The sequence below is a fragment of the Microcebus murinus genome, chromosome 5, assembly GCF_040939455.1.
Source record: "Microcebus murinus isolate Inina chromosome 5, M.murinus_Inina_mat1.0, whole genome shotgun sequence".
Taxonomy (NCBI): domain Eukaryota; kingdom Metazoa; phylum Chordata; class Mammalia; order Primates; family Cheirogaleidae; genus Microcebus; species Microcebus murinus.
Window position 1 is genome coordinate 12,151,436 of NC_134108.1, and position 144,179 is coordinate 12,295,614.

Genomic DNA, 144,179 nt, shown 5'->3' on the forward strand with positions numbered 1-144,179 from the left:
TCTCTATTTGCCTTGGAATCACAAGGTAGTTGTGAATTTACAATAAAAAGTGGTTTTGAGTGAAAAATATTGAGAATACATTTTTTTATTTACTTTAGAATATCTTATTTTTTAAATTAACCCCTTCATTGTGTATTCTATGTAGAGTTTAAAAGATGGCATGGAAGAGCCTTGCTCACACACATGACATTTGTAGGAAAAGATTGATGAAGTCCTGCATGAAGACTAAGTTGCTCTCAACGGCATGGCAGGTAATTAACCTTAAGAGCTTGTCATTATGCAGAAACAATGACAGTTGAAAAACAGCCCTATGAGCCAAAGCAGTACTATGTTGTCCTTTGAGAGAACTCATGTCATTATAGTCCATTAAAAGCAAGAATTTTCCTCCCCATTGACTTGTATACAAATATTTCATTCTCCCTTATTGTGTCCCATTTGAATTATCCATTTTAATTATGGAAGCTCTAGTAGTGTATTTGTGTAAATATACACACACAAATACATTCATTTAACATTCTAAATCCTTTTAAGGTCCTGGTTTTAATTATTTTGATCAGAAAATATTAAAAAATTATGCATAATGCACATTTATTCTGGAACACAATATTTGAGAAAGAGAGATTGTTAGAAACAAATATGAGACTTCATCAGAAGGAAACATTAAAATACTTGTCTTGGCTTTTTTTTCTTCTCTCATCTAATGGATACATGGGTTGGGCCCACATAAGTACAGCCAGTGGATCTGAAGACAGTAAATTCAGTTATTCAGCTGTCTTCCAGAAACATTGCTTTTAGATGTCTGGTGAATATTTGTGCCTTGTTAAATTGATGAAGGGATATGAATGTTACAGTTGAGTATGCCCGTGGCTTGTAGACTCAGCTATTCTCACAAGAGAAGCCAGCACCCTGTTTTCTACTTGTATCTTCATACATAACTAAAATATATTTGATTCATTTAATCAGTGCCGACAAAAGTTCAAAGTGGAGATCTTCTTGGCATGGACCCTCTGACTCGGCTGTCTACCTAGATTACATAAAATTGGTGATTGCCAAATCTCTACAGTATTTCATAACAAAGAAACCCAGTCAGAGAGGAAAATTGTCTCAGAGAAACTACTTAGAAGATTGACACTTTACAAAGGAAATCTTGACATTTAGCAGAGATCAAAAAGACTAAAATATTGGTGATGACATTATATAAATGCAATCTTCAAGGAAATATTTCTGGGCAATTGTTAATGTTTCATGTCCAAGTAACTACACAGGATTGAAAAGTAGATCACACATATTTCTATACGGTCATTTGAGTCTTTCTGTCTTGAGATTAAGTTTATTGGTTCCTTTTTTTTTCAAGTTTAAATGGTTCTGGCAATCAGAAAAACCTTTGTCATTTTATCATGCTGATTTAAAAGGCATGAATATTCTGAGTTGAGTTAAAAAAGGAAATAAAATGTGTAGGGAACATGCAGTATGGAGAAGCTAGTGAGAAATGGAGAGCACATTTTAATTCTTGACTTCCTGTGTGGATGAAGTGATGAGCTCATTGGCTGACTATTCTCTCTTGTGAACACTTAGATAGGAGCAAGGGAATTTGCACATCTAAAACTGGAGAGCAAACCACTGAAAGCCTAACAATGGAAAATCCCCCATTCTGACTTAGGAAGTATCTGCGGTGCACAAGAATCAACCTTTCTGCAGCTGACATGTGACTGAGTTTCAGGTTACCTTTCACATTCATCTCTTCCCTTATAATTATGGAGCAAGGTAAGAGAGATGTTATTCATTGAAACAATACAAAACCAAGACATGGAGGTGGAAATGATGTCTTTACCAGATGATAATTTTAAGGTGAACATTAAAGATCAAAAATAGAAGAATATATTCCTTTACAAAACACTAGAAAGACTTGGACTTATCACACAAGGGACTTTGATCAGAGGTAGCATTTACATGTTACTATGGTGAATTTAATAATTGGTGGTTTGTCTTTGATGAGGTCATAAATATTTGCTTGAAAACAAACTATTACATACAGAAGGGTTACCTTCTATGATGACCTCAATTCACATACCATGGTGTGTGTTGGTCCCACTGGGGGTCTTCCTCGTGATTATGTACACAAGCTGGGCTCGTTAGCGTGGTATATTCCTTTCCTTCCAAATGCTCGACTTGGTTTGGATGTCCCTCCGCTGTTCAGAGTTGGGTGGCCAGAGAGTTTTGATGATTCCAAAGCAGGCACTTTCCTAGGGAACTAGAGCCTCCCACACATTCTTGCAGCGACCTGCTTCACACAGATGGTGGCTCTTAAACTTGGTGAGGGTCTAAATGGCACGAGACCCAGTTAGGGCAATGGAGCAGTTTCAGCTTCCAGATTTTCTAGCTGAAAGGAGAGAAAGAGCAAAGACAGTGAGCATTTCACATTTGGTGGCAGCACATGTGTATTGAGATCTTCTGTTTGTAAGAACCGTATCAAGGACCTTCGTGTATAATTTCACCTGCAATCTTCAGTTTTTCCTAAATGTCGAGATGTTAATTAATATCCTTGGTAATCATGAATAATCTCTTGAGTCATTATGAATATACTCTTGCATTTGTGTGCACTACTGAAGAATTATATATAGTCCCTATAGTTAAGATTGATGATTTCCTTGACAGAATACATTTTAACGCAAACTCATTCTCTCCCTTTGTTCTTTTTTTTTGAGACAGAGTCTCACTTTGTTGCCCAGGCTGAGTGAGTGCTGTGGCGTCAGCCTAGCTCACAGCAACCTCAAACTCCTGGGCTCAAGCAATCCTGCTGCCTCAGCCTCCCGAGTAGCTGGGACTACAGGCGTGCGCCACCATGCCTGGCTGATTTTCTCTCTATATATTAGTTAGCCAATTAATTTTTTCCTATTTATAGTAGAGACGGGGACTTGCTCTTGCTCAGGCTGGTTTCGAACTCCTGACTTCAAGTAGTCCACCTGCCTAGGTCTCCCAGAGTGCTAGGATTACAGGCGTGAGCCATCACACCCGGCCCTTTCCCTTTGTTCTTTACCCTTATCTTGTTCTGCCTGCTTGTCCTCAATTCATCTATGACTTGGCCAACTTTTCAAAAGAAAAGCAACACTTTTTTGGCAATACTTCTTATGCTTGTTATTTCTAGATAAAGAGATTTTTATTTTCACCCAGTTCTCAAAATTAATGGATTCTTTTTTTCCAGTAGTAACTGATTCAAAGTGCACCCCACCCCGCCCCCAGGGTAAAGCTAGCAGTATGTTCAGCAGTCTCATAACGTTTGTTCAGACATATGGAAATGTGGCTAGATATTTTCAAATAAGGGAGGAAGACTGTGGAAATAGAACAAGTTTTGTGATTAACAAATAATTGTTGTTACCACAGTTATAATTTGGTGAGGAGTAAAGGGGGTGTTTGTATAATAAATGTAAAGAGATGCAAGATCTTTTTTTAAGTTTATTTTGGTAAATTTGCTTTATCAATTTGCTTCACCATTTGCTTTCTCTGTTTTTCCTCTCTCTCCTACACACACACACATACACACATCATCATGATCATCTTTTTGAATCATTTGATGTTGAGTCAATCCTTTACCCCTAAATATTTCAGTGTGTGCTTGCTGAGAATAAGGACTAGATCAGATCCCTATCACTGTTGGGAGAAGCAGTTTACCAGGGGCCAGGAGCGTCCCTGCATGCCATGCTGACTCTGCCAAACTGCAAGGCCTGACCGTACTCTGACTCTGATCATTTCTGTACGAGTCACAATGGCAATTAAACAGGCACAGGCCTTGGCCACTCTCTGACTGCTTGCTCCTGGGAAAAGCTTGGTTATTGCTCCCCCAGGTGCTAAGACTTAAGTTCTGGGTTCCCCAGCAGTGGTACAACCTGTTGTGTGTGTAGCCACCACCTGGTCCCATTGAGTCACCTTGTGGGGGATTTGGGAGCTAGGGACCTGGCACTGTCACGCTAAAGTCTCTACTGTTTGCTGTGAGTAATAAACTGAGTGTTTTTGTCTACTTCGGCCCCAGCAGAGTTGTGGCAAAGCACTCTGCTTGCTTGGTCACCTCCTCTGGAGTCTTGTTACTCTTGCCATCTTCTATGAGTTTGAGATTCTTCTCAGGCAAAATGGCACAATGTACAGGGTCCCAGGACAGACAACTTTTTGGAAGAAAAGAGTGAATGACTCACAAGCTGGGTTCAGGGACATTTGTAAGCTCCATGGGTCTGGTAGCAAATATCTGGCTCAAGTGGTGCAGAAGGCAGGCAGTGAGTGGTCCACCTGTTGATATCTCTCCTGTCTGCTGATGAACAAGGGTTAAGTCAATAGACAGAGGCTGAGAGGTGGGGGTAAAATCTAACACACCAGGTTGCTGTTTGCTCACCTGTGGACTGGTGGACTAGGAGGACACTCTGGGCTCCACTATGGAGGAAAGCATAGCTGCACTAAGTTTTAAGTCACAACTGGATACATCTGGAGGGTAATATGTCCCCATAGAGAGTACCAAGATGCAGATCCATAGTGTGAGAGAAAAGAAAGAAGTTCAGGGATACTTTGACCAACAAAGAAAGGAGCTGTTAGACATTTGGCTGCTGTATTCGCATGATGAAGAAGCAGGGAAGGTTATGTCCTTATAACATCAACACCAGCACCAAGGCTGCTGTCTCACTTGAGATCCCAAGCATTAAACTACTGCAAATTATTTCACTGGGACAGAATCATATCCCACAGTGAGGTTTGCTACTCTGGATTTCTGTCTCAGTAATGACATTGTGGCCAATCCAAGAAGATTTTCTTGAGCACAATAAAATCCCATGGAGGAAGCTACTCAAAGCCTGAGGGCTGAAGCTACCGTCGTTTGTCTTGGATTGAATGACAGTCCCTACAATGACTCTTCATCCAGAGCATGATGGATGAGTTTTTAAGATTGCTTTCCTCACTGCAAGGTGGAGGAGTCCACTACCTTTCTTGCTGGGAGATCCTATACTGGCAGCTATGTTGATTTAGGGCCAGGAAATGCCCAGGACAAAGACAGAACTCCCTAAGCCAGATAAAATCTCTGCGATCCAAAACGAAGACCAGGATGGGAAAACCAACCCCCTCCAAATGGGACTCAATCATAAGGCAACATGGTTATTTATGCCTGCTAAAACAGGGGCTCCCGAAGAAGAGAATGATGGGCCCCTAGGTAAAGAGGGATTTCCTACCCAAGGGGTACATGGTTTTCTGTTTCCAAACAACAGTGTGAATACTGTTGCTGGGCATCAGAGTCCACATTCTGGAGACAGATCAGGATCCTATTTTTCTTTAGCTACCATAGCCAATGAGATGCAGTAAACCACAGAAGATCAGCAGGTCAGTCTGAACTGGCTGACTGTAAGTGGATCATTGATTCTGGCTGAATAGGGAGGATTTGCATGGTTGCCAACTGCCACAACTCCTGTTGTGTTTGAATTAATACCCACAATATGGTGGTGCAATCCATGCATGTCATGAGAAAAGAAGCTAGATGGTATCTGAAATAAGACCCGCTAGTCCTCACTGGGACTTATTCAATTAGGGTCTGGGATCCTGGAGTGCATGGTTGTGGTTAATACTGCAGACTAACCTCATCTAGTGGATGGGATTCTGTTGATATAATAATAACCCTAATCCGGTATTAATTGAAATAAATGGAACAGATCTGGTCCTAGACCTTGTCAATATGCCTAATCCACGTTGCTGATAGGGAGGCATACTTTTTAGGTGGCTGAAAATTTAAGTTCAGCCAAGAATATGCTGGGCTGACCTGTGAATTACTGGGAGAAGCAGGCCCCTGAGCATCTCTGCCCATTCTTGCTGACTGAGCTGGACTGCAAGACCTCATTATCTTCTGACCCTGGGTTGTTTCCACAGCTAGTCATACAGTCAATTAAGAACCTTAACTGCTTGACTAAATGAGCGCCACAGCATGGCGACTTTCTGACTCTGGCTTCCGGGTAGGAGGACTGGTTTGTTTACTGCTTGCTACAAAAGATGATGAACCCTTAGCTCTGAGCTCCTCGACTGCGGTGCAGCCCATTGTGTATGTAGCAGCAATCCGGGTTAATTGTGTCACATCATGAGACATAAAGGCAAGGGAGCTAGCGTTACCACGTTGATGCTCCTGCTATTTGCTCTGCTGTGAGTAACAAATGGTTTTCTCTGGTCCACTGAGTCACATCGTCTATTTTTGGCACCCATCGAATTGTGACAAGCCAACCTGCTCGCTTGCTAAGATATCTCCTTTGGAGTTTTGCAACCCCCACCATTTCGTAAGGCCAGGCTTCTTTTCTGACAATTACCACAGTACAGTTATACATTTTCATAGATTTGACATTTGATTTTAGATATAATATTTAGATACATACATTAGATATATAGATATAATACTATTCTCTACCATCAGTTTTCCATTTTTGCTAACAGTTTTTTAAATTATAATTTTTTCAGGAAGTCACCTAGCAAATCTCCCAGGGCTATTTTTTGGTCTTATTTGAAAAAAACAAAATGTTTGAAAAGCATTTTAAGGTTCAAGTGAAGCTTATTGAAGGCACTTTTAATCTTTATCCATGCAAGTATTCATGCATATTTCCTGCAGTTTCGGAGCTAGAGGAAATTTAAGAGATCATCTTTTCCAGTTTTGTTAATCTACGAAGACAAACAGAGCCTTCCTTGAGAGGTGAAGTGACATGCCCAAGTGTATCAGAGAAAGAAAGCTGGTTGAAAATTATTATTTTGCAGCCACTCTCCTGCACTTCCATTTTCTCTTTCCTATTTGTGGGGCCTTCCAAAGTCACAATTGAAGCCAATAGCAGACTTAGGTACTTTTGAAGCTATTCAGAGTTTCAGCCAGTAATAGGCTTCAAAATCTCATTCATTACAGAAACGATAAAAGCAGCCACACACACAAAAAAAAACCTGTTTGGAGTTGATGACTCAGAGGCAAAGATCTCCATGTACCAAAGTAATAGGAAATTCATCCCTTCTCCCAGGTCCCACTGTCTGAATCAGACATAGTGGAATCTAGAGCACAAGGGGTCCAACTTCAGTAAAAGAGAATTCAGGAATAGGTGGAATAATTTGGTAGTTCAAAGATCCAGACTTAATCTGCCATATGCTTCCTCCTGCTTTTACTATGGACTAATTTTGTTCAATATGATAAATCTTTGTCCACGAAGGGGAGCTGGCCCCTGGAGGGGGTAATGGGGTAATCAATCGAACCCAGAAATGAACCTTAATTCTTGAGTAGTCAAGAGGCTCAAAACTCCTGCGTGTGCAGGAATCCCTTATACAATCACTGGCTGAGATGCTGGATTCGCACAAGTGGCTGCCAGGACGGCCTGCACCAGAACCCAGATTCCCTGGCTTCCAATCTTATGTTATTTCACAGGAAAAATTGTCATATTCAACCTTTGGTATGCTTCTCACAGTTGAGTCTAGATAGACGACTTTTTAAAAGAAATCCATTTCCTGTAGAGATATTTCAATCAAAACAGAATGTGTCAATTATAATGCTTATTCTTAGCAATGTGTAGTTTAATTCAATGACAAAATATCCTGAAAGCTACATAGACTTTTTTTTGCTTTTAATTATAACCAGAAAGTGTCAAGCTTCAAAACAAAGCAAAACAGAAGTGAAAACCCAAACAAAATACAACCTGCCTTATTTTCAGAGAGATGAAATTTTAGTGTCTTTCTTGTTTGTATACTGAAGTGTTTAGATATTTTAAATGGGTGTGAATACAAGTTAAACAGTCAATTTTAGGATTTTGCTTAACGCCTGGAATTATGACACATTGCCACTTATTCCAATGAAACATTGAATTTTCAACAGATTCATGACTAAGTGGAACTGATGGTCTCCAGTGAGCTTTTCAAAACTGCTTAATAAAACCTTCATTCTATGAGATGTTATAAAATGTTCCTTAAAAACTGAACCTGTGCTTGGATAAGTCTGAAAATTTTGCTTTAATAAATGAATTGTATATGTATGCAATACATATAGGTACACACACATTGTAGGGCTTTTTAAAGCCTTTTAAATGCTATTTTGCACAGTATTAATCCCCACGCCCAAATTTATTCAAGGAGTCATTCCCTCTGACCCTTTAATCATCCGATCTTAACAACTGAATTCACTCAATGTCCCTTTCATGTAGGCGGCATGCTGACGTTTGAACATTAGAGATGTCTGGTAACAAGGAAATTCCTGCGTCTCAAAGTTGAGAAAAATCTTTCCAAACTCATCCAGTTGTATACAATAAGTAGGTACATATTTTTGCATGTCAGTCATACCTCAATAAAATGTTTTTTTAAAAAGAAGATTCTTTCTTCAGTTGTATTAAAATGTCTTTCCAGGTAACTTCTACTCATTGGCTTTACTTAGGGGGTTATATTGGGTAAGTCCAATTTCCTATTCACATTGCTTTAAGTATATGAAGATAACTATCCTGACCACTCTGAGTCTTCTATTTCCCAGGGTAATCGTGTGCAGTTATTTAACTCCCTTCATCATCTTGGTTATTTATCCCTGAAAGCAATCTAGTTTGCTTGTTTCATTTCTGAAGCGCATTGTCTATTAGAGGGAGGCTAACATTTCTTTGGTTCTAGACACTAGATTCTGTTGATATGATCTAAATTGAAACAGTTTAGATGTCCTGTATCATACTGTTGACTCATGAAATAAACCCCTTACGATATTTTTCATATCTGTTATCACTCACATTCTGTTTCCATAGTTGGATGTTTGGATGAAAATTTTTCTCGATTAACTACTGTCATATCATCTGGGTTATTTAGCATTCCCCCACTGATTGGGACTCCTAAGAGTTAAAAGTTTATGTACCTACCTCACTGTACCATTATATCTAGGTCATAATTAAACATGGTATGGTATTACAGAAATTAACAAAATCTCACCAAATCTATTGTTAAAAACACTATCGATACAGGGTTTACATGATTTCCCTCTCCAGCAATTCTCTAAGAGAATAAAATTTGTTTTGCCATAACTAATCTTATCTTGCCTCTTAGAGGTTACTTGCTTCCTTTCTAAGTGCTCTCAAAATACGTTTTAAAGATTTGATCTAGGTTCTGAAAACAATCTGTACAAAGCTAAATATTCTGTGGTTTTTGGTTGCTATAATATTCTCATTAAACTTGGGACTCTATTTTTTTTTACCATAGTTTTCTGGGACTCTTCCTATTCTTCTTTGTTCAAAGATTATGATTAGTGTTTTATTAACTATGTTTCGTCTACAACTTCTCTTAATGTTTTAATATCACCCGGAGACTTGACCTCATTCAGAGCCTCTCAGGATTCTCTAACAATATCATCACTTTTATTGGCCTTTAATTCTTTCTTAATAATGTTTCAACCTGAACAGCATTTTCTCTGAAAGAGAAGGCTGAAGTAATATAAGGGTTGAAGAATTGTGCATTTACCTTGTCTTCCATTAATACTGAGTCATTTTCTTTGCAACTGGTTAGCTGATTAGAAGAAAGCTTTCTTTTATTTTTTAATTTCAGAATATTACGGGGGTACAAATGCTTTGGTTACATAAATTTTCTTTGAGAAGTCAGTGTGACGTTTCAGAGAAGGATTAGATTAAAGTCAGAACACCTAGGGTCTAGTTCCAACTTTCTTAGACACTACATTAATGACATCACGACTAACTTGGATCCTGATATTTCTTCATCTATTCAACATAGTTAAACTGGTTAGACCAGTGATTCTCAACTTATTTTTCCCCCAGGGGACATTTGGCAATGTCTGGAGACATTTTGGCTGTCACAGCTGAGGGTAGGTGGGTGCTATTGGCATTTGGCGTGTAGAAGCCAGCGATGCTGCTGAACATCCTACAGTGCGTGTTTCCGCACAACAAAGGATTGTCTGGCCCCAAATGTCACCAGTGCCAAGTCTGAGAAGGCTTGGGTTAGACCACCTCATGATCTCTTCTGGCAAATTATTTCATTCTTTTTAAGTATCCTTTATAAGAGATGAAATTCAGTTTTGGGGGGAAAAGGAAAGGGAGAAGATGAAAACACTAAATCCTCATTGAATGAATGGCTTAGAACAATAATATTAGCCAGTTGCCTGACACTTGGCATGGATAATCATACGTCATGCTACCTCAGACATGAGTGATAGCTACTATAGTTACCACTGCTCTTACACACGAGGAAATTGAAACACAGAAAGTTTCAGAGACTCGCCCAGGGATATCCAGCTGGTTGGTGGTAGAGTCTGGGAAAATAGCTGAGCCATCTACATTTTTAAGATTTTTACATTACATCTGCTATTCTTATCAAATCATAAAGTTTCCCCTTACCTGCTGACATTTTAAAAATTAAATTTACATATGCTAGAGTTTATATAAAATATAATTATCTGACTTTTCTATAGTTATAAAAATTTTCTTAAATTCTGTTTGGAAACAAGACATTTGGAAATATTTCACTATCATCTTTTACATTTAGTAAAAAAAAAGGGCATACAATAAAATAAATACATTTATGGCCTGCAATTTCCCTTTTTGTAGCAAGAAGTGGTTTGGACAAGACAACCTGAGTGTTCTCTTTTTCAGTTCCAGTGTTCTAAGAATTGGGAATATTTTGCATCTGCTTGATAAATCCAGTTGCATTATTGAGATTTAGATGTTGAGATTTATTTATAGCCACTTGAATGTCTATTTGTTCCATTGAATTTCATTCTTTTTTTTTTTTTTTTTGATTGAAACAAGCCCTTGCTTTGTTACCCAGGTTGGAGTACAGTGGCTTTTCTGCTTTGGCCTCCCAAAATACTGTCCTATTGAATTTCTGAAGCAACCAGAGAAGTTTAGTTTTAAAATTCTATGAAAGAATGACATGTATCACTTCCATTTCCAAACAACAGCTTAAGGAGAACATTTTTTAAGTTGAAGTTTTCAGTCTGAATGAACCTATATTTAATTATATTTGGAGATTTTTAAACATAAGCACATCTTAGTGAACATGATAGAAAAGAATGAAAAAAGAACAGCAAGAGTGAGATATTCTTGCTAAGTTGATAAATTAGAGTGGGTTTAGTATTAATAGATGATTTTATTGTCAAATGTATGGTAGTCATTTCCCATTCCACATTCATTATCACTGCATTTTTTTGTTGTCAAAGTTTTTTAAAATTTTCTTTTATTTTTCTTGACTAAGGTATTCTTATTTCTGATTGTCTTCATCCATATACTTTGCTTTTCTAGCACATGTCTTAGAGGAATCCATTACATCACTATTAGAAATTTAGTTTTTGTGCTTTAAGGGCTTTAGGAACTCTGGATTATATACATAAAATCTCCTAAATATATATTTATACAAGTTTGATAACATGAAAAAAATGGAAACAGTCTAGGTAGGGCTTGGTAGATTTCTAATATTCCTGGGATTTCTTGTTTGTATATAAAACAGAGTAGTAGGAAGAAGGTTGTTGATTTCAGACAAAATGCACTCTGTAGATTAGTTCTTTTCCCCTCCCTCCCTCCCTCCCTCCCTCCCTCCCTCCCTCCCTCCCTCCCTCCCTTCCTTCCTTCCTTCCTTCCTTCCTTCCTTCCTTCCTTCCTTCCTTCCTTCCTTCCTTCCTTCCTTCCTTCCCTTCTTCCTTCCCAATAAATACTGTGCTTTATATAGACAAATGACCCAAATTATTTTTCTACTCATTTATTCTTAGACTGAGAGGGCCATTATTGCAAATTGTGAGGGAACTTTCAGCTTATATTTATTTGATATCTAATAATGATATACGGTCAATTTATCAGGCTAATTATTTATTTGCATGTGTTCCTAGAAAGTTCAGTAGCTGTAGAAAGAAAAAGTGATTCATTCCCTTTGACTCATAAACAGTAAAGCGACAAGTACTCCATTAAGTTCATACTTATCTCCCACCCAGGTAGGGTCAATATATGCCTTCAGCACACACAGCTGGAAATGGGAATGTCAACTCACATGGGGTCATGAGAGCAGGCCTTATGACTTTTGGTATAAGTCATGAAAACTATTCATGTTTTGAAAAAGAATTATTACACTTATTTTAGCACTTGATATGAATCTTGTTTCTAGCCTTCCCTATCCACACTGGATTTTATTGATGTAAAGAGCAGAAGCCATAGAAAATATGGCTTTAACATTTCTTTTAATTATGAAAAAATTCTATTCACTTCAAACCCAGGAACTCTACTGTAAAAGGAAAATATTCTGACAGTAAAGGAAGAAGGCTGACAAAAGTTGTGGCTCTAGATTCTTGATTTCCAGAAAAATAATAATTAGAAAAGGAAAATTATCAGTAAGGTATATTTTATTCTAGAAATCTGTAGTTCTCACCATATCTCCCCCAAAGTAATTTTGTCATTTTTGTCAAATTGTAGCAATTTCCAAATGTTTATTTGCATTCTACCAAAAGATACAGCGATCAGAATGACATTCAAAAGTTAATGGCTGAGCCAGGCGTGGTGGCTCACGCCTGTAATCTTAGCACTCTGGGAAGCTGAGGTGGGTGGATCCTTTGGGCTCAGGAGTTTGAGACCAGCCTGAGCAAGAGCGCAACCCCGTCTCTACTAAAAATAGAAAGAAATTACTTGGACAGCTAAAAATATATATAGAAAAACTTAGCCAGGCATGGTGGCGCATGCCTGTAATCCCAGCTACTGGGGAGGCTGAGGCAGAAGGATTGCTTAAACCCAGGAGTTTGAGGTTGCTGTGAGCTAGGCTGACAACATGGCACTCTAGCCCAGGCAACAGAGTGAGACAAAAGAAACAAACAAAAAAGTTAATGGCTGGTTTGAGATAGGTCATAGTCATTCAAATGATCCTTTCCTTTAGGGTGAAAGAAAAAAATGTAAAAGCAAAAAATGTACTATGAAACTGCATTTCAAATTCATAAAGGTAGAAGTAAAAACAAATACAGTGTTGTAGAAAGTCAAAAGAGAAAAATAGGCAATAGGTAGCTTTCATATTAGTTCCCCAAACTATGTGAGATAGAAAATAAAGATTAACATGTTCCAAAACACTAAATCTTAATAGTTAAGAAGATTTTCATGATAAATGGCTATAAAATGGCAATTTACCTCTTAAGTTTAGCCAAATAAGATGACATTTCATTTTAACTGAGTTTTTAAGGAAAAATATGTTGCTACATTTTTATCAGTTAGTTACATTAATTGGAGCAGTAAGTACAAGAAAATATTGTACTAGTCATATTAGTTAACCCAATCTTTAAAACTAAATCTCCCTGAAAGATCACTTATCAGACAACACTCTGGGAAGAGTGAGAAATAAGACTAGGGCATAGTAGGGCACACTGATTAAGAGCCTGGGTTATAAATCAAACCTAACTGGAGTCAATCTTCAGCCACTGCTTTTTGACAATGACCTTGGGCAAGTACTTCCTTAAATAATAGTTTCCAAAAATATAGAGTAGAGATTATAATCCACACCCAATATGATTAAATAAGATATCGCAACCCAGAGGCAAACTGGTCAATGAATGTTATTATTAATAGTCTTAAAGCCACATATTCTAAGAATGAAAATACATTTAATGAAATAACATTTTTACTCCCAGATTATAAGTAATTTATAGAAACATACCAAATTCTTCTGCTATTTATGAAATATTCATTTTAAAGCTAGATATACTCTAATTCCAGACACGAATAAAGAGGCATACCCATATCATCCATGCATGTGTGCACAAACCACACACACACACACACACACACACACACACACACATCTGGAACCATTTTCTTTTCAAACCATAGAATTGAAAGAATAGCCATTTTGACTTCACTCACAAAACATGCGTTAATGTTGTCCAGTGGTAATTTTGTGTGCCACTCTCATTTGGAGCTTTTGTCATGGCATTGAAATAATTTCTTTCCCAAATTAGCTCTCCACAGATGTCTTGCAAAAAACCGAAATCCTGCCTTGAGAGTTACAAAGTTGATTTTAAAAGTGAGACTTCTGCTTTTAGTTTAGCTGGGGATAATATAGTTTTATAGTTAATCCAAATGCAAAGTATCTCCTGATTTCTGGACCTGCTACTTGTATTAAAATGATAAGAAAGTGCTTTAAAAACAGTAATCAGAGGGTTTAGGAATGGACTTGCCATATTAATGAAAAGGAATTAGCCTGACATACCATAATGTTAGCTTTATTGCTGTTATATTACTTTGTTTTAAAAGACTTACTGATAGATACATTAGAATGTGAAGGCTTTTTCCAAGTATAACTACATTATTTTGCAAAACACATGGTTCATTTGGTGAAAAAATTCATGTCGATCAGCTTGATTTAAATGGTTACCCAGGTTAGACAAAATAGTAAATTCGGTAGTGTTTAGAGATGAAGTCACAGTTTAAATCAGAGTTTTCTGTTTAGTGTTTTATTTAAAATGCAGATTCTTGGACCCTATACTCACACAGCAAACCATAATCTCTTGGAGGAACTGCTAAGAATTTACACTTTTCTGTAGCTCATAGTGAAGTTGAGAATCTCTGGCTGAGACCACACAATTATAAAGGAGTGCAAAGTAGCACTGTATGGGAAGGCAGAGTAAAGCTTTGAATAAATATTAGAAGCCTAGGGTGATTGGATTCTACCGCTTACTGGCTGTTTGATCTTGTACGATCATTTAGCCTCCCTGAGCATTTTCTTTCTCATGTTTACCCATCAGGGTGGTTATAGGACGAGATGTGACAGTGCTCATGATAGCATTTTTAAATCTGTTCACTGTCATACAAATGTAAGATGGCTTTATTACTATGGTTGTAGTTAGTACCAACTGTTTAAACAATAATCCAACTGATCTAGTAGTTTCTTTTCCTATGTAATGTTAAACGTTTTCAAAAATCACTTACGTGTCAAAATAGAAAATGCATTAGAGAATATGATTGGGGTGGAAACTAAGCAGGAAAGTCATGTTAGCAGTGGCCAAAATCGCAGGTCTGAGTTGGACCTGAAATGATCTCAGAAAATGGGGGAAGTGGAGTTCAATAAGACAACAGCAGGGCGGGACATGTGCAGAGGAATTAAGTTGCACTGAGAGTAGCTGGCAAATGAGTGCCTATGCCTGAGTCTACCTAATAAAGATCTAGAAGCCATAAAGACCATAAGCTGAGCATACGTCAGGCATGGATGCTACAGCTGGAGCAGGAGGCTGAACCCTGACATGCACAAAAACACCTAAGAGACCATCCTTTTTCTTTTCTCATAATTAGCCAGGGAAAGCCCTCTTGAGAGCACTGATTCCAGTTAAAGTCTTCTCATCAAAAGTTCTTGTCAAAAATAAAATTAGAACACAAGCACAAATGTAACCAGTTTTTTGAAAAGCATAACTTTTGATCAGAGTACTGAAAGCTGGAAGGAGAAAAGGAAGAAGCCCTACCATTAATCTTTTCCCATTACTGATGGTGAGCCTGGAATATTGTCAGAGCATTGGACGGTCATTAGGTTGTCTGTCAGCTGGACAAAAAAGGGTCATTCTCACCACCCTCTACATCTCCTGAAATATCATGAGCTTTCCCATCATTCATTCATTGCACAGATATTTGGGGAGTGCCTTTTAATGTGCCAGACACTGTAATATTGGAGGGACAAGAAAGAGCAAGACAGATGTGGTTCCTGCTCTCAGAGAGCCATGGCTTGCCTATGCCTTGCAGCAAGTGCTTGCTGTAGATTGTTAGCAAAAGTGGCCGTAACTGTTCCACTCCCTATATCCACATCCCTTTGCAATGTGGTGACTGAAGCTCGTATCAGCGAGAGGTGAAGTCTATTTTCCCACTCCTTGAATCTAGGTTGACAAGTTGACTTTATTTGACCTGTAAAAAGCCCAGATGTGACCTTTTGTCAGTTCCGACCCTAGGCCTCAAGAAGGCTTGCTTTCTTTTCTCCCTTTGTCTCTCGGAACCTGTGATGACTGTGAAAACAAGCCTGGGCTAACATGCTAGAGGATGAGAGTCCACATGGAGCCGGCCGTTCTTGCTGAGGCCATGAAGATCAGCTAGCTGACAGCCCATCTGGCTGCTAATCTCAGCACAAGCCCAGCTGAGACTGTAAGAATGGTCTGGCCCAACCCAGCCCAAGTGACTAAGCTATAGAATTGCAAACTAAATAAATGGTAGCTTCAAGCCACCACAGTTTGGAATGGTTTGTTATGCTGCAAAAGCTGACGGAGCAGCTTTTAAACATGTAAGTATGACTCAAAGTTTATTTGGGGCACAGAATTTTCTCATATGCCTTATCAAATTACCTTGATAACTGCCAAATCGCCACTTCACTTTGCACTGTATGGACGCCTCAGTGTACAGTTGTCAGAATACAGACACCCTGGGAAGGTTTGATATTGGATCTCTGATCTGCAGAATATGAAGTTTACTAATGTGCTTGAAATGTGACATATAGGGTATAATCTAATTCTTGGAGAAAACACAAATATATAGGCAGAACATAAACATTTACAACCAATACAAATCTCAAACAAGCAGTTAAGTTAATGCAAATCCAATTAGCTATGTTTTCTAACATGATGGTTGATGTAGTAAAACGGCAACCACCACTGAACATCTGTTTGTTGGATTCTGAATTTGCACAACTAATCAAATATGTCCTATAGACACTGGAGACACAGGCTCCAATTTGTCCTTTAAATCATATTTTTATTTTGATATATTGTTGGAACTACCTGCAGAGGCTGATATACTGTTCCAGTTGTCTGTGTAGCTCTCTTTATTTTAATGATGACACATCAATAGAGATTAGTGAAAAGGATCTTTGATTTATCTTGATTTTCAAATATGTCAGGGTGTCTTTTCCTCTTTTCCTGGCAGCCTTTCGTCTGTGTCCAGCTCTCCCAGCTGGGCATCTTGGGACAGCAGCCAAGTCCAGGGCTAATGTGTTTCTGCTGTTATCTGACACTAGTGCTGCTTCATAGAGGCAGTGATGAAGATAAGCTTTAATTGGATGTACTTTTAAAGCAAACCTTTTAGTTACTTGGAGCAGGACTCCTCCAATTAGCTTCTTTTCTCCTGGATCTGGCTGTGCGAGAGCCACATTACTGTGAAAATGCTGGGTTTGAAAGGGAGTCAAGGGCAGTGGTGGGCCACTGAAGGACACTCATGCTCCACCAGATGGGCTGGGAGCTGTGACTCCTGACAGTGAGGTTGAGTGAAAGACAGCTGAGAGGCCAGAGGTGACAAGAAGCCCTAGCAATGGTCTAGGGTACACCACCAAAGAGCCCTGCCCTAACGAACTCCGCAGGAGAGGAAAGTCCCTTCGGGAGGAAGGGTCAAACTTTCTAATGGCCATCATTTTCCTCCACTGCAAATATTTTACTCCAAAGCAAAATGTTTTAACCTTAGCTTAGAACTGAGAGTTTTAAACTGCATTCTTTAATATGCTATCCTCAGGTTGGAGAAAATAGATTTTTCTATTCTAAGGCCCTACCCTTTTTAAGTTACTCAAAAGATTTGGACAGTCACTGAATAGGAGAGCTGCTTAGTAAAAAAGGAGCAGGTTTAGGGGTCTTGATGTGGAAAAAAAAAATGAGAGAAAAGCAGCAGAACCAAAAACCATTTCTTTCTGGCTTTTATTTCCGAAATGGAATTAGAAGTGAGACATAATAAGTTAATAATTTCCCCTTGTCTGGAAGTGGGTCTGCCATCATTACCTCATGCTCTCTAGGGGGTGCGAGTTCCCGTGTTCACTTGAGCATTATTGAATATCAGGGGTATGAGAATTAATGTCCCAGATGCATCTGGGCCATATTGCATTAGTCCTGTGGTCAATTAGAAAGGATGGGCTGGGTGGCAACACGGGACTAATAGGGACTGTGAGAGCTGGGGCGTGGTCCAGAGACAGCAAGAGGAAGCAGCTTCACTCTGGGGGCCAACGCCTCTCTCTGGCCTCTCGTAGACTTGACTTCCTGTTCAGTTTTATGAAGCTATCTGTCCCTATAGTCCTGCCCCCTGACTCTAGGACTTCATCCAAGGTTTTGAGCCTGAGCATTTACTTCACAGGAAGTTTGAATCTGAGTTCTGTGTTAAAAAATTATATAGGCTGTATCGTTATTTGAAAATGTACTTAAATTAATATTAATAATTAACTCATATGTTTGATTGACTTTGTTGGTCAGAGGTTAAATTTTGCCAAGCAGTGGCTTAACCAGGTAATATTAACTTGGAGACCATTTTTTTCTCTTTCCTCCTTGTTGATTTCTCGTATGACTCTAATATCGTGCGTAAATCTTGAATCCTTCTGTGTCGGCCATTGTCCGTACTCCTCTGGGCATAGGAATACATCTTCTAAAAACCAGTCATTTCTCTCGATATTATTCCCCAACTAGTATGATGACTGTTAAAAAATTATTTAATCTAATAATCAGGTAATATGCTTGATATTTGCTCTAGAGTTCAGATAGCAAAATTTACAGACCCATAGCTTAACAGAAGTTTAGGAGTAACCATTTTAAAATCTTTTCTCCTTTGCCAAGATGCTGGTTTGCTGGGACTGTCTATGCTCATGACCACAGTGGGCAAGGCACTGACCCTTTCTCTTTAGTCACAGAGCCAGAGCAGGACTGGCTGTTGAGAAGTGAAAGGGATATTGAAGTGATATCCAGGAAATACATAACATGTCTGGAGAAAATGAAAAGGATTCTAGAACAGAATCACCTCCACAATATGCTAAAGTCACTACATTTGCATAGAAGAAAAGGCCTTGAAAAAGTGATTTTTAACAGCTTTATAGCGTTCTAGCAGGTATACCTTTATACTTAAGTGAAGATGTACAGACATATATAAAGAGCACAGTTTATATAACAAAGCTCCTCTCTGACACTAGGCTCAAAATTTGCTCCCCTCCTCCCTCCATTCTTATGTTGAACCTCAATTTCCTCCTTACCGATCTCCTTCTAGGAGATTAAAATCTTGGATTAGTACAAAGCTCTTTATGTCACCCCCAGTGAGTACACCTAATTCTGGAAACTGCATACCTGATGGTTAGTCCTATCCACCGTATTGGCCGTGGAGGGGTGATCTCTAGTGTTCTGGCGAATTCGAGTGGAGTTTTGTTGCTCGATGGTGGAGGAAGTTGGGATACAGAACTCTCTGAAGCATCGTTTGAAGTTTTCATCCAGAAACGCATAAAGAACCGGGTTTAGGCAGCTGTTTGTGTAACCTAGAGCGATGCAGAAGTGCCAAGAAACGGTCTGGAACGTCGTTTCTGGGATGGTAACCAAGGCTTTGATGATGACGTAGATGTGGATGGGGGTCCAGCAGACGATGAACACAGCCACAACCACCAGCACCATCCTGGTGATCCTGCGCAGGTTCCTGTCCTTTTCTTTGGAGCCAGAGAGCATGCGCACACTCTTGAGGCGTAAGATCATCAGTCCATAACACACGGTAATGATGAGGACAGGCATGACGAAGGCGAAGATGAAAACACAGATCTTCAGCAGGTTTTCCCAGTACCAGGTTGGGTGAGAGAATGTTAGCGTACAATCTATGGAACCTAGAAGAAAAGAATTTAAAGGGAAAAATAGCAACATTTAATTATATCATCAGGTATTGATATTGTCATCTTGCTTACTAATTTATAGCCTTGACCAGAGCCAACTTAAGCTACTGTAATATGATGCAAGCCAATAAGAAAAGATTTAAAGAAATTATGGAAGAAACCCAGCTCTGTTAATTTTCAAAGCAAGTTAGTTTTAATTTTTTTCCCTAAATTTCCCATTTTTGCCGTCCACTTTGATCATATTAAATTTTCATTCAGTGAACAATTATGGACCTCTCACCATGAGCTAGACCTCCTATGGCAGAATCTATGTTTATATACAAAATATATTCACACCTAATGGGTGTGGTGCCCACGATCTGGGATGGGCTCGCGTGTAGCTCCAACTTGGGCAGTGCAAATGTCATAGATGTAACCTAAATGTTTATCTCCCTGTAAAAATCTTGAAATAAAAAAATTAAAAAAAAAAAACAGCGAAATATAATATTTTCTGAAGTTTCTCGGAGGCTGCAGATAATGGATGTTTTCACTCCATTTTTTGTGGGTAGTTAATTATTCTACTATTAGATGTAGAAAGATAAATTTGTCACACAGGAAGCCACTTGAAATTTTAAAGCAAGCCTCGACATAATACTCTTTGGTTTTAAGCTCTTTTTAATCTTGGGAGAGATATGCTCTTATTTACCCACAATTTTGATAAAGTACGGAGAAATCAAGAACAGATTGTATTGTCTTTAAAATGTTTAGTGGGCATAAAATTATTAAAAAATGTTCTATTTAAAAATATTCAGACATTTTTCTAAATTTGGCTAAAACACTGGACCACTCCATCAATTCCACTGGGCTCATGACATCACCAATTAATCGGGCTATCCACCCTCCATCCCTCAGGCCTGCAACATCACTCACCATGCCTGTATTTGGTTGTTGCCATGAACATTACAGGAAGACCAATGGCTGAAGAGAGGATCCAGTTGCAGACATTGACAATTTTGGCATTTCGGGGGGTGCGGAAATCCAAGGCCTTGACAGGGTGGCAGACTGCAATGTAGCGATCGACACTCATGGTGCAGAGTGTGAATATGCTGGTGAACATGTTATAGTAATCTATGGAGATCACGATCTTGCACAGGATGGTTCCGAATGGCCACGTTCCCATTAGGTAATTGACACTCTGGAAGGGGAGGGTACTTGTGGCTAAGGCATCTGCCAGAGCAAGGTTGAAAATATAGATGTTGGTGGCTGTCTTCATTTTGGTGTATCTAGGAGATGAAGGAAGAATAGTGACAGAGTCAGCAAGCACACCAATGTGAAATATGAGTAAGCTTCCAGTAATAAATTTGCATGAATTAATGGAAAGCATTTGGGATTAGGCATAGAACTCCTTTCCAGTACTAGCTTGGCTATTTACAACCAGGTGCCTAATAACAAAATATATAATGTATCAGTTTTCTTCTCTGTAAAATAGTTATAATGATAGCATCAACCATGCTGAGTTATTGAGCTTTTTGTCATTGTTCTTGTTTTTAATGTGCTGGTCACTGTAACAGGCATAATAGACACAGGGAGATCCTAGTCAAGTAGTAGAGGCAGACTAGATAATAATCCCACATATATAAAACATTTATATGTATAGATATGATTAAAACTATTGAAGCCTATAATAGTGTGTGTATACATATATATGTGAATATATATGTAAATAATTTTTGTTAGATACACCTTTGATTATAGACTTGCATGATCTAAAGGCATATTTGACTGCATGTGCATATATATGTACAAACACATGCACATACAAACACACAAGCTATTATGGAGACAGAGAGATGAGGCATCTCATAGAACATAAGGCAAAGGAAATAGGAGGCGTAAGATACGGATGACATCCTAGATGTGCAGATGCCCAAGTTTAATCTTAAAGTATAAGTAAGAGGATGAGTTAGACAGTTGATAAGAGCAGGTCATTCTAGGCAGAGAAAGAGGAGAGAGAACCCCAACAAAGGCACAGAGTTGAAATGACATGATATATTTGCCTGGCACATTCTACCAGGGAATGGCAATGGATCAGAGAGGGGAGCAAGACAGAGGCTATTAAACAGGAGGACTTGCATGCCATGGTAGGAAGATTAGGCTTTATTCAATCCATGATAGGAAGCCTAAGTTTCTTTTCTTTTTAATAGCTTGAGGTATAATTGACACCTAATTAACAAATTGATACGTCTTGACATATATATACACCTGTGAAACCATCACCACAATCAAGCTCAGGGATCGGCAAATCTAGGCCTATAGAACTAACTGAGTCACTGCCTGTTTTTGTAAATAGTTTTATTAGAACACAAGCAGGTATCTTATTTATAGATGTTTTGATGCTACAAGGGTAGAGTTGAGTGGTTGCAACATAGATCAGATGGCTTGCAAAGCCTAAGGTATTTTCTATCTTTCCCTTTACAGAAAAAAGTGCCAATCCCTGATCAAGATAATGAACGTATCAAACACCCCCAAAAGTTTCCTGTGCAGCTCTTTAATTTTGCCCCTCCCTGTCTCACCACCTACCCCCCCGCCCCCGCCCCAGTATTCCTTAGGCAATCACTGATCTTGTTTTGCTTTCTGTCCTTATAGATTAGTTTGGCATTTTCTAGAGTTTTATGCAAATAGAATCCTTCAGCATGTACTCTATTTTGTCTGTCTTCTTTCACGCAGTGTAATTATTTTAAGATTCATTCATGTTGTTGTATGTATCAAGAATTTGTTCCTTTTTATTCGCAAGTAGTATTTCACTGTATGGTTATGCCATAATTGGTTTATCCATTCATTTGTTAATGGGGATTGAGTTGAATACAGCTTTTGGTTACTACAAATTAACTGTTACAAACATTCATGTACAAGTCTTTATAGGGACATATGCTTTTCTTTTTCCCCGGGTAAGTATCTAGTAATGTTACATACTTCAAAGCTTGCAGAAATTATAACTGCCAAATAGAAGAGATGGGCAGGTGCACTTTCAATAATAAATTCTATCATATGGGGAAAGTACATCTTGCACATACTGGACATCTATTGTTTTTAACATTCCATATATATTTACCATAATTTAGAAGTAGAACCTCAGTTTCACTCTGGGGAAGCCACTCATTTCCCATTTTCAGTCCACATGCTTTGCAATGGGCTCTATTAGTAGTTCAGGCCCTGAAGCTGTTAAGCCTTTGGGGCCACATTGAATGGCCAAGATGGTCTTATGTCTAAACCAGAGACAATGAGTTTTCCGACAGGACTCAAACCTGACAGGATTTGTGGTATGTAGTTGCTGGAAAGCCTGTCTGAAAATGGGCCCAACCCAGAATATGTGGACTTGAGAGAGTGAGAGAGAATCTCATACCTAAAGCTAGTCTTCCTTAGACCTTTTATTTACACAGTGCAGTAAATTCTTTTTAAACTTTAGCTTTTGTTTACTATTTTTCAGACACGTGAGGTTAAGAGTCTAACTCCTTCAGCCCAAGACGGCTATTGGTTGGAGAAGATAGTATCACAAAAGCATTTGCTTGGAGCCTTAATTCAGTGTTCTAAGAAAGTGATTTGATTTTGGTAAGGGCAGGATTTCAAAAATCTCAGGGCCAATGCTTTGGAATTATTTCTTGAACTTTAAAAATTCTGATACCTGACCTGGTCTGCAGTATTTTCAGAAATTGCATTGCTGCCAAAAAATGCTCCCCAATTTCAGATTTGAAGGCTTTTTTTTTTGACTTGCTTTAGAAGTTTTATTTCCTTAAAGGATTTTAAAGGAAAAGGTAGAGAAAACCATTTAACTTGAAGAACTATACCAACTTGATTTTAAGGAAGACTCTAAATATGACAAATATAAAACGATAACCTAAATAAGATAGTCCAAAGTACATAAACAAACAAATGAAATCCAAACTCAAACTGGTATTTTAAGCTTTTAAAATAACTGACCTTGATGCTTAAGAAGTTTAAATTTTTTTTATATTGTTTATAAGCAGAAGTTTCTCCCCCAAAGCAGAACAATAACTTTTGCTAGATACACTGTTGATTGTAGACCTGTGTGATCTAAAGGCGTACTTGACTGCATTAGTCACTTTCCTACCCAGCGGACCTTATGTTGTGAGTCTTATCTTTAATAGAATGTTTTATGTTAAATAATTGGGTTTTTTGCAGTCAGTTTTCTGACTCATCATACTTCTAACCTTTTTGCAGGCTTATCTTAGCACTGGGTATTTATAATATATGTTTATTTCAGTTAAAAAAAATCATTTTAGTTAAAAAAATTCATTCCTCCCAGAATGAGGTGTTTATGAAACAACATTAGATTAGGGTCCTACATTATAAAAGGAAAAGTGTGGGCCAGGCACCGTGGTTCACGCCTGTAATCCTAGCACTTTGGGAGGCCTAGGCAAAAGGATCCCTTGAGCCCAGGGATTTGAGACCAGACTAAGCAACATAGCAAGACCTGGTCTCTGCAAAAAATAAAAAGGAAAAATTAGCTAGGTGTGGTACTACACACCTGTAGTCCCGGCTGCTCAAGGGGCTGAGGGAGGAGGATCACTTGAGCTCAGAATTTGGAAGTTATAGTGAGCTGTGATCAGGCCACCACACTCTAAAAGAGATATGTAATTTAGCCTGGGTGACAGAGCTAGACCCTGTCTCAAAAAAAAAATCCTCACAAAAGAAAGTAAAAGCGTTACAAAGTATATGTTAATTAGTTTGTTAGCCATTCCACAATGTATATGTTTCAAAACATCATGTTGTATGTGATAAATATAAACAATTTTATGTTAATTAAAAAAATAAAATTAAAATAGTAGAAAGAAAAGTGAATATTTATAAAAACGATTTTAATGGGCATTTTACAGGAACAATGCCGTTGAATTTTTTTTCAACTTATCTAAAGAGCCTTTCTCTAAAGACAGCTAGTATTTTTATCCTGATTACTCATGCTTTGAATCACAGCAACACATAAAAGGGGGTTCAGAAATTTCCTAAATATGTGAAAGAGAATTATATAAGACTAAAGGTTTGGGAATTCCTACTGCCTATAGCATATTCCCAAAGGCTTGAATCTGAAGGGAAGGTCTGACCAGGAAAGGGGTCATGTAAACCAGCAAACACAAGCTTTTCATTCTGTTCTGTTCCAGCGTGGTGGCAGGAATGTTGCCCCATCAAAGTTAAATGAATGATTAGGGTCACACTGCAGGCTGTACATGGAGGCATAGAAACCAGAGTTAGCAAACAAGCCAAAGAAGTGACCTGAAGTAAGAATTATCTTTGCTGTTTAGTTTACATGAGTGGGCCTGAGTAGAATTCCTGCTTATTAAAAACACAATTTTTCTATCCTTTGTGCCTATTGCTGCTGCTGCTTCTTCTTCTTCTTTTTTTTTTTTTTTTTTTTTTTTTTGAGACAGTGTCTCACTCTGTCACCCTGGCTAGACTGAAGTGTTGTCATCATAGCTCACTGTAACCTCAAACTTTTGGGCTCAAGTGATCCTCTTCCCTCAGCCTCCCAAGTAGCTGGGACTACAGGCACCACTCCACCTGGCAGATTTTTTAATTTTTTGTAGAGACAGGATCTCTGTATGTTGCCTAGGCTGGTCTCGAACTCCTGGCCTTAAGCTATCCTTTCACCTCAGCCTCCCAAAGTGCTGGGATTACAGGTGTGAGCCACCACGCCTGGCACCCATTGCTTCTTACTGTGCCATAAATGTGTTTCGTGGCAAAGTGGGCAAAGTGAAATGGGTGGGATGTGTGAAGTCCGTAGAGAGTCTCACCCAGACTCATAGGGCCTTCCTGACATTGACCATTCCAACTGTACTCAGTTAAATGTGTCTTTTCCTCTAAGCAGTGGCCCACACTATTTTTTTTCTTTCTAATTATCCCATTGACATTTTTGTGGAAGGTATTTCTTTAAATTTGTTCTAGGTAATGAGTAGCCTTTTGGTTTTATGAATCTAAATGAATTACCATGCAATTCATCTTTTAAAAAACAATTATGTTCTTCTCAGAACCTTCAATGCTTGGCCCATTAAAATGATTTTATGCAGCTTCCAAACCTGTGTTAGGGAGTTGATGTTACGAAGGCCATTTCGTTGGCAGCTCAACTATTCTCCTGAGTTGCATTTATGCTATTTGTTTATAAATGTCCTTCATATTTTTATGGTTATTAAAATCATTCCTATTCATCTTCAGACCCCCTTTTCACCCTACTATTTCTCCTACTATTACTGCTCACCAAAACTTCATTGATGTTGACTAACTTGTACTAAATGAAGCCACAAGTACTTACATACAACCTGATGAGCTTTGCAAACTTTGTTTTGTTTTTGAGTTAATTCTTTGAATTGTGATGACCCTATCTCAGTCCAGAAATAAGAATGACCAAGAGAGTCTTAAGAGGAAGAACACATTTTAGCATCCAGCTTGTTGGTTTTATATCACATCATGCTGTTCACATTGCTCAGCTACCTTTTTCAGGATTGCACCGTAGAGCCAACTGGTATATACAGGAGATTTTCCTCTCCTTTGATCTGATTTTTTTCCCCTTTCATGCTTTTACCAAAGGGAGTGAAGAAGAAGGATATCTAATTCAGTAAGGATTCGGTGAGACCCTTTCATACATTCAACATTGTCCTTGGAAAGGTATATACTTCTTGCATTGGCTGTGACTTTAATGTCTACCCACCCTCACGTAGAAATCCACATTTTTAATCTGCGGGGGGAGGGGGGACCTTTGAGTGTCACCCTTTAATATTCATAATTAACTTGATAAATCCAATGAAATAAGGGCACTTGTCCTACAATTCAGGTTATTATTTAGACAAAGAAAGTGGTCAAATGAGCACCTACCAGAATTTCTCCCTTATTATCCCTCCCATTCTGATGTCGTAGGTGTGTGCCTGTGTGTGTGTGTGTGTGTGTGTATGCACATGTGTGTACACATGGGAGAGGAGATTAGGAAGAGAGAGAAGAGGAGGGTTTTCTAAAATAACAAAACCAAAACAAGTGATTACACTCTCATTTGTTATTAATATAGAGAAGAAACCATATACTAGTTTGTTATTTTCTATTATGTTCTCCTCTACCTTGGGGAAAAAGGAAACAGGGGATTTCTCACTTGGCTATAACAAGTTCTTAAACATTTCATTTATGCTTATTTCAAAATGATCTTATGGGAGCTAATATTCACAAAGGGAGAGAGAGCAGTGATCTCAGACCTCTGAGCCCTGAAGATGGGGAAGTGACCATTGCTTGCTAGTTTGCCTCTAAAGAGAAGACAGGGAGAGACTTTTAGGAAGTGAAAGAGGCACCTCTTCCCAGAGGTCAGGTGGCTGTTTCCGTCTGAGAGTGTCACCAGGGTGACCTTCAGCATCCGTGGGGTTGGGCATTACTCTCCTTCTATCCACATCCTTTTTACTTTTCTGTCCTCTCCTTATCTTCTCTGCTTTCTTCCTGCTCCTGGCCCCATAATGACGAGTCATGAGTCAGGTATCTTTCAGACAGAGCAAGAAGAAGTTTCGTTTTCATGGAGCCATGATGAGGTTTATACACAGAAGATGTGAAATAAATAACTGATCATATCTTTATTTTTGCATCTGCTGCTAAAAAAGAAATCAGAGTAAAATTTGTGTTTCCTCTTATTTTTTTTTTTTTTTTATTTTGGCATATTATGGGGGTACAGATTTTAAGGTTTCAATAAATGCCCATTCCCCCCCTCCCCCCAAAAGTCTGAGTCTCCATCATGACCATCCCCCAGATGGTGCACATCTCACTCACTATGTATGTATATACCCGCCCCCCTCCCCCCTCCCACCTGCCCAATACCCTATTACTGTAGCACCTATGTGTCTACTTAGGTGCTACTCAGTTAATACCAGTTTGCTGGAGAATATATCTGGTGCTTGTTTTTCCATTCTTGGGATACTTCACTTAGTAGTATGGGTTCCAGCTCTAACCAGGAAAATATAAGGTGTGCTATATCACCATTGTTTCTTAGAGCTGAATAGTACTCCATGGTGTACATATACCACATTTTATTAATCCATTCTTTGATTGATGGGCACTTGGGCTGTTTCCACAGCCTTGCAATTATGAATTGTGCTGCTATAAACATTCGAGTGCAGGTGTCTTTTTTGTAGAGTGTCACTGGATCATTTGGGTAGATGCCCAGCAATGGGATTGCTGGATCAAATGGTAGATTCAGTTGTATCGCTTTAAGGTATCTCCATATTGCTTTCCACAGAGGTTGAACTAGTTTGCAGTCCCACCAGCAGTGTAGGAGTGTTCCTCTCTCTCCGCAACCACGCCAGCATTTATTGTTTGGAGATTTTTTGATAAAGGCCATTCTCACTGGGGTTAAGTGATATCTCATTGTGGTTTTGATTTGCATTTCCCTGATGATTAGAGATGTTGAGCATTTCTTCATATGTTTGTTGGCCATTCTTCTGTCTTCTTTAGAAAAATTTCTGTTCAAGTCCTTTGCCCACTTTTTAATGGGGTTATTTGATTTTTTCTTCCTAATTTTCGTGAGTTCTAAGTATATTCTAGTTATCAGTCCCTTATCGGATGCATAGGATACAAAAATTTTCTCCCATTCTGTAGGCTGTCTGTTTACTTTCATGACTATTTCTTTGGCTGTGCAGAAGCTTTGTAGTTTGATCATGTCCCATTTATTTATTTTTGTTGCTGCTGTGATTGCCTTTGGGGACTTCTTCATAAACTCTTTGCCCAGGCCGATGTCTAGGAGAGTGTTTCCAACTTTTTCCTCTAGAGTTCTAATAGTTTCATATCTTAGGTTTAAGTCTGTTATCCAGCGTGAGTTGGTTTTTGTGAGAGGTGAAAGGTGTGGGTCCTGTTTTAGCCTTCTACAGGTGGCTATCCAGTTTTCCCAGCACCATTTATTGAAGAGGGATTCTTTTCCCCAGCGTATGTTTTTGTCTGCTTTGTCAAAGATGAGATGGCTATATGAGGATGGTTTTATATCAGGATTCTCACATCTGTTCCACTGGTCAATATTCCTGTTTTTGTGCCAATACCATATTGTTTTAATTACTACAGCTTTGTAGTATAGTTTGATATCTGGCATATTAATGCCTCCCATTTTGTTTTTGTTGCCTAGAATTGCTCTTGATATTCGGGGTCTTCTTTGATTCCATACGAAGCGTAAAAGTATTTTTTCTATATCTGTGAAGAATGCTGATGGGATTTTAATAGGTATTGCATTGAATCTGTAGATCAGTTTGGGTAGTAGACATTTTGATGATATTGAGTCTGCCGATCCACGAGCATGGTATGGATTTCCATCTGTTTACATCCTCTGCTATTTCCTTCCTCAGTGTTTCATAGTTCTCCCTGTAGAGGTCTTTTACCTCTTTGGTTAAATATATTCCTAGGTACTTTAATTTCTTTGTTGCTATTGTGAAGGGAATTGAGTCTTTGATTTGGTTCTCAATTAGATTGTTGTTGGCGTATATGAATGCCTCTGATTTCTGTGTATTGATTTTGTATCCTGAGACTTTACTAAATTCATTGATCAGTTCCAGGAGTTTCTTGGTTGAATCCTTGGGGTTTTCTAGATACAATATCATATCATCAGCAAACAGTGAAAGTTTGATCTCTTCTGCCCCTATTTGGATACCTTTGATTCCATTTTCTTGTCTGATTGCTGTAGCCAAGACTTCCAGCACTATGTTGAACAGAAGTGGAGATAGTGGGCAGCCTTGTCTGGTTCCAGTTCTAAGTGGGAATGATTTCAATCTTTCCCCATTCAGTATGATGTTGGCTATGGGTCTGTCATATATGGCTTGTATCATTTTTAGGTATGTCCCTTCTATGCCTATTTTCTTAAGTGTTCGTATCATGAAAGGGTGTTGAATTTTGTCAAAAGCTTTTTCTGCATCTATTGAAAGGATCATGTGGTCTTTGTTTTTGCTTCTGTTTATGTGGTGAATTGCATTTATAGATTTACGTATGTTGAACCATCCCTGCATCCCTGGGATGAAGCCCACTTGGTCGTGGTGGATTATTTTTTTGATAAGTGTCTGGATTCGGTTAGCTAAGATTTTGTTGAAAATTTTTGCATCTATATTCATTAGGGATATTGGTCTGTAGTTTTCTTTTTTTGTTGCATCCTTTCCTGGTTTTGGTATCAGAGTAATATTCGCTTCATAAAAGGTGTCGGGGAGGTTTCCGTTCTTCTCGATGTTGTGGAATAGTTTCTGCAAGATAGGTACTAGTTCTTCTTTGTAAGTATGGTAAAATTCAGGTGTGAAGCCATCTGGACCGGGACTTTTCTTTTTAGGGAGATTTTTAATTGCTGTTTCTATTTCAGCTGTTGAGATTGGTCTGTTCAGGGAATCTATTTCTTCCTGGTTGAGCCTAGGGAGGCTGTGTGTTTCTAGAAATTTGTCCATTTCCTCCACATTTTCCAGTTTGTGTGCATAAAGATTTTTGTAGTATTCATAAATTGTATCTTGTATCTCTTTGGGATCAGTTGTGATATCTCCTTTTTTATTCCTGATGGAGCTTATTAGAGATTTCTCTTTTCTGCTTTTCGTTAGCTTAGCCAATGGCGTGTCAATCTTGTTTATTTTTTCAAAGAACCAACTTTTTGTTTTATTAATCTCCTGAATAGCTTTCCTGTTTTCAATTTCGTTTAGTTCTGATTTGATCTTGTTGATTTCACTTCTTCTGCTGGGTTTGGGGTTGGTCTGTTCTTCTTTTTCCAGCTCTTTGAGTCGTTTCATTAGATTGTCTATTTGTGATCTTCTTGCCTTTTGGTTATAGGCATTTATGGAGATAAACTTTCCTCTCAGAACTGCTTTAGCTGTGTCCCAGAGGAGTTGATAACTTGTCTCTCCATTGTCGTTTTCTTCATAGAAGTTTTTTATTTCCGTCTTGATTTCTTCATTTACGAAGTAATCATTTAGTAGGAGGTTGTTTAATTTCCACGTTTTTGTGTAGAAATGTGAGTTTCTGTTAGGGTTGATTTCTAGTTTTATTCCACTGTGATCTGAGAAGGTACATGGTATGATTTCTATTTTTTTAAATTTCTTGAGATTTTCTTTGTGTCCTAGGATATGGTCAATCTTAGAGAATGTCCCGTGAGCTGATGAGAAGAACGTATATTCAGTGGATTTTGGGTAGAATGTTCTGTAGATGTCTGTCAGACCCAATTGTTCTAGAGTTTTGTTTAAGTCCATTATTTCTTTATTAATTTTCTGTTTGGAGGATCTGTCTCGTGCCGTCAGTGGGGTGTTGAAATCCCCGGCGATTATGGAGTTGCTATTAATCCATTTGCTTAGCTCCAGTAAGGTTTGCTTTATGAATCTGGGTGCACCTAAGTTGGGTGCATATATATTTAAAATTGTTATCTCTTCTTGTTGGACTGTGCCCTTCACCATTATATAATGACCCTCTTTGTCTTTTACTACTTTTGTTGGTTTAAAAACTAAATCATCTGAAATTAGAACTGCCACACCAGCCTTCTTTTGGCTTCTATTTGCTTGGAATATTGATCTCCACCCTTTTATTTTTAGTCTATGTGCATCCTTGCAGGTTAAATGTGTTTCCTGAAGACAGCATATACTTGGCCTGTATTTTCTTATCCATTCAGCCAGCCTATGTCTCTTGAGTGGAGAGTTTAAGCCATTCACATTTATTGAGAGAACTGATAGGTAAGGTAGATTACTGATCATTCTGTTGGGTTGGATGTTGTTGCTATGATTTCTGTCTTGAGCCATTGTAATATCTGGCCTTTAATATCTTTGGGTTTTGGTTGTTTTTATATCCGTGGATTATTATTATGATGTTCCGTGCATAACGCTGTTTTAAGTACTTCTTGTAGGGCTGGTCTTGTCTTGGTGAATTCTCTGAGCCTTTGCTTGTCTGCGAATGTTTTTATTTCTCCTTCATATACGAAGCTTAGTTTTGCAGGGAATAATATTCTAGGCTGGGCATTGTTTTGTTTCAAAAGAGTGAGAATGGGGCCCCAGTCTCTCCTTGCTTGTAAAGTCTCATTAGAGAAGTCTGATGTTATTCGAATTGGCTTTCCCTTGTATGTCACTTGCTTCTTTTGTCTTACAGCTCTTAGAAGGGCCTCTTTAGTTGATACTTTGGTCAGTCTGATGACTGCATGACGTGACGTCTTCCTGTTTGCATTGAATCTCCCAGGGGTCCTCTGGGCTTCTTGAACTTGTATATCGAGATTTTGAGCAAGGCCTGGGAAATTTTCCTCTATTATATCTTCAAAAAGCTTGTCCAGCCCTTGAGTGTTGTCTTCCTCCCCTTCGGCTAAACCTATGACCCTCACGTTAGGTTTTTTCACATAATCCCACAGCTCTTGTAGACTTTGCTCTTTTCTCTTGTTTCTCTGCTCTATTTCTGTGACTGATTTATTTAATTGGAAGGTGTTATCTTCAAGCTCTGAGATTCTTTCTTCTGCTTGATCTACCCTGTTCTTGAGACTTTCCACAGTATTTTGTAGTTCTCTGAGTTGATTCTTCATCTCCAGGACTTCGGTTAAAGTTTTCTTCACTGTGTCAATCTCTTTGTTGAACCTTTGTTCCATTTCTTGGAGGTTTTTTGTGTTTTCTTGGTGTTGGTTATTGAGTTGTTGTTGCAGCTGGGTGAGTGTTCTTATGATCCACATACGAAATTCCTTTTCTGTCATATTGGTTGCCTGATTTTGGTCGGTGTCCGTTTCTAGGGGGCTGGTGCTCCTCCTTGGGGGTGTGTTTTCCGTTTGGTTCTTCATATTTCCTGAGTTCTTTCGCTGATTTCTTCCCATGTCGATCAGTTGTTGTTTCTTTCCTTAGGTTATTGTTTGGGTATTCACACACCTTGTTTAGTTTCTGAGGCGTTAGGTGGTGCCTGTGGGTGAAATTGGACCACTCCCTGTATATTGAGTCAGTGGGTGCCGTGGAAAGGCTGTGCAAGATGCCGTCCCTGTCAGTAGGTGGCGTTTGCTTGGAGGAACAGGCTATGGTGTTGATTTTGAGTCCTGTTATCAGCTCTCGTTCTGGGCGGAGCTGGGTTGGATAAGCCTGCCCTCAGGCCGTTAGCAGGGGTCAAAGTTCTGTTCTCTGCTGTCAGGGCGGGGCTGGAATGGTCCCGCTCAGCCAGAAAGTCTGGGTGTGGGGGTGGGGCTGTCTGAGACCCACAGTCTGCAGCAGGCCTCGCTTCTTTCCACCCTCCCCAACTCTGCAGCTACTCCTGGGCCTCTGCCAGCAGGCCAGACCACAAGCCACCAGGCCTCCCCGGACTGTGATGCTGGCGGGGAGGTTCCCTGCACAGGAACCCCACCTGGGTTGGGCGCACGGCCTCCTCCTGGGAGGAGGGTTGCCCTCTAGGACGCCGATCCACCCCTGGAGGCACACAGACCTCAGTAGGCTGTTCACATATAATCCTTCTGTGCCCCGGGCAATGCTAGCCCTCGGTGCAGGGGATCTGGTCTGCAGGTCCGACCTCTGGGTCCCAGAGTTCAAACTGTATTCCCACCAGGGAGAGGGTTTCCGGTCCTAATTCACCCACAGGGAGCCCAAGCTGGGTCTATGTCTCTCAGCCTCTGAGTCGGCACCGTTTTCCTGGGAACACGGTGCCAGCAGCACCTGGGAGGGCGGGCGGGGTCCCAAACGGGAAGGTCCCGTTCCCTGGAGGTGCCTCCGGCTGGTGGCTGTATTGTCTCTCTGGGCAGCCGCGGGTAGGGTCGGCGGAGGGGAGGAGGAGGCAATATGGCTCCTGCTGCGCGGCTCTCCGTGCACAGGGAGGTGCCCAGAGGAAGTTGGGAACCTGGTGCCACGTCTGCTACAGGCTCACCGTTGGCAGGCGGCGGCAGTCTCTGGGCTGATGTCCGCAGGTCTCTCCACCCGCTTGGGAGCCCACCAGCAGTCCCGAATGCAGGGGAGGGGAAACAGCGAATCCACCTACCCTTGCCGCTGGTCTCCGGGCTGCTCCGGTGGTCTCAGCCTCCAGTTCTCCTCCGCAGCCTCCTCCCGTGGAGTCTCCCGGGGTCTCAGGTACCCCTCCTTCCGGCCCTTGTCCGCTGTATGCTCGTCTTCTTGCTTCTTTCCTCTAGTTTCTGCTAGAATCGGTCTTTTCTGCAGAGACCCTCTGTCTGGCCGTGTTATTCGTCCGCCATCTTGCTCCGCCCCCCCCCCCCCCCCCCCCCCCGTGTTTCCTCTTATTTATAGTGTAGGATATAATGGTATACATTTCTACTGTCCTGACTTTCCTGCTAATCTCTTCATTTCATTCTCTTCTGGTTTCTGTTTTCCTATTTTCTTCTTTATTTCTCTTATTTTATTGTATGCATTCTTGGAAGGCTCTTCAAATCTTCATAGCAGAATTAGAAGCTGGAGTGGAGGATGGGGAGAGAACAAGGTCGAATGTCAGTGCATCACTCCTCTGCGTATAGGGAAGGAAATGCAAGGAGAGATGCTCCCATTATAGCCACGGACTTTGTTTAACCATTTTTGGATTATGTTTTTGGAAGTGCCTATTTCCATCTTTATTCGATTCCTGAAGATTTTACTTCAGGTCATGAATAACACTTAGAATTTCATAGAGAAAATCATGTTTTGCTTCTTTGATTTTTATATTCTGTGACAAATATGTATTATAGAAAAAAATGTTAGAACACCATATTCTCTGATGTATCTAAATAGTTATAACTGAATGAAATATTCTCATCTGTGCCTTTAGAATTTTGTTTGCAAATATATGTAGAATATTTATTTTTTTGGACAAAATGACTTTGAAAATAGCATCAGAGCATCCATCTCAGGATCTAGAGCTTTTTGGTTCATAGGTAACAATGTTTTACTTTTATTCTAAATACCTTATTTTTAGGATATATCTTAGCTTTCAAATCTAAAACTTGTAAAACAAAAGGAATTTTTTGTATTTTAGGATCTGGGAGTTTTATACATAAAAATAGTCAAATATGCATTATCAGCAACTTCAAATAATGGTATAGCTCAGATATTTCTTTAATATTGAAGGGACAAAAAGAAGACAACTTTGAAATATTATAAAAATAATTCCATCCTCATTGATATTAGAAAACTGCTTGTTTTGCAGAAGCTCAAAAATATGCTATAGATTATACATTTTTAGAGGGTATAGACTGTTAAATTATAAAAAATAAATAAAAAAATAAAATTATTTTTTATTACACTTAGTACAACAAATATGAGCCTTCACATACACTTTTGGTGATTATGTTGTACATATAATCACTTAATATAGAAGTGCTATGAAAGGTATCATGAAGGGGAAAGTCAAAAGAAATAAAAATAGAGGAAAATTATCCAATCAGCACAGAACCCAGCACAAGATTGGCAGCAGCAAATGCTTGTTGAATGGAATTGAATAAAGGTATAAGGGTTTGAGTTATTTTATTGTATTGTGGCAGCATAAAACAATTTTTCTTAGGGAACACAGAAAGTAAAAACGAAAAGGAAATGTTTGTTTTTGCCTTGCCAGTTCATTATCAAATTAAAAAGAAGTTTGATCATATTATAATAGAAGTTCATGGAATAATGAGGGGTAAGATGTGAAAGAGACTTTCACATTGTCCAGTCACCGTGTTTTATGGTGAAGGACGGGAGGCACACAGAGGTACCAGTACTTGAGGCTCTTCCCTCATCTCTCTAGAGCAGGCGTCCTCAAATTACGGCCCTTGGGCCACATGCAGGTGTTTTTGCCCCTTTGTTTTGTTTTTTTTGTTGTTGTTTGTTTTTTTTTACTTCAAAATAAGCTATGTGCAGTGTGCATAGGAATTTGTTCATAGTTTTTTAAAACTATAGTCCAGCTCTCCAATAGTCTGAGGGACTCCTGTTTAAAAAGTTTGAGAACCCCTGCTCTAGATTCCACCTAAAACCAAAATATGCCTTCTCTACTGTATTATGAGCCATGTATTCTTCTGGAAGTGCATTGCTTAATAATGTTGTAAATAGTTTGTCCCAGCAATATTCTGCCTACTAAGTCAAGCTGGGCATGCAAAGTTTTCTTATCTTCTTTTCAAAGATTGCTATGCAGAGAGTATCTGGGAAAGCTTGAGACATTTTCTCATTTACATTGAGTGCTATAACAGATCATAGTCATTAGAGAGCTGTTTGTTCCATACTCTTTGCTTTATTCTCTTGCATTCCACATGGTTTGAACCTGTCATTTCTATGTAACTGACTCTGCAACTACATTTCCTACTGTCCTTAGACATCTGAACCCACTTGTCCTATGGGTTTCTCAAAAGCAGTACTTCTCAAGTGCACTTACTCCTTCTCACTGCTTCACCGCTATCACCACGATGAGAACAGCAAAATAATCAGTGACGTCATTTAAGAAGATATAACAAATTGCGATAATTGGGAAAAAGGATCAACAAGATTTAATATTTTCTTCTTAAGAAATAAGGAGTAAAAGAGGAAGGGTGTAATATGACTCCCACATTTCTAGCATGGAAGAATGGACAGATGGCAATATCATTATCTAACAAAGAAGGAAGAGAAGAAAAGCAGATTTGGTATTGATAGAAAGTTCAACTTTGAATATATCACTTTGTCTCTTTGTGAGACAAGGGAGACATGTCCATTAGTAACTGAATGTATGTCTGCAGTTCAGCTGGAGCAATTCATTCGCAAATCCTCAGACTCCAGATGGTATTTCTACTCACGCAAGTGGATGTGTTTGTGTCATGGTATGATGCAGAATGTGAAGAATGCTGAAGGCACAGAAGGACCAGAAAAGGACAGAAATGCAAGATAGGGGAAAGATAGAGAGAGGATATGAATGTACTACACAGGCTACATCAGAAATATGTGAGTGGGAGAGAAATGAGCTTTGAAATTTCAGAGCCAGGAGCTAGTCTGCTGGAAAGTTCCTAATCGTTAGCTCACATCTTGTAGGTGGAGCATTTGGTTTTTCTCAATATCCAATCAAAACAGTTCTTTTCTATCATGACTATAGTTGATTGTACAGTGTAAAATGCAATTATTTATGGACTATAAATCTTTTGATAGCAATTATCTGAAAAATTATCAGAATTGTTGCTTTGAAACCATGTTTGTTGCAGTACGACAGCCATGATTATCTATGTCAAATAACATATTTTATGCATTCTAACATATTGAATCACATTTTACTTATATAATACATACTTTCCTGATAAATCTTACTGCTCATATAAGAAACAATCTTGATGGAAATTTCCCCAAATTTGACTATCTTAAAAGTTTACGTGAAAATTCCAGGATCAATTTGCCAAACTGAAAGAATTTTTCTAAAAATCAATGGCATTAAATACATTTTGATCAGCCATGCAAAGAAAAATATTTAATTACTTTTCTTTTTTCCCTATAGAAAATGGTAATCTAAAATTGTTATCAAATGATCAGACATTCTAAAAGTATGCATCCTAAAATTTTAAAAAAGTATTACAGAGGAATGGCAGGGAGTTAACAAACAAATATATTAATGTTTTGGGATTTTTGCGATGACTGTGGTAATTTTCAGCTTTTAAGACTTCATATTTCTCAAATGGTTTCCAATCTGTTTGCTTTGCTTTCTTATTTTTAGTTGTCATTTTGCATCTTTCTCTTAAGACCGCACCTGTGTGTATGGGCCTGGAGCCCCGCCCACGTACTCTGCCCCTGCAGGCTGTCCCTGGACTCAAGGATCTCTGCCTCCGGTGACCAGAGCGCTCACTGCCTGCATGTCACAGGAGTACCTCTGGGTGGCACAAAAGCTCCCAACTCCATCAATCTCCTGTACCCCACTTAGGATCTCCTCTGCATATTGCAAGATCATCTCACTTTCTCTCTTGTGCACCACCTTTTCTATGTACTCTGTGGGATTCCTGGGTATTCTCTGAGGTATCACATTCCCGAAATCTAGTCAACCGAGACGTCAACTCTCTCTTTTATTGTTTTGGATTTGCAACCAAACCTGTGATTTATAACCCCAAGAAAGAGTTTTCCCCTGGAGTGAGGGGATGAGGTGGGCAGGTGGTAAGGGCAGCTCTAAGCTGAGAGTTGAATTCTCCTGTCCTCTTCTTTCTGTCCTTTTAGTTGGTCTTCCTGCAGCCCAGAACATTCTCCTCCCTCCTCTCGATGTGGCAGGAAAATCACTATTTTCACTAGTTTTTATTTGTCAAATAAATCAAACAATACAGGAAAGTACAGAAAATAAAATAAAAATAAACTGAAATCCTACCACCTGAGATAGCATTGTGGCCAGTATGCTTCCAAAGAGCTCCTTATAAATGAGAAGAAGAGTAGCAATCATGAATATGCCTACATGCCAGGTACTGCATTAAGTAATTTATAAAGTTGATGGCATAGGCACTTTATCATCCCCCCATTTTACACAAGGAAACTAAGTCTCAGAGAGCTCAATTTCCTTCCCCCAAGTTGAAGCCAGTAAGTGACAGACTGCATAGGAAACTGCTTATTTTATTTGGTTATATAAGAAGAGGATGCACTTTCTATAATCAAAATGTATCCTTGTGATCATAACCACCAATCTCTCTTACCCCTTCTCATTCCTAATGCGTATGAGATCATTTTTGATTCTTGTAACTGATTATTTTACCATTTACTTCCATGTCTTTAAATAACATGTTTCTAGTGTATGTTAAGGATGTAATGTCTCAAATAGCTAGTTTGGCTTGACATTCAGAGCAGTTGTTCACTCTGAAAATATTGCTCCATTCATTGTCTTCTTTACTCGTACTGATGAGAACTCTTATTCTATACCCTTATAAAACATCATTTCCTGTCTCTTGTAGTACTTGCAATCTTATCTCTTTTTTGTGTTCTTGAATTTCATTAAAATGTAGTGAGAATTTTTTTAAAAAGATTTATTGTACTTGACACTCAGGGTGTCTGCCCTCTAGTTCAAAGCCTCACTGCTTTCTTTAGTTATAGGAAATTTGGGGTTATTGTTCTTTAAATAGTGCCTCTCTTCCATTCTCTCTGTACTCTATTTTTAATAGAGATTAATTAGCTTTAATAGATATTTATTTAATAGCTATTAATTATTAATTAATTAATTTTATTAATTTAATAGATATTAATATTAGCTTTTTGGTGTCAATCCTGCTGGTATCTTACTTGTTTCTTTCCACTCTGCGTTTCTATCCCATCTACTACATTTTTACAGCTTATCAATATGTTCTTTGTCTGCTTTCATTCTATTTTTCAGCTCACTCATAAAATTTTGAATGCCAAAAATTATGGTTATTTTCAAGATTTCCAATTTGTTTATTTAATAAATGCTTATGTGTCAGATACTAGTAAGAGTGCTTTTAAATCATTTAATCCTCATACCAAGTCTATGAGGTACTTATAACCAATCTCTTCTTATAAGGTTACTAACTACCATTGGATTAAGGCTCCATCTTTATGACTGCATTGAACCCTAATTATATCCTAAAGATTCTGTCTCCAAATGCAATCACATGGGGAGTTAGGGTTTCAATATATGCATTTTGGGGGGATGGCATAAATCAGTTCATAGAACCCATCAAGACTAAATCACAAAGAAATAGAAAATCTGAATAGATCTATTAATAGTAGGAGATTGAATCAGTAACAAAAATATGCTAATAAAAAAAAAGCCCTGGACCCGATAGTTTCATTTAAATAAGAGCTAACACCAATCCTTCTGAAAGTTTTTCAAAATATTGATGAGAAGAGAACACTTCATAAAAGCCAGGCCAAGAGACTACAAGCAAAGAAAACTACAGAAAAATATCCCTTATAAAAACTGATGCAAAATCTTTAACAAAATACTATCAAACTGAATTCTTCAGAATATTAAAAGAATTATACACATGATTAAGAGGGATTTATTTCTAGAATGCAAGAATGATTCAATGTATAACAATCAGTGTAATACACCACATTAATAGAATGAAGCATTAAAAACTCATACTAATCTCATTTGATGCAGAAAAAGCATTTGACAAAATTCAACATCCTTTCATGATAAAAACACTCAATACAATCAGAATAGAAGAAAACTACCTGAAAATATTAAAATCCATATGTGAAAACCTACAGCAACCATCATATTCAATATTAGGAATAAAGCAACAATGTCTACTTTCCCCATTTCTATTCAACATAGTACAGACGTGCTAGCCAGAGCAAATAGGCAAGAGGAATAAATAAAATGCATTCAAATTGGAAAGGAAAAAGTAAAATGAGCTCTTCTATATAGAAGATGATATAACCTTTTGGGGGGGATAGCATAATTCAGTTTATATAATCTTCTATGTAGAAAACCCTAAAGATTCACAAAACAAGCCTGCTAGAACTAATAAATGAATTCAGCAAAGTATAAGGATACAAAGCCAATGTAAAAATCTGTTGCATTTCTATTGTGTGCACTCACAATGAACTATCTGAAAAGGAAATTAGACAAACAGTTCCATTTACAATAGTACATCAAAAAGAATATGACACTTAGGAATCAACAAAGGAGGGGAATGACTCGTACAATGGAAACTACAAAACATTGCTGAAGGAAATTTAAAAAGACATTAATTAATGGAAAGACATCCCATGTTCATGGATTGGAGATATAGTGCTGTTAAGATGCCAATGCTACCCACAGTGATCTATAGATTCAAAGCAATCTTTATTTCAATCCCAATGAAGTTTTTGCTGAAACAGAGAAAGCCATTCTAAAATTCATATGGCATCTGAAGGGAACTGGAATAGCCAAAATAATCTTCAAAAAGACCAAAACTTAAAGATTCACATTTCCTTATTTCAAAATTTAATTCAAAACTATAGTAATCAAAGCAACATGGTACGGACATGAAGACAGACATATGCATCAATTGAATAGAATAGAGATTCCAGAAATAAACCCTTGCCTATATGACTGAATGATTTTCAACAAGGGTTCCAAAACCATTCAGTGGGTAAAGAATGGTATTTTCAACAAATGGTGCTGGGAAACCTAGATATTCATATGCAAAAGAATGAGAATGGACTTTTACTTAACTTGATATATATAGAAATTAACTCAAAATTAATCAAAGACCAAAATATAAAAGCTAAAACTCCAAAACTTTTAGAGAAAACAGGAAAAAAGTTTTATGACATTGGATTTGACAATGATTTCTTGGATGTGACACTAAAGGGACAGGCAACAAAAGCAAAAATAGACAAATTGGGTTTCATAAAAATTAAAAACTTTTACACTCCAAAGGACACTATCAACATAGTGAAAAGGCAACCTAAAAAATGAGAAAAAAATTTGCAAATCATATATCTGATCAGCAATTAATATCCAGAACCTATAGAGAACTCCTAAATCTCAACAACAAAAAAGAACCCAATTAAAAAATAAACAAAGGACTTGAATAGACTTTTGTCCAAAAAAATATATGAATGAACAATAAACATACAGAAAGATGCTCAACATCACTAATCATTAGGGAAATGAAAATCAAAACCACAATGAGATACTACCTTATACCCACTAGCATAACTACTATCAAATAAAAGAGAGAATAACAAGTATTGGTGAGGATATGAGGAACCCTTGTGCACAACTGGTGAGGACGTAAAATGGCATACCACTGTGGGAAACAGTATGGGGGGCTGTTCCTCAAAAAATTAAAAATGGAATTACCATATGATCTAGCAATTGCATTTCTGGGTATACACTCAAAGGAATTGAAAAAGGGGTCTCCAAGAAATATTTGTATACCCATGTTTGTAGCAGCATTATTCATAATTGCTAAAACTTGGAAGTAACCCAAGTCCATTAACAGAGGAATGGATAAACAAAATGTACATACATACAATAGAATATTATCTAGCCTTTAAAAGGAAGGAAATTCTGACATACGATACAACATGGATGAACTTTGAGGACATTCAGTGAAATAAACCAGTTTGCTAGAAGATAAATACTATATGACACCATGATTTCTAGGAGCTTGGGGGAGAGAAGAAGGGGGAATTATTGTTTAATGGGTATGGAGTTCAGTTTTGCAAGATGAAATGAGTCTGGAGATGGATGGTGGTGATGATTGCCCAATGATATAAACGTACTTAAGATCACGGAATTGTATACTTAAAATAGTTAAGATGGAAATTTTATGTTGTGTGTCTTTTACCAAAATAAAAATATGAATTAGAGTAAAAAATGTTAGAGGCAGAATTTAAATCCATACCTATTTTTTTTTTTTTTTTTTGAGACAGAGTCTCACTTTGTTGCCCAGGCTAGAGTGAGTGCCGTGGCGTCAGCCTGGCTCACAGCAACCTCAATCTCCGGGGCTCAGCGATCCTACTGCCTCAGCCTCCTGAGTAGCTGGGACTACAGGCATGCGCCACCATGCCCGGCTAATTTTTTGTATATATATTTTTAGTTGGTCAATTAATTTATTTCTATTTTTGGTAGAGACGGGGTCTCGCTCAGGCTGGTTTCGAACTCCTGACCTTGAGCAATCCGCCCGCCTCGGCCTCCCAAAGTGCTAGGATTACAGGCGTGAGCCACCGCGCCCGGCCCCATACCTATTTTTTAATAAAGTTGATATTCTTTACTACTACAACACACTGCTGCCGAATATACACCATGAAATATAAGCCATTTGCATGATATTGAGTTTTACAAAATATAATAAGGATTATGAACTCTACTACATACATTTGTGCAAACTGATGCTCATGAAAATCTTAGTAGTAGCTATGACAACTATGATTATTGTCTGTATTTTAAAGAAAAGAAAACTAAGGTCTAGAACGATTGTCAAAGACAAAAATGTTTAATATTGTGGATTTGAAATAACTTGGTGTTGGTTGCTATGCAAACAAAATATCTGGATAATTAAGATTTGTTTTATTTGTGGTTTTGGTGTGTTTCCTGGAAATGTAACCATTTGCATTATTTAATAATAGCACAACACATCAGAGAGAATTATATATCAGGATACTGTGTAGGAAGCTGGAATTGAAATAAGAATGTGCTCATTGCTCCTAAGTCTTGCAAAAGAGAGATTTAATTAAGATTTACGAAAATTTACTTTCAAATTCCATTTTCCAAACCTGTTGATGAACATTCCCTGTTTATCTTTTTTATTTTAGTGTGCCATAATACCCGCTGATATCTAAATATTTTGGCATTTAACTAATATCTGCAACAATAGCTTTCCAAAATCTTTTAGGACCAATTGAAGAAAAAATAAAAGTAATGCAATTAGTGCCTGTAGACTTTGATTTATATAAAATTGTGTATTTATGGTAACTATTTTCCATCCAAGAATTATACAATCCTTTATAATTTAACCATCATGCTGACTTGTGATTTTTCTAAGAAACAGAAAACAGTTTATTGAGATTTTTTCCAAGTATTTTCAGACAGATTTTTTGGAAGGTATTTTCCCTCCCCTGTGGAGATTTTAATAACATTTGTTAGGAGGAAATATGATTCATGAATAAACCAGTAATTTGGTAAAGCAAATAAGTTCCATTAGTTTTTAAAGCCTGAAATTTTAGTCTTATAGTATAATAAGGGTTATTAAGTCAATATAGAGTTGTCCTCCAACTTGGAAGAGACTCATTTGGCACTACCAACATTTTAGTCACAAATTAAAGTATGTAACTGTCTTTTTAATAGGAAAACTCCAATCATGAACTTGATTTATATTTTAGTGAAATATCTGTCTAATGCAATATTTTATTGCCTTTCAGGATCCTCTGCTACTTTTGAAATTTTCTCCCATTTTATTTATTTTCATATTATTAGTTGCATTTTTTCTTCATTATACCATTGGACATTCATTTTTAAACATCTAAAGAATACTAACCTACATAAAACTAAAATACAAATCACTATAAAGTTAACATGTACAGGCAAACTCTGAGAACATTTTGGTATATTTAATCCTCTTTGTATTATTATAATTATACATTTCAAACTTCTAGTTAAAGATAATTTTATTGGACTTTATGTATTAAAGAAAGCATCTTAAGAGTTATGGGCATGTTTTACATTTTCATGGAGCACTGTATATTTTCATAACTGCTTCCATTCACCATGAAATCATCTTCGTGTCAACTTTAAGTCGACATTTATTTAACAACTTTTATTACTTTTATTTTTGCTGAGCATGTGGTAGGCCCTGGTACCCAACTGAAATACATCTTTCCTGCCTTGGAGGAATCTTTAGTTTGGTGAGAGACCAGAACCAAGTAACTTCAAATGGTATATTGGGCGTTACAGCATGGAAGCGGTTGGCATGGGGATGTTAAGAGGTGCTCCTCTTAACACCTAACCTGCATTTAGGTGGCAGGAAAGTAGCAGTTACTCAAAATTTGTTTCATTCCATGGGATGTGCCCATAAGAATTAATCTATCTATTGCTGTTTTCTAGAAACAAATGTAAACCTCTGTTCAAACCATTTAAATTCACAAATTTTGCTACCCTGTTTACTGATAGTGAGATATTAGTAATTTTTTTTTTTTGCCACTGTATATTCTGCTCTGTGAAGTAGGATTTTCTTTTCTTGACTTAAATTTGTACATTTAAATGTTTGTGAAAAGGTGGTGCTTAGTACAGGCTAGAAATTTCCTGTCATTACCTAGTATAACCTTTTTGTGTGATACATCTCTAAGATGAATCTGGATTCCTCAGTGACACATTGTCTTGGGACTTCTTTCTTCTCATTTTCCAGGGAAGAAGACCACCCCTATAGTTCTCTTGTTATTATGACCATTGACACCTCATTGTCCTTCTTCTGAGGAGGCAAACATCCACTGATTTTTTTTTTCAGGAGAAAAAATTCTCACAATTAAGAATTCTTCTCTCAATGTTTGTCAGTTTTCCGTTGGTTATCTTGATGCAATAAACAAAATTCCATTTACTGGAACTCTCCCCAGATACCTCATTTTTTCCCCCAATCTGCTTCTAAGGCATAGAATGTGGGATGAACTGGCGTAGTCAATGGGATGAATTTGGCATGAAAGTTGAATAGGCTAGGGCTCCATACTTTTCCAAGTGACCCTATCAGCTATTTGAAAAGCAAAGAAGGAGTTATGGGTAAGAATCTTGAGTGAGAAGCAAGGATTTCTAGAACTTTTGGTTCTGTTTGCTTTATTTAGACTCTCTGGAGTAACACTGATGTGCCTGGCTGCTTTCACTTGGCAGGGATTCCAGCTAATTTGCCTTCAGCCTGTCCATCTGGTGTTTTGGTTACTAGGGTACGGAGACAAGTGCCTTTCCTTGAATTTAATTAGATGGAGACTTTAGCAAAATCCTTGAGTGGAGGATCTTCTTCCGGATTGATTCTTCTTAGCTGCCTCCAGATTGAATCTGGAAGCAGATTCAGTTTTTCTCAATCACCATTATCTCCTCCAAAACCCTCTCTCATTTGGATTCCTTGGGATATAAAGTGGGAGAAGGGAAAGGAAGAAACCTCGGACTCAGGTTCTCCTCTCAACTTGAATGTGGAAAATAGCCTGGGAAAATATCTTTGTTCCCAAATCAAACGACATGTAAGTCTTTTATAAGAATTTTACTCTTGGAAATTCCAAGTTTCTTTCAACCATTAATTTCTAGAGGAATCATGATCTAAAATTGTTACTTTCAAAAACCAGAAATGGAGCACCGAAACACAAAGGACTAAAATAAATGTTGCATAAACATGAAATTATAATCAATTCAGTGTATCGAAACATTTCAGCTAACCTATGTCCCATTACTATTTGTTACTCTGTTGAGTTCTGGGCTACAAAAGTGAAAAGAAAACGACAGATAGTCTCTATCCTCAAGGAGCTTTCATTCTCCAAACTGGAAATTTCCTGTCTTGAAAAAATGGAGAAAAAGGGATCACTAATGTAAATGGAAATATGAAAATGTCACTGTGCTTGGCTGAAAAATAGATCCAGAAAGCCTGACTAGATCTATAGCTTTCTGCACTGAGCCTGGCACAGTGTCTGTCTCAGTTATTATTGGCACCTCCTGCTCACACCCCAAGTCATGATGTGTTGGGCATAGAGTATGACAGCACCTATAGATCAAAACTGAGCTTTTGTAATTAGAAGCTCCACAGATAATTATGGATTTTATTTTTCCAGTCTGAAAGGCAGACTCAATTAGAGACTTAGATCCAGTTAGCCCAGAGACAAAAAGTCAATTCAAAATACCCAGCCTCATATGAAGGAAAAACTCTAGATTTAAGCTTGCAAGGAGACAGATTTATTTCCTTCATTCCCGTTTTGATGAGGGAAAACCTATTAATAAAGGAAAACTCATGAACGGGTTGCCAATTAGGAGATGTTCTGGGAAATAAGATATAAAAGCTATGATAACATAGCTGCCAGCCATCCACATGAACCCTGGGTAACTGGTTTGAAAATCTCTCCTTACTTCAATTGAATGTAACAGTTTTTGTTTTTTTTAAGGTTTTAAGAGCTTAAGTTTCAGGATAACAGAGCTCTTGATTCAAATCTTAGTTCTATCATGTATTAGCTGGACAAATTTGGAATTATTACTTAAATTTTTTGAATTCTTTTCTCCCGATCTGTAAGTTTGGGCAATATTAGTACTTTCCTTAAATGGTTGGTGTCAGGATAAAAATTATACAAAATGGAGTAGTGTATTTAAAAATTGTTAGTATGGAGTCTGACACGTAGCAACTTTCAATAAGTGTTAGCAATGATGATAATGGTGATGATGACGCTTATCATGGATTTCAAATTTAATGAGGCTGATACTATTCTCGAAGACACATTGCTAGAGACCACATGTTCTGTTTTGTTCACGTTTATTTGTCTTTAGAATATGGGCCCAAGTTACTAAGTGTTTATATTTACCAAAGTGTTACTTTTGATTGTACTAACATTGTTCCTAGATGTTTGTCATGTGTGCTAAAGATAACTGAGGCATCCTGACTTATGAATATTCTAAGAACACAACTATTTTCAAAGGGCTTCTTGACCAATTGTCTTTCTAAAAATGTTTCGGTTTGGTAAATTGTATGATTTCATCCATTTCATCTAGGGTGCTGACCAATATATTATGTTTTTAATATCAGCTTAATTTCAAACAACTGTGTGGACAAAACATGGCAGCTACACCAAAGCATGGTTTTAATTTTTTATTCTAGGATTAGAATAATTTTTTGATAAAGTAGGAAACATATATCTTAAAATATATAAACATATATCTTAACATATATCTTAAAATATATAAATTTAAATATATTTTAAAAGGTGCTTAAAAGCAACGGTGTATATAGGGTGTGGTAATTTCCTCATTCACATGCTATTATTTTGAGTTCTAAATTGCTGAGAGAATAATACTGTTTTGTGGAATGGTCATTGGTGTGGTTTATGTGTTTTAAGTTGTGCTTTGAGGCATTGACTAATCTAGCACTGTCTTTTGTGGAATGTGATATATTTGTGTAGATGTAGGCAGTTTCTCCTTTGTCCAGAACAGTGATCCTTTTTTAAAAGATGGCATCAATTTCTCCTTTGATACTTAATCCTAAATTCCATAAAACTGCTAATTTTTAAAAATCAAAAGTTTCAGGTCTGACTTCCAGCTTGATCTTTCTTCTTCCTGTGTTCATGTGACAGGGTGTTATTTATAAGTAGACTGGTCATTGTCTCAATACAGTGACACACTAATGGATGTCTGAAAAGAATGATTCTTGAGATTTTCATTTCTATGAATTTCATTCATTCAAGAGTCTAATATTATATGGCGATATCCTTAATATTTGCAAAATGTTTATAATATCTAGTTTGAGAAAAATACTTGTTAATTTTGGTTGATAGTATTTTCTAACCATCGCCTTTTCTGCTCATTTTTCTCTATCTTGTCACTAAGTCATAAACTTTACCTTTATCAAACTTAAGTCAGGAGTTACCCATTGAAGGGCTTGATGATAGAGGAAGATGAACTACAGTAATTAATTAGGGTAAACCTTGAGAACAGTGGTTTTCAGATAGTATGGTTGAAAGAAAACAATGTTAGTAATTATAGTCCTATCTTTGGCACATATTAACTGGTGAAATGGTTTAATTTTCTTCCCCACTACACTGTACCTTTAGAAAAAGGTAGGACTGTGTTTATCTTGCTCACTGATGTCTGGAGCTCCTAAGAGAGTGCTTTATATAATACATATTGATCAATAAGTAGTAAATATGTTTAATTTTTTAAAAAATTAGTCTGGCTAATAATTTCTTCCCTGACTATACTCACAAAAATTTTATGAGATGCAAATTACTCAATATAGGGAAAAATTTAAAGTCCTATAAAATTTTAAGACATTATCTTTAGCCCTTAGATATGTGTTTTGTTTATTTTATAAAGAAGTTGAAAAAGCTTCCTTTTGTCCTCAGAAGGAGAGACTACTTGAAGGACCTCAACAAGGTCTGCTTCTAATAGGACCATTTATTTTAGTGACCTTGGATCATGAACATTAGCAGAAGCATGCTCATATTTAGTTCTATTCAATCCATGTGGTTTCCTTTCCAGAGATGATGAGAACTGAATAAGTATGAAATTATAATCTTGATGATAATTCCCCTTGTTCTTCTTGGCGGGCACAATCAGGTTCTGATATTCAGGTTTTACTGCTGGCAACATTTTTCAATTAACATTTAATACTCCCCCACAAAAATCTCAACCTCTCACTGGCACTGAACCCAGTGTTTCTGTGAAAAAATGCTCAGAAACAAAGAAGGCATTCCCTTTCATTGATCTCTTTGTTCCCACAGCTTCTGTACTTGGAAGCATCTGAGTTCTCAGGGGCACTGTAAACCTCAAGGATGTTATTCTCTACTACATCCTGTGCTTGCTTTATTTATCAAGTTTACTGCCCTGATTTAGGAAGTTGACAACCATTGTGTTGCAAGTCCTGGAAAAAGGTGTTAGAAATAGACACACGGACTCACTGAATTGTCATTAATGCACCCCTTCATGAAGAGCTCCATCTTTTCACCAATTTTCCTGTGATTAGAGGGTTAGACTTACCAGGGGTCAAGATGACTCTTCACGGGAATGAAATTACAAATGCCTGAATTCCCAGAGCTAGTATTCAGAGCATGCCATTGTTGTAAGTTATTTCTTCTGATTCAAATGAACAATGCTGCTTGGTAAAAAGGAGTTTCATCACATGCATTCAGCATGTAGACTCAGATTCCACTTTAGACTCTTTGACTGCAACACCAATTTAAATGTGAAAGATTTAAGTAACAAAAATAGCTATTTTGGCCAAACCATAATTGTTTCACATTTTTTACCCACTGAGTTTATTAGACAGTATAAAAAGATTTATCAATAGGGAACTAAATAAGTTGCCATTATCTGTCCTTAGAATTCTCTTCATATCATCACGGTCACCAAAAAAATGGTTTTGAAATGACCTGGAGCAGTGGGAAGGGGTTGATGGGAAGGAAGAGAAGAATGACCACCAACAGTGTCACCTAAGCCATGTCTAACTTCACAAGCTTCTGCAGAGATTGTGATTCTAAAATGAAAAGCTGTAATTGGAAATATTATAATGTATAATATATCTGACCTAGGGGAATACAAAAGTACTGGGCAAGTATTGATACGCTGCATGTGGATGTCATTGAGTTCAGTGGGAGAAAGATAAATTGGGAGCAAATAAGAAAACTCTTTAGCTTTATGTAGCACTGTAGAGTTTACTACACATTTTCACATATCTTATCTAATTTGGTCCTAAAACCAAAGAGATTGAATTGTGAGATTGAACATGTCTATTATTCCTATATTAAGGATTAACTAATGAGATTCAGGTAGATAGGGTGACTTGTATAGTCATTAGTAAGGCGCAGAGATTCAAAGATGTTTTCTTATTTCAGGTTTAACTACTCTATTCACTCCACTATATCTACTCTGAAGAAAGCCGATTGGTCAAATTTAGGGAAATATTCAAAACATCCCGAGCTTTCACTTTTCTGGAAGGTAATTTAATTTTACCACTTGTTCTGTAAACGGCTTCTTAAAGTTCAGAGAGGTGAAACATATGGACAGAGGTTTAAATCGCTTTGACAAACAGGGCTCAGTTTTCTCAGCCATATGCTGGACCAGACCTGTGCTTCTCAATCTTGACTACACAGTAGGATCACCAGGGAAACTTTTACATCTACCTGTGCCCAGGAGCAACCCCAGAGATTCTGATTTAATTAGCCTTAGGTGGGCTCCCATTTTTTAAGCTTCCCGAGTGATGCTAGAGGGCAACCAGGATTGAGAACCACTGGACTAGAAGATCTAGGAGGCCTCTCCTTCTACACGTCTAAGTGTGTTGCAAGGATTTATGCAATAGCTTTGATGTTCAATGAGTCAATTGGAAAGAAGCTCAAATTTTATTATTCATTTTTATCTTGTCTGGATTCCTTGCTAGAATTTAGAACCGATTTTCACTTAGGAGATTCTGGGAACCATAGAATTTTTCAACTGGACTATATATCACCCAGTTGAAACTCTCCTTCAGCTTGGCTTTCCTTGCAAACTTTTGCTGATGGCCATCTGGCTAATCTAATGAATTCCTGTACATGCAAGAGTTTTCTCTGAGCATGACTTATCAGAAGAGCAATCATTTGGACATGGATGAATGGGTACTGAATTCAAGATGTAGAGTCAGGTAGGGAGGAGATTTCAGTGAGTCTTAAAGAAACCATTGAACAAAACCATGGACAAAAAGCAAGGGATTATAATCATCCTAAAAACACCTTAGCCTACCCTAGTGCTCCTTCTTACCCAGCTAAGCACTCTGAGTTTTAAGGACTAAACTATACTATTTTTCAAAGCAGCCTTTGAGAACTGCAGAAAACAAATTCTTTAAAAAATGAGCAATTACATAAGTTAAAACGAAAAGAAAAAAATATCAAAGCAATGAGCTTTTAAATTTGAAATGACATTAAAGAGAGGTTGAGTGAAATGAAGCTGCCACTCACTATCTGAGTACACACAGGGGGTGCAGGCAGAGGTGCCTTTGAGGACAGATTTTGTATTTGCCAAAAAGTTAATATGAATTTGCAGATGACAGTTTCAATTTTTTCTGAAAGCTTCCAAATGACTGAAGATGAAAATACTGTGAGAAAGCCTAGAAAATTGCAGTGATTTAAGATAACCACAAAGCATGTCCAAATGAGGAAAATTCTTCAGAAACGCTATTTTCTAAGCACTTACTCCTTAATCACTGGCTAAGGGTGGTAATGAACATTGCTGATTGTCTGGGCCAAATGAAGAGTTGAGGGTTAGAAATGGGGGCCTGGAGTGAAATGGAGACAATCCTGTATGGTTGTTATTATAACCCAAGTTCAACATCCGTTGCAGAAAAGCAATATCCTCTGTCATAACAATCTATGGCAGCTGTTCTGATTTGTGTTAACTTCATATCCCTATTGCCATTTTCTGATGTTGAAAAACACTTCAATTTGGTATTAGGTTATTTTAACAAAATACTTTGTCTCCATCTATTAAACTACATGTAATCAAATTTTCCAAAGAATGGATATGTTTTTATTCCATGACCACTGTAAGAATATACATTTTATTTAGGATGCTGTGTACAGAGTTTGGCATATGACAGCTTATGGGCCAAATCCAGCCCACCGATTCTGTCTATGGCTTGCCAGCAAAGAATGATTTTACATTTTTAAATGGTTGGAAAAAAAAGCAAAAGAAAAATGATATTCTGAGACAATAAAATTATATGGAAATTCAAATTTCAGTTTCCATACAAAGTTTTACTGGAATGTTGTCATGTCTATGCATTTATGTATTGTCTATGACTGCTGCTGGGCCATAGTGACAGACTTGAGTAGCTATGATAGAGCTCATTTGGTTGTTAAGACATAAAATGTTTACTTTCTAGGCCTTTGCAGGAAAGACCGAGCAAGGTGACCACCTTTATCCAATGAGTATGAGTTATATGTGCATCTAACTGGAAAAAAATGAGATGAGATTCATATCTCAGAATCATTTAAATCTGAACTTTACATTGGCCAACAAAAGTATTTTGGTATCCAATAGACTTTTATGTTCCATATTGAATCCCTAGTTTATTTGTGTATTTTCATCATTAAATTGTAGGCAGAGATCCCTTTTCAGTTTCTTATTAAAAACTAGAATAAGAATTTTGTGGCTTAAAAATTGCTCCACAGTTTACTAAGCACAAGTATCAGGTAACTGTTATAATTTTATAGCTATAGTGTAGTTACTCTGTATTAGCTAAAAGTTTTCTTTTTGTATTTTAAAGCTTTCCTAAAAATAAAAGCATAAGACTTCAAACAACCTAAACCAAATCCTAAATGGTAAGTATGATCCTGACATTTGCATATGTATATTACATAGTCCCAATTTTATCTAAACTTCTGTATTTAGAAATATAAGGGAATCAATTTAGTTTTGAGAATTTTATTTTCATATACAAAAAAAGATGCTATATATGTTTTTAGTTTGTGTGATGTGCTTAGGCATCTAGTGACTGATAAATGAATAATATGGGAATCCATTTCACTTTCAAATGATTCCATCTGATTATAATAGATGATAACAAAGACATAGAACTTGTCTTCATATCAGAAACTTGCTGCCATAGTTAATATGGGACATAGCCTCATGATTTTCTTCTTTGGTTGTGTTTTTAAAATATTTCCTTGAAGTGCATTGTATACACACAAGAAATATTCGCATGTTACACATCCGATAAAGGGCTGATAACTAGAATCTATATAGAACTCAGGAAAATCAGCAAGAAAAGATCAAACAACTCTATCAAAAAGTGGAGAAAGGACATGAACAGAAACTTTTCAAAAGAAGGCAGACTAATGGCCAACAAACATGATAAAATGCTAAACATCTCTAATTATCAGGGAAATGCAAATCAAAACCACAATGAGATATCAATTATCCCCACTGAGATTGGCCTTTATCAAAAAGTCCCAAAGCAACAAATGTTGGCATGCATGCAGAGAGATAGGAACACTACTACACTGCTGGTGGGACTGCAAACTAGCACAACCTCTGTGGAAAGCAATACGGAGATACCTCAAAGAGATACAGGTAGAAATACCATTTGATCCAGCAATCCCATTACTGGGCATCTACCCAAAAGAACGAAAGGCATTGTACAGAAAAGACATCTGTGCTCAAATGTTAATAGCAGCATGATTCACAATTGCAAAGATGTGGAAATAGCCCAAGTGCCCATCAATACATTAGTGGATTAATAAAATGCGGTATATGTATACCATGGAGTTCTACTCAGCCACAAATACAGTGGTGATCTAGCACCTCCTGTATTATCCTGGCTAGAACTGGAACCCATTCTACTAAGTGAAGTATCCCAAGAATGGAAAAACCAGCGCCACATGTACTCACCTTCAAATTGATATTAACTGATCAACACTTAAGTGAACACATAGTAATAACATTCATCAGGTATTGGGTAGATGGGAGGGGGTAGGAAGGAATGGGTATTATATACCCATCTACACCTAATGGGTGCAGTGCACACCATCTGGGGGATGGACACACTTGAAACTCTGACTTGGGTGGGGCAAGGGCAATATATATAACCTAAACTTTTGTACCACTGCGATATGCTGAAAAAAAATATTACAAAACAAAACAAGACAAAACCCCATTTGATTTTTATTATTTGGGGATTCTGTATTTGAGAATTGACTTACTCACTAAAATTTATTTAATCCCACCATAACACTTGTGGGCTTTTGCAGTCATTTGAGGGCGTGTGTGGATGCGTGAAGAGGAGTGGAAAATTTGAGTTGCTCTGTGTGCGAGTTCCCAGGTGAAGCCAAACAAGGCAATGCTCTGCCATCTTGTTTTAGCATGTACTGTGAAAAAGTGTCCTTTTTACAGTCTGTTTATGGCCTCATTTCTCACATTTCTGTATTTTTTGCTTGTTATTTCAGTATTTATAATGGCCCCATGCATAGTGCTGAAGTACTGTCTAGTGCCCCTAAGCTAAGAAGGTTGTGACGTGCCCAACAGAGAAAGTACTTGAGTTAGAGAAGCTTTCTATTTAATTGTGAGTTCAATACTAATGAATCAACTATATATTAAATAAGGTACCTTTAAATAGAAACGCATATAGATCAAGGTTATGTATTGATTCCTTGATGTAAATGTTGCAACCATGGGCTCATGGGAACCTAGTTCCCTATTTCCCCTAGAAGCAAAGCTTTAGTACTCACTAATTCAGTAGTCACAGTGATTTTATAAACCATAACTGCCATGAATAATGAAAATCGACTGTATTAACTTTTAATTTTTTTTACTTCTTTAAATTCTGCCTTCTGTATTTCTAGGAGTAGCAATCTATTCCCTATCCATAAATATATAAACATGTATGTGTGTATGTATTTGAATTTACAATTTGCTAATACTAATCTATGTTACAGATCACTTTTCATGATTCAAGTGATAAAAGCCAAATAGGCATGAATAAAGCAATAAACTGAGGCAATTATCTGAGTTAGATTTTACACCTGAATAATTCGAGGTGAATCTGAACTGCTAAAAACTTTGAATTACACAGTAGTTTAAAGATGTATTTTATGTTGGTAAACTTTGAATATTGAATTTCTTACCTAAACACAAAAAGGTAGCACTGTTTAAATCTGCAAGGATTATCAAGTGACATTTTGTAAGACCATGAGAAAATGCACAGATTTTTCATAATAGTGACATATATTTTGAGTTTGCTGCAAGGAAATTGGTCATTTGAGTAATTTGTGGGGGCTTTAGAGAAGAATGGATTTAAGTTGAGACTTGTACAAGAGATAAATATAAAGCATATTGGAAGATAGTGAGTGAATCAGGTGGGCTTAATTTATTTAAAATTTAATTTAAATTACATTAATGTTTTTAGTAAGTATGAATGGTTACTATTTGAATCACTTTAGGACAGTAATCTCCAGCCTTTTTGGCACCAGGGGCCAGTTTCATGGGAGACAATTTTTTCGTGGACTGGGGTAGGGGGATGGTTTCAGGATGATTAAAGCATGTTAACATTTATTGTGCAGTCAAACCTCTCTGCTAATGATGATTTCATTTCTAGCCACTCTTCAGAGCTAGCATAACTGCTAGCTCCACCTCAGCTCATCAGGCATTAGATTCTCATAAGGAATGTGCAGCCTAGATCCTTTGCATGCGTAGTTTACAGTAGGGATTGAGCTACTATGAGAATCTAATATGGCAACTAATCTGACAGAAGGCAGAGCTTATGCGGTGATGTGAGCAATGGGGAGTGGCTGTAAATACAGATGAAGCTTTGCTGACTTGCCCGCTGCTCACCTCCTGTTGTGTGGCCTGGTTCCTAACTGGCCGCAGACTGGTACTGATCTGCAGCCCAGGGGGTGGGCACCTGCTTTAGGATACCTGCTGCTATAGACTGAACATGTTCTCCCCAGATTTGTGTATTGAAACCCAGTCTCCAATGTGATGGTATTTGGAGTGGGGCCTTTGGGAAGTGATTAGGTCATGAGGGCAGAGCCTTCATGAGTGTGATTAGTGCCCTTATGAAAGATGCCCTAGAGAGCTCCCCCTTGCCCCTTTCGTCTTATGAGGGCACAGTGATAAGATAGCTATTAACTAGGAAGTGGGCTCTCACCAGACACAGAATCTGCTGGTGCCTTGATCAGCTTCCAGAATTGTGAGAAATAAATTCCTGTTGCTGTAAGCCACCCAGGCTATGGCATTCTGTTATAGTAGCCTGCATGTCTACTTGTATATATACATATACATATACATGTATATATATATATATACACACACATATATATACAATTGATAAGTGAACATTGAATTAAGGTTGAATTAAAACAAAAAAACTGCACTTGACAATATTCTGGACTGGACAGAAACTTATATTCAGAACACAGTGATCTTTCTCTCATTAGAACCCATGACAGATCCCGTCATGTGTGAGATTCCTGTCCACTGGTTTAAAATGTTTATTTGATTTGATTTGGTGGAACCACTATTTCTCTGCATCAGTTTTAGAATACAGCATTCAGAATGTAACTAATATTTGAAGGCAAATATTAAGGCAATCTCCTCTGAATTAAATAGGGAATGAAACAGAGAGAGAGAGAGAGAGAGAGAGAGAGAGAGAGAGAGAGAGAGAGAGAGAGTGAGAGAGTGTTATGCCCCTCCCACCTTTTCCTCCTTTTCCATGCTCTCATGCATGTGTATATCTGGATTCCTAACCCCTAAGGGGGCCTCCTGGCTGAGGAGCCCTTGGCAAGATCCTCCCCAGGAGCCTTTGCTGAGACCTCCTTGTCAGGGGTCCTTGAAGACACTTTTCTCCACTCTGACTCTGCTTTCCCACTCCTAGTTTTTCCTCATCCCTTCCCAAGGCCTGCAGGTTCATAAAATAGCAGGGCCTTTTGTTTGGGGCTCCCTGTGCAGTAAGAAGATGACCCCTTTTCCCCCTCACATTCCTGCATTTGTGCTAACCCATGTGACCCTCAGATGTTTGTAATTGGTTACTATATGTTAGTACAGTAAAATCTGCTTAAGCAATAGAGCTCTTACAGACCCATTGATATAGGTTTTCCTTAACAATTAAAAATTCTTGAGAAAAATTCTAATTTTCTAATTCTAATTTTATACTAGTGGCTTCCTTGGGGAAAAAAATGGAGCATTGGGAGAGTGCACCTTTTCCTGCCTAACTTCTTGCGTATACTGTGGAAGTATGTGAATAAAGTCTTGACTGTTACTTTCACTTTCACTTATTGTCTTGCACAGGACACCTGGCAGTTCAGCATGCTCTCTCTCCACCCCCCCCACCCCTTTCTGACAGCCACTATCTGAGCTTATGTAGAATCCATAGGGCCGTGATGGACTTGGAACCAAGATGATTTAGTTTTGTAGATGATCACTTTTTTCCTCCAGATAGTATAGCTGAAAGAAACATGGCTTAACAGTCATCAAAGTTGCCATAGTATATCTTAGTACTAGAAAGGACCTTACGATTTTTAGTCCAATTCTCACATTTCACAGATAAAGTGAGTGAGGCATGGAGTGCTTTGAAGTTGAGCCACAATTTACACTTGGGGTTCTGAGCTAAGGCAAAGTTTTCCTTCCATGCTATTCTTCCTTTCTGAATTTATATCTTGGTTCAAGGACCTTCAGCCTGATGAATTGGTGGGGAAGGAGATAAGGTTGTCTAAAGCAAGAAAGGATGGATAAGGAAAGGAGTTGCTTGGTAAGCTCACCACATAATGCTTCTTGCATATCATGTTTCTTTTACCTGATGCTTTAGTTCACTTTTGATGATCCTGAAATGTTCTTGAGTTTAAGTATCACAAGATACTCTTAAAGTTATTATACAATTTGAAATAAATGGGGAGGGGAGATGTAGGGTTTTGTTTTGTTTTGTTTTTTGCAGCTTCAGATAATTTGTCAGAAGGCTCAGGAGATTTTAATTTCTTTACATATCACAGACCATAATGCTTCCATCATCCTGTGCTCAAGAAGGAAACTGAACACTGTACATGCCTGTCACTCACTCTTTCTCCCATTCATCAAAACTTACTGAAGCCTTTCCTGAATCCTGAAACAGGAACACAAATGGAAGGGACAGCTTAGCTTATGAGCTCTCTTGGTAGTGCCACTTGTGGCTACCTGTTAGAATCTTTCTTAAGAATTTTTATCGTTGAGAAAAACCTGTATCAATGGATCTGTAAGTGCTCTATTTCTTAAGCAGATTTTACTGTGCTAACATACAGTAAGCAATTATAAAATGACAGAAATGATGTTTAGCAGAGTCTGAGATAAGGACTTATGTGCAGGTGAATCATTTTGAAGAGTGGTTGCAGGGGACAGATGTGGGGAGCTGAAAGAGTGTAACAGGGAAGAAGAAATCCCCAAACAAGACATATTTTTGAGACGGCCATAATGTGAGTGGGACCTTTAGATGTGCCTCCTAGTTGGTGCCTCAGAATCTTGTGCCTGAGGCGAGAGGGGAGCAAGGGAACCATTTGTCCCCAGGCATCCATATCCGGGGTCAAAGGTTGTTCCCTGTCAAGGTGTTAACTTCCTTGGACTTCAGGTCCAGTAGTGCTGATGTGAGTGCTGGGCTGATTTCTCTGGAAGGCAGTGACTTCAGTCAAGGAGCCCCAGAGCAGGAAGGCAAGTGATGTAGATGCAGCTAAGGCAAAGTATTACCAAGTTTTATCTGGGCGATACTGACTGCCACAGCAAAGGCCGAGGTAGAAGGTGATGTGAAGGAAGTGACGTGGGCTATATGAATGGTCTGAAACAATATGAAAGTCATTGTTTTCAAATGTTGTCTGAGGGAGTCACAGACATTCCTTGCAGGTGCCACAGCGACGGAAAGTGGGCTAGGTGTGCAAGCTGAGCAGTGCCGCTGGGCCACAACACGTGATTAAGCCTGGACAGCTCTTCTTTGATCTGTTTTATATCTTGGCTTCTGAATTCTTGAAGTAAGTGTCTACATCTAAAAACGAGTTTGAGAATTGTTGTCACAAGTTCTTATTTCAGTTAAATTGACATTAAACGTTGTGAGGATTGAAGACTTGAATTCTCATACTTTAAAATTTCACACGACATTTAGTTTTGGTATTTATCACTAGTATATTTTAAAGTGCCATGTTGTTTTATGTTATTTATCAAAATGAGATTCTTTTTCTTTTTTTGCTGACTTTAAAAATTCTATTTCATCTGCTATGTTAAATGGAATCCTAGAAGAAATATTTTCAACCTTTATGCATAAGGAAGTGGTCCTAAAGGATGTTGAAAAATCTTAAATGTTGTCAGTACTTATCATTTGAATACATTTTGACATAGTCAGAGACCAATTATTTTTATTTCCTTCTTAGAAGTAGCGAGATTATGCTTCATTTAAATTTATTAACAGATTTATTTGTTGCAGCAATAGCAAAAATAATTTTTCTGAATATTATATTTCAGTATTAATGAAAATATTAGCTTGGGAAAACACTTGCAAAGAAATCTTTACAAATAATATTTAGTACATATTTTTCTTGCTGAGATCAGTTAAAAGTACTCAGGAGAGTTAATGGCCAGAATGTCTGTTAGTTTGTTTTCATGTTTGTTTTGTTTGGAATCTAGTTTCTATCACTGACCTGCTGGAACTAGAGCAACTTGGGGTAAATAATGAAATCATGTGTAGGAACTTAAATGTGTAATATGATATCAATGATAAAGAGTTATAAGAACATGTAAAAAATATTTTTTGTGGAAACACACATATATAGCAAAAGTTTGAAAATATGCATATGAATAATCACCACCAAATTCACTATAGTGGCAGTCTCAGGGGGAGAGAGGCTAATGGGAGCGGAGAGGAGACTTCAGCTGTTTTAGATATCTATGTAAGTATTTATTCATCTGTCTGTCCTCCATATATATGGAAGTATATGTATAAATTATTAAAATTATATATATTTAAAAAGAATTGTTATATAATTATACATGTTTATGTTGGACATATTTTATAATATAATATAATATTTTATAATATCTCCAACATATAAATTTATATATTATAAATATATTGGAGATATTATAAGTTTTATTTATAAGTTTTATATTATAAGTTTTATAATATCTCCAACATATAAATATAAGACAGTTTATTCTTCCCAGGAAGAAAAAGAGAAGAATATAGGAAACTCAATAATTATTAACTCCATGCAAATGATAAAGACACAGCTTATGACCAAGGAAAGTAAAAGCAATTTAGTGTGTTCAGGAGACATAGAGGAAGAAGTGTTCCCTACAGAATTAGCACCTATATGGGAAATAGCAGTTAGAGTTCAAATTGTAATAGATGCCGGAAGCTCTCCATTACTAAGTGAAGGGGATACAGGGAAGTTGATATTTTTTGATGTAAACCAATATGTTAAGGACAAAATTTTATTTTGGAGGTTTTTTTCCTCTTTAAATCCATCCTCTACTTAGGATATTTTATGGATTAAGAAAAAAGAAAGGGAACTTTATTAATATTTAAGTTTTTAAAATAGATTATTTTTTATTTTATGAAAAATACTAGTGATCATATTTAGTGACATATGCATTCAAATTAATTCAGCGGTATCTGTACATACCATGTTCATAGCTACATGGACAAATAATTTTGGAAAAAAAGTCACAAAATAAACACACCTGGGACTATATTAGATTTGGCAGTATGGTTAATTCTATACTTTGTTCAAATATTTTCAATCAGTGAAACATCTCTGGTGGCTGTGACTTTGTGTATTATTTTGATTTTTTAAAAAAAGATTCTTGACAATAATGTACTATCATACCATTTCAAACAATTGTTACTTTAAAAGTATTTTTATCATCATATTTTCAAAAATCTTCGTGGTAATTTTTATAATATTATTCTGCATTTTTTTCTTTAAAACTGAAAAAGCTTTCAGATCATGGTTACTGATAACATTTCTATCATTTAACATAAGGATTTTAAATCTTTAGATGATATAACAGCATCACTTTTCATCCCTTATATTCCTTAGAGCAGCACTGTATAAGAATCCCACTTAAGTTATACTATTTAATAATGTTGGTGAAGGGATGATGATGATGGTGTTAGAAGACACAGAACAGAAAAGAATTAATCACGGCATTTGTATCTGTAGTTATTTTTGTTGTTGTTGTTGTTGCCATAGTCATCTGAGCCTCATGATTCACTCAGTGTACTAAAACATTCTAATAAGTGTTACCTTAATCTGCTCAGAGAACTGTAACTGCATGATATTCAGTAGTCTTTGTTGAATTTTAAATATTGGAAGGAAGTGAGTGTTTCTCCTTGGTACCTTAACAGACGTAGCATTATATCCACCCTTGTATCAGGGCCAATAATATCTTTGAACTGATCATTTTGTAGTTAAAACACCACAGCCTGGAAACAGTCAATTATATATTCTCAGCTGATAGACATGCTTTCTTCAATCCTCAGATGCTTTCCCTGTCATTTCATCTGTTACTGAACTGTCTATGTTTCTGTTTCACAACTAAATTCCAAGAGGGTTATCTGCCCTTGGAATTAAACACTCAGCCAGCTACAGGTGGGTGTTTGGGGTGACCTTTCAAATAGTACTGCCTTTTGTCAGAACTTTCAGTACAGAGAATAAAGCATAATATCATGTTCTCAGTGAGATACAATGTTACCATCTTTCTCCAGGTCAAGAACAGGTCAAAGGTAATGCTTTTAAAATGAACTCACCCAACCAGATACCCCTTAAACACTGGAATAATACCAATCTGCTTATTTCACAGCCAGTTGCTTCTATAGCGGTTCTCACCTTATAGAAAAGCATAAATTAAAGGGGAGAAATATGAGGAAGGAAAATACCAAGGAGAAGCAATAAAGGGAACAAAAGATTATGTTTCAGGTGGCAGGATTTCTAGATGCTTTGGTAATTTCTGTTTCGTGCTTTTTCCCCTCTAGGATTCAATACATAAATTTGGGGGTAATTTGGTATTCCCACATTATCACTACTAAGTGACCCCCCTTTGACAGCCCAATAATGGAATTAACTCAAATCATGATTTGCTGCCCTAATAAACAGAAAATTCTGTTAGCTAAGAGACACTCAGTGATACTGAACTAATGAACTATCTGTTCTTAGAGATATCATTTATATTTGCTGTGCCTCGGTTTACTCACCTGGCATAGAAAATCTCTAGAGTCCCTTCTAGCTCTACCAGCTTATGATTTTTTTTTGGAAAAAATGAGAAAATATTTTCCCTTTCAAAAGCAGGCCCTTAATTATGCTTTTTATATTGTCATAACTGCAGAATGAGACTTGGTTTTTATCTTTAATGTGAATCTTTTTATTGAATTGCATAAAGTAAATGTTTTAAAAAAAAATTCTTCCATTGATTCTCTTCCTGCATTTTTCCTTCTGTTGTTAGCCTTTTTCTCAATAGATGGTGCTCTTTTCTCAGAGACACTATTCCTCACCAAAAGATAAGGGAAATTAGCTTTACTCTTTAACAATCATTAATTAAAGAAATCAGACATATAAATAGAAAGAATCAATTCCAAGCAATTTGCAGCACCTTGGTAATAAAATCATGATGGAAAGAGTAATTGTGTAATGTTTCAAGAGCTCCACTGGAACCTGCAATACTTGCTCAATAGGTGAAACAAATATTGTAACGAAATATGAAAATGCCATGTTCTCTACATACATATAACCCCTGGTGGGAAGAAAAACTCAAATATGGAGCCATTTAAAAATGTTCAAGTATTTATCTTCTTTAACAAAATTGAATCTATAGTATTCCACATTCACATATAGTATTTGAACATACACATCAACACCAACCCAATCAATATCAATCTCAATTAATATTGAAAGCTTGCACACCCACTGCCAAATAAACCTGGACTGGGTAAATAGTGGGCTACACATTCTTTTGAAATATTTTCACTTGATAAAGACACTTTCTTTTTGTTTAGAGCACCCATTACAACTTCCTATGTAATAGTTTCTAATGCAGGATTATGATGTTTTTGGTCACTCCTAGTTGGTTCTGACTTTTGGAGGCATTGAAAAACAGTTATGTCCTGCATCACCTGAATCTTTCTACCTCTTCCAGATGCAGTTTGTGACTTAGAAGGCCTGCAGCTACCTAACTGCAAATTGGTTTAGGCAACACAACTATCACGTTTGTTACAACAAAGTGACTTTTCTATGGAGAGATACCAGGAAAACTTCCTCTGCCTACTGTGGCTTCAGGATGAAAGAGTGCAGTAAAGGCTACTATAACAAGGAAAGAAAAGGGATGGGGCTGTGGTACAGAGAAGTACCCCTAGACCTGTAAGAGTAGGAAAGTTGCCAAGGCTCATGTCTTAAAACAGCTGACAAGACTCAACCCCCCAATTAGGGAAAACTAATTTTCCTCTCCCATTATTCACAACTAATGTTTCCATAGCTTCTGCAAAGGGACAGATGTGGGACTTTGCCAGTAGCCCTCTTGGCTCAGTATAAGGAAGAGCTCTGAGATATAGCTTATCTTTTATCTGTCCCTTTTTTTTTTTCCCCAAACCTTTATGGCCTTTACCAAAGCAACGTCTCTGTTTCAGAAAATTTGGATTCTTTTTCAATGGAGGAAAAAATAGAAAAGTAGATTGTCGCACGCATGCGAACAGCAGCCACTCTGTCCGGGGTTGCTGCCACAGTCTCCCCGGTTTACCTCCCCTCTCTCATCCTCCCGCCAAACACAGCCTTGGGGCGTAGGTGTCCCTTTGAATCCCCTTTAGCCACGGAACTCTCCGCTTGGAGCCCTGGCGCTTTTCTTACCTGATGATCACATACATGACCAGGAAGTTTCCAAAGAGCCCCACCACGCACACGATGGAGTAGAGGGACATGATGGTGATGGCCGTGATCATGGAAGGACTGCCGGTCGGAGGACACACGCTGTCGCTCCCGCCCAGCTCGGTGCGGTTCGGACCGCACGGGTCGGACAGGTTACTATCCCAGCGGGACATGTTGGCCCAGGAACCGGGGCCAGGTGCTGGGGAGCAACTCGAGGGCGCGAAGGGGTCAGTACAGTTACTGGCGTTCACGGGGACGGCGCCGCTGTCCATGGTGCTGACGGCCGGCTGGTGACCGCGGTGGGAGGTAACAGGGAGCACCCGGGCTTTTCGGGTTCCAAGCGCCTCAGCCGCTTCCTCTCGCCACTGCCACAGCTCCTGCTATTTCTTACGGAGACCAGCCCCGGCAGAGCCAGAGAGAAGCGTCAGGCAGAGGGTCCGAGCTGAGCGCCTGACATTATCCTCTGCTTGCAGCCCCCTCCCACCTCAGTAGTACACAGAGGCGCATCCCAACCCCGCACCGCGGCGTGAGGGGAGGGAGGGCCGAGCGGGATCCAAGGCTGGGAGGGAGGGAGGAGAGAGAAGGGGCGGATTTTGCGCAAAGCGATCCACGGAGTCGGTCTCCTCACTGGGCACTCTTCCGTGCAAGCACATCTGAGGAAGGAAGTTGGAAAGAAGGGGTGGGGGAGAGAGAGAGAGTTTTTGGCAGCAGTAAAAAGCAAGAAAGGGGGCTGGCATCATTCCATTCTTCCAGCGCCCTTCACTCTTTACAATCTGCCAGGAAAGGCATTGGCTTAATGCAACCCCTACACCCCTAACCCCTACTACCTACTGCAATTATTTGGGGGGTAGGACACACACAATCCTCTTCTGTAGTTCTTCCTACCTCAGTCGCTCACTTCTGAGAAAAGATACTCATGTTTGTCAAATTTCCAAACGTACACACCTGTCTGAAACAAGAGCGATCCGTGTTTTTCTGAAAAAGAAGTGAGAAAAAAATAAATAAACTTTTGTGGAGAAAACCTGTTCCCCATTTTCCACAATGTCTTGTAGAGTGGAAGCTCTGTTTGCATCTGATTTTGTCCTCGTGGGGAAGAGGCACAAAACCAGTTACAGAAATCAGGAGGTTGTGGCATTCAGTAAAGTCAACTGAAGATAATGTTGATCCTGCCGCATCTTAAATCTCACATATGTTTGAAATTTTTATACTTTTTATCTCCAGACTTCCTAGATAGACACATGTTTCTGAGGAGAAGACTGTTAAAACCAAACAAAATTTGCATTATTTCAGTTTGTTTCCAAGTGGAAAAATTCCAGGAGGAGCCAAGTAGATGTGTGGAATTGGAGTGGCCCACAACAAGGTCCTTGAGGGACACTGATACATTTTTAAATTTTATACCTCACATCTAAGTCCACAAGTGCTTCTGTTTTAGAAGTAAATTTGTAAATATGACAGGAATAAGGTATCTTTCTGTGAAGTTAACACTAATTCTGAAGTAATTCTCATTTCTTTCCCTGTATGTATATATCCTTTAACCATAAACATTGAAAATACATATCCCCAGTTGGATTGTAGAATGTTAACTACACTTTTGGGGAGCAAACAGGGGGAAGCTTAGAAGGAACATTTAATTCCAATATTATTTTTAGGCATTTGTCTTGAGAACAGATAACTCATAGGTAAATTGTATTAATCATAGGTTATTTTTCCAATGTTCAGTATTATTTTTATCCTTTTACATTAAAGGGTATAATTTCAGCAATAAAATGTAACAGAGATTTCCTAGAGACTAATAAAAATACCTTAAAACATACTCTCCTACGAACTAATGAATCAGTTCGCTTACATGGAACTGAAATCTGTCTGCCATTCATTCAGTCCCTTGAGGAACCGCAGAAGCAGCTGTGCTTAATTCATGTGAGAGACAAATAGTGCAATAAGTCCTGGCCTTGAAGTTAAAGTATTTTGTGATTCAGGTTTGTAACTTTTTAGCTGTTTGAGTTTGGATATGTTACCTTACCTTACTGAGTGACAGTTTTCTCATTAGTTAGAAAAAAGGGTGAGTAATACTGACTGATCTCCTATGTCTATTATCAGGATTAAATGAGATATACAATGAGATAGTAGTTGCTTAATAAATGATAACTAATTACTATTATATATATTTGAAATTAACTGAGTAGTCATGTTTACAAGTTAAAAATTAGCATCCTTCAGCTCTTGCTTATAAGAAATAGTTTTGAGTTCTTTCAGTAGTCTTGCCTTTCATCTTATTAACGTGATAGTTTATCCCTGTGTCTTACAGTCAGCTCCAGAGCTAAAAATATTGGCCTAAGTTTGCTCTGACCAAAAACACTGGGCAAGAAGATAAACTTCCTTGTTCTATCAGTACAATGAAGATCCCATTAACTTTTTCATTTTTATTTTTTTGGTTACATTGGTGTTTCAACTCTCTCAGGTTTATTATTGACAAAAAATTTCCTAAACATGATTCAAGTCAATTCACCACATACTAAAGATCTACTTTGGCTCAGGAGCTGCTATAGGAAGTAGAGTTTGAAAAGATGGCTACAATAGTTATTGATCATAAGAAATTTTGTCTTATACCTGGGGAATCGTGTTTTTCATTTCCTATAAATTTATAATATCTTTGGAGGGATCAGATTAAAACACTGTAGTTTTTTTTTTTTTTCACTTTTAAATTACATCTTGTTAGATCCAGTTTATGATTCCAAACCACTAAAATCTTTTGGCATGGTGGTTGTGTCATCTTTTGCATGTATGTTTCCTACTTTATATACTTTATTTACTCCAGCTTTCTATACTCTACAATAAGATTCCTGAGGGAAGGCCTGCTCACTTACATAGCACTTAGTACATAGTAGACTTCTTTCTCTTTCTGCCTCTCTTTTTATATTAAATATATATGTGTATGCATGTATAGAATATTTGAATTTAATTGAAAAAATGATTAGCATATGTTTTCTAACATTATCAAAAATAATCTAGGCAATTTTTAAATTGCATAGATTCAAAATATCTTTATGAAAACTTTAATGAAGAAATTTTGTCCTTTTTGACTCAACATATTCTGTTAACCAGATAAGATATAAATGTATAGACATATGGACTAGCCATATGACTGTTCTAGAATTACAGTTAAAAATCAACCCAATTCCTATTGTCCTTTCCTAGAAATGTTTGTTTTCCATTCTATTTTATAAAAAATGTAATCACTCTCTAGAGTAGGAATTTGAACTTTATGCTTCAACTACATATTCTCAAGTGAGATTGATGTTTTCTTTTTCTATTGGTCTTTCTCATGTTTCACTGAAGATAACTACTATTCCTCTATCTTGAATGCAGGATTCTCTGGAAATCACTACATGTCCTCCCTTATATTGTATGGGAGATACTATGTCTTAGTATCTCCCATCTAATTAATGTATAATTTTGGAAAATTTAGAACAAATTTAACTTTTCTTTCAAATTTATTAAGACAACCTGGACAAACCAAGAGAAAAGTTGTTACACAAATAAGGAATTAATACCACTCAATATATAGTATAAAAGGACCTCAAATTCCAGCTTCTGCTATTTCTTAACTGCTGTATGGTCTATCTATTCTCCCTTTCCTCCTTAATTGCACATTTCCCACTAGAGTGGTCTGAAGTTAATTGAGAAATCTCATAGAAGGAGATGGACTGCAAGTAAATGAGCCAACAATTTATTACAAACCTAATTATTTTATACAACAGGGATTCTAAACATGCAATCTTCAATTTTCTTGAGCCTTCATATATTATTTACATAATCTGCCTTTTGGTTGATGTTTCTTGTCTAGCCCAGATTTTCTACTTGAAGCAATAATAATTTATTATCTATCAGCCTAGATTTAACACTGGTATCAAGCCCATATCACATACATTTTTTATAAAAATATTTGTTTCAAAGCAATGCATTTAGTCATAGCATTGATGAATCCCAGAAAAGTGCTAAAAGTCACTTCTCTTCCTTGAATTAAAAAATCTATTGGCTTTAGTTATTTATATAATTGCCATCATCCTACACTTACTTTAATAGCTTAGTCCTGATTTCTTTTGAGAGTAGCTGTTAATGGAACACATGATTAACAACTATTAATGAGGAACACAGACATAAATACTGTGTACAAAACAATTGCAGTGGTTTGAAACTGAGGAGAAAAAGGGACATCCAAGGTTTCACTGGAAGAACATTTTATGTATTTGTTTATAGATATTTTCTATGTTATCTAACATTTAAATATTCCTAGCTAACAAGAATACAAATGCATTATACTACAATATTATCCTTGATCACCGAATTGTTGCATAAACATCCAGTAAAATGGAATGGTTACCCTTTATTTACATGGCAAAATAAATAAATAAAAACAAAAAACTTTCACATCAACCTCTACCAGATAAACCTAAGAGAGAGGCATCTGGGATTGAGTGGGCAAAATACCTGGACTTTAAATCAAAAAGCAGCTCAAAATCTAGACTCTAATATTTACTTCCTTGTGATTTTAGTTAAAGTACTCATGCTTTCTAATACTTGATTTCTTCTTCTGTAAAATAAAAATACAAGAATCAACTTTGCAGGATTACATGTAAATGAAGGAATTTATCCTTTGACTTTTGGCTTTTTATATTTTGTTGTATGTTGCCTGGAAATTAGCAAGGAGAATTATTGGAACTATTACACTATATTTAAGAGTACAGAATTGACCTTAAAGGGTCTGATTCTTTTAAGGGCCTGAAGGTGGTGTCTATGAGTCCATCTCAATCAGCTCTTTCAGTAATTTATCCAAACAACTAGTTTAAGTGATTCTTAGGTCTAAATGTCTTCCTTAATATCTGGAAGCTCATTTCTGTCTTGCTTTTCAATTTCCAGTTAAAGAGGTTTACCATTACTCTTATTACTTTATATTCAGATAACCAGTTGTCAGATTTTTTAGTCTCAGGACTTTTTTACATACTTAAAAATTATTGAGGATTCAAAGAACTTCTGTTTATTTAGGTTATCATTATCAAAATCTGTCACACTAGAAATTAAACCAGATTTTTAAAAACATTTCTTTATTATTTCATTTAAAATAATAACAATAACCTATCACATGTAAACATAAATATTTTTCCAGGAGAATAACCTTATATTTTCTTAAATACAAAAATATTTAGTGAGAAGAGTGGCATAGGTTTACATTATGCAATTCCTTAAAATGTGTTAGAAGACAATTGGATTCTCATATCTGCTTCTGCATGCAATCAGTTGCAATGTGTTGTTTGGTTGAAGTATATGAAGAAAATATATACATATATACATACGTGGTTGGAAAAGAGATGATTGTTTTAGTGGCTGTTATAAATAATTGTGAATATTTTTCTTTGGTACTAAACCCGAACTTAACAAGTGCTAGTTTCTTGAAGGTTAGTTGGAATATGGAAATTGAAACCACATCAACAATTGTTCTGTACTCCAATACATTTAAATCCATTAATCTATCTTCTACTTTGAATGAATATACTGCTCATACATGATTTTATAATATTATTCACTGATCATTTGGGAAATATTAGTTAACTTCATTATGTCACTTTTTAAAGGCTGAAACATTTCATTATATAGTAACAATAAATCACATTTGTTAATATCACCACTGGTCTTATAGGAAATTTCTTCCAATATTGGGATGCTGTCAAACTCACAGTGGACAACAGAAATTTTCCAATTTTCAATTTTGCTTCAAAGTCTGAATTTTATCATTGTTAATAAATACTTTCAGTTTTCCTTGAGGCGATACACTCACTTCCTTCATTTTCAGGAAAATAATCTGCCACATATAAAATTCTGAATAAATGTGGTTTATCTCTTATTCATTCTTTATATAAAAATAGTGTTCCATGGGAAAATTAATTAGTTCAGTTCACAACTCAAATAATTATACACGTGATTTTCCTTGGGACCTGCACCCTACTCGGGTTTGTGGCAGAATTGGCTTTATGTGTATTTCCCATTGCATCACACAGAATTTTAAAAAGACATGTACTCAAGGGGCAAGATTTAATAAAAGTAATATTTTTTACTGATCCATAAATAAATTTAAAAGTGTAACTTCTGTTTTTCTTTTCCACGAATGCAGGTCTGTGACAAACACAATCACTACTAGTACAAGTATGATGTTCCTGTCTCAGTTCCTGCTAAGGTGCTAGCACTTTGACTCATCACTTCTTTTGCACCATTGATGCAATTTCAATACAGTTAAAAAGCCATTTAACTTTCTAGAATTATTACTAAAATAGTTTTGACCTCATCGATCCCTTAAAAAAGTCTTAGAGACCCAAGAAATCTATAGACCACACTTTCCGAAGCACTGGTTCAGACCATTATAAAAATGTCCCAGATTTCTTGCTTTCGTTTCCTCTCAATCCATTGAACATTTGTATCAGTGACATAAATTTTCCTACAATCACTCCTTGAGCAAATCACTGTTTTGTACCGTAGCCTTCAATGACGCTCCCCTTCCAAAGAAAAATCATATTAACCCACATTCTTATCTATATACTGCTCTGTGCTTCCTCCACTGAACTTCATGCTCCACTGATCACAGAAAAAGCAGCGCTTTTCTAGCACTTTAATTCTGCTTTTAAGCCATTACGCATCTGCCTTTGTACAAAAGACCCTCTTGTTTTGGTGTTAATAACATTCAGCTGTTCCTTTTTCATTAAAAATTAACACATTATTCACGTTTTCATCTCTAACCCAGACCCTGCATTCAATCTTCAGTCTGCTTTCTCACAGTTTCACTTACTCCTCCTCCACACTTTAAAGTCTGGACTCCAATTCTAAGGACATGAAGGACTTTCATAATTCTAAACCTATTGGAGTTTTAGTGTTTGTTTTTTTTTTTTTTTTTTGAGACAGAGTCTCGCTCTGTCATTCGAGCTAGAGTGTGGGGATGTCATCATAGCTCACAGTAAACTCCTGGGCTCAAGCGATCCCCCTATCTCATCCTCCAGAGTAGCTGGGACAACAGGTATGCACCACCACATCCAGCTAATTTTTTCTATTTTTAATAGAGATGGAGTCTTGATCTTGCTCAGGCTGGTCTTGAACTCCTGACCTCAAGTGATCCTCCCACCTTGGCCTCCCAGAGTGCTAGGATGGCAGGCATGAGCCACCATGCCCGGTCTTAGTCTTCATTTTATAGGATCTCTCTAAATGATATTCATTATTCTTTCTCTCTTCCATAACTTTATTTCTTGATTATTCTCCCACTCTGACAATTCCTTTTTTGTTTACCTTGATGATTTCCTCCTTTGCTTGCATCTTAAAGATTTCAGGTTTTCAGCATTCTCTCTACTAACCTTCCCAACATGCTCTTCCAAGTAATCTCAAATCATTCTTGTCTTGATTTTAACCTATATGTTGATGGACCCAATCTACATCTCTAGCTCTAATTTTTGTCCAAAGCTTCAGATTCTAATACACATTAGTTTGATTGACATTTCCACTTGGATAAATCACAGGCACTGGGAATACAATATGTCCAAAGTATTCTCACCTTCCTCCCCAAACATAGTTCTCTTAATGGTATACCATCCTCTGAGTTTCCCAAGGCAGAAACTTGGCAGCCTTCCTTGGTCCTTCGAGATAGGTGGCATCTTGTAGTGATTATTGTAAATGCTGGTGGCCCATTTTCTTGTGAAATCCTGTTTTAACCACAGGCAAGTGGTATAACCATGGACAACTTACTTTTTTTTTTTTTTTTTTACTTTTTGTTAATTTCAGCATATTATGGGGGTACAAATGTTTAGGTTACGTATATTGCCCTTGCCCCACCGGAGTCAGAGTCAGAGCACCATCCCCCAGACAGTGCACACCACACCCATTAGGTGTGTATATACCCATCCCCTCCTCCCCACGCTCCTCTGACACCTGATGAATGTTATTACTATATGAGCACTTAAGTGTTGATCAGTTAATACTAATTGGTTGCCTGTTTTCACGGACAACTTACTTAACTTGCTGATGGCCTGGTTTTTTCATCTATAAAATTGACTTTCCTATAGTGCCTGCTTCGTAGGGCTTTTATAGATATTACATGTTTTTGTTAATAAAGCACTTAAGGGTCCATAGCACATGTAAGCATGATATAAATATTTATTTAAAAAATCATAGACTGCTCTCACTCCCTTTCACTCCCACTTTCAATCACCATGGTTTCTGACTTAACCTTTTAAATATCCTCTCATTTTGGTATCACTTTTCTAGTTCACACTTTTATCACTCATGTAAGAGTTATACAGTAAGCTTTTAACTGATCTATCATCCTCTCTACAGGTTCACCCTATACATTTTTGCCAAAATGAGATTTAAAAAATGGAAATTAGACTGTGTTATTGCTGATCATGGTAACTGGCTCCCCATAATTTACAGGATAAAGTTGAATCTCCTGATGTTGCTGGTCCTTTGGGATAAGCTTTCTAGTACATCTCTGAATACTCACTGTCTGCACTTTCTCTGATCCATGAATATTGAACAGCTGATAGTTCCCTGTACTTGCCATGTTCTTTCTTGTCTGTTTTGCTCATGTTTTTCTCAAGTACACAGTAGATACTTAATAAACATTTGTTGACTTTCAGTAAGGCACTGTTTCTGTTGGCATTGTAAACTGGCAGTGATGGAAAATAGCAAATCTTCGGTCCTTTCGGTAGCTATGGACTGTCAGGAAAGTGGTGTAGACCCAATGGTTAGGTGCATTCTAGATACACGGAACAGAGTGTTTTAGGACTTTATGCACTCATGCCAAACAGTTAATTGCTCACTTTTCCTTTAAGCGTTTTTAGTAAAAGAATAATTTAAAATCATCTATCAATATTTTAATACTAACATTAAAAGACTGCATTTTAAAATAAAGTTTAAACAAATATAAACTATTTAGAGAAGTTCTGGTAGGATTAAAATATTAGAAATTTTATTTTTTTCTTATTACTTTTAATGTAAAATTAAAACAGACTTCTATGGTAACCCTGGAATTACCTTACACTTAGATTCTTTGTGGTTGAAATTTCTACCCCTTGCCTTGGATTATATATTTTAGGCTTCATCTACATTTATTTGCATGTTAAGAAAGCTGTACTAATATGACTTTGTGTCAGTTTTTATCTGTTCTCTGACCCTTTCATATAAGAACAATGAAAATAGTGCATATATTTTAATGTTGTTTTTCATTCTGGATTCTTCCCATCTGCATACAATGTTTTCTCTTTTCAATGAAGAGATTGCACAAATTTAATTCAGGATGAGGCCCCCAGACCCTTTGTTCAATTTCTCCATACTTTCCAAATCTTTTGGGGTAAATATCCTTTTTTTTTTTTTTATTTTTTTGAGACAGAGTCTCACTCTGTTGCTCTGGCTAGAGTGCTGTGGCCTCAGGCCAGCTCACAGCAACCTCAGACTCCTGGGCTCAAGCAATATTTGTACCTCAGCCTCCCGAGTAGCTGGGACTACAGACATGTACCACCATACCCGGCCAATTTTTTCTATATATTTTTAGCTATCCGACTAATTTCTTTCTATTTTTAGTAGAGACGGGGTCTTGCTCTTGCTCAGGCTGGTTCCCAACTTCTGAGCTCAATAATCCACCCACCTTGGCCTCCTGGGAGTGCTAGGATTACAGGCTTGAGCCACCGCGCCTGGCCCCAAGAATTTTTTTTAACTAAAATTAATTTGCTAGTGAAAAAGTTGAATGGATACATTTGGTTAATATTATCTATTCTCCCTTTTTATAAGCTTATCATTTAACTTTTCTCCTTATTTCTCTTGAAAGAGTCCAGGCATACAATAAAACTTTTGATTGAAGCAAACTGACAATTTCAAGTTCATTCATAATACCCTATTATTAAAGATTTAAATTTTTAAAGAGACAGACATAGTCTTATTTTGAATCTTTGAAATTTTTCTGGACATAAAAGAAAAGTTATAAAATCCTAGTGTCCCCACAATGCCTGTCTTTTTATTTTCTTAATCAAGTTTAACAACCTTAAGAGCAAAAGTCAGGATTTACTATTTTTTGTAAATATGTTAAAGTGTCCTTTTCCTAAATGTAAATACACTCCAAGAGGAGACTTTCAGATGGGTACAATATGTCAGATAGTCTAGTATTTTTTAAGGAAATATACCTGAATAGAATATATTAATACATGGATAATATGTCTCTTCAAACATTTCCTGACAGAAGGCCACAGAATTACCAGTGATAGCCTATAAGATTTCTAGAAAATCTCATCTGGAACTATGCTTCCTTATAATTATTGGCATATCCTTTAATATAGCTGCAAGTGTTTAAGTCTTCATTTTTTGAAGGTAGAATTGATTTTCTGAAATATTAAAAATATCATTTTGATCCAAGTTTATGTACTGTACTCATATGATTTTATTTGAGGTTTAGAAAAAGATATTCAGCCTCAGAGTACTGGGATGGATTGTTTTTAATTTGGCTTATAAAAGTTTTGAAGGCAATGTCAAGATTGATTTCTGAAATAGCAAGTTTTTCTAGAAATAGATAATCTTACAAAAGGACCAATTTGAAAGACTACTTTCATTTAGATGTTCAAGTTCTAGAGTGCTTAGTTCCTTAAAAAAGGAAACATTTAACTTGTCACATTGCACATATACTACCTTAGGAAATGACAGTCTTATATATATTTAAATATTTTAAGAGCAGATCAAAATATAAAGGGGACATTGTTTAATATACAAAGCCCCATGGAGGACATATAGAGACCTCTACAAGAGAAGAGAGAACCAGTAAGCTGGATAAAATTAGATGGTAACATGGTTAAGAAAAATTGTGATGTATCGTAAGACAAAATTTGTAAAGAAGAAATTACGTATTCAGAAAGAGAAGATAAGAATAGGGGTGGGGCTGGGGTTCCTGGAAGAACAGCCTGTTTAATGTGAAGACGGTGGACCGTGCATTCAAACAGAAATTGCTTTGGTTTTCAGAGATGTATGAAACATAAAGACAAAGGTTATATCCTGGGTCTAGAGATAGTATTTTCAGGAGTCGAATCCTCATTGCTGAAGCTGCAGATAGGATAAGAAAATGACATCATGCTTGGAAGAGAATATCTAATGCATTCTCTTGGAGTAATATAAGTAGATTTAATGTTTTTATTATTTACCAGGACCATAATAGATTTTAGACTCCTACATTTTTATATGCAGGTCCAAAAATGACAATAAAGGGAATTATTATAGGCACAATAGAAAATTAGATACATTCTTTACTGGAAAAAAAACCCTCCATGTTTACATGTGAGTATAAGCAGCCACAGGTTAAACAAAAATCAGAAGAAACTAGTGAATCTTTTGTCTGCAGTTTCCCTGGGGAGTGCCATGAGTAAGTACATTATTCTACATGGTGAATAGTTCAGTGCCTTTTACTTGGTGTGTGATCATAAATATGTACTGTTTGATTGATTGAACAGTTGGCTTAATTGACTTAATGGAGTGAGTGGGTAGATGACAAAGGGCACAGCACGGTTATACAGTAGCATAGCACTTCCACTTAAGTGGTATGATTTGACTTTTTTTGAGTAGGAATTATTTTATTTCCATTTTCCTAATTCAGAAACTGATGTTCAAGTAGTTCCAACAACTTAACAATGGTCACCTGCATGGAAAATCGCAGAATGAGGACTTGAGGAAGTTAGATGATGGAGAGGCTTCATAACCGCCTCAGACTTTTATCCTTAATCCCTTCTCACAATTTACTAGTATGAACAACATGTTTCCTCAAAGCTGACTGTGTGCCAGGCATTGCATTGGGTGCATTACCTGGCATATCCACATGAGATAGGTACTATCCTAAGTTTCTCTATCCAGGTGAGTGAGCTACGAAAAGATGGAGTGAGTGATTTCAGAGCATCTTTTGTAGGCTTTTAATGGCATTGGTGCACAGTTGTACATGAGATCATGCTGTATGTAATTTTGCTAGATATCATTAGCTGCTTCTCCTGGGGAATTATACATTTTGCATCTCTACAAGAAATGTATATGGGTGGCTGATTCTTCATTAATTTGACAACAGAGTATAATTTTAACCTTTTGAATTTTTGCCAATCTAGTAGGTGAGAAATGATATTTCAGTGTAGTTTTAATTATATTTCTTTTATCAATGAGTCTGAACATCTTTCTTTAGCAATAAGAGCTATTTGCCTTTATTTTTTCTGTGAGCTCTGTCTTCAATTTTCTATTCCACTTAAAAATAGGATTTAGTCTTTTTTCTATTTATTTTAGGAGCTCTTTATATATTAGGGATATTAGCATTTTAGCTATTTTTTTTTTTTTTTTTTTAGTTTGCCATTTGTCTTTATTTGCTCATGGTGTTTTTTGCCATACAAAACATAAGTTTTTATTTGATGCATTCTAATTTATCCATTTTCCTTGATTACTTCTGGACTTTGAGTCATAGTTAGGCAAGTTTTCCCATTCCGAGATTATAGAAGAATTTACTCAATGCTAACTTCTAGTACTACAAAATTTAATTTTTTAGAATCTACTTTTTGATCCTTTTGGAATTTATTCTCATGTATGGCATAAGAAATGGATATAATTTTTACCTTTTTTCACATATGACTATTCAGTTACTTTAATTCTCCTTACTAAATATTTATTCCTTGCCCCTCAGACTTGAGTTACTACCTTTATTGTATTCTATATTTTCTGTGTACATATGTATATTTAACCAAGTTGATTTATGAACCTTTTATTTTGTTCCATTAGTCTCTCTGTCTTTTTAGACAACAAATTCCACACTGTTGTGAGATTTTTAGTGGATTTTAATAACTGATAGGACTAATCACTCCCCTCCACTTCTTTTTCAATACTTTTGCTTTTTTTAAAAAATGGATTTTATAGTTAACTTTTCTAGCTCTAGAAAAGAAAAACTTGGTGGTTTTCAGTGGTGGTATATTAAATTTATAAATTACCTGAGTGAGAATTGATCTATTTCTAATGTTGGTTCTTCCCATCCAAGTGAATGGCATATCTTTTCATTTGTTTATTTTTGTTTCCTTTATGAGTGTTTTATAGAATTATTCTTAGACATATGGATATTTATTAAAATTTAGCCTAGTTATTTTATGTTATTATCATGTATTTTTGCTACTGCAAATGTGGTCTGTTTTATTATATCTTCCAATTGGTTATGTTTGCATATCTGCAGGATATTGCTTTTGATATGTTAACTTTTTATATCCCATGAGTTTATTCAATGCACTTATTCTTTAAGGCTTTTTTTTTTTTATTTTGGGGAATTTCAATTTCATTTTTGCATGGGGTTACACACAATAAATTATAGCAATGGGAAAATTACTTCACTTTAAAATTCAAAAACCCATACAAGTTTTAGAAATGCTTATACTACATAAATGAAAGGACATCTGTGCTCAATGAGCCTAGCAGTAACACATCCAAGGCCATAACTTACAGTGAAGTATCTGCTTAGCGGGGCTCTTTTCTAAATTCAGTGTAAGCAAATGATAATTCCTCTTACCTTGAATAGTCATTAACTCTCCCTTAAGGTCCTAGATATGTAGTTTTGTATATATGGTCCTCTATGTAGAATTTATTACTTCTTCTCATTATGGTAAGTATTTCTCTATGGCTCTTAATCTTCATTTTTTTTTTTTTAGACAACCACTAGCCTTCCCAGCATTTTGTCAGTAGTAGGAAAGCCCTTAAACATCAAGTTATGTTTTTCCTTCTCTTAATCTTTAAATTGTTTTTCATCTTACTTAGATAATGGCTTAGAAGACCCTACAGGATCTGTGCCCCAACTTACCCTCTCCACCACCTCTGTGACTTCGTTTTCTACCACATTCCCATCATTTCCTTCATACTGCCTCAGGGGTTTTGCAATCGAAATATTTCTCCCAGATACTTCTTTGGATCACTCCTTCACCTCCTTAAGGTGTCTTACCAATTAGATCAAATAGATCAATAACTCTTTCCTGACCATTCCTTTAAAGTTGCATCTACACTTTGGTAGATACTTCCTTGACCTCATTTTTTATCCCTCCGTGTGTCTATACCCTTTACTATGTGATTCTCCAGTTTTATCTTCCTGCAGGTGGGGTGACCTGCACTATTACATTCAATAATATGACTTTCTTTAGCCAATAGCATGAGCTGGAGGTGACAGTGTGCCAGTTGCAAGCCTTTAGGTCTCAAGAAGTCCTGGCTGTTTCCACGTGTCCTCCCACTCTCCTTCCATGGCCCCAAAGACCTGCTCAGACCAGGCTGCTGGAGGTGGAGACACCTGAGGTCAGAGCTGAGTTGGCTCAAACACCTCCAAGGTCAGCCTTGATCATCTATTGTCAGCCAACCCCCGCCAACGTCAGCGTAGTTGACTGATCCAAAACACATGAGAAATAAACACCCATTGCTTAAAGTAGTAATTTTGTGACAATAGTAAACTAACAGACACACCACTGACACTTTATTTTACTAGACTTTACTTAACAGTTATCACTATCAATGTATTACATTTACTTCTATGTTTATTATTTTCTACCCTTTCATATTAATTCCATGAAGGCAGGGAATTTCTTATCCAATATAAAATTGGTTCTCAATAAACATTTATAGGGTGAATAAATTCACAAGTTCTTTCTATAAGTTTCACCAAATGCATTGAATGAATTGTTCAAAACAATTTCTCAACCTATTTATTCTTTTGCACACAGAGACATACAAATAATTTAAACTAAATGAGCAAAGCTGTTTCTAAACTCTTCTTAGAATTTCATATACTATATATTTTTTTCTGTCACTTTGGATTTTTTTTCTTTTGTTTTTTGTTCAGATGTCTTTCACCCAGCATAATTATTTTGAGATTCACCCATGTTGTTGCATATATCAATAGTTCATTTCTTTTTATTGTTAAGTGGTATTTTACTATATTGGCATTTAAAAAATTTATCCATTGATCTATTGATGGCCATATGGGTTTTTTTTTTCCAGTTTCGGGCTGTTATAAATAAAGCTGCTATGAATATTTGTTTCTAAGTATTTGTAAGAACATTTGATTTCATTTGTCTTAGCTAGATACCAGAAATGGAATATATAATTAAGTAGGTAGGTATATATTTATTTAACTTTTTGAGAATCTTCAAAACTGTTGTATAAAAGAGATTGTGACATTGTACATTTCCACCAGCAATGTTTGAAAGTTCTACTTATTTTTTTAAAAAATATTATTACTTTTTACTTCAAAATATTAAACGTTTTCTGTTACATAGATACCTTTTATAAGGCTTAAGTTGGGGTTTTTAGTGTGCCTATCACCAGAATAGTGTTCACTGTACCCAATACGTAATTTTTTACGCCTTACCACTCCCTCCTTCCGCCATTACTGCTTTCCAATGCCCTTTACATCTCCTTGTGCCCATGTGTGTCCATAGTTTGGCTCTAAATTATTAGAGAGTGCCTGTGGTATTTGTTTTCCCATTCTTGAGATACTTCACTTAGGATAATGGTCTCCAGCTCCTTCCAGGTTGCTTAAAAGACATTATTTCATTCTTTTTTATAGCTGAGTAGTACTCCATATATATGAAGAAAATAGGCACAACCCTATCCCCATAATATGATAAAATAAAAGTAAAAAAGCAAAAAAGAAGATAGGCAAATGTCCAACAAATATATTTTAAAATGTCAATAATTATCAGGTAAATTCAAATTAAAACAATATATGGAGTACTACTCAGCTATAAAATATTTTATACACACACACACACACACACACACACACACACACACACTACATTTTCTTTATCCACTCATGAACTGATGGGCACTTAAGTTGATTCCACATCTTTGCAATTGTGGATTGTACTGCGATAAACATTCAAGTGTAGGGGGTCTTTTTGATAAAAATGACTTCTTTTCCTTTGGTTAGATATGAATGGTAGGATTGCTGGATCAAATGGCAAGTCTACATTTATTTCTACGAGGAATCTCCATACTGTTTTCCATAGAGATTTCAATAATCTCTTGCAGTCCCACCAATGGTGTATAGGCAGTCTTTTCACTCTGCATCCATGCCAGCATCTATTGGTTTTTGACTTTTTAATAATAGCCATGTTGACAGGGGTATGGTGGTATCTCATTATTGTTTTAATTTGAATTTACCTGATAATTATTGACATTTTAAAATATATTTGTTGGACATTTGCCTATCTTCTTTTTTGCTTTTTTACTTTTATTTTATCATATTATGGGGATAGGGTTGTGCCTATTTTCTTTAGAAAAATTTCATTAATGTCTTTTGCCCACTTTCTAATGGGGTTGTTTGCTTTATTTTTGTTGATTTGCTTGAGTTCTTTGTAGACTCTTGATATTAGCCCTTTATCAGATGTATAGTTTGCACATACTTTCTTCCATTCTGTAAGTTGTCTCTTCACTCTGTTGATTATTTCCTTTGCTATGCAGAAGAATTTTAATTCAGTTAAGTCCCCTTTATTTATTTTTGTTATTGGTGGGTATGCCTTTGGGGTCTTAGTTATAAATTCTTTGCCTAGGTCAATGTCTATAAGAGTTTTCTCTCTATTTTCTTCTAGAATTTTTATGGTTTCATGTCTTACATTCAAGTCTTTTATCCATCTTTGCTTAATTTTTATATATGGTGAGAGATAGGGAAACTATTTCATTCTTCTGTTTGTGGCTATCCAGTTTTCCCAGCACCATTTATTGAATAGGACTTTCCTCACTGTATGTTATTGTTTGCTTTGTCAAAGATCAGTTGCTTGTAGGCAGATGATTTTATTTCTAGGTTCTCTATTCTGTACCATGTCTTTAATTTTATACCAATTCTATGATGTTTTGGTTACTATAGCCTTATAGTATAATTTGAAGTCAGGTAATGTGATGCCTCCAGCTTTCTTCTTTTTGCTTTAGATTGTTTTAGCTATACTGGCTCTTTTTTGGTTCCAAGTGAATCCTAGAATTATTTTTTCTAGTTCCATGAAATATGATGTTGGTATTTTAATGGGGATTGTGTTGAATCTGTAAATCACTGTGGGCTGTATGGACATTTAAACAATGTTGATTCTACCAATCCATGACCATGGGATATTTTTCCATTTGTTTGCATAATTTATGATTGCTTTCATTAATGTTTTGTAGTTCTCCTTGTAGAGATCTTTCATCTCCTTGGTTAAGTATATTCCTAGGTATTTTATTTTCTTTTCAGCTATTATAAATGGTATTAAGAGTTTGATTTGACACTCAGTTTGACTATTGTTAGTATATAGAAATGCTACTGATTTTTGTACTTTGATTTAGTAACCTGAAACTTTGCTGAATTTATTTATGAATTCTAGGAGTCTTTTACTGGAGTCTTTAGGGTCTTCTAGCTACATGATCATACAATCATCAAACAGGGATAGCTTGTTCTCCTCCTTCCCAATTTGAATGACCTTTATTTCTTTTTCTTGCATAATTGCTCTGGCTAGGAATTCTAGTACTCTGTTGAATAGAAGTGGTTACAGTGGGCACTGTTGTTTTATCCCAGTTAGTAGAGGGAAAGGTTTGGATCAGACAGATTCATGCCAAATTCTACCAGACCTACAAAGAAGAACTGGTACCTATACTACAGAAATTATTCCAAAAAACCAAGAAGGGGATAATCCTTCCTAACTCATTCTATGAAGCCAGTATCACCTCAATACCAAAGCCTTGAAAAGATACAACAAATAAAGAAAACTACAGGAAAAGAAAACTACACTATATCCCTTATGAACATAGATGCAAAAACCCTCAACAAAATATTAGCAAACCAAATTCAACAACACATGAAAAAGATAATGCACCATGATCAAGTAGGTTTCATGCTAGGGATACAAGGATGGTTTAACACATGAAATCAATAAACAGAATCAAAAAATAAAGATCGTATGATCGTATCAATAGATGCATAAAAAGCATTCAATAAAATTCAGCACTCTTTCCATGATAAAACCCTCAAGAAAATAGGCATAGAAGGAACATACCACAAAATTATAAAAGCCTTTTATGGTAAACTCACAGCCAACATTGTACCGAATGGAGAAAAGTTGAAAGCATATACTATATTTTGAAAATTTTCTGGCTGCAACTGGTTGGTACTCTATACATCACATCCTTCAGAGTTATTTTGACTCATGATTATTGACTGAGTTTAAAATGCAAGGATCAAAATGCTTGGGGCTCAAGGCTAATGTCCACTTGAAAACTCTCCTCCTCGTTTTTGCAGACCTAAATCAGCAAGGATAAATATTACTAAAAAAATTCATTTATGTTATATAGACTGAATGTTTGTACTCCCCACCCCAATTCATTTGTTGAAACCCTATTCCCCAATGTGATGGTATTTAGAGATGGAGCCTTTGGGAGTTGATTAGGCCATGAGGGTGGAGCTCTCATGATAGGATTAGTGCCCCTATATGAGGAGATATGAGAAGACTTTCTTCCTCTCTCCCTGTTCTCTGCCATGTGAAAACAGAGCAAGAAGATAGTCATCTATAAACCAGAAAGAGGGCCCTCACCAGAACCTGACCATGCTGGCACCTTAATCTCAGACCTCCAAGCCTCCAGAACTGTGAGAAATAAATTTCTGTTGTTTAGACCACCAAGTCTGTGAAATTCTGTCATAGCATCCCAAGATAAATGAGACACTCATATTTCATTCATTTTAGAAAATATTTCATAGAGCCTAGTTTTACTTCCAAACATTGCAGAAGATGAATACATTTTTAAAGACAGAAAAACATCATTTGTAATTGATTGAGATGTCATTGAAAACAGAGAAATTTTAACCAAAATGTTACCTTTGAGTCTGAGACTCCCAGCTGGGCACTATTTGCCACATTAGCCCTTTGGAGATATGATATCTAAGAGGGCTCTGAAAATAAGATGTCATCATATTATATTTTTATTTTTTTCCTTTTCAAATTTTTTATTTGATAAAATTTTGGTAGAACGGAGAATGTAATTTTAGAAAAAACTACAATTTGGTCTCTTGAAAGTTTTTTCATGTACTTGCATAAAGAGACATTCCAGTCTTTTAGAGATGTTTTTAGCTTTTTCCTTTCTCAGGTAATAAATTAATGACTCTGAAGTCTAGGGCTTGATTTATGCTAAAAAATATTTGAGCCAAAATGTATAACATGTAAGAGTTTAGCCACTGCAATCTAGTGTCTTCCTCACTCCATGGAAATTGCTGTCCACACTGAGAGTCTGTCCTTGGTCTTGTGTAGGGGGGTCCTGCTGTTCCAGGTAGGACCATAAAGGCCACTGTTTTGCCAAAAGTAAGGACTCTGAAAAATTGTATTTCTGCTTAAGTATGCCCAGCAGCTTTAAAGGAAGGAAAGAGATGCATCTGTTTGTGACCCAGAACAAAAATTGATGCTCCATCTACTGCTTCTTTCAGGGTAGTAATAATTCTTAATAATTTATAAATTGTAGAATGTTTGTATCATTATAGCAATTAGAAAACATGTTTATTTCTACTGAGTTTTACTTGCTTGAGATTATTTCAGAAATTTGTCAACTGTTCAAACCTACTTATCATAAATCTTAGCTTGTTACACTTCTGTTATTAGCCTATAGTATGTCTTTTCTTGAGGCAATACCTATAAATGCTCAGTTGCATTGGTATTGTTGAGTTGTCCCATCACATGAGTGCAAAATATGTGATTAATTTTCTGCTTCAGAGATTCCATAGCACATGGAATTGAGCTGAAGAAGATATTTAAATGTTTACATTTAGAAGTGGAAGTCTAATCATTTAAATTATTTAGTCGACTGCTGAAATATTGCTTGAATTGTTTGGAAGGTTGATTCATCCTGACTCTCAAAGTATCATTCTTTTTAATTCTGAATGAGAATTTTTTCATATTCAAATTGAAATTCAACTTCTCTGCAAACATTGCTGTGACATAATTTTAATAGTACCATCTGTATTTATAGTCCATCTGTGAAATAAATAAACAAATAGGCCTATTTTGTTCTCTAGTCCAACAGCTGCCAAAAAATAGCCTACATGTGACTAAAATGCAAAACTGTGAAATCATCTTAGAAGTTATTATGGTTAGAATTTTTTTTTTTGCTTTTTGTTTTACCACTCGTATAATTGAAATCTTTGTATTATTTCAATTCAAATTACTTGGGCTTAAATTCTTTGTGTGTGTGACTGCATGCAGTCATGAGGTAGTTTATATTTATACTGAAAAAACATTTTTGGGAAACTTTTCATTTGTTGAAACTTTTCTTTCTTCTCTTCTGCCCTGGGCTCATTTTCAGAAATATTTAATTTCCATGCCTGGGAGCACTAGATTTCCCTAATGTATGATAAAATTAACAGAATAATGGCGTGTAAACATATAAAAAAAATGCTCAATATCTCTAATCATCAGAGAAATGCAAATCAAAACCACAATGAGATACTACGTTAACCCCAGCGAGAATGGCCTGTATCAAAAAATCCCAAAACAACAAATGATGGCAAGGATGTGGAGAGACAGGAACACTCTTACTCTGCTGGTGGGACTGAAAATTAGTGCAACCTTTGTGGAAAAGAATTTGGAGATACCTCAAACAGCGAGATATAGAAATACCATTCTACCCTGCAATAGCATTGCTGGGCATCTACCCCAAAGAGCATAAGACATTCTATAATAAAGATATCTGTACCTGAATGTTTATCAAAGCACAATTCACTGTTGCAAGGATGTGGAAACAACCCAAGTGCCCATCAATTCAGGAGTGAATAATTAAAATTTAGTATATGCTCACAATGGAATACTACTCAATTCTAAGAAATGACAGCGAGCTAGCACCGTTTATGCTATCCTGGATTAAGTTTAAGCCTGTTATCCAAAGTGAGGTGACATAAGACCAGGAAAATGGGTTCCACATCTACTCGCCATCAAATTGGTACTGATTGATTAAAACTATGGTGCTCAAATGGTGGTAGTGGTCACCAGGGATTCAGCGGGGGTGGAGAGGGAGACCTACATCCTAGGGATGTGGTGAGCATTTGGGGGGGGGCAATGCCTCTAACCCTTCTTAGGGAGAGGCAAAGATATACAAGGTAACCAAAATGCCAAAAAAAAAGAAAGCAAAAGAAAAAAACTTTTATCTTTATCGGGTGGTGGTCAGGTGGGGGGGGAGGAGGGGAAGGGTGTATACTTACATAATGGGTGTGGTACGCACCACCTGGGGGTTGGACACACTTGAAACTCTAGCGGGGGGGGGTGGCAGGGGCAATATATGTAACCCTAACAATATCTGTACCCCCATAATATAATGAAATAAAAGGAAAAAAAAAGAAGTAACCATAAGAACTTTGAAATGATTTCTATGAAACCATAATTTGGCATAAATTTCACTTGTTCCATAGCCACTCAGGGAAGACACAGACAGAAACACATGCACCCTATCATTTAACCTTTAAAATTGTTAATGACTATTTTTTGTGTTTGCTGTTTTTTCATTTGGCTATTATATCACAGGGACAAGTTAGAATGTATGACATTCAAGAGGTCGGTGCCAAGTAGCCTTTACTCCTCCTTTTCCAGAAAATTCAGTGGAAAAGATTTTTATAACAAAATAAATCAGCCCTACCTTGCCCAGGACCATGCAATTTCAGTAATGTGCCTCGTGCTGCTGCTTCTGCCACAATGGGAAGAGAATGTCAGGGTTCTATGCTCCAGGTTTCCAGGAAAAATTCTGATGGGATGCAAGGGCTGGTCCTTCTCCTAAAATGACATTTATTGCATGTAGCTACCACAAGAACAAGGGGCTGCAATCACATGAAAAGCAAAAGCCCTTTTCTATCATCTCAGAGCAACCCAGTTCTGCCACATCCACTTGACTGAATTCTCTTATTTGTAGGAGAAAGGGGCAATTAGTTCAGGCAAAGTCATTACTACATACTGAGTGGAGAAGCCTGCCTGACCCAGCTGCTCTTTCATGCTGGCTTTCCTTGTTTTCAGTGAGCTTTTAGAATGTAGACTTTGTGCAAGTGTGCAATATTGTGACAAATCACAACTCCTCTGAGTGCTGTCTATTCTCCTCTCAGTGAACTTGGAGGGCTTCCCAGCTTTGGTGCTGATGGATAGTCCCTGTCTTTCTCTTTACAGGAAGACAATCAAAGAGTTACTGGTGGGAAGGAAATCTTGAACAACAAGAACATTTGAAATGAGCCAAGGATGATTTTGTCAGGATTTTGAAATTAAAATTCTAGTAGTCTATGTTGACGTAATAGATCCAAAGTGGTTTAGGGAAATTTGACTGTGAAGCACCTCTGATCACTAAAATAACTAGGAATACTCTGTTAAAGGGTCACCTTTCCAAATAAAGAACTGTTTTTAAGAGAAGTTAATACACAAATGGTTGTCCTATACTGAGGTCTGTGACTGAAGCACTATTTATTTATTTATTTATTTTTTTTTTTTTTGAGACAGAGTCTCACTTTGTTTTCCAGGCTAGAGTGAGTGCCGTGGTGTCAGCCTAGCTCACAGCAACCTCAAACTCCTGGGCTCAAGCGATCCTCCTGCCTCAGCCTCCCGAGTAGCTGGGACTACAGGCATACGCCACCATGCCCGGCTAATTTTTTTTTATATATATATCAGTTGGCCAATTAATTTCTTTCTATTTATAGTAGAGACGGGGTCTCGCTCTTGCTCAGGCTGGTTTTGAACTCCTGACCTTGAGCAATCCGCCCGCCTCGGCCTCCCAAGAGCTAGGATTACAGGCGTGAGCCACAGCGCCCGGCCTGAAGCACTATTTAAATTCATTTAATCCTCATAATAATACCATAAAATAAACATCGTCCTTTTTCCCATTTTATCGATGGAAAAACTGAGATAGAATATAAAAATAACTTGCTCAAGTTCACAGAGTTAATATGGAGTTGAACTGGGTATCACTTGGGTACTCTGGTTCCTGGCGTGTGTTCCTAACTGCTTTCCTCTCCTATTGCTCATTACAACGTATCTTTAGCAGTATTTGCTTTGGAGTCAAACAAGGTGAGTTTAGATCGTAGATCTGGCCCTTCCCCATGTCTCCCTCTATTTACATTTCACTTCACTGATTTTCTTCAAAATAATTTCATCCAAGTTATTTGTCAGTCATGCAGTCTCTACTTCCTCACTTCTTATCACTTATCCACCTACCCAACCTGGCTTTCTCTTATAATGTTTCACAAAAATTGTTTTTCAAAACATCACTCTTGACCTTTATCTTGATATAGTTAATTGGCCATCTCTTTCCTCAACCTGCTTAATACAACTAGTATGTACCCATAATAATTAAAAATAAAAAAAATTAAAAATTAAAAAAAACCCCACACTTTCTTGACTTTTAGGACATCATACTATTCTCCTCCACCCCCACTTCTTCTCAGGCCACTCCTTATCTTTCTGTGCCTGAAATTTGGACGCTGGAATTCCCTGTGGATAGTCCTAGGTTCCCCTGATTACATTCTCTCCCTAGGTAAGTTTATGCAGTCCCATGCCTTTAAATGTAACCTAAATTCTACCAACTGCCAACGTTGTGTTTCATGTATTGTGTTTCATACCGTTTCTCTGAAATATTGATTTCATCTGGCTAGTTAGCTTTTCTATTTTGACAATTCCTAAGCACCCCAAACTTAATGAGCACAAAACTGAACTTCCGATTTCATCTCTAAACCTTTTTCTTACTCAGTCTTTTCCCATCTCAGTGAATAACATCATTATTCACTTAATTTCCCAAACCAGAAAGCTGTTCCCATGCTTTAAACTCTTCAATGGCCATTGCACTCCAGCCCCTGAGTTGGTAGAGCTTTTGCTGATTTTCCAAACTCATCTGATTCTACTCCCTCCCTCACTGTACTTCAGTCACGTGGCTTTATTTCCTTTTCTTGAACACACCCAGTTCTTCTTTCCTTTCTTAATATCTCAGCACAAACATATCCCTTCATCTACTCTCCTTTCTTCTATTCCTATGATTGGTTCTTTCCATTCAGTGGGTTATTTTATATGTTACTCTCATATATAGGACTCCCTTAGATTATCAGAATTGATAATCTTTTTATTCTCTAGCATAGCCCTTTGTCAAATTTCCTTCATAGCACCTACCAAAATTTGTATTTAAATACTCATCTACTTGTTTACTTGGATTACCCATTTCCTCACTAGATTATATACTTCATTAGTACAGAGACTATTTTTTGTTTCATGTATTGTATTCTTAGTGTCTCACACAGTGCCTTGACATTGTAGGCACTCAATAAATTTTTGTTCAATAAATACATAAGATAAATGGAGTGGAAAATTGTTTTGAGATATGGTGTGTGCTAGCATCCCTCAGAGCAAAGCAAAATAAAGAAAAATTACACTTGTAGAGTTTGGAACATCATTTTATGAACTCCCAGGGTTCAAATTATTTAAAACCTCTATGAACATCAACCCATGTACAACATGAAGTCCATAAAGAAGCAGTAAAAGGAAAACACAACTAAGCATTGTTTACTGTCTCTATTTTCCTGAATCATTTCCAGAATGAGTCTCTAAATTGTTCTCAATGTGGGGGGAAAAAGGTGTCAATAACAAATGAGAACAGTTTATCACTTCATTTGGTGAAATTCTCTCCCTTTGATGTAGCTGATGGGAAAATTAATAGATTATAGCAGTTTAGCAAACAAAAGTAAGGGCAGACTTAGATGCCTTTAGTGGGAGAAATTACTTCTGAGTATGAAGTGAAAAAAAAGTGAAAAAAGAAATATCAACTCTTACCATTATAATTAATCATCCAGTTCTTGCACCAATAAATACATATTTGAGCATAATCAGGGCATAATATGTCAAGTTTAGATTATTTTCCTATTTGCGATTAGTATTTGGAGAATTTAAAACCTCAATCTTGGGACTTCCACTTCTAGTAGAGATGCAGTAACAGGGGCTAGATTTAACCTCTTGCCTGACATAATTAAAAATATCTGAAAATGATTTTCAAGATATTGGACATTAGGCAGACAACAAAGTATAATGATGCCCTGGTGATGTAAAACCTACAAGGGGAGCCCTCAAATAGCCTCAACGTCCTGTCTGGAGAAAATTCTGAGGCTGCAACCCAGGGAAAGCCTAGACAGAGCCTGGTAGTCTCATTTAATTGAAGAGAGAGAGCTAGGAGTCCCTGTAGGACAAGGTGGCTTGAGTTAATAGAACAGAGTACCAGAGAGAAGAGCCCTGCACGTAGAGAGCTATATAGGTTCCCCTCAAGACTTTAAGTGCATACTCATAAGTACACACACGTAAAAACATTGTCTGATGACAGATGCAGAACCAATCAAAGTACTAGAGCAAACAGTACTTGAGCTAGGATTCAGAATAGTTCCTATTTTACCTGAGTGAAAAACCTCCTAATGCATGAGATATTAAGAAAAGTACCCAAAAGTCTTTTACTTCAGGAGCGGAGAAAATTAACCCTAGAACAAATGTTATTCTGGTTCTGCCTAACAAAGTTTAAAAGCAAGACCTGAAAGGATCATATGTTTTCTAAATAACTTATTGCTGTCCCAGAAAAAAGGTTAAGAATATTTATAGAAATACAAAAATATAATATTCAGCATCCAAAAAAGTGAAATTCATCATGAAGGCATACAATAATTCAATACTACCAGGCATCCCAAAGAAGTGGGAAAATATGGTCCATAATAATTAAAAGAAAAAAAAATCAATCAACTAAACTAACCCCCAAATAATACATATGATAGACTTAGTAGACAGGATGTTAAAATAGTTATTTTAATTATAATTTATAGGAGCATATAAATTATATTTGAATTATAATTTATATGAGTATATATACTGGAGTTAAGTGATATCTCATTGTGGTTTTGATTTGCATTTCCCTGATGATGAGAGATGTTGAGCATTTTTTCATGTTTCTTGGCCATTAGTCTGTCTTCTTTTGAAAAGTTTCTGTTTATGTCCTTTGTCAACTTTTTAATGGGGTTGTTTGACTTTTTTCTTGTTAATTTTCTTGAGTTCTATACAGATTCTAGTTATCAGCCCCTTATCGGATGTGTAGCATGTGAATATTTTCTCCCATTCTATAGGTTGTCTGTTTGCTCTAATGATAGTTTCCTTGGCTGTGCTTGGATAAGTCCCACTCATATTATGGAACGCAATGTGCTTTACTGAAAAGCCACCAATTTAAAAGTTAATCCCATTAAAAACTGCCCTCACAGAAATATCCAGAATAATATTTGACTACATATCTGGATGCCGTGGCCCAGACCAGTTGACATAAAATTAACTTTCAAAACCATGAAATATTATACACTTGCTAGAAAAGAAATTTGCAATTATGTGTTTCACTGGACCCAATAATTAATTGCCCTGTAGAAGCACAACTCTTTCTGCCATGGGGACCAGAGATAGCTTTTTCCTGTGGCTCTCACAAAATGGACAGTCAAGCCATCTGGCTGTTGATGGATGAACAAGGTATCAATCTGTTTCCAAATCAATATATCTATGGGTGTGCTGCTTTGGCAGTTTATACCACTCTGTTTCTATTACTTCTTATAGTTAGTCACTTTGGCTGAGATTCTATAGAAGAGGTTGCTCTGGTTGTCTGTAATACATCCTGCATTATTAGACTTCTGAAACCAATAATGAAACTTTTTAGGATTCTCTCTCTGATCTTTAGTGCTAAACACCTGATCATGCTGTTTGTTTGCAAGATGAGGCAAATTTTGAGGGACAGTTGACGCTCGGACAACAAGGATGTTGGGGAACCAATTCTTCCTGCGCAGTCAAAAATTGGTATATAACTTTGGACTTTTAAAAACTTAACTACTAACAGCCTACTGCTGACTGGAAGCCTTAATGATAACATAACAATCAATTAACACATATTTTGTATCTTATATGTGTTATATACTGTATTCTTACAATAATGTATGCTAGAGAAAAGAAAATGATATTAAGGAAATTATAAGGAAGTGAAAATGTATTTTCAGTACTGTTCTGTATTTATTAATACTATAAGTTTAAAGGATAAGTTGTCTGTCTGAAATGGCAGGCACTCACAGATGCAGACCTCAATCTATAGTACATATCAAGAAATTCAACTTTTTCTTGTAATGTCATGACTTTTCTCTGCTTCTTAGGAGCACTTCTAGCATCATTGGTGGCACTTCATATGGGTCCCACGGTGTCATTCAAAGGTTACAGTATTACACTAAATGCAATGAAAATTATGTGAGAACTATAGGGGATCACTTTTTACTATGATATGTAATTTGCTGGAGAGATGAACTGGAGATGATTAGTGTCACAGCACTTTTTAATTTTTTATTTCAAGAAAATATGAGAGTACAAACATTTTGTTTGCATATTATATCTTTGCCTCTCCCTAACAAGGGTTAGAGGTATGTCCTTTCCGTCCACAATGTTAACCACATCGCTCAGATGTGGATCTGCCCCCACAATCCCCGAATCCCTGGTGAACACCACCACCATTTGAGCACCATAGTGTTAATCAGTCAGTGCCAATTTGATGGCAAGTACATGTGGAGCCCATTCTTCCGATCTTGTGTCACCCCACTTTGGATAATAGGCTTAAGCTCAATCCAGGATAGTACAAGCGGTGCTGGCTTACTGTCGATTCTTAGAATTGAGTAATATTCCATTGTAAACATATACCAAATTTTAATAATCCACTCATGAATTGATGGGCACTTGGGTTGCTTCCACATCCTTGCTATAGTGAATTGTGCTGCCATAAACATTCGGGTGCAGATGTCTTTATTATAGAATGTCTTATGCTCTTTTGGGTAGATGCCTACTAATGCTATTGCTGGATCGAATGGTATTTCTATTTTTAGCTCTTTGAGGTATCTCGAAATTCTTTTCCACAAAGGTTGCACTAATTTGCAGTCCCACCATCAGTGTAAGAGTGTTTCTGTCTCTCCACATCCTCGCCAGCATTTGCTGTTTTGGGATTTTTTGATAGAGGGCAATCTCCCTGGGGTTAGGTGATATCTCATTGTGGTTTTGATTTACATTTCCCTAATGATTAGAGATGTTGAGGATTTTTTTTTTATGTGTTTTCTGGCTATTATTCTGTTTTCTTTGGAAAAGTTTCTGTTTATTTCTGTTGCCCATTTCTTGATGGGGTTGTTTGATTTTTTCTTGTTAATTCTTTTGAGTTCTAGATAAAGTCTTATTATCAGACCTTTGCCAGAAGTGTATAGAGAGCAAATATTTTCTCTCATGTTGTTGGTTGTCTGTTTGCTCTAATGATAGTTTCCTTGGCTGTGCAGAAGCTTTTTAATTTGCTCAGATCTCATTTATTTATTTTTGTTGCTGTGGTGATTGCTTTAGGGGTCTTCTTCAAGAATTCCTTGCCTAAGCCAATGTCTGAAAGGGTCTTCCCAATATCTTCTTCTAGGATTCTTAAGGTTTCATGCATTAGGTTTAAGTCTGTTATCCATCTTGAGTGGATTTTTGTGACAGGCAAGAGGTAGAGATTGAGATTCATTCTCCTGCATGTCGCTATCCAGTTTTCTCAGCACCATTTATTGAAAAGAGATTGTTTTCCCTAATGTATATTTTTGTCTGATTTATCAAAGATTAGGTTACCAAATGCAGATGGTTTCATCTCTGGAATCTCAGTTCTGTTCCAAAGATTGATGCCTCTGTTCTTGTTCCAGTCCCAGGATGATTTAATTATTATTGCTTTATAGTACAGCATGAAGTCAGGAAGACTGATGCCTCCCCATTTGTTCTTTTTAGTTAAGATTGCTTTGGCTATATGAAGTCTTTTCTGGTTCTATACAAAGTGAAGAATTATTTTTTCCAGATCTGTAAAGAATGATGATGGTACTTTGATGGGGATTGCATTAATTCTGTAGATGATTTTAGGTAATATTGACATTTTAATGATATTGATTCTACCAATCCATGAACAAGATAGATTTTTCCATTCCATCTGTGTACATCTTCTACAATTTCTTTTTTTAGCATTTTGTAGTTCTCCTTGTATAAGTCTTTCATATTTTTTGTTAAATATATTCCTAGATATTTAATTTTCCTTGGGGCTGTAGTAAAAGGTATTGCATTTTTTATTTGAGTTTTGGCTTGACTGTTATTGGCATATATGAAGAAAAGAAATAACTAAGAGCAAAGCAGAACTAAATGAAATTGAGAACAAGAGAATTATATGGAAGATCAACAAAACCAGAAGCTGGTTTTTCGAAAAGTGATAGCCCTCTTGCTAGATTGACAAGAACTCAAAGGGAAAGGACGCTAATAAACTCAATAAGAAATGAAAAGGGAGAGGTCACAACAGACACTACAGAAATACAAAACATTATTTTTGATTACTATAAAAAACTATATGCCCCAAAACTACATAACGAGGAGGAAATGGACAAATTCCTGGAAACATACAACCTCCCTAAATTCATCCAGGAGGTAACAGAATTTCTGAATAGACCAATCTCAAGCACACAAATTGGAGCAGTAATTAATAACCTCCCCAGATGGAAAAGTCCTGGACCAGATGGCTACACTTCAGAGTTTTACTAAACATACAAAGATGAACTCATACCTATACTACAGAAATTATTCCACAACATTGAGAAGGATGGTTCCTTCCTAACTCATTCTATGAAGCCAATATTGCCTTGATACCAAAGCCAGGAAAGGACACAACAAAAAAAGAAAATTACAGACCAATATCTCTCATGAATATAGATGCAAAAATCCTCAACAAAATTTTAGCAAATAGAATTCAGCAGCACATTAAAAAAATAATTCACTGTGACCAGGTGGGCTTTATTCCAGGGATGCAAGGCTGGTTCAACATATGCAAATTTGTAAATGCAATTCACCTCATAAATAAAAACAAGAACAAAGACCATATGATTCTCTCAATAAATGCAGAAAAAGCATTTGACAAAGTCCAACACACCTTTATGATAAAAACTCTTAACAAAATAGGCATAGGTGGCTCATACCTTAAAATCATCAAGTCCATTTATGACAAACCCACGGCCAATATCATACCCAATGGGGAAAAATTGAAACCATTCTCACTTCGAACTGGAACTAGACAAGGATGCCCACTATCTCCTCTTCTATTCAACATAGTGCTCGAAGTCCTAGCTATAGCAATCAGGCAAGAGAAGGGTATTAAGAGCATCCAAGTGGGGGTAGACTAGATCAAACTCTCGCTCTTTGCCGATGATATGATATTATATCTAGAAAACCTCATGGATTCGCCCATGAGACTCTTAGATTTAATAAATGAATTCAGCAAAGTCTCAGGTTACAAAATCAATATACACAAATCAGAGGAGTTCATATGTGCCAATAACAATGTCACAGCATTGTAAGGGTACTTGGAACATGAGACCTCACCACAATAGCAACAAGAGGTGGCTATGAAATTATTATAGTAGTATAGTATGTACTACTGCTAATTTTATGTGATTATGATTTGATACTGCATCTTTAAGTTTATTTAAATTTTTCTCAGCTGCAAATGGCACCATGTATAGACTGTGTTTGTGTGTTAGTTTTAATAAATTTTATGTTTTCACAGTATATTTGTGTATATTTTATGATAGTAAGTGATAAATTAGACTAGTATCCATATATATTTTGTCCTTCCTTTGTCTCAATTTTTATTTTGCTATTTTTTGGCTATGTGGTTTATCAGCAAGTTTTTTTTAAATTGTTCCAAATCTCCAAAATAATTTTCCAATATGTCTATTGAAAAAAATCTGTATATAAGTAGACACATGCAATTCAAATTCAAACTGCATGTTCAAGGGTCAGCTGTATATTTGGTAGTCAGCACTCATCGGTGTGAACCACACTGATAACATAATATTTATATCACATAAAGGGCTCAGAAATTCACTAAAGGAATAACTATATTTTGTAACTTCCCTCAACTATTTGTAAGGAATAACTATTTCAATAACAATTGAAAAGACCCTATGTTTGGTTGTTATGTGAGAAGCACCCTTTGCCTGGGGCCAGTAATAATTTGAGACCTTCCAATACAAAGTAATAAGCTTATTAAAAAGTTTTCACAGACTTACCCTTACTTTTGTTATTTTGCATTTGTGGCTATTTCTTGCTTTCTTCTTACATTACTATGTCTCAATTTTGTATTCTTTTAGCTATGATTCAAACTTCTTTTGGGTAGAGATGCAATCTTCTATTTATTTTTCAGGGGTGGCACCAGCTACCAAGAAAAAAAAATAAAGATTTATCATGAGCAAGTGGAATTCATCCCACAGATGCAAAGATGGTTCAACACATGCCACATGCAAATCAATAAATGTGATACATCATATCAATAGAATGAATGATAAGAAATAGATTATCATTTCAATTGATGATGAAAATATATTAGATAAAATTTAGCATCTCTTCATGATAAAAACTCTTAAAAAAACTTGGTGGTATAGGAGGATCATACTTCAACATAATAAAAACCGTTTATGACAGACCCACAGCTAGCATCCTACAAAACAGGGAAGAACCAAAAGCCTTACCTGTAAGATCTGGAAAAAGAAGAGGATGCCCATTTTTTACCACTGTGATTCACTATAGTACTAGAAGTCCCAGATTGAGCAATTGGACAAGAGAAAGAAAGATCATCCAAATAAAAAAGGAATAAGTGAAATTATTCTGTTTGTAGATGATATGATTTTATAGCCAGAAAAACTTAAAGACTCCACCTACTAGAATCAATAAACAAATTCAGTAAAGTTGCAACATAAAGAACCAACTTAAAACTCAAAGCTAAATTATTAAATCACTAGGTGCCTGGGACACTTGCAAAGCTGAACTCTCTCTCCACATAGTTCCAAGGCCTATGACCCAAGGCCATGTGATCCTTCAGCAGAGGAGTCAGGCTTCTTACATGGTAGCTACAGGCTACCAAAGTGAGTGCTCCAGGAAGGAGGAAGCACAATCTGACAGTCTTCCTTAAAGCTGGACATGTAACTAGTATAGCATCATTTTCTGTCACATTTTATTGGTTAATGTACATCAAAGAACATCCCGGATCCATTGTGGTAGGAGAAGACTGCACAAGAATATGACTTCTGAAGAGTGTGGTCCATTGGGATACATCTTCGGGGACTAGCTTCATATTCTTCAGTGTTATCCTTTTAAAACAGAAATCTTATCATGTCACTTTCTGCTGTCAACACCCCAAAGCTTCCCATTACACACAGACTGGTTTCAAAGTCTTTAGCATGATCTACCAGATCCTACATGATCTTGCTTCTGAATATCTCTCTAATATTATTTACTGCCACTCTCCGGTGCTGTCAAGCACAAGTGTCCTGGTATTCTAAATTATCTGGATAATGGTCTCCATGTTTTAGTTCATCTGACATTTATCATGTCAGGAGGACTGCAGGAAATTTACATTTAAACAAAGTCACAGGTGCAAGATGAGCGGATAAGAAATTGTCACTGTTCCTGCAGAACGGAGAGACTAAAAAATAGAATTTCTATCACCTCATTGGGCTTTATTGCCTATAAAGACCTATCTCATTCATCACATCTGTTGGTTGCATTACACCCAGAGTGGGAGTTACTTTCCTTGTTTTCAAATTAAAAACCCAAAGCTTTTAACCACAGTGACTTGTCTAATGTCAAGGATGTAATAACTGGTGGAGCCAGAACATAAAAGTAACGCTTCTAATTACTTGCTCAGTATTCTTGCTACTTTCTCATATTAAAAGAGTAGATAAGAGAAACTCTGAAATATCAGGCAATTGGAGAAGAAAAGATAAAATGGATCCATTTATACTTGTAGTGCACTGTCTTATCTCCTAAACTCACTTACTGGATAAAAGTTATATTGTAAGATGCTACTTGGCACTTCCTTTTTTTCATTGCAGACAATAACCAGTGACACATAAGCACAAATTGTAGTCTTCACAGAGCTATTCTTTTTAACATGGGCCAGAGTTGAGGTTCTTCCTAACCTGGCATTAATCTGTTCTTGACCAAGAACAAGATTAGCTTCAGTGGACTGGCAGAGACAAAAGCCTTAAATGGAGATCAAGAGAGAGTGGGTGATAAAAAATATGGAGGAAATGAAGATAAAATTCATTTCTTTTTGCTATTAAAGGGAACAGTGACATGTGTTCAAAGTTAAGGTAAGGCGGATGGCAAGAGGATTTTTAAAAGATGGGAGATGTCACATGTTTGCTGTGTCATGAGGATGCTCCAGTGAACAGAGAGAACTTGATCCCTGGGGAGATGGCCTAGGTAATGTCAGGAGCAAGTTTCTGATTAGGTGAGTGAAGCTGGGATCCAGAACACAGGTAGAGGAATTGACTTCTTCTACGAGAAAGGCTGTTTGTCCATCATATAGGATGGAGACAGTGAACATATATGTAGATGCTTGATCTTGGTGGATTTGGTGGACTAAGGGGAGGAGGTTATCTTCTGAGTGCTTCTGTTTTGGCTGCTAAAATTTTGGGGGGAGAAGATGGAGTATTGAGGAGAAATAAATTATTGTGAAAGTCATCTGAGTAGAGTGACTGGAATAGGCATTTGGAAACATATTTTAAGTTCTGGAGCTTCTGTTTCTCCACAGAAGAGTGATCTGATCTTGATTCTCTGTTCTTTTGCTACATAGTCTTCTATTTTGTAAAAAAGTCATGATTGAAATTGTTCCAAATTAATATTTCCATAGAGCTCATATATGTAGGCTGAGTGAATTGCCCCAAATTTCGTATCTGTTGGGGACAGATTTAGGATGGATGTGACACTGTATGAGCTATTGGTCATGACGTCTTATTAGACTCTCCATAGGCAGAGTGCTGACGTCTCTTTGCCTGTCATTGTGAAAGTTTTAGCAGCAATACCATGTAGGATATTTCAAAAAAAAAAAGATTCCATGCTGGAGATAGAAAATGTGTTTGCTCTGTCTGCACCTGCTGAGTTGAAGCCATTCAGCTGGCCTCAGAAGGGTTCCTTGTTCTCCAGGTAACGATGAATTATTATTATTGTGTCATCATTCTGTCTTGCTGCTCCAGCATTCTTGCCAACACATTTTCCTCCATCAACAAAGGTGGATTATTTTTCCTGACTTAGTTTTTATTTATCAATGAATAACCACAGAACCACAGGAAGGTCTTAAACTCCTGAGTAGCATGACTTTTGAGTAGCATTCAGAAAACCCTGGAGCATTATCTTGCTATCTTCCTCATAAACAATTATTTATAATATATATGTATATATGTATGTATTTGTGTATATATAATGAATCTTTCTAGTAAGCACTGATTTTAAACATTTAATTAGTCAGGTGATAAGTAAAAAAAACCAACAAACTTTTCCAGTAGAACCTTCAAAGCTTAAAAATAGACTACTTACTGTATTTTTCTTTAACAAATAGGACTATCCAGCATTATAGAGGAAATAAGTAGGTATGGCCTAGTGATGGAACAATGGATAAGTAAAGGGAGATGTGACTTTTCTTTCCTAGTGCCAAAAAAAAAATCATGATTTATTTTTTATTTTTTTTTAATTCATGATTTATTTTTGAGCCATAAGTTAGGTGAAACCATAGCTGAATGAAAACAAAGTTTATTGGTCAAAACCATAACTACTGATATGTCATGAAATACATTGATGCAGAGAATATATTTATAAAAGACAAATTTTTAGTACTAGTACATAAATGCTCCAAGTGCTCTGATTTTAAATAAAACCCTTTGGCCAATTTCAGAATGTCATTTTCTGCACTCTAGTATATTTGTAATTTTAGACCAAATGTAGGACTTTTCACTTGGGGATAAAAACCTCTGGCTTTAGTCACTGAACTGTCTAATGGAATAAGAAGTAGAAACATTCAGAAGTGATAATGGGCAGACGATTTAAACATGCTCTTTAGCATCCTGAGCTCCTCTAGGGAATAAATATTTTATTCTGTGGAATGAGAATTAGTTTTTGAAGTAACACTGATAGCACCAGAAATTTTCCAGCTCTATGCCTCTGGAGACACTATCTAGTCCAAGTAATTGAACTTTTGAAAGTGGGGCTGGTGAATGTTCATAGGCTGGGGTTTAAATTCAGATCAAAACCTGGCAGGAAATTATTTGAGCCTGTAATAAATTGTTGTGGAAGGGCAGAGCAAGCACCAATTATTCTGAGAACCCTAGGCTAGGATAGCTGAGAGAGTGTATGTTCTATTTCCTACCCCAAAGCACAGAGGGTGCCTGAGGATGCTTGCCTTTCCAAGGGTGGCCTCAACTACAATATGAAAGGGATAATCGGGACTTGCCATATAAAGACCAAGGATTGGAATTATATCTAGAGAGGGATTGAACAATATTAAAGACCTCTGGTTTGCATTTAATTATTTATACAATGAAGCCATGTGATATTAACTTACATTTTGTCTTAGAATATTTCACCTTTCCTCTTACTGATATATAAGAGTAATGTAATTTGGGATATTTTCCCAATCTATTGATGCTAGGCCTAAATGAGGGACCCGGGCACTACATAACACCAATAATAAAGCTTTCCTTGTGCAGGGAGAGCTATTCCAGCATATTTTGAGCTTAGAAAGGGACATAGGAAGAAAGCTGTCAGAATAAACAACTGCCAGAATAGGGTCAAGGCAATGCTTTTAATAGGGGAAAGTATTTTTTCTCTTTCATTTTTGTGTGTGTTTTACTTACAAGACATGAAGGGTCTGGTTCTAACTCCATTTTATCTACAATAGGAAATAAATAAAAATCTAAGATTTTGAAAACTAAAATATTTAATTTACACAAAACCACATAAAGGCCATGTTACCAAATAGTAGTCCTGGCAATTGTAATAACCCACACTTGAGGTGCTTACAGAAGCAATATGTAGAGGAGAGAGATACTAAAATAATTCTAATCCTGAGGTCCATGGGAAATATTTTACAGAGAAAACACAATAATAACAAATTTGCTTCTAGAAAAAAATGCCATTTTTAGATGGTCTTATAAGTCCAGCTCTCAAATGTTGCCTTTTATCCCATAAATAGCTACATGAAAAGTAAGTAGTTGAAAATAATGCAAAAATACAACTGTAGCGGGCCTACAGGTAGTTGGGTACAAGTAAGGCCTTGGGCTCACTTGGAGAACTGTGCAGAACTTTTGACACTTTGCTTGGAGTTCTCAGATAAATTCTAGAAAGTACCAGGCTAGGAAGATATTTCCATTAGCTAAGTGTGCATAGTGTGAGCTTAATGTTGAGTCTTCCTGATCACCCAGAGGGTAAGAAGGAGCTGATGTGGACTAAGTCATTCCTGTCCTTGAGCCTGCTAGACTTGAAGTTTTGGAGATGGGAGGGTTCCTATGGGTACATTGGCAGGAGTCATGCCTAGTTCTATATTACAGGCACACTGGGACAGAAACCACTTCGTTTTTCATCACCTATGATGATCAGGTAAAGAATAACACACCTCATTTAAGGAGATCCAACAGCTGGAAAAATGTTTATCAATGAAAATAAATAGGACATTGGGTGTAATAGAATTTATTTTGTAGCCAGATTATAAATTTTGGGAAAAAAATTTCTCCAGCTTTTAAGGAGATACAAATACAACAAACTATATATATATATATATATATATATATATATATATATATATATATATATATATTGGGATTTAAAACCACAATTTTCCAAATCAATTCAGTAGATGAATTGAGGGAACATATTGTTGTTATTGAGAGCTGCATTGAAAGCTTTAAGATTAAAGGACATAAATAATGTCAAAGCCCAGAATAAAAGCAAGGAAATAACAACTATGAGAGAAAAGATGAAAGATTTGGTTGATGGTCTCAGGAATCTAACATGCGAATCATTCACAAAGCAAAGAAAAGAATAGGCAAGAGATATGCATTACTTAAAAGAAAAAAATTCCTGAGCTAAATATAGAGTTGGATCTACAGTTTGAAAGGGCTTAACAAATTTCTGTCAGGATGATGAAAAAAATGAATTTGTTCAAACATATTTTGATAATATTTATTAATTCTAAAGATACAGAAAAAATCTCACAAAAGTCAATAGACAGATATTAAGTTATCTACAAAAGAAAAAATAATCTAGAAATTGACTATTCATTTGCAGCACTGGATGTTCTAAATCAGTTGTAAATCATCTTCTCACTACTGAAAGAAAAAACTGTGGCTCCTAAAATTTTCATATGGCCAAGGTATTTAACAATAATCGGAGAAAAACTAAGATAGGCTCTTTTAGAAAAAGTACTATTGAAACATAATAAAGGAACTATGAATGCAATGTTTAAATAAATAAATAATGACATAAAAATGAACAAACAAAAGACACTAGAAAGATAAATAGGGAGATTCTAAAAAGAACCAAGTATAATGTTTAGAAATAGAAAATGTTGAAATAAAAACCTAAAGTTGTTTCTTTGGCAAAAAAATTAAAAATCTGTGTTGAATTTTAGTAAGAAAATATTAGACAAAATAAAGCTAACATTACGAAGATAAAATGGACAAAAATGTAATTTATTATAATTAATTAAAAAGAAATAGAAAACCTGAATATTATAACCATTCATTAAATTGACTCTGTAGTTAAAAATTTTCTACCAAGGTGAAAATCTGAGACATTTTTTACAGGTTGGTTATAACAAATTCTTAAGGAATATATTATTGCAATCTTATACAAACTATTCCATGGAATGAGAAAAGAGAAAATGTATCCTGATCCATTCTTTGAATCCAATGGCAACTTGATGTCCACACAAGAAAAAATTAAAGTCCTATGTCACTCTACAAAGATGTAAAATTTCTAAGCAAAATGTTAGTGAATAAAGTCTATGAACTGAAAAAGAGAACACGTCATAAAGTTGAATTTATCCCAGAAAGGCATAAGTGTCTAGAAATATCTTTCTGTCACATTAACTTGTTGAAAAAAATAATATATATATATATGGCCATATTAATATGTACAGGAAAAGCATTTGATGAAATTTGATATCTACTCATGATAAAATTCGTATCAAAATAGAAACTAGGGCTTTCTTTACATGACAAAAGAAATCTAGTGTACTCCAAAAGCACACATTCTGAATGGAACAATTTTAGAAACTTTTGTTTTATTTCAGGTATAAGACAAGATTACCACTGCCATTGTAAGAAAAAAATATGGACTAAAAGATATGAAGATTAAAAGAAAGACACAAAAGTGTCATTATTTGTAGATGTTCTATTATTTACATGTAAAACTCAAAGCTTATACTCACAAATTATTGAAAGAAATAAGGGAGTTAATCAACATAGCTGAATTTAATGACTATACATGAAAACTTGTTGCATTCCTATGCACCAGAAATTAAGCTGGAAAATATAAATTAAAATGCCATTTAGCTATCTTGAACAAGAAGAATAAAGTTGGAGGCATCACACTCTCTGATTTCAAAATATATTACAAAGCTATATTAATCAAAATAGTATGGTATCAGTATAAAGGCAGATGTATAGACCAGTGGACTAGAATAGAGAGCACAGAAATAAATTCACACTTCTATGATCAACTGATATTTGACAAGGATTCCAAGAATACAGAGTGTGGAAAGGACAGTCTCTTCAATAAATGGTATTGGGAAAACTAAATATCCACATGCAGATGAATAAAATTGGATCCTTACCTCACACCATACACAAAAATGAACCCAAAATGGATTAAAGACTTAAACATAAAACCTGAAACCATAAAATTTCCCAAAGAAAACATAGGAAAACAGCTTCCTGACATTGGTCTGGATAAAGATTTTTTTGGATATGACCCCAAAATCACAGGCAATAATAGAGAAATAAATAAATAGGATTGCATTAAAATAAAAGGGTTTTCCACAGCAAAGGAAATGATCAACAGACCAAAAAAGCCACATATGGACTGGGAGAATATATTTGCAAATCACATATCTGATAAGGGGTTAATATCTAAAATATAAGGAACTCATGCAACTTAATAGCAAAAACAAAAACAAAACCAAAAAACCTGATTAAGAAATAAGCCAACAACCCAAACAGATATTTCTTGTAAGAAAATGTACAAATGGCATACAAATATACAAAAAGGCACTCAGCATCATTAATCATCAGGGAAATAAAAATTAATATCATAATAGGATATTACCTCACACCTATTAGAATATGGCTATTATCATAAAGGCTAAAGATTAAATATTGCCAAGGATGTGGAGAAAAGGAAACCTGTGTACACTGTTGGTGAAATGTAAATTGGTTCAGGTATTATAACAGTATAGAAGTTTCTCACAAATTAAAGTTAGAAAATAAAACTACCTTATGATCCAGCAGTTCCATTTCTAGATATAATATATATCTAAAGTAAATGAAATCAGTATGTTAAAGAGATATCTGCACTCCCATGTTCATTTCAGCATTTTTTACAATAGCCAAGGAATGAAAACAATCTAAATGTCCATTGATGGATGAAGGCATAAAGAAAATTTGGTCTGTGTACACAATAAAATACATTTATTTGGCCTTAAAAATAAGGAAATTCTGACATTTGTGACAACATGAATGACCCTGGAGACATTATGCTAAGTGAATCAAGCCAGATGCAGCAGGGCAAATGCTGCATGATCTCACCTGTATATGGAATCTAAACAAGTCAAACTCACAGAAACAGAGAGTAGTGACCACGACCTGAGGGGAGGGAAATACAGGGAGATGTTGGCCAAAGAGTACAAAGTTTCAGTTATATAAAATAAATAAATTTCAGAGATTTAATGTATTACTGTGTGAGTATATTTAATAGAAGTGAAAATGTTCATGTCCAACCATGCTCTCAAGCAAATAGCAAGAAAATAGGAAAACAAGATTTCAAATAGATTCACTCAGGGAATGTGGTTCTCATTAACTTTTCATGAAGAAACTGCTTTGACAACTGCTTTGAACTTAAGCCAGCCAAGAGATGAATAGAAAAACAAGAAGAGGGTTTATAGTAAACAATATATTCATTTAACAACAGGACAAAGACTACAACAAGTGTTTGGATTTTGATTAAGGAATGAAATATACATGCCATAAATATTAAAGGCAGAAATGATGTAACAAAAATTAGAGGGGAAGAAGCAGAGAAGTAGAGAATAAAATTCATTAATTTCCTTATCTTTTGTTGCTCTTGGTCAAAATATGTTTTAAAACTGATAGATCAACTAGTATCACTAAGAAAATATGCTCCTCAAAAACTGAGTGATAGGGAAATAAAACAGGAAAAGGAAAGAAGAGGAACAATATTAATTTTGTCATTGGTCATGTAATGTATTAAATCAAATACTGGAAAAATAAAAAACATATTATTTAGATTTGTAGATATAAAGGTAAACACTGGAACAAAAATATTAATTGTCTAAATTATTTGAAGACACATACTCAAAACAAAATAAAGCAGACTATATAGTAAATAAAAGAAAGTGAAGAAATTTGAAGTAGACTAGAGCATGTGATGAGAGAAGACCAAAATCATGTATTAATAAATACAAATGATCTAAATGAACTCAGAAAAAGAAAATATTCTGATTGAATTATAAAGCAAAGCCAAATAATAATTTCTGCATAACATATATCTTTTGAAGATAATTTAGAAATGTTGAAACTAAAAGGATAGGAAAAGACATAAGAAGAAAATACAAACAAAAAGTGAAGAAGTCATTATCTTACGTTAGACTAGAGTAGAATTAGATAAATATGCATTAAATGAGTTAAATGAGATAAAGTATGATAATCTTTAAATATCTATGTATCAAATAAAACCGTATTAATATTCATCAGGCAAAACTATTGGAAATACAGAAAAAAAATCTCATTATTGATAGTCTTTAGTTCTCTATTATTCACTCATGACAGATCAAGCAAACAAAATGTAAGCAAGACTACAGAAGATATCAATAACCTGAATAATGATATGGGTCCCTATAGATGTTATGTCCTTTTCAAGTGCTTCTGGTGCTAAAAATTAAAATAGACCATATATTAACAAAATTAATGCCATAAATTAAGACCTGTGGCCTATTTTCTGATCAAAATTAAGGGTAAATCAACTTATAAGATATTTGGGGAATAAGACAACATCTATTAGAAGAAAATTGAAACTATAGAAAAACAAAACCAATGGATAAAAGGCTCTCTTAAAAATTATTTGATAAAAAAAAAAAGATAAAAGAAAATCTGTACCAAAGCAGTAAAATATCTGGAAAATAAAAATGAAATGGTAAGATTATATATTGGAATCTTTGGCATACACACACATGGAAGAAAATAACTCTATATAAATTTCAAGAGAAAAACAAAAATAAAAAATGAAATGCCCAATACAAGAACTTAGAAAAACTAAAATAAACCTAAAGAAAACAGAAGGAAGAAACAAAAACAATAATACATAATGAATTAGAACTGAAAATCATTAGAAATAATGAGAAAATCTCATGTTGGTTCTTTGGGGGGAAAAGAAACCCAGATTATAATAACACTGTTAAAAGTGTTAGCAAAACCAATCAAGGAATAGAAAGCAGAATATGCCAATAAACCATAAAAAATGATAATGGAGAAATAACACAAGGTGCAAAGGGAATTGAAAGAGAGAGAACTCTGCGCAAATTACACAATTCAATTTGACGAAGTATGTTTTCTACAAGAATGTAAATGGCCCAAATTGCCTCCAGAAGAGATGGAATAAAGTGCTAAATGCTGTTTATTCTGGGCCGGGCGCTCACACCTGTAATCCTAGCACTCTGGAGGCTGAGGCGGGTGGATTGCTCGAGATCAGGAGTTCGAAACCTGACTGAGCGAGACCCCGTCTCTACTAAAAACAGAAAGAAATTAAGTCCAACTAAAAATATATATACAAAAATTAGCCGGGCATGGTGGCACACACCTGTAGTCCCAGCTACTTGGGAGGCTGAGGCAGCAGGATTGCTTGAGCCCAGGAGTTTGAGGTTGCTGTGAGCTAGGCTGACGCCACGGCACTCACTCTAGCCTGGGCAACAAAAGTGAGACTCTGTCTCAAAAAAAAAAAAAAAAAAAAGAATGCTGTTTATTTGTTTATTCTGTACAGGCACTATTGTGGGAGCTTACATATGTTCTTTTAATCTTCACAAGAAACTTGTGAGATGGGTATTATCATTATTTTCTTTATTGTTCTCATTTTTCCAATGAAGAAATAGAGGCACAAAGGATAAATTATCTGCCTAGGGACTCACAGTTAGTAAGTGATGGAATCAAGGGTCTAACCGTGGCATCTGGCACCAGAGTCCCTGCTTCCCCCCACTTTCCCACACTGCCTTTAAGGAAACCCAAGCAAGCCAAATGCCACAGAAGTAGAGATTGCTGGCAAAGAGTTACTTCCTGAAGAAAGCATCAGGCTAGAGAATGGTAAAGAAAATTCTTCCAGGCTTTTAATGAGATTTCATCAATGTTATTTCACCAGTTCCAAAGAGGAGAAACAGAACAACTTCCAATTTCTTTTATGAAGCAAACATAACCTCAATATTAGCGCTCTCAAAATATAGCACTTAAAATATCAATAAACTAAGCTTGCATAAGGATACTGATAGAAACAGTCTAAGTAAACAGAATTCCAAGCAAACAGAATTGATCAACACATTAACAGCATAATAAACTTCATTTTATTATAGTTAGGTTTAGCACTAGGAAACCGAGTAATAAAATTCATCAGCTAATACATTGAAACATAATAATTTTACATATACATAGATGCTGCAAATAAAATAAATAAAAGCTAATATCTGTGATTGGGAAGCATTCTAGTTAAATAGTAATAATGCCTTGGAACAAGAAATTGACTTGTGCACACTTCTACTCTATATACAAGATTATTACAGTGGAACTCAAGGCAATGTGTTCCTCATAACGATTGATAAAGAAGCTAGAGAAAGGAAGTTAAATATTGAGAAATAAAAAGAATAAACACAATGTGATTCTGCTATACACTCATGAGAATGGCTATAATTAAAAAGACCAACAATACAAAATCTTGGCAAGAACGTGGAGCAATTAGAGCTTTCATGTATTGCTCTTTGGAGTACAAATTGGGACAACCACTTTGGAAACAGCTTTTGTAATGTTATAAAAAATATGTATGTATTTGTATATAATACCAAATATATACATACTTCTTGACCTAGAAATTTATATATGCTTATAAATATATGTATTATTATTTAAATATATTCAAGAAAAAAGGAATGCATGTGACCACCTGAAGACATATGTGCAAAATATGTCTGTAAAATTCTTTGTACAATATGTAACAGCTTATTATAATAGCCCCAAACTGGAAACAACCCAAATGCCAACCAACAGTAGAATGCATAGAGACATTGCAGTACCTTTATTGAATGCAGAACTGCACAGCTACAAAACAGAACTCCCGCTACCTACAACACGGGTGAATCTCACTGTAATACAGTGAGCGAATAAAATAAGACACAAAAAAGTACATAATGTATGATTTTATTTATATGAGGGTGAAGGGAAAAAAATTAATGTCTGGTTGTAGAATATTTGCTGTATAGGATGGGGAAGGAATGGGTTTTGGCTGGGAAAGATATAAGAGAATTGTCTGGAGTGCTAGAAATCTTCTATATCTTGTTTTGTGTGGTCTTTACAAGGATTTACGCATATAAACATTCATTAAACCATACCCTCAAAATTTGTGTCCTATGCATGTTAGACCTAAATAAAACATTAATAAATAAAATTTGCATAATGTAAAAAACATAAAGGCATAATTTGAAGGTTTTGAATTTAACACAAATAAACATTTCTATTTTATAAAGAGCGTCATAGACAAAACCAATCAGTAAGTCATAGACATGGAGGTGATTCTGAGACAATACACAACTAAAAATAATTAAAACTTGAATATATAAGAAATTTCTTCAATTTAGAAAAAAATAAGACAAGAGCACCAATAGTTAGCCAAAAGAAGGATAGCTTAGCAATTCACAGGAAGGAACATGTATACCTAAAAGATAGTAAAGATTGTTCACTCTCATTAGTGAGGAATATTTTCAAATTAAGAAAAGCAAAAGGAATTGAAATGATAATTTTTAGCATCAAAATTAACTGGCAGAGCCAAATTGTAGTGCATTTGTGTATGTGTACATATCGTGACTCATCAACTCTGTTCCTTGAGATATACCCCTGAGACAAGTCATTCTACATATGCATAAAGAGATTGCCCAGTATTGTTAGTAAAATCAAAGAGTGGGAGACAATCTAAATGTCTGTCAAGGGACCTGATGATAAAATGTGGTATTGCAAACAATGGAATACTATGCATCAGTGAAAAGGAAACTACTATATCTACAAGGGAGAGCATGGAGGACTCACATATTTTAAAGAAAAATTGTGAAGAAACACAAAAAAATAAAAATCCCAAAGCCATCATGTACATTATATTCAAGTAGTTTATAGGTGACATGATGGGTTGGGGTGAAGATGACATCATATTAGAGATGATACAAAGGGATAAAAGGGAAGAAAATAAAAGCAGGCAAAATAAATTTAAAATGAATACAGGAATCAAGCATTATAGTGTGCCACAAACTGTGGCTCACTGTACTAATTCTATGCATTTGAATTCTAAAAGAATAAAGTAACTTCCCAGAGAACATAAGAAAACAGCTTAAAACTATTTCTTATTTCCTTTAAATTGCAGTTTCTAAAGCTAAATCATATAAAAAGTTAACAAATTGGAGAAAGCAATAACTATGTCGTAACATGATTTGTTGGTGGATCTTGTTGAAGCTCAATCTATGTTTGCCTTATTTAATATTTTATTAGTTTTTGAGTATTTGAACTTAAAATATCATTAAATATGCTTTAATTTGAAGGAATGACATGTTGATTATCTGATTTCTAAAGATCTAGATGTCAGAAAAGTTGATCAGATTTATTTTTATCAGTCTAAATCTGTGAGTATAGCTCCTGCATGATATTAATAATTATGTAGCTTATGGAAATCTATATTAATACTCTTTTATCTACAGTTTTATGTAATAATATTAGTCAAATCTTGTATAAGACATAATAAACTGAGAGTATGCTGGTATAATAATCCTCAGAATGGCATTACTTTAAGTGAGTTGTGATTTCCTTAGTATAGGTATGACTCTTTTTTTTTATTGTTACCAGAGAATTACTGAAGCTCTAATTTAATGAATGATCAATTTTGGCAACTAAAATTCTATTTGTGTCATCCTGAAAAAAACCAGTCAACACAAACTTATTGATATTATTAGCACCATGGCAGAATACTGAAAAATTTAAATACTATGCAAACTGCAAGTATAATCATCACAATTTCACCGTATCATTCTAATATACTAAACCTGTAGGCAAACTAGTTCTCCTCAGTTCATTTTGTTAAGAGCAAGAGTCATGATGAGTTACAAAAGGCCATTAATTTCTTTTAGTACAAACCTGAAGATGTTTATAATATGTAGATCAACAGCTTGTATGTATGGTATAAACCCAAACTGGTATAAGTATGGTATAAGCCCAAATCGGAGTGTCCTGCAAACATTAAAAGCAGGAAAGTAGAAGTATGTTATTAATAAGGGGGAAACTTCCAGGCATAGTGGACGTTACCAGTTCTTACCAATATTGGGTTCTCCTTTCCTTCTTTGGCATCTGGGAGACTGCATGTCTCATTACTCTCACTGTTAGGCATGAATAACTGTCCATTTCTGGACAATTTTGTGTGACAAGATATGACATGTTTCAACTTCTGGTGTGAGATTTTCTATGTTTTTCTCTGCCATGGCAACTAACAGTATTCCAGTTGGTGAAGCGTCAGTCATTCTGGACCCTGAGTGACTAGGTGAGCAAAATATGTGCCCCCAAACCCGATGACCTGCAGCACCACTAATTTATATGTGAATCCACTGATAGTTTGAGATTACTTGTGCCCTCAGAATAAGCCTAGCATATACTGAAAAGCTCATCAAAATATTTCATTAAAAAGATTGAAAAATAGAGTGGGGCTTATATCTAGACTGTTTTAATTATTAAAAGATAAACAAGATAGATGATCCAGTGAAATTATTGGCAAGTATCTTGAACACAAAAGATACACAAATGCTCAATAAATATAAAAAAAAGGTGCGTAACCTTGGTCAAATTAAAACATAACCGAAGACCACCACACATATATCAGAATGACTAAATGAAACAAACTGACAATACTAAGTATTAGCAAGGTTATGAAGCAATGGCAGCTCTGGCAGAAATGTAAATTGGAGCAACCACTTGGCCAAGCTATTTAGCATTATTTACTAAATCTGAATGTACTTGGTGCCTATGGCTCAGCTTTTCCATTGCTGAGTATAAATCACATATCAGGGTGAAAGATCCAATACCTGAAAACAAATGTAGATAATTAGATAGTGATGTATTCATATAGTGGTATACTATTCATAGTGGTATACTATTCATCAATAAAGGCAAGTGGAGTCTAGCAAGACATAATCACATGGAAAAATATTGTAAACATAATATTGGCTTAAAAAGCCATAACCCAAAGAAGACATGTTGTATTTTTTCTTTTCATAAATTTCAAAACTTACGAACATAGCTATTCTGTTGGAAGTCAGTATAATGCTACCATTGATGAGGAGAGAGACTAGTGACTGTGAAGTCGTTTGAGAGGCCTTCTGGGTGTTTTAATAGTAATCTCTTCTCTCTTTTTTTAAAAAAAATTTTTGTAGAAACAGGGTCTCATTAAGTTTCCTAGGCTGGTCTCAAACTGCTGACCTCAAATGATTCTCCTGCCTTGGCTTCCCAAAGTGTTAGGACTACAGGTGTGAGCCGCAGTGCCCAGCCTACTCTGTCCTGTTGAGTGGTGATTACCAGGGTGTTCATGCTATGATAATTCACTGGGACGAATATTCATTCTGTATACATTGTTTGCGTGTTTGTTATACTTAAGTAGAAAGAGTTAAAAGGAAAATTATTAAAGCAAAATCTCTTACTAATAAATATGTGGGTAAGCAAAGGAAATAAGGAGTATACATTTCAAGCAAATTATATTTTATGGTCAAATTATATGTGGTTTATATTCTTCATATTTTAAATTTTGTATATTTTATATTTTTATAATTTGAAAGAAATTAAAACTATTAAAAATGAAAACAAATACCTCAACTTATGGCAGGCTAAAATATTTCCTTCATAATTTTCTCAAACTCTTATACCTTCTTTCACTAATTCTTTTTCAGAGGTGTTAAATTTAAGGTACTACTGTAAAAATGTATCTCTGCATTTCTGTATTATTTAATTACTACTGTTTTAATAATATTTTTTAAAAATTTTACTGTATAATCAGTAAATTATTTCAGTTTTATTTTAAAAAATCAGTAAGCTTGGCTGGGAACTTAACCACCATTTTTATTAGTTTCTATTAGAAAATACATTCTGGGTTTAGTTTCTGAGTAACACAAACAAACTTTTAGAACAAAAAATCTCTTTGTTAAGTTCAAATCTTTGCTTTTGAGAACGTGTTTATGTGAATATCTCCCATAGTTTGTGCCACAGGAAAGCAAATCTGTTGAGTATATAAAATGCATATTGTATATATTTTTCCTTCCTGTCACTTTGTTGGGTCTGGTGATTTTTATTGATTTAGGACATATTTTGTCATAAGAAATGTTATAACTAAAGTAATATTTTTGAAAATATGTTTAGTGGGGATCATTCCAGAAGATGTTATACACACACGCACACACACATACCTCCCGTTTGCAGGTGTATCAGGTAGTGATGTACACTCTAGCTCCCCTTGCAGATTAACCAATCCTATTTGAATATTTAGGATTGTAAATAGCCTTGCAGGAAATAAATCTCCTTCATTAACCTGAACATATTCATCCCACAAATGTATTTGAGACAGTACATTTTCCCCACCCCCTACAGCTCTCACCAGTCCCACCTCATGAAATCCTGGCTTCCCTCCAGGTCATATTCGGTACAGTTCCACGTTTGCATCAAATGTGACACCCCATATCATCCTCTGCCTAAAATACATCTGAGTAATTCCTTGCCAGAAATCTAAAGAAAAATAGAAATGATTCGCATTTTTTTCCTCCCCTTCCCTCAAATACCTTTGTTTCATTAAGATTTAATCTTAGTGGTAAACCCAGGATAGGCTCTAGGGCAAATTACTGAACAGGTTTTGTTTTACCTTGACTGTCCCCACGCCCCAGTGTCCCTTGACCTATATGTCACCACTGTCTCTCACTGTCCAGTCTCCCACCATGACCCCTGGCTGGGCTGGTCAGCATCCCCCCTTCATAGCCCACACAGCCTTTTTCTGTGGGCTCTATTATCTAAAAGGAGGCTTTCATCCTCTCATTTACCCCATTAAAACTTCCATTTTCTGGGGATAGCTGTTAGAAGAAAATCATTTTCACAATTTCACATAGTGAGAGATAGCATAGCCTAATGCATTTTTTCCCTTTAGAATTTTAGCTTTTTTTTTTTTTTTGTAAATAATGAGACTTCTAAGTATAGAATTAGAGCTGGTAAGATAATCAAGCACATTTCATCAGGAAAGAAATGGGGAGAGATTTTTCAGAGTCCATACATCAGCCAGGGGTCCTCAAACTTTTTAAACAGGGGGCCAGTTCACTGTCCTTCAGACCGTTAGAGAGCCATTGGAGAGTGCACCGCACATTCCACACATGCGCACTGTGGGCCCCGGATAAGTCCGCTGCTAAGCAGGACAGGCAGCCACGGCAAAATCACTCCGGGAGCTGGATAAATGTCTTAGGCTGGCCTCAGGTGGCCCGCGGGCCGTAGTTTGAGGTTGCTTGCATCAGACTGTATAGGAGTAAAAAACTCCAGTCTTGTTTGAGTTCTATACTGGATTCACCCTGGTTCCAATGGCATTGGCTTGGACAACAGGACCCAATTCCAGTAGGTATATTTCCACTTACACATTTCCACTTGCACTACTTAGCGCAAGGGTTGGGAACTATGGCTCAAAGCCTGTTTTGGGCCAGTTCATGGGCTAAGACTGGCTTTTGCAAATAGTGTAGAAAAATTTCAAAGGGCGAATAATATGACATATGAAAATTACTTAACATTTAAATTTCAGTGTCCAGAAGTAAAGTTTTATTGGAACACAGCCACTGTCATTTGTTTATGTGTTGTCTATGGCTATATTTCCATCACAACAGCAAAGTCTGGTAGTTGTAACAGAGCCTTGAAGCCAGAAAAACACCCAAATGTTGATGTACGACCACCGCACCACTTTGTGCTGTAGAATAACACTGTGTACTGCCTATATTCACCCTAACTCTAATGTGTAGGTCCTTTAGGGAACAGTTTTTTTTTTTTAATTGCTTTTCAAGGTCTTAGATTTTTTTATTTTTTAAATTGCCAAAGTAACACTTCCTTTTCATGACAAGTCAAAGAGTTAAAAGATATTTTTAGAAAAATTAAAACCTTTCTTCACAAACCTGTCAAACCTCTCTACCATAAGTAAGCCATATGAACAATTTGATTTATATATTGCACCAGTTTTTCTATGCTTGATCCAATAGAAACCAGCGTGTACAGTATAGCATATGGAATATTGTGTGTGTGCGCGTGTGTGTGTTTTAAGAACTATACATTAGTTATAAATGTATACTAAACATTAGTTACTATACATTAGAACTATACATTAGTTATAAATCTGTAACCCTAAAGGGAAGCCTCTATTAGATTTTTGAAAATCTATTGTTTTAGTTGTTCTTAATTGCTTAGGATGTACCATGATTTATGTAACCATTTACTTTTGGATATACTTGCCTTTTTTCTTTCTGCCTCTAATCCAGCTGTGATAAACATATTATATACAAATCCTTAAATAACGAGGATTTTATTTCCATAGGATAGAGTCCCCAGAGTGGAATTGTTGTGTTAAAAGATTTGTGTGATGTTTTGTTTTGTTTACAAAAGATAAAAGCTTGTTTTCTTTTTATTAATATAAAGAAATGCAAAGAACATACTCTTTCAATAAAAGAAATTTAAATGCATTTTATGACATCTTGATGTTTTAAAGAAAAAGTCAGTATTATAGAAATGTCAAATCTCTCTATTTATATTAATTTATGTATTATATATACTGTATTTAAGTCAAGTAGAACAATAAAAGTAGAACTACCATTTGATCCAGCAATCCCATTACTGGGCATCTACCCAAAAGAAAAAAAAGACATTCTATAATAAAGACATCTGCACTGGAATGTTTATAGCAGCACAATTCACACTTGCAAAGATGTGGAAACAACCCAAGTGCCCATCAATACATGAGTGGATTAATAAAATGTGGTATATGTATACTATGGAGTTCTACTCAGCCACAAAAAACAATGGTGATCTAGCACCTCTTGTATTATCCTGGATGGAGCTGTAGCCCATTCTACTAAGTGAAGTATCCCAATAATGGAAAAATATGCACCATATCTACTCACCATTAAATAGGTATTAATTGATCAACACTTATGTGCACATATGGTATAACATTCACTGGGCGTTGGGCAGGTGGGAGGGGGATGGGGATGGGTAAATTCACACCTAATGGGAATGGTATGCACTGTCTGGGGGATGGGCACACTTGTAGATCTGACTCAGGTGGTGCAAAGGCAATATATGTAACCTAAACATTTGTACCTCTGTAATATGCTGAAAAGAAAGGAAGGAAAGAAGGAAAGAAAGATAGAAAGAAAGAAAGAAAGAAAGAAAAAGAAAAGAAAGGGAGGAAAGAAGGAAGGAAGGAAGGAAGGAAGGAAGGAAGGAAGGAAGGAAGGAAGGAAGGAAGGAAGGAAGGAAGGAGAGAAGAGAAGAGAAGAGAAGAGAAGAGAAGAGAAGAGAAGAGAAGAGAAGAGAAGAAAAGAAAGAAAAGAAAAGAAAGATCCTTAGACTTTTTTCATTTTCTTGATTGTATGTTATCCCTCATACAATACTCTTAGGTTATATGTTCCCTTTGTACTTTGTTATTCCAGCTCAGTGGTTCTCAACTGGGGTAGGGGTGGGCGTACATTTTAATCCCACCTCCCACCATGGAGACATCAGGCATCTGGAGGCATTTTTAGTTGTCACAACTTGGGTAATGAGGGCCTGGTGCTTCTGGCATCTTGTAAATAGAAGCACTGGGCAGCCACTCATGATAAGCAATCATCCTCTGAAAAATATCAATAGTGCTATGGTTGAGAAATCTTCATCTAATTTTTTTATAGAATTGAATGTATTTGGGCAGAAACATAAAGCCAGCTTGATTTTTATTTTTGTACGTTACTTGATTTTTTTGCACAGATACCCAGAGATCATTTTTTAGCCATGAAATTAATTATGTTGCATAGTTACTATTTCAGTATTAAATATTCTACCTCAATTTTTATCCAAATTTGTCTTTTTGCTCTCCAGATTAGCTCTACTTTCAAGGAGTGGAATACTGAGGTCTCCACCAAAGGCTTGGTGCTCAGTGATGTCTTTTCACTTTGGAGAGTAAGAACTACAACCCGTGCCAACACCACGGGATGCCCCATGTCTCCATTCAGTTCACCACCTCCAGGAACTGTTATTTGCTTGCCTGGCAGAATCTTGCCTTTTGTATGAGCAGGTTAGCATTTGGCCCAAACTACAAATAGGGGTATTTCATAACCAACTCTTCTGAGAGGCTGCTACCTCACTAATTCCAGTCACCTCAGCATCCTTGAAACTTAATTTCTGTTTCTTCCACTCCGTAAGACTGAGCCTCCCTTTTTAGACTTTGTTTCTCTGGGGTCCTGGTTTACCGATTGCCAGCAAGCAAGAAGCCAAGGTGAACACTGAACTCGTTGCATGAGTTTCCTTCTCTCAGGCAGTGCAGCCCTTTCATGTGTGTTGTTCAATGCCTGCAAATGGTTGCTTTTTATGAATTTTGTTTCTTGTGAGTACTGGATAAATTTGATATCTGTTACTCCATCGTGGCTGGAACGGAAAGGCAGGTTTTGCACTTAAAACTTTGTCTGCCACTTGAAGAATAGAAATGTATTCTCTTGTATTTTGTTAAGATCATGTTATAGTTTTGAATTTTGTGTTTTTCTTGTTTATTTTTATTTCAATAGACTTCAGAGGTACATGTCTATTTTGTTACATGGATAAATTGTTATGATGCCTAAGTCAGGGCTTTTATGGATTTTATTTTTAATATGATGTGAAAGTAATTTAATTTTAATTCCATTTTTTCATGTATTAAACTCATTTTCCAACACTATTTAATAAGTGATCTCTTTTCCACTTAATTTGTGGGAAAGCCTGCATAATTAAATTGTTAGGACTACCTAGTTTCAACTTCTGACTCTGCCATTTCTTAGTTCTGTGACCTTGGGCAAATTATATCGTTTCTCTCTGTCTCAGTTTCCTAAGCTGTAAAATTCAGATAAAAATACTATGTATATCATGGAAAGTTGTGACTTAATTTATGCAAAGAACTTAGAATCATATATGGCATAGTATCAGTATTCCATTTAGCTCCATTTTATAATCATTTGTGACACTGTATCTTTTATGTACCCAATTTCCATAAACATATATGGGAGTGTTTCTACACTTTCTATTTTGCTCCAATGGTACCATTTGCCTGTCCCTGTCTGGTATCATATTATTTTTATAATTGGTATCGTTTCTGTTGTTATTATTTCTGATAAAGACAACTGAATTGAGATTTATAAGGATGAAGGACATATTCTTTGAAATAACACATGAAGAATAGAGACTAGCATGGGGTAAAGGTCTAGATGATATCAAGTTTTAAAGGAAGTCAATTACCATAGCTTTGTAATATGTCTTAACATCTGTTAATCTGAAAATACTCATTGTCTGTGAGTCCCCAATCCCTGGGCCACAGACCGGCCTGCAGATCTCTGCTGCCACCCAACCCCGCACACCATCCATGGAAAAATTGTCTTCCATAAAACTTAGGAAGGGTGGGGCTGTGTGGGGAGGTGATACACAGCAGGAGGTGTTTGGTGGGCCAGTGAGGAAGCTTCATCTGTATTTACAGCCATTCCCCATATATCACATCACTGCCTGAGCTCGGCCTCCCTGCACCCTGCCACCCCCATCCGTAGAAAAGTTGTCTTCCACGAAACTGGTCTGCAGTGCAAGAAATATTGGGGATCACTGCTAATTGTTTCTACTTTTGATTAACTTTTAACTGTTACTGTACTTTTTTTAGTCAATATAAATTCAGAATCTGTTTATCCTTTTTTCTCCAAACCCTGCTGCAACTGATCATTCAACATTTTAGGCATAGAGTATAATAAAAAACACAAAATCTTTGACCCTATAGAGCATAAACTCCAAGCACAGGGAGAAATGGATTAATCTAAAAAATGTATAAGATATGAACAATTTAAAAATGAGTCACAAAACTGCTCTAAAGGATATAAAGAGACCCTGCACTCAAGAAACACAAATTTATCTTTATCATACACAGAACACCCATGAGAAAAATCAGCCAGCATTGGTCTCCCAGGAAGCTTTAGTATGTTTTAAAGAACTCACACTAAACATGAGGTTTTCTGATGCAAGGCAATAAATTTACAAATCAACAACATTAGTTTAGCATAAGAAATTCCAATTGCCTGAAGCCTAATAAAATTTGTTCTAAATAACTTATTCATTTCTCCCTGTGATTATTGCTTTGTCTTTGAATAGGTTACCTTCTTGGGTTATGATTTCAAGCTTACCTTTTTAATTAAATTTACCCTGTGCAATGGTAAAACAAATAGGTATCATACAAATTCTATAAAAGAAATTTTAGTAACATGCATTAACTTTGACCAGTTTCCAAATGCTTTTACATTAGCAGGGGGATATAAAGAGTGATTCTCCATCTGTCTTTTGGCTAGTTAAGCTGAGAAGAAACAGTTTCCCCCAGTCAGAGGAAAGTTTGTGATAGAAGACATACATTAAGCATATTTTCTTGAGTAAAAATATTTTGTATTTTTTATAAACAATAATTAAAATATCTAAAAAGAAAATAAAAATAATTAAAAAGCATCCATCTCTTTTTAGAAACACTGGAAATGATTACTCCAAAGATTACTAAGTTATTAAAATTATTAACCATTTTTATATATTTTTATATACTACCAAAACCAGGTAATTACTATTGGAATTGTGTTCACTATAAAATAATTGTCATTCCGTAAATGTTGAGATTTTTACTGTGATGGAGATCTGGCAGTTGCTTTGCTGAACAAGTAGTCTTTCCAAATGCATCATTAGGGTACCTTAGGATGTTGTTCAACATAGAGATATTTACATTTGTTTATTTGTGATATAACTTAATAATCACATCTCTTTATTTCCTGAGTTTGGTTAATGAGACTCTCAGTAGTAATCTCAGATATGAAGGGTGTATAGTGGTTTCTAAATCCATCTGGGTTCCAGATTTCAGAGAATAAGTAAGGTGGTTTTGGATACTAAAGCATTCATCAAATATTTGTCTGAAATTATTTAGTCTCAAAGTTTGGATCACAAGGTTTTCAGTTGCTATAGATACCTGTTTTACAATGCTGAGCAGTATCAGAAGTTTCAGTATAGTTACAACAAAAGTTGACACAGACTATTAAATTTCAGGGAAATGTCATTTATTTTATGAACCAATTTTTGCAGTAGAGGAACTGACACCACTTCAGGATTTATGTGAAATTAAGTTGACAAGGCATATAAGGAAAGCCAAGTCTCATAGGTAAAGGAGACGCAGTTGCCAAGAATACATGCAATTCTTATTCACAGTTTCTTTTGGTGTTACCAGCATTAAAAGGAATAAAATTCTCTGACTAGGGAAACATCACTACTGGCTTTCAGTTATTGCTCTTACCCATTTTACAAATTAAAATAACCGTATCTATCCATCTATTTATTGTCTACCTATCTATCTGGTGATGGACAGGTTAGCAAACATTCCTAGTAGATGCTAATGGACATCGCATGCCTTCTGATGTTTATTTTTTGGTTGTGAATTGTTTTTAAGGCCCTCTTGAGTTCATCTGAAGAACTAATATCACAACATTTCAAGACAGACAATCATATGTTTTTATGTGAATCCATGTGCAAAATTATTTTGGTCCATTTGCCAACCTTTATTTGAAGAGGAACGACTCATCAATTGTTTAAGGAAGTGATACACCATATACCCTCTATATCAGCAAAACCTCAGATAAGACAGTTGTAAAATTACCTGATAGCATCGTTATATGTATGGAAATAAATTACACTAAAACTTCTTTAAAGGTAAGTACAGCTTGGAAATTATAGAACTATAATTCTATAATTACAAAACTATAATTGCAGCATTATAAAAGTAAGCAGAATTTTGTCTAGTTAGTTTAGTATCAGAACTAGTAGCTAATTTGTTTTTGCTAGGTGATAGCCTCTTGGAGACAAAATTAATAGATTTAAAAAATGAAAAACAAATTGGAAAGAGTACAGAAGAAAAGATAATTAGCATATGTATATCTACATCAATCTTACTAATGTAGTTTTAAGAGTTAACCTTCTGAAAATGTTTATAATCTTGTTTATTCTATGTTTGGCTTATTACTCATTATTCTCATGACATAATGCGAGGTGCACAATAATAGAATCTAAAGGACTACAGTTTAAATTAAGAATGTTTTGGGCTTTAATGCATATATGAATCGGCTTTGAGCAAATTCAGAAAATGGCACAGATAAATGGTACTGCTGTATTTTCCAGTTTATCTGAAGGGAAGCAATATTATACTAACCTGAATGTCTTTTAGGTCTGATCTGGTAAGGTGCTCAGAAAGAATGCTGTGTAAGGCCATATGCCATATAATTAGGCCTGCCAGATTAGATACAGAATGCTAAATATTGCATGGGTCACAAGCATATGAAAATTATTTCTTGTTTACCTAAAATTCAAGAGTGACTAGGCATATATCTTTATTTGCTAGATCTGGCAACCCTACATGTAATACTAGAATAGAAGTGGCTTTTTCAGAATGCATATAGTGCTAGACATGGTTCCAGGCACATAGTAAAGGTTCAAAATTTATTAGCAAGTACCAATAATAAAAATGACAAAAATAAAAATAATAAATCGCGATATGTTGACCAAATTTGAAGAAAACTCCCACTGCATACCATATGTTGTATGAAATAGACAAGGTTAAAAAATAATACTGCAAGATATAATTTTAGTACTTAGATGTTAGCAAAGAAGTGTTATTCAAGAATCAATGGAAGGCAAAGTTTTCTGTAAACAGATGAAAACGAGAATAGGTATGGAACCAGGCCAAGGCAAGATATGCAGCCAGCTAACCAAGGGGCTTTGAATTATTTCCTTAGGAATATTAAGAAGAATGTTAAAGAGAGTGCTTTAAAACTGTAATTTAAGGACTTATTGCAGAAAAGCTTTGCTCACATAGGCCTTGTACTTTTTAAATGTAATATTTAAATTGCAAACTTGAGATGGCTGGAGTGTTTTCAAGATGGCCTTTTAGAGTGGACCCACAAAGCCTTAAAAGGACAAAATCAAAATCCTCCTTTTCAACTCCTTTTCAAGACCTTTTTTTTTCTCAGAATGGAACCAAGTCTCATGAAGATTACATAATTACAATAACCATCTAGTTAACAGGATTTCTGGGACTCAGATCCAGGTTCCCTGACCCTGAGACTCGTGCTCTCTCCGTGGCATGATAAATACAAAACAGAAGAGATATTAATCTCAGCAATACCTTAGTACTCAAGAGTTTATTAAACACTGTTATTTGACATTTCAGATCTTCTATGTTATCACTGCGTACTTGCATTCATCTAAAAACTCTTAAAAGTTGTCTTAAGAAATTAGCTTTGGGCAAATTGGTACCAATGAGTTATTATATTATGTTCTTGCGGAATGGGTTGGAAAATAATATTTATTAGGGGTCCTAAGGTCAGGAAGAATAGGATTGTGATGCCATTTAGCAGTAACTAGCAGGAGCTACTTAGATATTAAAGTTCATTTAGATTTTTATCTTTCCTTGTCCACTTATGAGCATCAAGTCAATTTTCATTTGACCCAGGTCTTTTATAGGCTCATAATTCACCACATTTTGGTATCCTTTCCTGTTTTTGTTTTTTTTTTTTCTTCAATCTCTATTTGGCATATCTAATCCTGAAATCTGTTTCTGGCAGCTTTGACTCTTCCTGTTTTAGTTGCTTTCAGTCAGCTCAAATTTGTTGGTTAATTTTCCTTTTACTGCTATATTGTAGTATAGAGAGAGACTGCAAAGAAAATCTTTCTGTGTAATGGCTCTTCTGAGTGGGGAAGAGACCTTAGAGGAAGGACCCCTAATATTGGAGAGAGCTAATATTAGGGAGACAGTAGAGTTAGAATCTTCTCAGCAGCCCACTTAGCAAATTACACTGTATGACCTTTGAATTAGAATATCGTCTTTGCAAGGAAAGTCACTACAAGGTTATTTAAATCACTTGTCTTATCGAATGGCCCTATTCTGGAAATGCACACTATGTGGTCCTTCAGCTGGGATGTGACCATCTTTAGTGAGGGGAACCCCCTAATCTCCCTAGGAGATACAGAGGTAATAAACTCTGGCATACATTTTGAGAGTGGAGATCTATGTCATTCTCAAATAAAATGATGAGGGTGTTTTGTGACAAGTGTTCTCATGAAGTATTTTTTAAGTCAAATCACCCACAGAAATGTAACTTTGATATTTAACTGGATTACTATTCATGAAGTTTCATCACTATTAACCAAGACATGAATGTGTCCTTGCAAATATGTGCAAACATACACCCACTCTGACTTCCACACATGCTTTGTTTTTAAATGTATGTTGGTGAGGAGCTTCCTCGTTAGCCAGTCTTTTCCTTTATTTTAAAAAAATCATATTTACCTTCTAGTAATTTTCCACTTTTAAGCCTTCTAATACTTGCAGACTTTCTTCTTTATTCCAATCTTTCAACTCTATTTACAAAAATAATTTTAATATAACTTAAAAATGTTACATGTGATCATTTAGAAAAATTTAAAAAATATGAAAGATGAAGAAAAAGACACATAATATCACTACCTGAGGTAACTATTGGTATCATTTTGATGTATTTTAAAAAATGGTTTGTGATACAACCATCTTTTATTCACTTAACATACTTTGTGAGTATAATTATAAATTGCTAACATCTATACTGTAACTTTAAAGCTGAATTATATCCATTGTATGGGTGTTTATCTTATTTTAATCAATCTCTAATGTTGTACATACATCTTTAAATAAAACTCTTGTGATTCATGTCTATGATAATAACTCTTTTTCTGTTTTTCCTTCTAACTATACATGTAATATTTATCTTATAATAAAAATCTGTTAAATTTTTATACTTATTACAGTCATGATTAATTAGTAAGTCATATATGTATTATACCAATCATTATTATACTATAATAATAATTATTAACACAGGGATTTTGTTCAGTCTTTATGCAATAGTAATTATTAGTATAATACATACATGACATAATGAGAGAGGCCATCTGTGACTCATCTTTGCAGCCTAAGTGCTTAACTAAAATCTGGAATATGGTAGGTCCATGTTTTTGTTAAGTGAATGATTGAATATGAATGAATGAAACTTTGATTTGAGAAAATAGTTTGAATTCAGGATTTTTAAATAATAATTTTCTCTTTCTATATTTAATATACAATTAATAGAAAGAAAAAATGTCTATGTCTACCTATCCTTACTTTTCCTATTTCTCCCAGATATTGCAAAGTTCTCAGTCTGTTTAGCATTTGGCAGGTATTATTTGGCATATTGTAAGGTGTTTAGTGATAACTCTACTTCTTCTGCTTCTATTTTTTCAGGAACTTCTGTCAGTTGGTTGAGCGAAGTTATAAAACATGCTGGTTTTTAAAGCCCCTGAGCAAAAATTTAAAAATTAAAAAAATAATTTTAAAAATGTAGTAAAGGAAGAAGACCTGTAATGACAATTTTAGTAGGGGAGATCACATCACAGTACTCTGCACAGCCAGAGAAACTAGGGTGACACTTCACACCAAGACATTTAGAACTTTTGAAAGCCCAGAAACACTTCTGAACGGTTCTCACCTGATGTTTGATATTCAGGCTTGAGTCCAAAAGGGATTGGCTCAAATCTATGTGGAGTATTTTGTCTCTTACTTCTCTAACACACTCTTGGTTCCATATTGAATGCTTAAAAAAAAATTCAATTTACACCTAGTTATTTTCTCTTATTAATTGCTGTTTCTGAAAAGTGTATTGGCAGAAAATGTTTTTGATCTTTATTACCTTGGCACAGTGTTAATCCCCAAGTTACAGGAATTTCTGTATAATCGAAATAGCTTGGGTAAAGGATGCAGAGATTAAAGGAAAAAATTCAATACTGTACAACATTGTACATACATAGATATTAAATGCAGGATATTATCACTTCAAATAATTTTGCTGCAGTTAGAGATTTGGATACTGATTTACATGTGGACAGGGATTCAGAGATAGTGAAGAAAAAAGATAGAAGAGGAATTCTAGATGCATCTGAAGAGTTCATCTATTGCTATGGAAACAGATACAGCCTAGCAACAGCTGCTTGGTATGTATCTGTGATGCAGAGCTTAAGCCCTCAAATAAGAGAAAAATGAGCCATGAAGAAATCTTTAGAATATATAGTGTTTATATTTTTAAAAGTTTGAAATGAACAGTGGAAAATTCATACATAACTATATGTCAAAAGAATAAAGTTACAGAAATTTAACCTTATTTTCTCACCATCAAAGAAGCTAGCATACTACTTGATATATTATAATAACTGCTATAGTATTCTTATTAGAAGAGAAAATGCCACGTATCAATACCACGTATCAATGGTCAATACTAATTGAACATTTTTTTGCTGAGTCTGGAAGATACTATTCAACCATACTTTTAACATACATGCTTTGTTCTCTACAATTCTTAAAATCTTATCAATATGAAATATTACAAATAAGTCTTTGTGAAAGAAAGAAAATTCAGATTACTTGGGAATTTTATTAAAGCCTGAAAAATATTGTGATTATATTTTTCTTTTTAGTTAATAGAATAGTTCTCTCATTTATTAAATTTTCTAAGTACCTCAACCATTCTTTTTAAATGTTTAAATAAACATTAATTTCCAAAAAATGAAAATAACCAGATATTTGTTATAATTTTGCATCACTTTATATGAGTGGTGTGTGTATGTTTATGTGTGTTAATAGCAAACAGTTTCTAAGGAGCAGAGAATTTTTTCTTTAACTTTCAATCATGCTATAAACTATAATGAAATTAACATTAATTAAGGGCTGTTTAAAGCTGTACTGTCAAGTTTGCTGGATCATGGAAGGTTATATCTGGAATAGATCAAACACTTATTCTAATGAAAATTAATACCTAAGGCAGGGAGGAGTTTTGCTTTATTTTTATTTTATTTTTCCAAAACAATTATATCTCATCCCTGCTTAGGCATGGGATTCTATATGTGATATTTCTTATGCTAGAATCTCAGCAAATGTAATTATAAAGCAAATAATTTCACTACAACTAATCACTTGTTAAAGAAGACACCATCAAAAGAGTAAGAGGAAGATAGTCTAAAGATAATAAACTGTAAAAGAAAAAAAGAAAGCTGTGAGGACTTCTCATTAAGATAGGCTTATAAATTTTAAAACATCTTATTTAAAGGTAAAATTATCAAAAGCATGTGCCATTTTAGGTTTCTGGTCATGAGTCTTGAAGGTGAAGATCTCTGATTTGTATTGTGTTGCTTAAAGAATATTTTTTACTTTTTGTATTCACTACAACAGGGAACCAAAGAAGGTGGGAATATTTTTTTCCTCTGGGTAAAAATTCATCTCCATGTGACAAATACCAATGGGAAGTGGAACTTATTGTAACATTTATACTATATATGCCTCTCATTTAAAAATTGGTATTAAATAAGTTATTAAACTAACTTTAAATATTTAGATCATCCCAGTACTCAGAATGACACTGACCCTCAAGAAGTGGACACAGACTATTCTGTGGTAAGACAAGTGTCACATCTCATAGGCTTGTTATCACTTGCATCACACATAGTTTGATAACTACTTTCCCTCAGATTCAATGATTGGAGGCAAATGGACTTTTTTAAACTTGGAGATCTCCCCTGGTGACCAATGGCAGGACCAAATGTTGGCTTGGGCATTAACTTTCTTCTGTTTTCACTGGCTTCTGAAACCAGCACAAAGAAACAAGCTACGTCTTCTGGACTTTCCGTTCTCTTTCTGGAGCCAACAAAGTGAATCACAGGTAGAAATAATTACATTATTAAGGACCTTTTATGAACTCATGCCGCTTTACTACTTTATACCTCTCTTTTAACTGCTAGAAACATACTTTTTATATTGAAAACAAACTTTCATACCAAATCCATAACTGACCAGAAGACAGCATGCTCTATTATAGACAGCAACACAGAAAATCATAGTAAAGGGATCAAATTCACTTTGTATTCCAATCCCAAATACTGCTCTGTTTCCATCAGTCAGAAATGCCATTTTTTAATCCAGAAAGACCCTCAAATTTTAGTATGTCTTTATTAAATGACTGGGAGCATATATTCTTACATGCACCGTCCTAATTGCAAGACTGTGACTCAGAACATTTAAATGTCTATTTACCATCACAGAGAGAACCATTTGTATGAATCAAAGAACTATGTTCTGTGACTGCTGATTTTCACATTAAGTGGACACTAGTGTCAGAATTACCTCTTAGCTATGATTCATAGTTCGGGTTTTGTAATACCTAAGCACTCATTAGCTCCATCATGAGAGTTTCTGAACCCTGAATAAGTGAATTCTATTTTATTGCAATTCACGTACAGCCCCATACCTACAGGTGACAAAACCAAAACTCTAGGAGTCATCCTACATTTTTTCTTTATTTATGATCTTTTATATCCAGTCACTAAGTCCTGTCACTTTTCTTTTCTTTTCTTTTCTTTTCTTTTCTTTTCTTTTCTTTTCTTTTCTTTTCTTTTCTTTTCTTTTCTTTTCTTTTCTTTTCTTTTCTTTTCTTTTTTCTTTTCTTTTTCTTTTCTTCTTTTCTCTTCTCTTCTCTTTTTCTTTTCTTTTCCTTTTTTAATTTTCATGAATTAGTATAACAAGCGCCTAACTGCCTTCTCTGCTTCAATCAATTCTCACAATTGCTTCCTGAGTATTCTAAATTCAGTTCTATCGGTGTTACTGTCCTGCTTAAAACTTTTTGATGGCTCTCCACCTCCCTCAGCTCTTGAAACTACAGCCTCATTCAAGGATACAAAATTCTCCAAGACCTGACCTCTGCCTATCATTCTAGACTGACAGCTTCTCTGCTCTTTAAGCAATAAGCAAAGGTCACGTGAAGCTGCTCCCTCAACTGTGCTGGTTTTCATCTGTCCACTTTTAATCCTCACTAAGAAACTTTTCCTTAGCCTCTAATTTAAGTTCCATTTGTCCTTCAAGATCACCAGGCATGTTATTCTGAGCTTTTTTTTTTTTAATGGAGAATTGCAAATATACAAAAGTAGACTGAAGAGTATAATGAAACTACATGTAACCATTACATGTCTTCAACTATTAACTCGTGGTCAATATTTTTCAAGTATTTTTTTCATCCCTCCTGCATTATTTTGAAGCAAGTTCATTCATCCCATTCCTTCTTCTAGCACTTTAGTATACAGCTCTAAAAGATAACTTTCTTTAAACAAAATCACAATAACATTATCTAAAAATAATTACCAATATTTCATTAGTACTATGAAATATCTAGTAAGTATTCAATTTCTGCCTCAAATATGTTGTTATTTTATTTTTAATTTTCTAATTTTTAAATGTTGTGTTGTTTGCTGTTTCTATCTGGATTGAAATAAGGTCAAAGCACTGCAAATGGCTTACATGTATATTATTTATAGGTCCTCTGTCCAGCTTTTTTCTCCCTTGTAACTTATTTGTGGAAGAAATTAGGTTATTTAACCAGGGGAGTTTCTAACTATCTGGATTTTGCTGATTGCATCCCTGTGGTGTTTTCTCCTGTCTTTTCTTTTGTCTGTCTTGATAACTCAATCTAGAGGCTTAATAATACTTAGGTTTAATTTTTTTGGCAAGACTAGTTCAGAGACGGTATTGTGTTCTTCCCTTAGGAGGTACATACTGTTTGGTTACCTCTCTTTTTAGGATGCAAGGAGCTATTTACACTCTTGATTCATTAATTTATTAGGGGTTACCAAATGGTGGTATTCTAACTCTGTCATTCCTTCCTCATTTTGTAGTTAAATTACTTTGATAAATAGAAACATCTATTCATCTACTATTTTGCTTTCAGTGGTAGAATAAACTTCCAGTTTTTATTTATTTAGAAGTTTTCAAAACAATAATTGATCAACAATTTTTAAAATTTTACATGTTTCATGTGCTTCAATCCATTTTAATTATTTTCCTTATTGATGCTTAATTTTTCCCATTTTGGGTCAATAGGAGCCTCCTTAAGTTGGTTCCTGTTTTTTTTTTTTTCCTGACTTCAAAGGTCTTTTCTTTACGTCAATATCTGGTATAATGAGATGTTTTAGGCTCAGCTTGTTTATTTCCTGGGCACACCTGAAATTAGTAACTCCTCCAATGGGATCTTTTATTTCTTCGAATAAAAGATAAGAAGTATCGTATTTACACTTCCGATTCAAATTCAGGACCATGAGAATTTTGCATAGTTTTTCTCCCTCACATCTGTGCCTTCTCATTCTAAAGGATACTGCTTGTGATAGAATAACACGCAAGTATTTCTTTAATTTACCTCATAATGCAGATATAATGGTGTCAGAATTACAATATAAACACTACTGCCAATGATATGATTTCAAAAATAGCTTAGTTTATTTTTTCAGTCTTTTTGTCCTTAGAGTATATCCTATTAGTGGTAATAAATTTTTAATGTGCTTTAGAGTCACTTAGTATTGTTATTCTCTGTGTGGATAAATCATCACCAACATATGTAGTTAGGTTTTTTGTTTCATTATCTTAAAGTTTTTTGAGTATTTTTAAGAATTAAAAATGTACATCATTTGTTTAATTATGCATAATTTAAAAATAAAAACCAGGTATATTTTAAAGAAGTCTAGTGTCCATCATTATTTCCTTGTTCTTAATTCCTCCTTCACATACATAGGTATCTATTTTTAAAGGGTTTATTTTATTTCATTTTTTAATATTAAATACATAAAATTACATTTAGCTTTTTTTTAAAGATAAATAGTACTACACTCTATTCACTGTTTGTTGCCTTGCTTTATTAACTGAAAAAAATATTTCCCTGATATCAATATCTAATACTATATGGAAATATTCCTCATTCATTTTTATAGATACATGGTCACTTAATGTGTGGCATTATGATGTAATCCAACCAGCTCTCTACTGATGTACTGTTTTTTTTGTTGTTGTTGTTAAGGGACCGGGTCTTGCTCTGTTGCCTTGGCTGGATGGAGTACAATGACATGCTCAGAGCTCACAGCAGCCTTGAACTTGTGGGCTCAAGTAATACTCCTACCTGAGCCTCCCTAGTATCTGGGACTATAATTGCACACCACCATCCCCAGCTAATTTTTATAATTTTTGTAGACATGGGGTCTTACTATGTTGTCCAGGCTGGTATTGAACTTGTGGCCTCAAGTGATCTCCCACCTAGGCTTCACAAAGTGCTGGGATTACAGGTATGAGATACCTTGTGCAGCCCTTACTGATGTACATATAAGTTGCTTGAACAAATAATTCCTGCAATGAAAAGTCTTATGCATGTATTTTTAAAAATTCTTTGCAAGTATATCTGTGGGATAAATTTTTAAAAGTGGAATTTTTAGGTGAAAAGATAAATGTTATGTAAATTTGTTAGGTATTTTCAAATTATTTTCCATGGCGACTGATCCATTGATGCCTCCCTAGAGATCTATGAAAGTGCCTCTTTTTCCATAGTTTCATCAACAGAATATGTTTTCTGACTTTGTGCTAAACTAATAAGTGAAGAATGCTCTCATTTTGCTAGTTTTGATTAGCATATTCTCCTATTTTGAGCTAGCTTGAATATCTATTCACATGGTTAAAGCTATTTGCATTTCTTATTTCTGTGAATTTATTGTTAATTTCTATAGGTCATATTCATAGTTATTTGGCTTTTTCTATTTTTGTAAGCATTTAATATGTTAGAGATAATAATCACCTATGATTTAAGCTACAAATAAGTAATTTATTTTATTATTTTGCTTACAGTGTTTTTGGCAATTCAAAAGTTTTTTTCTTTTTAATGTGATAAAATTTTTGTATTTCTTTTCTTATTCTCTTTTTGCCTATGGATTTTGAATTTTAGATGAGAAAGTTATTCCCATTCAAGGTTATAGATTAATTCACCCAAGTTTTCTTCTAGTACTTGTATCATTTCATTTTTTTGTTTAAATCTCTGATCTATTTGAAGCTTAGTTTGCAGTGTAGTGTGAGTGATCAATCCAATTTTACTGTTTATCCAGATGGCTGTCCATTTATCTCCAACATTTCTACTTAAAAAAAAAATCGACAAATTTGAGGTGGTCCTTTTAGCATATATTATTTGTGTATGAATTTCAGGGTATTAATCTTTTTTCCATGATTTTGTGTAAACCATGCACATATCCCATATTGTTCTAATTTAAAGGCTTTATAGATTGGATTATTTTAATATCTGGTAGAGCTTACCCTTCTTCTCACTCTTCTTGATCTTCTTCTTCATAATTCCCTTGGGTTTTATTGCATACTGGCAGATATCTTTAACTTGACCAACCAGATAGGAGTCAGTCATTTACCTTTTGGAGCTAAGGAGGTGCAGATTTGTCTTGAAGTTCTGAGCTTTAAAAAAAAAAATGCCAAAAGGCAAATTTGTAAGTCAAGGCTTCTGATAATTTCTGATTTAATCTACTCACCACTGAAGTCAAGTCTATGTTCTTGTAAATGTCTTATTTCCTGGAAATTTAAAATGGTATAGAGAAATATGTCTTTTTTTTCTTTATCTTTTTATGCTATGAAAACATGGCAATAATTTCTTTTTGTTCTTAATGAAATTTTATAATGATTTGGCAGATTTTGACTTAGAATTTATGCACTTGATTAACATAAGAGTAATTTATTTCATTGGTCAGTGTAATTTTGACCTTAAAGTCAAATCTATGGTTAATTCATAAGAGTAACCACCAAACTCCCCAACAGACATTGGCAGACCATGTTCCAGATACATAATTGGAATAATCAGTCTTTCTCTAGACAAATAATTTTTCTTTTTAGACATCAGTAAAAATTAGGGAAGTATGACTGACTTGAGGGGGAGGGAAGGCAATAGCAATGTATGTAACCTTAACATTTGTACCCCCCATATTATGCTGACATAAAAAAAATTAAATTTCTAAAATTTTCAGTAATATTGATGTATGCATTATCTTTATCTCTATAACATGCATTGTTTTAATTTTGAAATTACTTAATTCTTGAATGATTACTTAGGATATCTAGATATCAATCTATGTTATGTTAACATAGATACGGCTTTTCTTCTTATAGCTACAGAAAAATTAAACCCTATAGCCATAGCCAATTGACTAACTTTTTTGCAGTCGGAAAAGAATATATAAAAAGTTAAGCTGGTTTGTAGTATGGGCTAAGGAATTCTACAATACACCCTACTCCCAGAATACATAGTTCCTTATATGAAGCCTGAAAGGACTTAGTTAAAATTCATTTAAAAAAATGGCAAAGTATAAAGATTTTTTATATTGAGCAATAATGTGTTAGCTTGGAAATAAAAATCTTTCATCTAGTAAGATCTTGAAGATATAGATCCTAAGATAAGCAAGTTCTGATTGGACCACAGACAAATGGGCTGCAGTATCTTACATCTTACTGACTCTCTGACATGAATCCGACTGTGTTTAACAGATGTGAGGTAGCATGAGATTATTAGAACTTGGGAAACAAAGTACTTAAATGAAGCAACAACAAGGTGACAGTCTGTAGTACAGCAAGGAGATACAGTGGTTCTCACCTTTGAACAAAATGATTACAAAATTTATATGATAATTGCATACACTGTTTTGTTATATAGTAATTTGTGCACATGTATCCATTCTACACGCATGTGTATATATATAATGTATATATTGTAATTTATTGTCCTATCTGTTCTTCTCTGAGAGCTCCTTACTTACTGAGGTTCTGTCTTACCTGTCACTCTAGGCTTAGTGTGGAGCACAGTGCCTGGAGCAAAATAAGCACTCAAAAAGTTTTGTGAAATGAATAAATAAATAAAGACCAAGCTTTGTTTGCCATTTGTGCCTGGTTCTATTCTTGCATAACAGTAACTCGTGGTTTTGATGAGCTGCAGATAGATCCTACATTTCAGAATTTAAAGAATTCTCATATGACAGCATTTCTCCCCATATAGTATGGAGAAAAATATTGCTGTCCTGCTCTTTATATTCTGGACATGATAAATTAGCTTTTGCATATAAAGTTTTGCTATGTAGGAAAAACTACTATTCTTAGACTTTAGAGCAGTAGCTAACATACTATACCTAACAGAAGAGAGTCTTACAGCTAATTTGCAGGTCACTGTCAAAAGGGAATCTTGAATAATAACACAATGTGCTCTGTATTGGGATGGCAAGGAGACGTGAAGATGGTCTTTGTCCTCCAGTGGCTTGGACTGAGTGGGGCAAGGCAGATAATAGTTATAAAAGGAAAATAAGATTCAGAAGCAAAATAAATTTTTAAGAAATACCTAATTTTGACACATTTCCACTTGCACAAATTTTAAGAACACTCTTTTTGTGCAACTATACAGCAGATAGCATGCAATCATTTGAAATAATCATTTTTACATTTTCAAATTCTCTCAGGCTCTCTTGTACTTATTTTATTTAAACAAAGAGTCATTTCTCAGGGCTCAGGGTTTTATGCTTCATTATTTTAGCAGGTACATTGCAGTGACTTCCTTTTTGAGCAAGAAAATCAGCTATTAATATTTTGCTTTTAATGGCTGTAGTTTCCATTCTTTCCTTCTAGAATGTTCAAAGCCATAAGGGAAAATAGCTAGAGCAAAAAGAACAAATTAAAATATTTATAACTCTTTTAAAATGTCCTAGTTCAACAAAAATATGATGATGAAATGAAAAGGATAACATTTTGTTTAAATATGAAGTATTATTTACAAATGGGACAGTTTGATTTAGGCTTGATACAACTGCAGTGAAATGAAGTGCTTATCCATGATTTAGCCAAGCAAGTTTTGGTCCAGGCAGGAGAAGGTAAAAAAGAAAGACAGTGGGGAGAGGGGAGAAGATGCAAAGATATGGGGGGAAAATAGAGAAAAGACCGAACAGGACAGAAGTCAGACAAAAGTAAAATGCATGAATACAGAAAGTATGCCTGAAACACAAAATTAAAGAGAACTTGAGGAAATAGTTTCTGTATATAAATACCCACTGAAGCTCTGCAAAATGAATACACCTAAAATATCTCAGTCATAGAATTTTTTTGAGAAAAGAAAAAAGAGATTCAAGTCCGCACCTTGCACTGTATGCACAGATCGCCTCAAAGACAGTTGGCTCTCAAGTAAAACTTTCTACATTTGAGGGGGCGTTATAAAATCAGTTAGTTTGGCGCTGTTTACACTAAGATTGGAAAGTGTGGCAGCAAGCCCACTTCCAGCTTCTTAGCAGATTAAGAGGTTAGGGCACAGCGCGGGTTACACGAGAGCGACCTAGACGCTGGAGCTTTGAGAACGACTCCCAATTTTTTCTGGCTTGCAGTTCCAGCTCATGACCAGAGGTGGCGCTGAGTGTACAGGGAACCTACGGTTCACCTGAATCAGAAATTGGAAAGAAATAAGACTAAAATCTGAGTGTGAATCCTCAATTAACCTCAGCAGCACAACATCTAAGACAGTGAGTCTGCAGGGAGGGAAAGCAAAGAATAAAGAACAAATCAAAAAGACTTGAATTAGGAGAGTCTCAGGTTAGGAAGGAGATAGGGATGAAAATCTCTACAGGTGAGCATAGGTAGTGGCACCAACCCAGGGAGGCATCAGAAATGCAGATCAAAACACTCCTAGAATCTGGGCACCAATGCATTTTTTTAGGTTAAGTCACCCTCTAGGGAAGTTTTTATTTGGGAGAATAACCATAGAAGCTTTCAGGCTTTTATGCTATATATTCTAAATGGGCGTGGACTGATTGTACTCTTTGTGTCATTAACATGTAGGAACACAAAAGTAATCTGGTGTATTCATAGAGTGCTACCCCTAAGGTTTAATTTAATTCATTTTGCATTTTAAATGTCCTTTTGGTTGGCTTGTATTTTCTAAGTAAACATGTCCATCTTAAGTGAGAAAGACATAAACTGCATAATTTATAGCAGCAGGGTGAGTTTCTGTGTGTATATATGTGTATATATCCCTTTCATTTATATTTAAAAAAAATTGGAAACTCCATAAAAAAGTGAAAAAAAATATTCAAAGTCCCTTCAATAAGTATGGCAACTTACTAAAATTATGTTTTTGCTTTTGGGCTGCTTAACTCTTGGTTTTTAAAAATTAAAATAAATAAAGGCAAAAAATTTTCAAATCATACAAAAGGACTTTAAATAGAAAGTAAAAATGTCCTCTTTTGCCTTGCATGTATACTTTCCTCTCCCATCTCTCCTCAGAATTCATAACTAGGGCATACAAAGCGATGGTTGAAGAGGAACTGAGTACTCTATCCTGACTACGAATTGTGGTCTGTGAATTAGCAGCATCAGCAGCATCTTGGAGGTTGTTAGTAATGCAGACTCTCAAGCCCCTGCCCAGATTTAATGGATCAGGATTTGCATTTTAACAAGATCCCAAGTGGTATGCATGCACATTGAAGTGTGAGAAACTCTGCTCTAGATTCCAAAGAAAGAATCATTAGTTGAGAACGCGTCCTTCTCTTCCAACATAGCAAGAGGATGCAGTAATGATCTAACTATAATCAATTTCCTTATTCTTAGTGTATAGAGAGAGAACACTAGAGAAGGGGAGTCCAAGTCAATGTCTCTAGGGGCTTCGAGAAGCACAGTGTTCCCAGTGACTTTCTCCTTTTCCAGGAAGTGAGAGGAGCTCCAAGGGAGTCAGTAGTAGGCAGAGGTAGTGCTAAGAGGACACTTGCATCTCAGTCCAAGGCTGGATGTTGTTGATTTGCAGGATCTACACGGCCACCTTAGTGCTTCCCTTGGCATATAAGGGAACATGCAAATTCTTGATAAGGCACTGGGGCTGTGGTGTATGATTAGAAGATGAGATAACCAGTTTCCCAAACTGTTTCAGTTTTCTATGATATTGGAAGGGTACAAAAGAAGATGTATGCATGTTCTGTGGCCCCGTAAGATGGGACATAGAGGTTAGAAGAGGAAGTATACTAAAACTGATAAGGTTTTGTCCACTCCAAAAACGTAATTGTGGGCATGAACTACTGTCATGGCTAAAGGAGACCCTTCTGCTATCTCTGAACGGGAAACACTGACAGAAAAGGCCTGTGTAAATACTGTAGAGCACTACCCTGAGAAAAACAGCCATCTGTGGACCGTCACCACCATGCGTGTCTTCAGGCAGTAAGGAGAATGAACTACAATCAGAGCAAGACCAGGTCAAGTAACCATGTAGGTGAACCTCATGTCTCCTCTTGCATGTCCTCCCCTAAGGATTTCTAAACACTGAAAAGGGGAGAAGGAAGTCAGAGTAGACTCACCCCCCATCACTCCAAGAGCCAAAGTTGCAACTCAAATCTGTTTTTGAAAATGGACATGGGGTACAAAAGAGTTACAATTTAAATTGATTTTAGAATTGGTGCTTTCAATGAGACTGAAATGACCAGAAAATTACAGAATTTCCTAAGAGATAGATGAGAAGGAAGGATCCAACATAGCAGGCTTGGAAGCAGTGATAGGAGAAAAATCAAACCAGTGACTATCATGCATCCAGTTGTCTTTTAAAAATTTACAAATGTAAGATATTTCTATTTCCTTGTAAATCATTCTTTTCTGTTTACTCCCTGGTAAGTAAGATGAGGGAAGTGCAATTCTATTACTCCTACCTCCCCCACATGAATCTTTCTCAATTAGGGGGAGTTATATTACTGCTGTTTTAAATCAGTGCTTAGCCATATAACTTCACCAAAAGTAATGTAATATTTACTCATTGTTTGGGGAAAGAAAGTATAATTGACTCTCTGCAAATGAATTGAAAAAGCCCTTGATGCATTTACCCTCCCTGCACATTTTTTCTCAGCAGCTCCCAAAAGTTCCTCAGCCAATGGTTGGCAAGAGCTGGAGCATGAAGACCCCAGCTTTGTTTCCTTCGTCTCTGAGGAAGGGACCAATCTGAGGTATTACACATTCTATACCATTTCCCAGAAATTTCCGATGAGGAAACTGGAAATTGTTTTAAAATAATGCTACATGACAGAATATGTCTATCACATTTGTTACCACATGAAGATTGATAGATGCTGTGGGTCTAGAAATCAGAAGTTAATTTGCATAATAGAAAGAGAGCCTTTATTCTGATTTGCAAAATGAGGTAAGCAAAAAATATAAACTAATCTGGGGAAGTCCACAGTGATTGTGGGATTGTGTTATAAAATACAGGGCAATAGAAACATCCCAAGTATAGGCAAATGTTAGAACCTACTTAGGGACTTTTAACAGGGATTGTTTTTCCAGTTTATGTTTTTAGAGCCTTGTATTTTTCCTCTTCCTGCAACCTGCTTTCTAAGACATGTCATTAAGTCTTTTTTTAAGCCTGAAAGAAGCTAGGAGACATAAGAGATAAAACTTGAAGCAATGTGTTTTGCTCTTATTAAATAATTTTGCCAAAAAGGCAAGAAAGAAGGATTTGGAAACAATTATCTAAAATATATCTCAGGTTGTCTATTTGTTTTAATTTTTTGAGACAGATTTAGCATTTTAGGTACACTACAGATTGGCAGGAAGAGACCACCCACACATACACAAACATTCACATTTTTCCATCCATTGTAAGATTAGATTATGCTCATGATTCAACTCACCAAGGCTACAGAAATGTTACTGAATGTAATGTAACCACACAGAAAGACGTACATGCTGCATACATAATATCCATTTCCCTGACCTAGGGATCCGATCAGTAAGTGCTATTGCTGGCAAAACTGCCAGCAGTTTCAGTGTAAGGTCAATTCTTGTGCACAGCAGCCCTTCAATTTGGAGCCATACATTATCACACAGGTAGACATTATACAAGCGATCAGTGTGTTTACTATCCAAGGCAGCGCCCCTCAACCTCAGAAGTACTTACTTTAATCCAGATAATTTTATGTTGTGGGCGGCTGTCCTGTGCATCGCAGCACGCCTGAGCTTTGTGCGCTAGATGTTCTGACAACCCCACATGTCTCTGGATGTTGCCAACCATGCTTTGGGGGATAAATAGCATGCAGTTGGAAATCACTGAATTAAAGTATTATTTACAAAGAGTTGGCTCTCCTGGTTCTTGCTGTATGCTCAGCATTATCGAAGCAACCTCATGATACTGGGGGAAGCAAACAGTCCGTGGTCAGGACTCCGCAGCTGTAGCTACCTACGGTTCCCCATATTCTGTCTGCAAACCCTCTCCCCTGCTATCAAAACTAGTCAGCCTGCTTGTGCTTTACATTAGAAACTGTATGAAATTAAATGCTTAAGTGCTTGTTTGTATCATTTATAAATCACATGTAGCAATGCTCTTTATTTCTTGTCTACCTTCCTTTTTGTATTCTTTTTTCTTCTTTCCACTTTTTTCTCACTTTCCACATTTCTGTTTGCTATGCATGGTGGATTTTGTAAGTGGAGAGTAAGATAGTCGTGTCTGGAATGTTGCTAGTATAAATTTAAGTCAATCTGTAAGTCAGCCAACCAATCAAAGCATTAAGTGTTTACAGTGTTGTTCTGCATTATACTATGAAGTCTTTTATTCATTTATCCGAATGCAGCCTGTTTCCCAGTCACGTCCACCCTGCTATCATCTCTGTGTATGTCTTATCCACTCCACTTTGCTACGGTCTCTTTTAGTAAACACAAGCAATTTTACAGAGAAATGGCATTGTGCTTGCCGCCAGAAAGATTAGGTGTGACAGTGAAGAACAATGATAATGCATTTGGGCTTCTTCAGTGATATTCGCACATAACAGGTCTAAGGTGTGAAGGTTTGAAGCGAGAAGACTAAGCATAGCGGAACCTTTTCTCCACAGTGAAGGCAGGGGCAGAGCCCCTGTTAACGGAAGTTGCCATTTCCTTGGAGCACACCTCAGTAACACTGGTCTTCTGCCAGCACAGTCGTACCTGGTATGAAAAACAAGTGAGATAATTTCTTACCCACTAAAATGGTTATAGTGAAAAAGGAAGAAAATAACAAGTGTTGTGGAGGATGTGTGGGAACTGGAACCCTCAGACACTGTTGGTGTGAATGTAAAATGTAATAAGCACTTTGGAAAACAGCTTGATAGTTTTGGAAAAAGCTAAACATGAAACTTACCAAAAAGCCTGAGAATTCCATGCTTGCATTTATACCCAAGAAAAATAAAAACATATCCACATAAAAAGTTGTTCACAATGGCACCATGATTCATAATTGGAAGAAATGAAAACAGCCCCAAAGCCCAAGGTGTGGGATATCCACTCAATGAAACACAGCTCAGCAATAAAAAGGATTAAGCCACTGACTCATGCCACAACACGGATAAATTTCAAAAATGTTATGTTAAGAAGCCCAATGCAAAAGACTAGAATTCCATTTATATGCAATGTCCATAAAAGTCAAATCTATAGAGACAGAAAGCATGTCAGGGGGATCCCTAGGATTGGGGGTGAGAACAGGGATTGATTAAAAATGGGCACAGGGGATCTTTTTTGGGGTAATAGAAACATTCTGAAATTGAATTGTGGTGTTGATTTCATAGCTCTGTATGTTTAATAAAGATATTGCAGAATGATTTTAATTTGCCTCCTTACCTTGTAATCATCCATAACCATAAACATAACAGCTTTCAGTGAGTTCTTTGAGTCCTTCCAGTGAGTTATCAAATATATATAAAGGTGGTTTAGCAAATTCTCCCACTTGAACTTTCCAACTGGTGTCAGAAGTGAGGGTGATCTTGTGTGGGGACTGTACCCACTAACAGTACAGTTGGATGAATTATCTCAATAATCAGTAGCTTTTTTTTTTTTTATTTTAAAGCATTCTGAACTTTATTTTCCAGTCCTTCAATATGGTCAAACCTTGAGGATCAGACCTTATTTAGTGTCTTCCTGGAAGTTGGCAATTGATAAATGATTAATGGATTCAGGGAAAATATTTTCAAGACAAGATGTTTTGTGGAAAGGCATTGCATAGTGTCCTCCTCCTGAGAGCCAGGCAGCGTTCAGCACTGTACTTCAGCATGTACTGAAGAGCAGCGCAGGAATATTCATCTGAACTGAGTTAACCTGAATTAAATGAAGAAGCTCTGACTCAGACTGTGGGCACATTTGAGGAAATTTTTCACAAGCACCTTGTTCTTGAGGATTGACCACCACTTACTCAGAGTCAATCATTACATAAATGCAACAGAAGGACTTAAAATTTAAGTCTATGCATATTTATATCACATATACTACTTTACTTTAGAGGTTACAGAGGGCTTTCTCATAAATTCTCTCATATAATTACAGAAATCTTGTGACATAGGCATGAACAGCTTACAGTTGTTTAATCACTTGTTCAGATTTCCATAGTCATTGAAAGAGGCTCCATTAGATACGAAAATCCAGTCCCTCACCTATTAATAAGTTCCCTATTGTGGGGACCATCTAACTTTCCCACTAACAGACAATTGGACCAAATGGCATCTGATCCAAAGGTCAGCTGGAAATCAGTGCCATGGACGGCTATGAAAAGATGAGCCAGATTAATCAAATCATCTTTCCTGGGAATGTAGATTGTGAATCAGAGTTGCTGAAGTGAAAGTTGAAGCTGAAAGTATCCCATGAGATGGGACAAGGCTTTCTGGATGCCTGTTGAGTCAAAATCACGGGGAAGGGAAAGTTGTGAGTTAAGCAGAAGACAAGAGGGAAAAAAAGACAGAACATCACTAGAAGACATTTGATAGCAGGGCAGAAGTAAGCAGATATACAGAGGTAACTGGGCCACTGCAATGGTGGATATGGGCATGAGAAGGTGCACCCTGTGCCTGAGATCTCAAGATTGCCCGGGATTCTTCACAAAATATGTTGTGGTTTTCATGATGCTTGGACACTCAACTAAACCTAGTTCCCTATTCTTATATAGCCTTAAAATAACCTTGCTATGTCATCACCACCCTATATGGACATATTGATAAAGTCTGACTTAATTCTTTATATTATTTGCCTTTCCCACTCAAACATACACAGCTGAATCATTCATAACTCTCATCAGGTGTGGTTTGTTGATTCAATGTGCAAAAAAAGAATTACAAGTAAAGATAAAGTATTTTCCACAAATATGCATCTAACATATTCCTCAGTTTTGTTCTAAAATTCATGCCTTGTAAATATATTTTAACATAACAGAGTACTTATGTTAACATCAGAGTACTTTAGTTATATATCTGCATGTTGCTTCAATTTTGAACTTTTGCTTTACCTGTGCTATCTCTGGGCTCCACCACACAATCTAAATCCTAAAAACTGATAAATGCAGGTTACCTGGGCTTCCAGAAAAGCCCACTGGAAACTTAATTTGAAAAGAGGATAGGTGATTCCATAAACTTGCAGCTTTGACACATCTATAAACCTGTCTTCCTATAGTTGCCTAGGCTGAGAAATGTCCTGTTCACGTATTTTTATTATGCATTTCTGAATATGTGGTGGCGAAATATTCTGACCTGTGTAGATGCCCCTGCAAAATGTCACTAGTTTTCACTAGTTTGATTTCTAAAATTGCCTTTCTAGCCTTTTTTAGCTGTGAGCTTTTTTTAAAAAAAAATCTTAATGTTAAGCAAACTTGTCATGTTCATTTAAAACCCTTGATTATGTTTTGTTTATTTAGAATCTGCAGCAACTGTTCTCCTTTCTGTGCACTTCACCTCTGCCTTTCACATGTCTTCAGTTCTGCCCGCATCTGTGTCTGCTTTACCTTTTTTCTTTTGCTTGTTCTCTTCCCTATTTGGGGCTATATTGGCAGTTTAACTTTGGTCTTGGTTGAGCCATCATTCTCATTTTATAAGAGAGGAAACTGAGTGTGGGAGTGGGGAAGATACTTGTCTAACAACACATATTAAGTGGCCTAGCCTGTACTTGAATGTATGTCTGTCTGACTACAGACCTGGACTAATGATTTGTCTACTACTTATTGCTATTTATTTTTTGTTCTTGCCACCAACAATACCAAAATATATATCTAGCTATTAAGAATCTTAAATTGAGCCAAGATCTCCTAACTGCAATGCCTGTGTTATTTGCATTCTGTTAGCCCTCTTCCTAGCAATAATTCTTTTTTATTTCACTTTGGGTTTACACAGGGTTTTCACATACATTATTTTAACTTGCCCTCTGAAGTAAATGGAACAGTTACTGTTATGCAGACAAATAAGCCCCAGACTAAGAGAAATTATAGATGACTTTTTTGAGTCACCAAGCTAGTAAAAGCTTGCTCTCAAAAAGACAGTATTTTTAAGATGTTTTATTCCTGTGTTATTATATATTTTAAAAATCAGACCGGATTTTTAGTCTCCAGATAGAATCTTTGCTCATTCTAATACATGAAGCACCTGCATTTTAAATGCTCTGTGTAAGTCAGATATTTCTCCCAATTCCCCTTTGCTTATCTCCACTGCAGATAACAGCAGAGACTAGGGCAGAAACAGAAAGAGGATTCTGTGGTGTGGGTGTCCCTCCAGGGGCCCAGACAGCTCCTCCTCGGTAGCTGCCATTAGTAAAACTCTGGTCTGGGGCTGGGCCTCTCCTTATTTACTGAGTGTCAGTGAAAAGGACTTCTTTAGAAAAACCAGAAGCCCAATATGCACAAAGGGCAGATATGCGCTGGGTGTTGTATTTGACTGCAACCCTAGGAGGTCAGATGACTGCATGGTTTACCAATGGCTAAGACTACAGAGCCTCTGCTGAAACATTTTTCATCCTGTGGCCACGTTTTTTGCCCTATTTTTAAAAAAGATAATGAAAATTGTATAGAAATTAAATCCCAAGAAACCCTGAGAATAAAGTAAATCTAGTTTCTACTATTCATTCTTTTTATTTTTCCTAGCCACCAGGGATATTCAGTCATTTGTATAATCAAATTCAAGTTGCTAAGGCAAAAAGAAAGTAGTTATTTGAGTGTAGACACATTTGGGCTGTTTGCACAACTCATTGAGGTGGTAGATTAACTCTGCCTCCTTCCAGGCACATTTCTGGCCAGCCTGACAGATTCTTCACTGTGGAAAAGGATTAGGTCACAAGGGAGCAGAACTAGTTCTATCAGGCATTTTCTACTTAGTATGACTATGATATCGTTCTCTATTTTTAAGTAAACTCTGTCTCATTTAGTTTTGCATATCTTACTCTATCCTTTTGCAAGTGTGGATAGTAAATTACCAAGCCTGGCTGTGCCTGGGGAAGATACATGCTTTTAAAACATTTATAGTATCTTTGAGAAACTGAAAAAAAATGTAAATATATTTTCCTATTTTTTTTTTGTTGTTGTTTGTTTGAAAAGAGATGAGTAAAGGAATGGAGGAGTAAAAGGAGCAGAAAGTCCCTAACAAATGCAAATAAATAAACCATTTCAGAGGCAGAGTAGTTGGGGAGCACCCCTGATTGCTCCTGCTCCAGTTGGGGTTGACGGCAGAGAGCTTCCAAACTAAGCCAACGCTCAGAGGGTGATGGTTCCCATTGCCAGAGCTTTTGGTGAGTGAGTGTTGTGATAGAAGTTGTTTTTGTTGATCCAGGATAAATTTCCCTTTCACCTAGTAACTGTGTTTTGTTTCCCTTTGGCAGAAGGACTCCTCTCTTCTATTGTGAGCAGTCTTATCCATAATTTCAGTCAAGGTGCTTTGACTTCCCATGACCAGGAGATGAAAAACTTGTGACCCCACTAGGCCAAAGTCTCTCCCACAGAAAATGAGAAAATGAGGAGAGGAAGTAGCCGGTGAGGAATTACCTGCATGGTGATGTGGGGACACTCTCCCTTTCTCTCCTTGATTGCCATCTGAAGAGATGCACCCCATGGGTTTCTGTGTATATAATCAGGGACTCCAGAGAAATAGACTGAAAGGATATCTATACACACATTGGTTTTGCAGCCTCTGTGTATATTGCATAAATATATGTTCAGAGATTTATTACAAGAAACTGGCTTATGGAGGCTAAGTCCTAAGATCTGCATTCAGCAAGGTGGAGACCCAGGAGATGGTGTAAATCCCAGTCTGAGTCCAAGTCCAGAGGCAGGAGAAGACCAATGTCTGAGATCATAGACAAGCAGAGAAAGCAAATCCTCTCCTCATCTTTTTGTTATATTCAGGATTTCAACAGATGAGATGAGGCCCACTGACATTGGGAGAGAAATCTGTCTTACTCACAATCTAGTATGTTAATCTCACCCAGAAACACCCTCACAGACAAACTCAGAATAATGTTTAACCAAATAGCTGGGTACCCTGTGATCCAGTCAAGAAGACACATAAAATTAGCCATCACAAATTCACTTGTTGTCAACATGGCACCCAAACATATCTCCTTAAACCATATTTCATCTCCAAATAAGGACAATAATGAGGTCATAATTCTGCCTAACATGATATAACTGTCCAGTGCACAAGTGAAAATGCACTAACCCCTTCCACAGAACAGGAGGGAAAGCCCTTGAGTAATATTTACTCTTGTTACTTGATACTATGATATAAAGTTAACAATACTTAATTACTATGATACAAAGTAAAAAAAAAATCTTATGTTACATGAATGATAAGGGTATAAGAGAAGGAAGCAAACTTGAATATTTGCTTGGTGTACACACACACACACACACACACACACACACACACACACACACACACACACACGTTCCTAACAACAAAAAAAGAGGAAATGCTTATGACAATTAAAAGTCTTCATTTCTGTAACTGGTCCCATGTCATAGCATATAAGTACCTTCCTCCACTATCCATTCTGTATTTCCTGTGCTTACAGAAAGTACCCCAGCTGGTCATAGTTCTTTACCTGGTAGAGTGACCCAAACCTTCATTTCTGAAGGGTCTAGGCTATCAGTAGTCCTGTCTGGATTGGGTTGTAGAAATTTTCTATTGACTTCAATCACAGGTTATAGTAATACTGAGAGATGCCCTAAGGGATCTCCAGTGTTTCAGACATAACCTTCCTTACCTCCACTGTGGAGTACCAGGGTCATCTGGTAGTCAGGATGTACCACCCCGGCCAGCTCAGAACCTCCCTTTGTATCACTATTGATTCAGCTGCATGAAGAGCCCAAAGTGTCTGGGAGAGAGTCTTAATTTCCAGTCAATGGAATCATTGCTTTGTCTCCTGGTGGAAGCGTTTCTCCCCTTGGAACTAAGACCTCTAGACCAGCATAAACATAAGGTTGTGAGAACACAAATGTTGCTAGTGGATCACTGGGCTGATGGTGAGTGGTGCCACTCCCCATTTCACCCCTTAATTCCTGGACCACAAATCTTGGCTATAAGAGAAATGGCACCATATATTACACACTGATTCAAAGAATATACAGCCTTCTGAAGGACTTGCCCCAGCCCTGCAAGATGTTGCCACCAAGCTGGGACTGGGACTGAATCTTCAAAAGGCCATTCCACCTTTCTATCTAGCCAGCTACTTCAGGATGGTGGGGAACATGGCAAGACTAGCCAATTCCATGAGCATGGGCTCCTGGTTGTATTTTTTTTTTGCTGTGAAGTGAGTTCCTTGTCAGAAGACATGGTATATAGAAAAAAATACATGGAAGGGTATAAAACATTCCGTAAGCCCACAATGGTAGTTTTGGCAGAAGTGTTGTCTGCAGGGAACCCATATCCAGAGTGCTATGGACTGAATGTTTGTGTTCCTCTAAAATTCATGTTGAAACCCTACTCCCCAGTGTGATGGTATTAGGAACAATAAGTAGATTGGTTATTTCAGCATTACTTTACTTGTAAAAGTTAAAGCAGAGAGAATTTTCTTATCATGCTGGCTAAAACTGGCCTATTTCGGGATTTAGCTATTATCTTTCTCTTTCCTGATTCCTCAGAAGGTCAGATAAACAACTCAGTTTTGGCTGGGTGGCTTAGAAATTTGGCATGAATGACCCCATTCCAGTTTGGTCTGTTGTGGCTAGTGCAGAAGCTCAGTCAAAATCAACGGACTCCTATACATTTTATTTAACAGTGCATGTGTCTATGTGCTTTAGTTTTAACTGCATTATCAGAGAATCTTTGAAATCAAAATAGTTAACAACCACTGTCTACAGGGAACCATGGTGATTTCTTTTTTTCTTTAACTGTTTCTCTCTCTCTCTCTCTCTCTCTCTCTCTCTCTCTCCTTCCTTCCTTCCTTCCTTCCTTCCTTCCTTCCTTCCTTCCTTCCTTCCTTCCTTCCCTCCCTCCCTCCCTGCCTCCCTCCTTCTCTCCCTCCCTCCCTCTCTCCTACTTTCTTTCTTTCTTTCTTTCTTTCTTTCTTTCTTTCTTTCTTTCTTTCTTTCTTTCTTTCTTTCTTTCTTTCTTTCTTTCTTTCTTCCTTCCTTCCTTCCTTCCTTCCTTCCTTCCTTCCTTCCTTCCTTCCTTCCTTCCTTCCTTCTTTCTTTCTTTCTTTCTTTCTTTCTTTCTTTTTCTTTCTTAATTAAGATCTACTGTCTTAGCAAATTCTAAGTATTCAATACAATTGAATGTATCCACAGGCATTTCAGCTCCTGGGATGCAATACTTGTCCTATGGAACTTTACTGCTAACTC

General features: G+C 36.1%; 1 protein-coding gene across 1 annotated transcript; it reads right to left on the bottom strand.

Moving 5' to 3' along the window:
- Positions 1–1,809: 1,809 nt before the first annotated feature.
- OPRM1 (opioid receptor mu 1) lies at positions 1,810–63,289 on the bottom strand. The gene is made up of 4 exons (XM_012762430.3): positions 62,904–63,289; positions 20,470–20,822; positions 19,034–19,554; positions 1,810–2,380 (listed from the first exon to the last, which is right to left on the bottom strand). The coding sequence occupies exons 1-4, from the start codon at positions 63,191–63,193 to the stop codon at positions 2,342–2,344; spliced, it is 1,203 nt and encodes a 400-aa protein (XP_012617884.2). The 5' UTR covers positions 63,194–63,289; the 3' UTR covers positions 1,810–2,341.
- Positions 63,290–144,179: the final 80,890 nt, after the last annotated feature.

Coding starts and splice junctions, on each gene's coding strand:
- OPRM1 (XM_012762430.3), bottom strand. CDS start 63,193: ATGGACAGCGGCGCCGTCCCCGTGAACGCCAGTAACTGTACTGACCCC. Junction 20,823..62,903: donor GTCATGTATGTGATCATCAG/GTAAGAAAAGCG, acceptor TTCATCTCCTAG/ATACACCAAAATGAAGACAG. Junction 19,555..20,469: donor AACAACCAAATACAGGCATG/GTGAGTGATGTT, acceptor CTTTTCTTCTAG/GTTCCATAGATTGTACGCTA.